The sequence below is a fragment of the Alexandromys fortis genome, unplaced genomic scaffold (assembly GCF_014885135.2).
Source record: "Alexandromys fortis isolate MF-2015 unplaced genomic scaffold, M_Fortis_MF-2015_v1.1 scaffold_6, whole genome shotgun sequence".
In the NCBI taxonomy this organism is placed as follows: domain Eukaryota; kingdom Metazoa; phylum Chordata; class Mammalia; order Rodentia; family Cricetidae; genus Alexandromys; species Alexandromys fortis.
In genome coordinates, this window is record NW_026067902.1 from 14,202,957 (window position 1) to 14,329,951 (window position 126,995).

General features: G+C 44.4%; 3 long non-coding RNA genes across 4 annotated transcripts; 1 reads left to right on the forward strand and 2 right to left on the reverse strand.

Annotated features, from left to right (window-relative positions):
• Positions 1 to 34,436: 34,436 nt before the first annotated feature.
• Positions 34,437 to 46,973, reverse strand: LOC126496774 (uncharacterized). Its single transcript, XR_007590424.1, has 4 exons — positions 46,788 to 46,973; positions 39,606 to 39,720; positions 35,931 to 36,301; positions 34,437 to 34,815 (listed from the first exon to the last, which is right to left on the reverse strand). It is a non-coding gene; the product is annotated as an uncharacterized lncRNA (long non-coding RNA).
• Positions 46,974 to 47,262: 289 nt separating this feature from the next.
• Positions 47,263 to 53,023, reverse strand: LOC126496775 (uncharacterized). The gene is made up of 2 exons (XR_007590425.1): positions 51,812 to 53,023; positions 47,263 to 48,228 (listed from the first exon to the last, which is right to left on the reverse strand). It is a non-coding gene; the product is annotated as an uncharacterized lncRNA (long non-coding RNA).
• LOC126496773 (uncharacterized) lies at positions 50,099 to 121,543 on the forward strand. 2 transcript variants are annotated; one of them, XR_007590423.1, is made up of 7 exons: positions 50,099 to 50,377; positions 103,640 to 103,735; positions 104,679 to 104,776; positions 105,815 to 107,913; positions 113,673 to 113,910; positions 114,963 to 115,119; positions 121,185 to 121,543. It is a non-coding gene; the product is annotated as an uncharacterized lncRNA (long non-coding RNA). The 2 variants fall into 2 exon arrangements; XR_007590422.1 differs by lacking the exon at positions 50,099 to 50,377 and having other exon boundaries at positions 102,491 to 103,735.
• The last annotated feature ends 5,452 nt before the right edge of the window (positions 121,544 to 126,995 follow it).

A 126,995-nucleotide genomic window follows, 5' to 3' on the forward strand; every position in this document is an offset into this window, starting at 1 on the left:
CCACACTGACCCTCTCATACTTCACAGACCTCCTCATTTCTTTCCTTCCTCCATCTAATTTCCCTGTACTCCTGGAGGCCTGCTTTATGAGCTGCCTTTCCCATGGCGCTCTCCATCTCTCCTCTCGGAAACTCTGCCTTTCCTCATCTCTCTGGGGCTTTGTGCCTCCACGACTTCTTCCTTAGCTGTTGTACATCTGTCAGCCCATGGAGAGAGACTCTCTCGCCAGCTCTGTGTCCCTCATCATCAGCCACCACAGAGACTTACATAATGGCATTTATTTGTGGAGTTCAGTTGACTGCTTAACTTATGCTACTTTTGAGCAGCTGGCCCCAGTGATCCTCTACTGATTAGAGACATACACACGCACATTTGCTTCCTAGAGAGTGAAGAGCTGATAAGTCCATATTGGCAACTGGTATGGGCCACAGAGGTCATTAAATGCTATGTCTCTGTGAGCATGGTGGCACCATTCAGCCATTCTGTGACAGCTGTGTCCAAGGCACTTTTCAGAGTCAGCTTGAATGTCGCCTTGCTGTGCTCTGGGATGACTTTACTCATTATCAGAGGAGAAGTCCATTTCTGTTTCATTTGTTCCCCTTCTCAGCCCCCTTCCTTCTTTGTTGTCAAGCATGACAGCCTGTTCCATGGTGCCCACCCTTCCTCTAGTCTTCAGCGGCGGTCTCCAGGCGAGGCGGGAGTGGGCAAAGGATGGTGCTGCTTCCGAGGGCAGTTGGAGGGATGGAGACTACAGGCTGGAGTAAAGAGGGAGTTCTACCTTCTCTCTCCATCCTCTGCAGATCCCACCCTGTGATGATGGGTCCAGGGCCTCTCTGTGTACCGTGTCAGGTCTGGTAAAGTGTCTTAAAATGGCCTTGAGGGAGGAATTTAGGTAAGCAGGGTATAACTAGGACTGGGGTAGTACATAGCTTTCTGTTAGAGCAACACTGATAGGAGAGCTAAGAAGATAAAGTCCTCAGGCTCCACACATCTATCAGCAGACATCCGAAGTGGCTCTGAAGGGGTACTCAACCAGTGCTGGGTGACTTCTCAGATCCTACCCCAGACCATCCTCCCCATAGACTCTGGCCATGCTGGGAGGCTCTGGCCCAGCATCCATGGGACTCCCTTCACTGAAATATCCCTTTCTCTTCCCGCACTGCCTAGGTAATCTTGGTTCTGCTTTGGATACTGGCTTTTACCCATTCACCAAAGCCAGAGGTCTTCCTTGAGATCCCCCAATCAGAGTTATTCTATGTTGAGATCATTATGTTGAGTTATTCTATGTCGAGCACTATTGAGTTTTCAGAACAGGAAATTTTTCCTTGAGGGGCAACAATGTAGAACGTTGAACAATGTCCCCATCTCTTACCTACTAGACGTAAGTAGCATCTCTTTTATTGTGACGGAAACGTCTCTAGCTATAGTTAAGTGTTCCTTGGGGGCTAAGAGCCACGCTTCTCCCACCTGAGAGGTACAGTTTTAGACTGCTGTCTCAAACTCACTCCCTAAGTTTTTTTCCTCTCTAACATTTACTACATTCTTCATACTTCTGAATTCCTTTGTATGCGTGTACGTCATATGTGTGGAGTGTATGAGTACGTGTATGTGGGTGTATGTACTCATGCATGTGTGCAGAGGCCAGATGAGGAGGTTTCTTTCCCTGTTCTAGTACCCTCTGCTTTGTTTCCTTCATACGGGGTCTGCCGCTGAACCCGGAACTAGCCTGGCAGCCAGCAAACCCCAGGGACTCTCCTGTCTTTGTCCCCCACAGTGTTGGGGTTATAGGCTTGTCCACAGTCCCACACAGATTTTTCCATGAGAGCTTAGGATTCAAACTCAGGACCTCATGCTTGCATAGCAAGTGCCCCTATCCATCGAGTCCTCTCCCCTACCCCATAGGTTTCTTGGGGCTTGTTTGGTGTTCCCTTCCTTCCCCAACTATCAGCATCCTAATGGCCGGCAGTGTCTATGTCTAATGTTCTTTGCTGTGCCTAAGCTTTCAAGCCATACTAATGCTGGCAAAGGAACGGACAGCGGAGACCTCCCGAAGATACCTCTCTGATTTCCTCTTATGACAAATGGTCGCTTGTGGAAGACGTTGAGAGTGGTGGTTTTAGCACTGAACGTGTGAGCTGCTAAGTGTCTTCAGTTAGGAGACTGGATGGAATTTGGGCTCTCGGCCAAGCACCTCATGGGTAACTAATTAAACTACAACTGCTCCCTCCATAGTCAGGTGCTAAGTGTTCCCAAGAAGGGGCTGATGTCACGTGGGGAGTGACCTTTAAGTGGATCAAGAGTCACATGAATATGGAATGCCTCTCTCTCCTCTCTCCGGAGAGGTCATTTGACACATGTCCCGAGGGGGTAGGATCATGCTTGAAAGCTTTAGAAAACAGCCCTTTCTCATTCCCACCGGAGTGGGCACAGCCTTCCGGTGTGTGATATGGGCGGCAGCGAAGGAAGCCTGGCACTGTGTGGGGGCGGGGGTTGCAGGAATTGCCTGGAGCAGCATTCTTCAGACTTGAAGGTTCCAGCGTGTATGATTTATTGCTTTATTTTTCTCTCCTTCCATCCCTTTTTATGACAGGGCAAAGGACCATAAGCAGAGACAAATGGAGACCCTTCAGGCCTGCCTTTGATGTCTAGGGCCTTTGCTGCCTGGGGAACTGTGTGCCAGGCCTTGTGCTGGGAGCCTTCTTGTGCATGGTCTCAATAAGTTCCACAGCCCAGGGAAAGTGGGCTGTCCCTCTGCTTCCTGGAGGAGCGAATGGAAGCTGCAGCCAGCTGTTGTACGGATTGCACATCTGGAAAGGAGGTGTCTATTTCTCTCTGGGCTCCTCTGTGCCTGCCTCAAGCCTGACCGGAAACCCTTCCAGCCTATACTTCTGTTTCAGGAGCTACAATGAGTGGCTTGTGGCATGATAAAAGCTGTCGTCACCACTGGCCCCGTGGCTGCACCTGACTGTGTCTTTGAAAATCTCTTTACGCAACTGCAGCTGACTTTTCTTAGCTGTTGCACTTCCGAGATGGCATAGGTCTCTAGAAACAAAAGAAAAGCTGAGAAATAAAGAAGCATGAACTCAGAGAGGAAGCATTGTGACGATAGCCTGGAAGACCGTGGCTGGGAGAGTAAAAACCCATGCCCTGGACACCCGGGTGGGGTGTGTGTAATTCAGGTGTTTGGATCAGGGATGAAAAGGGGTGCAGGGTGATGGGGGAGAGCCAAAAATATAGAGCAATTCCCATTTTCAGAGTACCAGAAAGAGTATAGGTGGAGGAAACGGCGAGGGTCCTTCCAGCTCCTGTCTTGTTGCCCACCCCTGCTTTTGGACCTCAACAGAACATGCGAGAATATTCAGAGGAAGGTGAACCAGGAGAGCCTTAGGCCTAGAGTGCCACTTACAGCCCAGACCCGGGCAGACACAGTCCAGGCAAACAGGGGTTAAATTAAGATCTGCAGACTGAATGATAGGATCCCAATAACCTCTACTCCAGACAGTGCCCTGGGGTCTATCAACTCCCCCATGGAAGAGAAGTCTATGGAGAGGAGCTCAACGGAGATATCTCCCGGAGGGCTGTCCGGCACGCCCACGTTCTTTAGCCATCGGCTCTTCAGGCGATTTACACCTGCTGTGTTGTAAACCAGTGGTTCTCAACTAGTGGGTCATGACCACTTTGGGGGGACTGAACAGCCCTTTCACTGCGGTCCCATGCCAGATATGGCTTATCAGGTATTTACATTACAATTCATAACAGTAGCAAAGTTACAGTTATAAAGTAGCAATGAAAATGATTTTATGGTTGGGGGCGTCACTACAACTTGAAGGACCTATATTAAAGGCTCACAGCTTTAGGAAGGTTGAGAAGCACTGGTGTAAACTACCATACTGCAAAAGATTTTTTTTTTTTTTTTTGCAGTTACCGGAAAACCCATGCACTTGCTTTTCACGACCTAAGCGATAGCAAGCTTGCTTTGGTATCTGCTTTTGACGGCATTCTGGCTGCAAAGGCCTGGTTCATTTCTCCATTACACATTTTAGCCTCCTTTCCAAACTTACCTCTTTATCCTTCCTTCTCAACATCCAATCTCTCAACCCAGTTTCTGTCTGCTGGTCTTTGGTTTGAATTAGATGAAGGCTTGGCTCTACTTCATGGGGACCAGTGGATTAAATCCTCACTCCCTGCTCTTGACCCTGGCTGTATCATTTGCTATTTTATCATGTTGGTGGCTTGTGTTTCTCATATCTTATGCCGTCTTTCCATCTTACTCTGAAGCCTGTAAGCACAATCTCGGATGTCTGGGAATAAATAACAAGAGATTTGAAGCTTTTTGTGCTCTTGCCAGATTCCATTATCTAGAAATATGTTGGCAATCTTATATAAACATATGTTTAAATTTCTATAACCAAATGTATCCTTATGGATGACTTATTATTATAGCTGAATATGACTATAAAAATGTAACTTTATTTACAGGTGTGATCTATTATATGAATCTACATTTTTATTCAATCTTATGCGTACCCAAGGAAGAATGTGTCAGATTTCCCCCCTTGAGAATAAAATCACATTATTTGTGAAGACTTAGCAGAGATGAAATTAGTGTAAGCAGCAGTTACTCTATTGAATCTATTGAATAAATATTTCCAACATATAGAACAGTCTAATGTTCAAAGACGATGTTAGGAAATATTTCAAGGTGACCTTAGCTCCAGAGTTAAAACAAACAAACAAACAAAGAAAAAATGGTGTGAAGGCCAGTCCAAGTGTATATTTTACAGAAGAAAGCCGGGGTGGAGTAGGTGTGGGGTGAGTTTTGAAGCCAGATCATGGGTTCAAGGTCTTTGTGTATCGGCTCTGTGATCTTGGGGTAGTGGCATCACCTTTCTAAGGGGCCTGGCTAAGATGGAGATCTCCTTAACTATTGCATAGTTTGTTATGCATTGGGTGATTACATATGCAAGCACATTTGACTGTAAATTGTTACACATTTAAATTGCTGTGCATCCAATCCTATTTGATTTGTTTTGTCTTACCCCATTGGTTCCAGTGCTTTAGGGCAAACACTTGTTAGATGATAAATTAGCGAATTTGTGAGACAGTGCTTTACAATTATTTTGCCGGCATCCAAGTCATTTATAGATATTTATAAAAATCAATGATTTATACATTGTTCCTGGGTAGCCAGAGCGTTTGATTCGGAAATAAAAGTTAACTATTTGGGCCTTCGAGTCTCCTGATTTGGGACATTTAATAGCAGCATTTATTAAGAGAAATTGTCATCCTCTTGCTCAAATATGAGATCATAGATTTTTTTAAATCTCAGCTATAGAAACATCTTTTTTTTTTTTTTTTTTTTTTTACATACAAGGCAACTGAAGCTCAGAGACACTTTAGAAGCCAATAAATTTATATCATTTATCTCCTCTGTAAGTCTAGAGTAATTGTGGATGCATGCCCAGGAAGCACACTCTTAAAGTATGTTTTTAAAGATGTGTTAAGCATCGTGGACAATATGAGACAGAAGCATGTCTTTAATGAGCTCATCATCTAGACCCTCTCAAGACGCTTCAGTGTCCTGATGCACTGATGCTAATCTGGTACACAGGGCCAGCAGGGTGCTTCCAGGGGTGGCTTTGACATGAGGGAGTAGCCTTGTGTCACAGGAGAGCATCGGATGAGGCTGGCCTTGTGTCACAGGAGAGCATCGGATGAGTTTTTAAGGAAGCTCTTCTGGGAAAGTGAGTGTGGGGAGCAGGAGAATGAGATCATTCAAGCGAGGTTAGAATTCTGCTCGCGTCGTGTCCAGGGCAGATTAACCTGATCCAGCGGGGGAATCACAGGGGCGAGCTACATTATGCTCTTGTCTCGAATGTAAAACAACTAGGCCTTTCATAGTCTTGTGCTGCTTGGCCACTGGCTAAGGGCTGTGATGGGTGCCGTTAGAAGACAGATTGATCACTAGGCCCCTTAAGCCTCTGAGAGTATGGCCAAATGAACCCCGGGAGCCAGAGAGAATGTTTCAGAAGGGAGTCACAGGGCACGCACAGAAGGACGCCAGATGTGCAGAAGTAATGAGCAGAGTCTCAGGCGACCTCGGGGACAAACCAGCAGCTCCCACAGGGCTTGGCTGATGACAGAGGTTTTAAGGTAGGAAGGGCGGTACAGGCATCACTGCAGCACGGACAGAAGTAATCTGCTTATTCTCTCTCTCCCTACCCCTCTCTCCTCTGCCACCTTCTCTTCATTCTCCCATTCTCCCCCTCCTCTCTCCACCCTCATCTTCTTCCCGATACGTTTTTCTTTCTGTAATTTGGTTATAAGGGAAAGGGAGCCAGTGGAGTCTCCTCAAACAAAGGAGGATTGGACGGTTGTTCACCCCTAGACATCTTAGAGAGGCCCTGGGACGAAGCAGAAGAAACAGAAACAGCAGGCCTTCCAGAGTTACACCTTTACTCAGAACAAACAGGACTTGTGGATCTTCTCCTGCGTGGAGCTCCTGGTGTGGCTGATGTATCTGCTCTAATCTACTGCATTTTCTCTGGAAAGCAGCTCCTCTCCACTCTGTATACCTTCGTCTACCTTGTAACCAAGTGGTCCTTGTTCATGGGCTCCTCCATACCCAAAGACTTCCCCGTATCTCAGCTTTTCACTTTTGCTCTGTTTCTCCTCCTCCTCCCTCCTCAGCATGTCTGACCTCAGATTCCAGGGAAAGACGATTTGGCCAGGAGGCATTTAGTGGTAGCGCAATGATAAACTGCTGCTCCCTCTAAATTATTACCTTAAACCTAGATGCTCTAAGCTGATCTGCCTGACTTTGCTTGAGGTAGACAGTGGGGTCCCACAGTCTAATAAAGCTTCTGTTCTAGTTCGTTATGTCCATTGCTCTAAACACTAACCAAAGCCAAGAGGAAGGAACCTGGAAGCAGGAACTGAAGCATAGACCATGAAGAATGCTCCTTAACTTGCTCGGTGGTCTTTAATATATATCCCAAGATGGTGTGACTCACAGCAAGAAAGGCCCGCTCACATCAAGAAAATGCCTAGACTGTGATGGAAGCAATGCCTCAGTTGAGATTCCCTCTTTCCAGGTCTGTGTAGGTCTCTGTGGAGCAGACAAAAAAAGAACTATAACAGTTTTATTTGTCACTGTGCTGAGTACATGTATTAATTAACTTATTTAATATTTTACATATATTAATTTATTCAATCATTTCATTCATTCTATCAACACACATTTAATTTCATCCATATTTATTTAATTATCCTGTAAGGGTGTTCTAAAATTACCTGCAGCTTGTTGATGAAGAAACTAAGTCCCAGAGTTTATATAACTGGTAAATAGTGAGTTTCTTCCTTCAAGGGGCTGTGAATCATTAGCTTACAAGGGATCTATGGACAGGAAGGTCCCAGAACTGGTCCTTAGTCAACAGCTTTGTTTCCACATTAAAGTTCATCAGTTGTAATCATTAAGTCACATGTCTGTCTAAGTAGAATGGAGCCTGAAGGGTGATAGGGTGTCAGACTTGGGACAAAGAGTTATTTTAATACTTTGGGTTTAAAATGAACAAAATATAATATTAATAATAATAATAATAAGAAGCAACAATAACAGCCTTTGCTGCATCAGTTTCTCTACTAGTTCCAGTTTTGACATAATGTTTGGGGTGAGAGCCCCAATCTCTAGTAATTGGGTACCAAACCTAGGATGTCTGCAGCAATGGCACTGTATTCCTTGAACAAAGCCTGTATTTTTGGAGATGCTCCACGTTACCACTGCTCCAAGAGCAGATCTTCTCCATCGTGAGGGGCCTGCCAGGCTGGATGCATGGAACTGAAGTACCGCAGCTCCCCCATACGTGGCGCCAGGGACTCTGTAGGAATAACAACTCTGACAGCTCTTGGCAACCTGGAAACACAATGTTGGAAGATTACTTCTATTTAGTCATTGTTTTAAAAGGGTAGAATTAAGTGAATTGTTTTCTCATTGAAAAGAGTAACCACAAAGAGATGGGGGACACACAGTTTTGGCCTTTGTCCACACAGAAATGCTTCATCAGGCAGATAGCCTTTAAAAGCCTGAAGGAAGATGTTTGGGGAGGAGGAGAGAATGTAAACATGACTCCCACACCTGGCTTCCTACTACCTTGGCTCACTGGAGTCAGATCACCTTGGCAAGAGCTGTAAGAGCATCGCTGCACACAAGATCTGGGTCCCAGTCGCGCAATGAGTTGGAAATGTGACGGACCCAGTTACCCACCACTAAGCTTCTTCACTCCCTCACAGAAAGGAAAGTCAAAATACACCCACAGAATGAAGGAACACTTAGTGGGATCTTCTGAGGTGCCGTAGCAGATACTTTCTGCCTCACTCTGTCCTGTGGTCGCCTGATGATCGAGTGGCTGTTCTCTGGATTAATGGAAAACAGTTGTCGGACTTGGTGTCTTCAGTCTTGTCTCAGATTGTAACCACAGTTCTGCACCATGGTTTCTTGTCTGGAAATGGAAGTTATTGGTCACCATGATTCTTTTCAGACTCGATGCAAAGAGATTTCTTTGAATATGGAGGATTAGGTGACCCAGACTCTCAGAAGGAAAACTAGGGATGGATCAATGAAGGCTGACATTAAGTCTAACATTAGCTGAATTTCAGCTTAGATGTTGGATTGTGTCTTAGCTTCTTAAGCTATAAAAACAGCAATGCAAGTAAGATCAGCAACGAGGAAGAAAGGTTGACTTTGGCCTAGGGTTCAGAGGTCTCATCCTTGGCTACTGGGCTCCATTGCTTGGGGCCTGCGACCACACAGTCTGTTACAACAGAAGCATGTGGCAGTGGGGCTGCTTACCTTCTGGTGTGCCCAAGAAGTACAGGAGAGGGATGGGAGGAGGCCAGGGTTCTAAGATGCCCATCAAGATACATCTCCAATAATCTAGGCTCCATCTACCCGAGAATAACTTCACAGACTAGAAGCGAGCCTTCCACACATGTGCTTCAGGAAGCATGCCAGAGCCAAGCTGCTTTTCAAATCTAGCATACAGTACACATGTCTCTTAGGGTTTCTATTGCTGTAATCAAGCACCATAACCAAAATCAACTTGAGAAGAAAAAGCATTCTTTCAGCTTATAATTACAGATCCCAATCCAACACTGGAAGAAGGCAGGGTAGGAGCTCAAATAGGGTAAGAACCTGGAGGCAGGAGCTTCTGCAGAGACCATGAAGATGTGGTCCTTATTGACTTGTCCCTCATGGATTTTTCAACCTGCGTTCTTATAACACCCTGGAACAACCAGCGCAGGGGTGGCAATCATCTCGGCCCTTCTGCATCAAGCATCAATGAAGAAAATGCACCCCAGACTTGCCCAAAGGCCTATCTGATGGGGTCATTTTCTCAAATGAGGGTCCCTCTTTCAAAATGTCTCTAGATTGTGTCAAGTTCACATAAAATGAACCAGTATATTGTTTGTCTGTGACTTCTATATGCAGTGGCTCCTGAGCCTGGCAAGTTTGCACCTAGGTCTCCTTCCCAGTCCAAGTGCTTCCCAGTGTCGTCCTCCTTTTCCCAGAGCAGTTTCTGGTGACAGTATATCAGACGAGCAGAGGGAGGCATGGGATGACTGCTGTCCTGGAGAGATGAAGCTGGTCGGAAGCTCACAGTGCCCACAGAGGTCCTCTCAAGGTGCCTCCTCCAGAGATGTAACTGGAAACGCAGTAAGGCCCCATTTTATGGTCATTGAACTCTTCCTTCTAGCTTCTGCTTAGCCAAAGGGTACATGGTCCCTCCTTCCAAGAGAAGAGAGAAGCCAAGCCAGGCACGTCCACAGAAGCCTTTCTGTAAGGCTCTGTTTCTCAAGGCTCTTTCCCAAGGCAGGATTTTCATATCCTTTTTCTCATTACTGTATTAACCCTTGTCAGCATTTCTTTCTATGTTTCTTATTGTTTGAGATAGTATCTCGTTCTGTTGCCCAGGCTGGCTTTGAACTCCTTGGCTCGAATGACCCTTCTTCCTCAGCTTCCCAAGTAGCTGACCCTATAGGTGTGGGCCAGTGTACCCAGCTGTAAGACTTTTGTGCTTTATTCAGGCAAGTGGAAGAGAAAGAAAAATGATGGATTTTACTACTTCATGGTTAGCCAAGGAGCAGGAAAACTGCAAATAAAAGACTGGAAAAGAGGCATGGAAGCAGCTGGGCTAAGGCCCAGTTTCCACAAGAGGATACTGAAGGAGGGAACCCCAGGGCCTGGAAGACCCAGTTACATGGCTCCTTATTACAATTATGCCATGGGAAGAAGTCATCTTTGGTTCATTTTCCTTGAATAAAAATACAAAAAAGATATATTTCTAGCTTTTTAAGGGACTGCCACATTAGTTTATGACATTTGTAGGTAACTGGATAGAGCTGGAAATAATCATTCTGAGTGAGGTAACTCAGACCCAGAAAGAAATGACACACATTCAGTTTCATATGTGGATGCTAGTTTTAAATCTTGAGGTGTGTGTGTGTGTGTGTGTGTGTGTGTGTGTATGTGTGTGTGTGTGTGTGTGTATGTGTGTGTGTGTGTGTGTGTGTGTGTATGTGTGTTTAAACTAGAATACCCATAGAAGGCAGGAAACTGATGATGTACCATGGGGCGGGGGTTCAAGGAGGAGAAGATAGAGTGCAGGTGGGATGAAGGAGGAATAGAACTGGAATGGATAACTTGAGCAGCTCATGGGAGGGCAGGGCAGAGAAGGCAATGTAGGGAAGGACAACTAACACTGAAAGTCTTTGCTACAATAACACCTGGCCTGGAAATAGATGTCCACAAAAGCAGCAGTGGCATGAACGATATGGGGTACTAATCATGTTCTGATTTGATTTTAAGGTCCACTCTACTAGAGTGAACTCATGCCTGGCACAGTTAATGGGACTAAGAATTCGTGGCTTGTTAGCTCATAAGCCCTAGAGGGAAACCTGTTCTCTATTAATGTGCTAAATAGACATGGAATCAAACCATCTTCTAAATTCTTGCCTTTATTCTTAGAGATTAGTGTATCTCTCGACTAAGACAAAATACCAGCATAGCTAGAGAAAACAGTCATGAAGTCCCATTCCAATGAGCTGGTGGTAACTGATGACTGCAGAGAGAGAGAGAGAGAGAGAGAGAGAGAGAGAGAGAGAGAGAGAGAAATCAAAACTTGAGCTGTTGATAATTTACCCAGTCAGAGACATCTCCTATGACAGCAGAAAACAAGCATTCCTATGACAGCAGAAAACAAGCAAGGGAAGGAGTCAATAACATGTTTTCTTTAGAAACCAAAAAAAAAAAAAAAATCAGTTTTAGGATCGGTTGCATTTCAACAAAAACAAACTACAGGTTTCCTTCTTCACACCAGGAAGCCCTGCCTGTCCCAGAGCGGAGACCACCAGTGAACTGAGCTATGCAAGCACCGAGTCACGGCAGCTCAGAGTGCTCTGGCGATAAGGGCTGCAAAAACTAAATCCGAAGTGCCATGGGAGTTGAGGGAAGGGAGAGATTTCAATTTTCTTTGAATATTGACTTGCTGCTGCATAATAACTGTAATATCTTCTAATAATGACAGCCAGACATTTCTCACAAGGGCTAATGAATCACTCCATTTAGCTGTGACAACAGCAAGGGAAGGCATATCTTCAAGGGCCCAGGCGTGATTTTCCTAGCCTTGTCCCAGGGATATAATGTGCTTAAACCTTATGACAAATTGACTGCTTGTGGCGAATCTACATGAACCCTTTCAAGAAAAAAATGGAAGTCTGGGCCTGAGCTAATGGGTTATTATTGGCAAGGGAAATAAAATTTGGGCGGGGAGGGTATAGCTAGACAGAAGGACTTGGAAAAGCTGTATAGAGTTCATGCTTGGCTTGGGAAGTTGGGAACCGGAACCGTTCAAAAGGCAGGGGCAAGCCTTCCTTCAGCCACAAGCCATCATGTGTTCGATGTGCAACATTCATTCCATGTACTGAGGCTGAGGGCAAAGCCACCAGACAGTTGCACAGAATAGTGGGAAGGAAGTTTAAAAATTTATTAAAAAACAAAATGAAATAATAGGGGAGAGAGAGTGCCGTGCCATGGGTTGTTTTAGCTACATTTTGTCTTCGTGATATTTTCTAGAAAGGAACAACCCCTCATTTCCACTACCAGCCATGCTTTGATGTGCCCAAGTCCCAGCTGGGATGTCTGGCCAAGGGTTCATTCTGTGCCTTTGCAAAGAGGAAGTCAGGGCTGTATTTGGACTACTTGGGAAGTACAATCTTGTCTCGGCAGAAGCATGAGTCCCCATATGCACATCATCTTGTTTAGTTAGTGAACATAATGAACAACAATCATTGTTGTTGTCTTTGCCATCATTACCATCCTCATCATGCTTGCCCTTCAGTAGCTTCAAGTCCTGGGTGCCCTGTGGTCAGGAGACACATGCCTGAAGAGCTGCAGAATCGAGCAGCCCGGCAGAGAAGGAGCAGGCCTAGGCAGTCTTTCAGAACCAAAGTGGCTACAGCTTCGTACAGTTCCTCAGTCCTTAGCCACATCTCTTCTGTTAATGGGACCCAGCCATCCTGTAAGCGCCAGCTCTTTCCTCAGTGTTTAAGCTGTGTCCCTCACATGTCCTCTGACCTCTTGATCTGTAAATCCATGGTTATAGCCTCCTCATAACCTGGCTTTTTCATGGCTCATGGTGGCCGCAAGTCTTATCTTACAAACCACGGCCTTTCCTTCCTGCTAATATCTGACCCCACCATAATTGAAAATGCAGTCAGACCAATTTGTTCTATTTTGTAGCAACTAAATTAATTTTAGAGATGTGGATAATTGGTTCCTGTACAAATTAGCTCTCAGTGGGTTACATGGTATTGATCTGTGGGGGAAAAGGAGGCTCAGTCTTTTGGGGTTGGCACTGGGATGACCTACAGCAATACAGTGGTGTGAATGAGAAAGACTCCCGTAGGTTCATGTTTGAATACTTGGTTCAGTTGGTGGAACTGTTGGGAGGGTTAGGAGGTGCAGTCTTGTTGAGGGGGTGTCACCGGGGGTGGTCTTTGAGATGTCAAAAGAAGAGTACTATTTCCAGTGTGCTCTCTCCGTCTTCCTGTTTGAGAACCATATGTGAGCTCTGGGCTGTTTCTGCTGCCATGTTTTTGTTCTATCACCGTGGACTCCAGGTCTCTGAAACAGTGGCATGCCCAATTAAATGCCTTCTTCTATGAGTGGCCTTGGTCGATGTTTGATCCCTGAGACAAGCAGGGACCGCAGGCAGATGCATAAAACACACATGAAACATCTCTGAAGGAACCTTTCCTCATCTGTCCCCGTAGCCAGTTAGGAGGCCAAGGTCCAAGCCTGTGGATACTGGAGCTGGAGGTTCAGGAAGCTCTTGTGTAATTTCTACCCATCAGTAGTCATGGCAGGTCAATACTCTCTGCAGATGTCCTTGGAAGACTTGTCAAGGCTCTTCAATACTGGGCAAATTGGTTTAAATGAATTTGTCACTGAAAGTGATCAATGGCAGAACAGAGCGGACAAAGATGTCTCTTCCGGCATCCTTCTGTCACTCCATTTGTGAGAAATGGGTGCACCACATATCAGCCTTGGTGGTGATGAGGGAAGGGTTTTACAGCTGGCAGCAGGCTTGACAGCAAACACAACACTGGCTGGATTAATTCAGAACAGGTGTGTTTTATGGGCAGCATGGTGTTCTGAGAGTCTCCCCAAAGCTTCAGAAACTGTTTGTCTGTATATAACCCAATCATGTCTCTGTCATGGCTGCTGAGCCTCGCAGTTCAGTTTTCTCCTTAGCATTGTAGTTAGAGTTTCTATCTCCACACTAAACTTGGAGCGGAAAGGGTGTATTTCAGCTTACAATTCTCAGATAACCCCTCCACCACCAAGAAAAGTCAGGGAGCACCTCCAGGCAGGATCCTGGAGGCAGCAATTGAAGCAGAGGCCATGGAGGGGTGCTGCTAACTGGCTTGCTCCTCATGGCTTACTCAACCTGCTTTCTTATAGAACCCAGGACCACTTGTCCAGGACTGGTACCACTCTTAGAAGGCTGGACACTCCCACATATATCATCAATCAAGAAAATGGTTGCTAGATTGCAAATTGACTACATTTACAGAGGCATTTGAGGGTACCTTTCCCATATGACTCTAGTTTGTGTCACATTGACAAAAACCTCGCCAGGACAGCTCTACAGCCTAGGCCTCCTGCTGCTAAAACTGGGCCACACTTGCTCCTAGAAAACAGGTATCTCTCCCATCACTTTTTATCCGATCAGACTTTTCTAAAGCCCAGGTCTTTCCCAGTTGACAAATGGAAGAGGGCTGGCCGGATGATAGTTCTGGGTTGCTGCCCCATCCTTGCTGTAAGGAGAGCCAGTAATACAGGGGCTTGACGGTTTCAACAGGGAGCAGCCTTTTCCCAAACATAGATCTGAGTTTCTCATACTGGGAGAAAATTAAAGAAGGGCTCTCCCCTGAAGTTCTGGCCAGCCTTAGGACAGAAGAACACCATGAAAAAGTGTTTTATGAAGACGGTCTGGCCAGTGTTTGCAGGGTAGCACTTTAAATTATTTGTTTATTTATCTAATTATTTGCCTGTTTGTTTTTTTTGTGTGTGTGTGTGTTTGTGTGCATGCGCATGTGTGTATACACATGTGCAAAGATGTGCTTGTCTCTCCATTCTCTTTTCAAAGCCTGAGGATGACTTTAGCATCTTCCTCTATAGTTCATTGTCTTTTGGGGAGACAAGGTTTCTTACTGGGCCCAAAGCATGCTGTTTCTGGCAGAACGCCTGAAAGCCCCAGGGATCTGCTGTCTTCACACTCCAAGGCCCTGCTGGATTCAGCTTGTATGTGGGTTCTGGAGACCCGAAATCAGGTCCTGGAGCTTGCACAGTATCTCTTAACCTACTGAACCATCTCCCAGACCAGCAAGATATTTTACAAGTAAGATTTATAGCAGAGAGCTTACCAAAGGTTACCTAAGGAGAGTTAGGAACAATATGCAGGGTCCGCACACCTACGTAGGAGACCTGGTTGCTTTATTGTGTCTCAGTAGGGAAGGGAACTGTAGCTCTAACATGTATAATACCTTCTTAAACGTAGTTTGACCTTTCTGTTCTTGTTGAGAATAAGCTAGGACAGACTGGTGGCTACATGGATGGATACACAAATAGAAGATGTGTAGGGGTCACGTCGGAAAGGAAACTTCAGTTCAGGGGCCTGAGCTGAGCTCCATATTCATTTGATGCTTGTGGAGATTTAGGTAGGGTAATCCTACCATGAACCTTAGATGTACAATCTTTATCACGAGGGTAAGAGCACCTACTGTGTAGTGTCGCACTGAGAGTTAAATTAATGTGGGAAGAACTTGGCAGAGGAGCTTGTCCAAAGTGGGCTGCTCTTTGCAACTAAAGTTGCTAGTATTAATAATGCTATTCCTGTGTGTAGTCACTAAGGGTGGGCTATTTGGGTACCATGGAGGTGAGATGGGGGAGGGAATCTGAGAAGGGTGGGGAAGATAGAACAGACAGGAGTGGGTGATGGACAGGATGATGGATGGATGCGTGTGAGATGACTCATCAAAGAAGTGTCTATGATTTATTGATGAGCCATCTTCTGATTGGCTCTCAGCACTATTAAATTATTTTGATTTCAGCTGACACTTTTCAGATACAATGAAAGAACAACTGAGAATTTGTTCTGATAACAATGGACCTTCTGAGACCCCGAAGACTAGCTTAGCTATATCAGAGGGGAAACTAGGGAAGAGGCAGTTTCTTCTCTACATTCTTTATAAAGAGAAAATGGCTAGAAACAGAGAGAAAAACTCTACATATGACTCTAGCCAGCGCCCCCACCCAGATCCAGTCTCATTGCTGTAAATCCTCACTCCAGGGCAATAGGTTATAAATTGCAAACAAATAGCTTGTTCGCCTTAGGGGTTGGGTATCTCACTAATAAAAGAGTCAGAGCCCCAGAAGGACAATGGTGGAAAGTAGCCTAATGTCCAGATCTCACCTCTAAGCTGAGCTGAATGCTCCTCTGCTGTCACCCCAGAACAGGGCTCCCGGATATCTTTGTCTGTCCTTACCAGGGAGAGGCAGCTGTTGCTAAGTCACATGCGTGTCACACTAGCTGCTTCCACACTGGGCTCACCTCCCCTAGATGAGGGCAACTTGGGGACAAAAGGCAGAATTTGTAGACAACCCAAGGAGGCTTCAAATTACTCGATACCTGAGTATTCAGAGTGTGTTCAGGAACCAGAAGCTTCAGCATGAGCTTGGGAGCTTGGGAGAAACAGAGTCTTTGGGCTGCTACCTGAGACCTACTCAGCCCACCTGTACTTTAACGTGGTCCCCAGAATACAGGGATATCATTAAGTCCTGAAGGAGAGATGGAAGGAGACAAGCTTTCTGGAAGGTAAAATGACGAGGCACCAGAAGAAAGAGAACATAGTGAGTAGTTAACTTGAGAAGGAACATTTGGCCTTGAATGTAAGAATCTTCCCAAGTTGTCTGGGACCTGCAGGGAGCAGCCTGTCACCAGCTCCAGGTGCAGAGCCACCTGCTGAAGCAGGCTTATTGAGCTCAGCATGAGCTGGGCACTTGCCTTCCTCCCTTCAATGAGAAACAGATTGCAGGGCTGCAGGCTATGCCATGGTGACAGTGGCAACTTCCTGTTCTCTCCCCAAAGTCACCTGCAATCCTGATGGACGCTACCAACCCCAGGTCACCCTGCCTGGGATTTCAGACTCTGGTATAGTGTAACTTTCTCAACAAGGTGGTCCTTTGAAAACCTCTCTACGTTAGTAACAAAGCAAAACATCATCACCACCCAGGAGCTCGTCAGGGTGTAAAAGCCCCAGAGTTTCTACAGAGTACCTAGCAATGGAGCCCAGAGATCTGTTAATTCACATATGGAGCCTCCACACATGAGATGGAAGTGAAGTAGCTCCCCTTTGGCCTGACCTCATAGGGGTTGCTCACCAAGATTTTCTTCTCTGATGGCTGTTATATTCCTAAACTATCAGCAAGAAGGAAAAATAAAATAGCCAAGTTTTCTGTTTTAGTGAGAATCTTTGTAAGGTAGCTTCCTAACATACGTACACATGCTCCCTGCCCCTCACTCCCTCTGTCTCTCTTTCCTCCCTCCCTCTGTCTTTCTTCTCTCTGTCTCTGTCTCTCTGTCTCTCTGTCTCTCTCTCTCTCTCTCCCACACACACACACAGTTTTGTGCACTGTCCCCATAAGGTCCTTCATCACACATAGACACACACATAGACACATACAAACACAGACACATAGACACATACAAACACACACATACAAACACAGACACATAGACACAGAAACATGCACACACATTTTCTCTCTTTCAATCCCTGTTCTTCATCTAAATAAAAAAGGAGATGATATCAAAACCATTCAGTAGCTTCTGTGTGACCTGGGAGTCAGGGGTAATTTGGGTTTTGCCTTGTCAGATTAAATTGAATGCACAGTTCTATGAAGTTATCCCAAAGGAGACATCCCCCTGAAAATGAGGCCATCTTCTCTTGCGCATAGTGAGGCTGTGCAGTATTTTGGTGGGGTCTGTTGGAGTAACCGCAGATGTGGAAAACTTCAACTATTTTCTGCCTTGTTTGTGAATTCCCTTTTTATTATAGCTCAGCGATGCTGCTATGCCTCTAGTCCTCTCCAAAGAAGAGCTTCAGCTACCTGCGCCTGCTTTCTGGTTCCCCTTTCCTGAAACGTGAGAGGCCATCTTGAGAGGCCCTCTCAAGAGGCATAGCAGCAGTGTTGGGGTTAGGTGCTGGGAACTATCTGTTCTTTAAAGAGCAGGATGCTGGGCTTTGGAGGGTCTTAGTGATGCCCTGCTCTGTGTCCAGCTCCATAGCTCAGTGTACTTTGATGAGTGCGTGAGTGTGCATTTGACGTGTGATGGAAAGGTCATAGAGCAGCCAATAGGAGAGCGAGTACAAAGGCAGTGCCTGGCAATGCAGCTCCTAGATCTAGACATGCCTTGAGTAGCTGCGGAGTGTTGGAGAAAGTGTGTTTAACTAGGATGTGAAAACATGGGCTCTGGCCCTTGACCAGAATGCAGATTCACTTCCTGTAGAAGTCTGAGCATTATCCTGTTACATCCCGTCAAATGGTGATATTAATATATGTCCTGCCTATTCCACAGAGATGACTACACCTAAGTCATAGGTGCAGTCCTTCGGTGTCTGCAACCTGTCTCCTGGGAAGGGCGGAAATGATGAACGGATGGGCTCTTCCAGCTGGGTGGTCCCCAGCCTCTTAGGGGAAGGTCTCTAACTCTTTGGTGTTGGTGAACAAAGATTTCTTTCAGAGTGTCCCTCATAAGTCTCCTGAAACAAAGCTTGGTTCTTTAGCAAAGCCTTTGTTTGTCTGGACTCAGAGCTGTCCAGAGGAGCCACAAAAAAGGATCCCTCACCCCCAAGCGCCCACGAGACTCCGCTGCCAGTGTCCCCTTCCACCCAAGCACGATGTCCAGCCTCATGAAGACAGCCTCTGTTCTCAGGAACATATCTGCCCTCCGTGAAGTTGAATAGTACACATTCTCTGCCCCTTTGCACCTTTATTTCAAAGGATCTCAAAGCCACGATGCATTCTGCAGCCTGCTTCCTGCTGGTGGACAATAAGGAGTCTTTCACTGACTGCCCCAGTCGAAATGCCAGCACCTCAGCCATGCAGCATCCAGACAGCTGCTCTGGGCTGTGCAGAGAACATCTCTCCATTAAAGATCATTAGAATGCCGTATGCTAACAAGGGCTCAGTAAGACAACATAAAAAAATAAAGTGTGGATTTTTACAAAACTCATATACCCAAACCAACTTTTCTACCAATCCCAAGAAAGCAGAATAGTCTCATTAAAAAAAGATGCAAACTTAGGTCCTGTTTGTTTTTGGTCTACGGCAAATGGCCCTTTCTATAAACAATCAGACTTCTTAAAACACATCTGTATAAAGACACTTAAGTGTAATAGAATAAACTTCACTCGTTTGGGTTCCTGAATACCTGTGGGTAGCAATGTGTTTATCCTGAAGCAGTTCAGCAAAGTTCACTGTGTGTCAGACCTGGGCTAGGAGCTGGGACCCCGACATTAATGGATGTTTCCCTGGGCCCAGACTCTAGCGTACTAATTGTGTATGGAACTGACAAACACATACAGATGATCACATTTCCTATGTTGAAGGAGAAAACTTGGGACAACTTCAGACCTCTGACTTGTGGTCTTACTAATAAGTGGACTCTTGGGAAAGCATCCCCAATACTCAGCGCCACTCACTGTGTGTAAACAGCCTGAACATCAGCTCTGAGCGCGCCTCCCGATGTTTCAGGGTTTTTTCTTGCACCAGCTACAGTGGAAACACAACTTTTTTTGTTGTTTGCTTCAAAAAGTCTTCAAAATTTTGGTTTGATGGTATATATATATAAAATATATATTTACATATACATATACAATACATGTGTATGCATATATAATACATACATATAATACATAAAATTATATGTATGTATTATATGTGTATCTTAAAGTTCCTAAGCAAATGCTGCACAGATGAAGAGTGATTAATCTACTGATTCACATGCTGGTCTAACCAAGTGCCTGGAAGCCCTCACCACCCCAGCTCTTTGGTTTCTGTACTTCGTGTGTGTGTGTGTGTGTGTGTGTGTGTATGTGTGTGTGTGTAGCAGGTAGCTACTTTGAAAGTTATCGTGACTCCTTCATAGAATCCCTTAGGTCTATTGTGGGGGAAGAATAAGGAAAATAGAGATTGCTGGAATGCTTCCCAAAAACTCAGATTCATAGTTTTCCGAGAATTCTATAAATCCAATCATCAATAATTCATTAAATGTCAGTTTCCGACAGAGCCATAGTGGCAACTCACCAGGCTCATGGGCTGAGATTCATGGTGGCGGGGGCTGTGTGAAGATGCGCTGGGTACCAGGAGCTGTTAGGGAATGCGGGAGACACTCAGGCAGGAAGGGAAAGGTGGATTAGTGTCATTAGCACAAGTCTGCGCAAGATGGGGGACAACCTGGGCTCTGAAAGATTGGCGTTCTGTAGTTGGGCTAGCACCAGCAAAACCTAACTTATCTTGGACAAGAGTTGGCAGAGTGGTGGTCTAGGGTTATTCACTTTATAGTCTTGGTGAGGACTCTTCTGTTGGAACAATAGTTTTCAGATACTCAATTGACCATAAGGGCAGGGCATAAATGAGGGAGAGTGGAGAACATGGGCTTCTTGAAGCTCAACCTTCCTCCTATTCCCCCTCCCTCACCAAATTCCATCTTCCCTGGAGACAGTTTCCTTAGAGACAACTGATTGAACTGAAGATGACATCATCTTAGAGGCGAGGGAAGGCATATTAAATATTCATAAGTCATATAATCGAGCGCTCCTCACACCTGGGGGGCTGCCTCTTGCCCAGTTTCTGACACTAGGGCCTGGGATGAAACCGCATGCAAATAATGTATTTACCAATTCCCGGACTTACCGCTAATGCTGGTCCAGCGGCCGCAGTTTGGAAAATACTGATCTTTCATAGTATCTATCCCAATAGTTTACAACGGAGGGAACGGAAGTTTAATGTGTGCTTAGGGTTTAATGAGGCCATCAGCAGACAATTATTGACCCCCTTCCCCACTGCTCACGCTGTGCAAGGTCCAGGGTTCTTTTCAGTCTGCATGGAGCAGCCCCAACTTTGGTTACCCTTAACTGAGAACTGACTTCTCCAATATCAGACACAGTTCCTGAACACTGTGGAGTGGACCTTCTCAAAGGCAAGGGGAGACTCTAGCCAACTTTGAGATGTTTGAGGCTTATGAAAACATCACGTTAATAAAACAAATTTGTAAATTAAGCATTAATTTACTGTCGTCCTAAGTTGATGGCCTGTAGGTGGCAGTGTCTTCCTTCTCTATGTACAGCCCAGGTCCATTTCCCCCAATGCTCAGGGAGTTACAGATCACACCACTGCCTGGCATAGGTGGGACACGGGGCAATGGGATCTAGAATTCGAGAACAGTACTGTTCCTGATTGACACATGAGGATTGAGAGGGTTGAAAATGTTTTTATTTTCTACTTTAACAAAACGACCTAGTTATCGTTTATCCTCTGCACAAGGTTCTCCTACTGAGAAGAGCTGAAAACTGGACCAGGAGAAGCACAGTGCTCTCTCTGGCACTAGGAGTTCGCTCTGTGGATGCTCTCGCCACAGAGGCTTCTGGCCGCCAAAGCATCTTTTGATGCATAAAAGCTGGGGGCGAGGAGGGAGATTCGGGGGAAAATATTCTAGGAACGGCATCACAGAAATGCCAAAGGGAGAGGAACAAGCCTGTGATTGTTCGTTAAGAACGGACAATGATTTGCCATGAGTTCCCTATTTCCATATGACCCGGGCCTTGCAGATGGCCTGTGGTCACAAGGTTTCCATTTTGTCAGCCGTCACTGACGCGGAGAAAGAAACTTCCCTCTGCTTTCAACCCTATGATGCAACCATCCGCGCAGCACAGGCTCTGCACTCAGTTCTGTCTCCTTCTCAAGAGCCCGCCCTGGTCCCCTTTGCCCGCTCGCCCCTGAAAGCCAAGGAACCTGAGCCACCTCTGTGTCGACTTCTCCTCTGTCTCCACCAAGGGAGTCACGGAGACCTCGCACTGTCTTCTCTCAAGCCTTGCAAATGTCCCGTGAAGTCCCTCCCAGTTCATCCTCCTTGACTGCACCCGACTCTTACACATTTAAACTGTTGCCTCCAAGCGTGAGCAGAAATAAGTGTAACTCTCCGGCCGTGCTCTAGGCAGGAGAGATCCTTTCCTTCTTATTCCTTCAGACTCATCGTTCTACTCTCCCCTCCTGCATTTATGGAACCCCAAACCTCAAAAATAATTTTTGACATTTGCTTTTTGTACATTTTGTTCCTATATAATTATCACATAGGAAATTATAGTATATTTAATATATAATTTTATATATTAAAATATATTGAATTTATAACAAATATATCCAATATATTTATTTGTATGTTTAATAGAATATATATGTTAAATAAAATATTAACATAATTTAATTAATAATAATATCTGCTTTTGGAGAGTAAATGTTCCTGTGGGGAGCACTTTCCAAAGTCTCTTACACGGCCGTAGTCATCATTTTAGAAAGCCTACAGCATTCTGTAGTGTGACGTGCCTTTGTCACACTAGTGTGAAGTGCCTGTAGCAGTGGGAAGTCACTTCAGCACACTATCATACGAAGTGCCTTTAGCCTGCAGCAGTGTGATGTGGTGATGTGTCTTCAACATACTTTAGTGTGCTGTGCCCCCAGCACGCTGTGGTGCCGTGTGCTCCCGGCACGCTGTGGTGTAACGTGCCCCCGGCACGCTGTGCTGCAGTGTGCCCCCAGCACTCTGGAATGTGTCGTGCATGTTTACCAGTTGTTTCCGACTCTCAGCCCTGCCTGGCTTCTTCCCACTGCCCACTGATTGCAGTCATGATTCAGTGATTAGCTTTTTTTCCTTATCGTTTTCATCTATTTCATAATTAGAGATCGATATATACTTAATTCTTTAACAAATTTTATCCTAAAATACCTGAATTAATGAAATCGGTTGTCCGGCATTTCATACGCTTATACAATGTACTCCCACCTCCCACTCCTATCTGTATCCCCGCCTCCTTTTTCCAAAAGTCCTTTGGTTTCACTTTGTGACCTCTGAGTCTGTAGCCATAGGCTTGGAACTCTCCACCAAGGGGCTCACCAGTGGGCACGACAGGAGACAAGGACTCTCCCTCTACTGGATTCTGTCTGTAACCGGCGGTTCAGCAGGGATGAGGAGAGTCCCACAGGACCCTCCCCACCATGCCCATCGCCGACAGCGCCAGTCTGGTGCAGGCTCAGTGCAGGTAATTGCAGAAAATAAAGAGAAAGGAGAGAGTTTTATTCTTCTTCATATCCCCGAGGCCCAGCAGAGAGGTAGGCAGTGGATGATAAATAAGTGTGCCCGTGCTTCTAATCAATTAATCCCACTCAAGATAGCACTTTCTTCTGCTTCCCCAGTGAAATCTTCTTTTCCTACCCCAGATGTTCCCTTCTGGGCATTATTTGACTTGGCAAGTCAATAAATGGCTTGACTTCCATAAGAGAGAGAGAGGATGGTATGAAGAGAAAGGCGGAAATGATGAAGCAAAAACGTCTGGGCAATGAACTACCAGCTTCCACAGGTCCTGGAGGTCACCAACACTCCTTCAGCTTCGTCACCGACTGGACCAGCTGCCTTTTGGGTCTTCCTAGATAAATTGACCTTTCTTTAAGTATCGCAATTCATGTAGATTAAAAATCATTGCTTTCTTTTTTTTCCCTCTTACCGCATCCCCTGTTGCGTGTTATATCACATTAGTATTACAGTGTGGCCATTATCTGCTTTGCCTGCTGTCTTCAACAACTGACCTAAAAGTGAGGTTTTGAACATGGCCCTGCTTTTAATGGGAGGGTCTGATCCAACAGGCATTTAAAGTCATCTGTGTGATTGTCTAGCTCATCCATGGGGCCAGAGGCTTCTGAATCTTAGGATGTGTCGTGGGTGCTCATGATCCCGAGTACACACCACTTTGATACTGCCCAGCAGTGCACATTGGTACTCCCTGTGATGTTGAGGGTGAAATGCAGAGAATGCTCAGACCTTTAGAAGAAGGCTTTGGGGCCCATACCATGGCTGCTAGAATGGCGTTTGATCATCTAACCTGGGCCATCACTGTCAATGACTGATAAAGCACAACTCTTATTGTAGCCATAGGAAGTGAAGAAAAGACTCGATATGGTAACATGTCCCTTTCATCACAGCATTTGGGTAGTGGGGGCCAGAGAACCCCAGGCCAGCCTGGGAGAGCAGTGACTGTCATGATGGTCTGCCGAGGGCTGTTGTGTGGGATGATGGGTGTTCACCCTGGACAGGCACAGCAAGCAGACTCAGAAAGTGAGCCAAGGAAGACTGGACCTGTGTGTGCCACTTCCCCTAAGCCCCAGTGGAGTGGGAGTCAGTGCCATGCAGCAGCGCCCTAAAGGAAGCAGTGGCTGCAACTTGTGCTGGGCTTGACAGTGCTACACACCGGAATTCACCACAGAGAGCCTCAGTCTGTGCAGAAGCCTCAAGGACACTTTCTTTTTACCCCAGATCTATGGTGACTTCTAATACCTTCCCAGCATGGCAATGCCGGTTACCTGCAGTCATTCTGTAGAGATGTTTCCCTGCTGGAGTGAGATAAACTTGGAGGATTTCAGCTTCGTGTGACCTAGAAGACAGCAAATGGTTACAAATGCCTGGAGTGAGGGAAATGTTCTAAACAGAAACTCTACACCCTGGGAAGGCTAATGTCTAGCCATTGCTAACTCCACTGACAGATATTTGAGATTTACACACACAATATATATATATATATATATATATATATATATATAATGACAAATAAAATGGTCCAACACCTACATTTTTACTAGATGAGATATATAATGGGTATGTATTTAAGGCGTTATGGTAACAGGAACACCGAAATATCCACTCCTAGCTTAACGACATCTAATGCTGACGAGCATCCTCCCTGCTGGGATCACTTTTCTTCATTCACATCTGGGATTTTACTCTTTCTGTCACCTTTCTTCACAGTTTTTACATTTATGTCTCTAAATAATCTATTTAGATTTTCATAAATGGAGCTTTATCGAAATGAAATATAATACTATATGACTTGATTGTGTGTGTGTACATATGTATGCATCATCCAGAAATATTTTCCTCTTTATCCTTTTGCTTTGAGAATTCTTTATATTCATTGCTTTCTGTTACTTCATGAAAACAAAATAACAAATTATTGATAAACTCTTATCAATGGACAGTTTGCTCTTTCCAGGTGTAAGGATCCCAAAAGGCTGTACGGGACATCCACGTCGTGTTTTGGAGCACAGATACAAATATCTCCTGACATGAAAATACTTATACCAGAAGAAATGTTATCTTCACTTGGCTGTGTTAATGCATTTAGCACAAGGGCAGACACTCTGATGATGTGGACGTTTGGGAAGTAGCGACAATAATTTCCCCTAAAATATCTAAGCAGTGAGTCTAAGAGAGCTGTGGCTACCATAAGGCAGTCTGTAGGACCTGGCCGGGTCGGATAATGGGTCTTCAGACTAGAGAGATATGGGAGGCCCAGATGGTAAGCAGAACTGTTTCCCAGAGTGATCCTATCAATGTACACTTTTGCTAGCATGCCAGGGAGTTCAGACTGTCTATATTGGTCTACATCAGTTGTTGCCAGGCTTCTACACCTAAGCCAATAAAGTAAGAACAAAGCAGTTGAAGTTTTAATTTGCATCCTACTTTTGATGAAGCTGAACACACACACACATATATATAAATGTATAGATGTGTGTGTATTTATTGCCCATAAGTATTTCTTCTTCCATGAAATGCATATATATATACATATGTATATATATACAAATTTAATGGGAATAATGCTTAATTTTAGAAATTACTTATATGTACAATTTGTTAATCATTTGCCAGGTACAATGTGTGGCAAATGCCTTGTGAGTCAAGTTTTAGCTTCTTCATAAGATTATGTTAATATTTGATTATTTACTACATACATATACATGGAGAAAGTAAATTCTGAGTCATCTTATATCCTGGTGCCTGGCACAAAGCAGTGTTGATCTTTGGAGGATTGCAGTAGAATTAAACAGTTAAGGCCTTGTCCTCACTGTTTACATCCTACACAAAGGGAACGGTTGGTTAGTTGTTGCTGAGTGGTTGTTCAGGAAGAAGAAAATGGAGGCAAACTGCGGTCGTTTTCTGTTTGCTACGAAGAGACCATTATATCTCAGCTCACTCTTTCTGCTTCCACTCTGAATGGAGACAGAAGTGCCCCCCACAGTCAGAGAAAGTGGAAGATGAGGGTCAATAGCTGCAAGGTTGGAAAGAGTTGGGGTGAGCACAGTTCCTGCCCCTGCCCTCTCCACTGGCCCACCAGCTCCAGCTCTTCCCGTCATGACTTCCAGCGCATCCCTTCCTGTCTCCCACTGACCTGTTCATAGCTTATTTACTGTGTTTTCCTGAATCCAGGGCAGATGATAAATCCTAGCGGCGTCAGTCTTTTGTTGATCATGGTGTCCTGGTGGTTCTCAGAACAAAACATCAAGCAAATAACAAAATCCCCACTCATTACATAGATGAACCAAGACTCATGTTTACCCATCCTGCCCTCTTCTCTTCCCCCTGGCTGGTATCTCAGCTTGCTCTGTGTTGCTTCAATCACCTCCACTTCTTCAACATAAAAAAAAGATTTATCATCATTTATAGTCGAGATAAATATACTTTGATTTTCTGTCCTGCTCAACTTGTTTAAAAAAAAAATCAATGGCTTGGACATTGCCATTGATATCAACTAGATCGAATCCGCGCCTGTGCGAATCAGAGGGATGGAGAGAGTGGCTGAGTCTATAGGAATAGGAGGGAATAAACACTAACACATACCTTCCCAGTGAGGGACAAAAGAAACAGCAACGTAAACTGTAGAGAAAATGTCCATGTCGTGGTCGACAGAACTCGTTGGACACTCAGGGTTCCTTGACTCTTCTTCAGTGAGAACGCCACATCGTTCCTTGCCTTTGGGCTATTTCTTTTTTTTTTTATTAAGAATTTTTAATACAATCTTTTCTCATTTTACATAGCTATCCCTTTCCCACTCCCTTCCCTCCTCCCACTTCCCCCACATTTCCCCCACTCCACCTCTCCATCCACTCCTCAGAAAGGGTAAGGCTTCCCATGGGGAGTCAACAAAGTCTGACACTTCACTTGAGGCAAGACCAGGGCCCTCCCACCTATATCTAGGCTGAGCAAGGCATCCATCCAAAAAGAATTGTGCCCCGAGACGTCAGTTCAAGCACTAGGAATAAATCCTGGTCCCACTGCCAGTGGCCCCACAGACTGCCCAAGCCTCACAACTGTCCCCCACATTCAGTGGGCCTAGTTTGGTCCTATGCAGGTTCTCCCGCTATCAGTTCAGAGTCAGTGAGCTCTCAGTCACTCAGGTCAAAATTCCACGGGTGTCACCATCATGTTCTTGACCCTTTTGTTTATATTATCGCTCCTCACTCTCTTGAGCTGGTCTCTGATAGCTCGGAGTGAGCTTCACTGGAGATCTCTGTGTCTGCTTCCATCAGTTGCTGGTTGAAGGTTCTATGACGACAATTAAGTTAGTCTTCAATCTAATTATAGGGGAAGGCCAATTTAGTCCTCTCCACTGTTTCTTAGAGTCTTAGCTGGGGTCATCCTTGAGGATTTCTCAGAATTTCCCTAGTACTATGTTTTTTTGATAGCCCTTTAATGGCTCCCTCAATCAAGATATATCTTTCCTTTCTCTCCCTTACTGTCCTTAGCCCTTCTTGAGCACCCCATTCCCTCATGTTCTCCTCCTCCCTCCCCTTCTCCCCTCTACTTCCCCTTCCACTCTCCCTCCTTGCCCCCTCCTAATTTTCTCAGGAGGTCTTGTCTGTTTCCCCATACCAGGGGAATCCACGTGTGTCTCTCTTAGGGTTCTCCTTGTTACCTAACTTCTCTGAGATCATGGGCTATAGACTGCTATCCTTTGTTTTATGTCTAATATCCACTTATGAGTGAGTACATACCATGTTTGTCTATCTGGGTCTGGGTCATCCCACTCAGGTTGGTTTTTTTTTCTAGTTCATCCATTTGCATGCAAATTTCAAGATGTCTTTGTATTTTACCACTGAGTAGTACTCCATTGTGTAAATGTACCACCTTTTCTTTATTCAGTCTTCGGTTGAGGGGCATCTAGGTTGTTTCCAGGTTCTGGCTATTACAAATAATGCTGCTATGAACACAATCAAGCACATGTCCTTGTGGTATGAGTGTGCATCCTTTGGGTATATGTCCAAGAGTGGTATTGCTGATTCCTGAGGCAGATTGATTCCCAATTTTCTGAAAAATCGCCATACTTATTTCCAAAGTGTCTGTATAAATTTGCACTCCTACCAGCAATGGAGGAGTGTTATCCTTACTCCACATCCTCCCCAGCATAATCAATCACTGGAGATTTTGATATTATCCATTCTGACCAGTTTAAGATGGTAGGTATCTCAGAGTTGTTTTGATTTGCATTTTCCTGATGGCTAAGGATGTTGAGCAATCCCTTAGTGTCTTTTCAGTCATTTGCAATTCTTCTTTTGAGAATTCTTTATTTAAGTCTGTATCCCATTTTTTATTGTATTGTTTGGTAATTTGATGTCTAATTTCTTAAATTCTTCATATATTTTAGAGATCAGTCCTCTGTCTGATGTTGGGTTATGAAAATCTTTTCCCATTCAGTAGGCTGCTGTTTTGTCTTAGTGACTGTATCCTTTGCCTTACAGAAGCTTCTGAGTTTCAGGAAGTCTCATTTATTAATTGTTGTTCTCAGTGTCTGTGCTACTGGTATTATATTTAGGAAGTGGTCTCCTGTGCCAATGCATTCAAGGCTACTTCCCACTTTCTCTTCTATCAGTTTCAGTGTGGTTGGATTTATGTTGAGGTCTTTGACTTATTTGGACTTAAGTTTTGATCATGGGGATAGATATAGATCTATTTGAATTCTTTTACATGTTGACATCCAGTTATGCCAGCATCATTTGTTGAGGATGCTTTCCTTATTCCATTGTTTTAATTAGTGTCTTTGTCAAAAATCAGGTGTGCAACGATGTGCGGATCAATATCAGGTTCTTTGATTCAGTTTCATTGGTTCACATGTTTGCTTTCATGCCAATACCAAGCTGTTTTCATTACTGTAAGCTCTACAATAGAGCTTGATGCCAGGGATAATGATGCCTCCAGAAGTTCCTTTATTGTACAGGATTGTTTTGGCTCTTCTGGATTTTTTGTTTTTCCAAATGAATTTAAGTATTGTTCTTTCAAGGTTTGTGAAGAATTGTATTGGGATTTTGATGGGGATTGCCTTGAGTCTGTAGATTACTTTTGGCAAGATTCCATTTTTACTATGTTGATCCTACCTATCTGAGAGCATGGGAGAGCTTTCCATTTTCTGATACCTTCAGCAATTTATTTCTTTAAAGACATAAATAAACCTGTTTTTGTCATACAGGTTCACTTTTTTGTTTAGGGTTATCCCAATATATTTTATGTTATTTGTGGGTATTGTAAATGGTGATGTTTCTCTGATTTTTTTCCTCAGCACCTTTATCATTTGTATATAGAAGGGTTACTGATTTTTTTTGAGTTGCTCTTGTATACTGTTGATGACAGAAGTTACAAAATAATTCCACACTAGTTCAGAATTATGTATAATAAAGGGTTATTTATTTAGAGGAGACTTACAGATCACTGTCTAGATCACAGTTCTCTGCACGAATGGGGAACAGGAACAGAGTCTAGCAGCCGGAAGTGAGAGCAGGAAGTAAGGGAGCTAGTGCAGGCTTTACAGCTGCATTTATAGTTTAAGAGACCATGCCCAAGTAGGCTGGTATCTTAAAAACTATTAGCCAAGGAGTGGAAGGAGTTCCCACAGCACCCTGCCACATTACTGAAACTGTTTATCAGCTGTAAGACTTCCCTCATCAAGTTTTTGGGGGCTATTATTGTATACTATCATATCATCTGCAAATTGTGAAAGTTTGACTTATTCCTTTCCAATTTGGATCCCTTTGATCTCCTTTTGTTGTCTTATTGCTCCAGCTAGAACTTTGAGTACTATGTTCAATAAGTATTGAGAGAGTGGACAGCCTTGTCTTGTTCCTGTTTTTAGTAGAATTGCTTTGAGTTTCTCTCCATTTAATTTGATGTTGGTTGTTGGTCTACTGTATACTGCTTTTATTAGGTTTAGATATGTTCCTTGTGTTCTCATCAAGACCTTTATCATGAAGGGTTGTTGGATTTGTTGAATGCTTTTTCAGCATCTAATGAGATGATCATATGTTTTTTTCATTCAGTTTATTTATATGGTGGATTACATTGATATGTTGAACCATCTCTGCATCTCTGGGATGAAGCCAACTTGATCATGGTGGATTGGTTTTTTTTTTTTTTTTTTTTTTTGATGTGTTCTTGGATTTGGTTTGCTAGTATTTTTGCATCAATGTTCATGAGGGAAACTGGTCTGTAATTCTCATTCTTAGTTGCATCTTTGTGTGGCTTGGGTATCAAAATAACTGTTACCTCATAAAAAGAATTTGACAATGTTCCTTCTGTTTCTGTTGTGTGGAGCAATTTGAGGAGTATAGGTATTAGCTTTTCTTTGAAATTCTGGTAGAATTCTGCACTAAAACCATCTGGCCCTGGGCTTTTTGTTATTGGGAGACTTTTGATGACCACTTCTATTTCCATAAGGGTCATAGGTCTATTAAAATTGTTTATCTGTTATTTATTTAATTTTGGTATGTGGTACCTATCTACAAAATTGTCCATTTCCTTTAAACTTTCCAATTTGTGAAGTACAGGTTTTTGAAGTATGACCTGATGATTCTCTGGATTTTCTCTGCAGGTGTTGTTCTGTTACCCTTTTCATTTCTGATTTTGTTGATTTACATATTCTCTCTGTGCCTTTTGGTTAGTTTGGATGAAGGTTTGTCTGTCTTGTTGATTTTCTCAAAGAACCAACTCCTTCTCTAATTGATTCTTTTTATTGCTTTCTTTGTTTCTATTTTTATTTATTTCAGCCCTCAATTTTATTATTTTCTGGCATCTACTCCTCCTGGATGAGTCTGCTTCTTTTTGTCCTAAAGTCTTTAGGTGTGCTGTTAAGTCACTTGTGTGAGATTTCTCCAGGTTCTTTATGTAGGCATTTAGTGCTATGAACTTTGCTCTTAGCACTGCTTTCAACGTGTCCCATAAGTTTGAGTATGTTGTGCATTTATTTTCATTGAATTCTAGGAAGTCTTTAATGTCTTTATTTATTCCTTGGCCCAGGAATGATCCAGTTGAACACTATTCAATTTCCAAGAGTTTGTAGGCTTTATGCAATTTGTGTTGCTATTGAATTAAGCCATGGTGATAAGATACATGGGGTTATTCCAATTTTTTTTGTATCTGATGAGATTTGCTTTGTGACCAAGTATGTTGTCAGTTTTAGAGAAGATACCATGAAGTGCTAAGGAGAAAGCATATTCTTCTTGTTTGGGTGAAATGTTCTGAAGATGTCTATTAAGTTCATTTAAGTAACGATATCTGTTAGTTCTCTTATTTATCTGTTAAGTTTCTGCCTAGAAGACCTATCCATTGGTGAGAGTTGAGTGTTGACGTTTCCTACTATTAGTGTAAGGGGTTTGATGTGTGATTTAAGCTTTAGTAATGTTTCTTTTACATATGTGGGTGCTCTTGTATTTGGGGCATAGATGTTCAGAACAGAAATTTCATCTTGATGGATTTTTCCTGTGATGAGTAGGAAGTGTCCTTCTCCATCTCTTTTGATTGACTTTAGTTTGAAGTCTATTTTGTTAGTATTAGGATAGCTATACCTGCTTTTTTCTTAGGTCCATTTGATTGGAATATCTTTTTGTAACCCTTTACTCTGGGGCAATGCTTATCTTTGATATTGAGGGGTATTTAAACAAACTGTTTAGTCCAGCTTTTTGGTAGCTGCTTCCTCTTCCATGGACTCTATTTGCTGGTGGTGAGCAGGGGCGCCACGGCTCCTTTAAGAAAAGGCTTACTAACTCAGCATAAGAAATGACAGCTTCCATGGTAGTGTTTGTGTGTTTCCCTTCTTTGGGGTTTGCTAGTGTAATGTGTGAGGTTACTTGTCTGTGTTTCTGTGGGTGCAGTTAATTTCCTTGGGTTGGCGTTTTCCCTCTAACACTTTCTTTGACACTGGATTTGTGGAGAGGTAATGCTTAAATTTGGTTTTGTCACGAAATAACTTGTTTTCTTCATCTCTGGTGATTGAAGCTTTGCTGGGTATAGTTGTCTGAGCTTGCATATGTGATCTCTTAGTGTCTGGCTTTCACAGTTTCCATTAAGAAGTCAGGTGTGATTCTGATGGGTCTGTCTTTATATGTAAAAAAAGAAAAGGCCTTTTTTTCATTGCAGCTCTTAATATTCTTTCTTTTTCTATATGTCTAGGGTTTTGATTATTATATGGTGAGGGATCTTTTTTTTTTTTTCTGATCCAGGCTATTTGGTGTTCTGTAAGTTTCTTATACTTTCATAGATAAATCCTTCTTTAGGTTGGGAAAATTTTATTCCATAATTTTGTTGAATATAGTTTCTGTGCCTTTGAGCTGGAGTTCTTCTTCTATCCCTATTATTCTTAGATTTGGTCTTTTCATGGTGTCCCAGACTTGTGTTAAGAATTTTTTGAATTTAATGTTTTCAAGTCTGCAACTGTTTGAGCTGTTTGCTTCACCTCTTTGATTGTTTTTTTTTCTTGTTTTTTTTTTCAAGAGATTTGTTNATACATTGTTTGTCTTTTCCTCCATTTCTTGAAGGGAATTTTTATTTTCTTCTTTAAGGGTCTCTATCATCTTCATAAAGTTATTCTGAAGGTCATTTTCTTCTGCTTCTTCTGTGTTAAGATGTTCAGGTCTTTTTGTTGTAGGACCACTAGGTTCTGGTGGTGCCATATTGGTTTTTATGTTGTTGGAATTATTCTTACACTGCCGTCTGCCCATCTTTTCCTTCAGTGGGTGCAGGTGGGGCCTGTGCTTCAGAGGGTCCCTCTTCCTCCAATTGGTGAAGGTGGGGCCTGTAGTTTAGGTGGTTGTTCTTCCTTTGGATGAAGGTGGGTGCTGATTAGCCTGTGGGGCTCCTCTACAGGGCAGTCTGGGCAAAGGCTCTGGTGGTCACAGATGTGGTGGAGGATGGTAACAAGTGTGTGGAGGCTGCTTGGCGTCACTGGGGCTTGGTGGGTGGGTTGGGGTGTTCCTTCCTGGGCAAGTGCCTAGAGAGCTGAGCCCTCTAAGCCAGGGCCCAGGTGCTTACCTCTCCAGGGACAGTCTGGACCAAGGCTCACCTTTGGGCTATTTTACAAGTATGTAAATTGTAGATAACCCATCACAAACAAAATAAATTTTTTTCTGTACTGTGGAAAGTCAAGTGGCACTGTTGATCAACGAGTCTTTGGATCCATTTAAAGACTTCTTTGAATGAGCAGAAATATCTGCCTGGTTCTTCCACTAACTAATGAATTAAATAAAACCTCACTACATTTTCATGGCATGTAAGTGACAATCATGAGTTTATCTCATTTGGAGGATTATTCTTTAACAAAGTAGAAAGGGAGAAAATCTAAATAATGGCTCCTGTGGAAGCTGTAACTGAGCACTGTTTCTTTGAATATTAAATACATCACTTGGAATTACTATTCTAAGCCCCTGGTCAACTCTTTTTAGTGGTGACCAAACAACTGATCATTTCAATAGTTGTTATTATGAACCATTTAAAAATATGGTGGGAAAACCATTATGGTTTTCTTCCTTAACAGAATGTTTCATTATTCCTGATAGCATTTTATTCTAAAAAAATGTGGGTTGGTTAGAGTTTATAAGACACTCATCTAGGATCTTATTGTAGAAAGTCTATAAATATTTCCTTAGAAAGTATTTTCCAAGTCCAATATCTGGTCTATTCAATAAGAAGCTGTGTGTCAGTGTTTGTGTGTCTGTGTGTGTGTGTGTGTGTGTGTGTGTGTGTGTGTATGAGAGAGAGAGAGAGAGAGAGAGAGAAAGAGAGAGAGAGAGAGAGAGGGGGGTTAAATACTATGACCTAAAGCAACTTGAAGAGGAAGGGCTTCTTTCTGCTTACAATTATAGTCCATTGTGAAGGGAAGTCAGGATTTGAACTCAAAGCAAGATGCTGGAGGCAGGAACTGAAGCAGAGGTCATAGAGGATTGTTGTTTACTCACTCACTCAGCTTGCCTTTTTATACAGAAAAGACAGCCTGCCCGAGGGTGGCACCTTTGACATCAGGCTGGGTCATTCCACATCAACCCTCAATCAGGAAAATATCCCCACAGACATAACTGTGGGCCAATCTGATGGAGGTATTTTCTCAATTAAAAGTCCTTCTTCCCAGATAAACTTAGCTTAAGTCAAGTTGACCAAAATCAAACCAAATCAATCTACCAAACAAACAAAAATTGCACAGTGTGCATGTGTTTGCATGTGTGTGTGTACACACGTGTATGTGTATATGTGTGCATGTGTGCGTGGCATCTGTGTATGTGTATGCATCTGCAATTATTCCTCTCTTCTATTTTCTCCATCAGGAGTTTTAAATTTTATTTGAATAATTAGATTATTATGTCTTGAATTAAATAGTGATGCATTTAATGACTTTAGTTTTAATAGGAACTTTTATTATTTGCCTAATTATTTATCATAAATGCAAAAGAATAAGTCATTATGTCTATTTTTCTCTGAAAATCAGTATTTGTATAAATTTAATATATTTCTAAATTTAGTGTCTCTCTGTCATTATTTCAAGTGGTCATAAATGGGCTAGGCATTCCTGCTTTGAAAATAGTCTCCATACCTCTTAAGAATAAAAAAGACATAGAAAAACTAAAATTCACCTTTCCTTTCTTAAAATATAGCCCAAGTAAAGGATGCTTTTAGGCATGGCTATATTGGAACAAGAGTGCTCCAAATGCTGACTGAAATTATACACTTCTCTCATCCATACTTGACCAAAAGATAATTTCAGGCATTGCTTCGGTTCCATGACTGCCAGCATCTGGAGGTCAGGACTGGGCGTGGCCAATCAGGGTGCTTCCTGTGAGGAGAACAGAATGCAAAAGAGTAGAGATTTGAAAATAATGCTCAAAGATGAGGTAGAATCACCCCTTTCCTAAGCATGAGCGTATTTTACATTTTTCATAACTGTTCTTTCTACTTCTTCTTTCAGAGTTGCCATCTGTCCTTAACAATCCATTACTTAAGTTCATTTGATCATCCTCTGTAATGTCTAGACTTGAGGGTTTGACCTTAGAAATTAAGAAGTCTTTCAATCCCTCATTACCTCATTTGTAAAATAGTGTTACAAAAGGATTTTTCTCGTCTCTTTGCATGGTTGTTTGATTTAGATAAAATTTGAGCATGTTTGGTCAAAAGGATTTTTTCAATTAAATCTGATGAAATAAGCCCTATCTACTCTGTGGTCGCTGTGGTTCCATGTAACTTATAAAGGTTGTGCAGCTGTGCAGGTAAAGGTCCTCACCTGATGGCTTGAGTTCATCACCTGGGACCAACATGGTGGAAGGACAGAACAGACTCTCCAGGCTCTTCTCTGACCTCCATGTGAGCACCCTGGAAGCACACTCTCCCACACTCACACACTTATGCACTCACTCTAAGTAAAAACATGTAATTGAAAATTCCAACAGAGGTGAACACAAGGGGTGCAAATACAATCTCCGTAAAAACAGGTCTCCAATGCGCATGTGCACGTGATGCATCCAATGTCATGCTGCTTTACTGAGCCTGGATCAAGACATCTAGGAGGAGTGAATGTGATCAGGGTGCATTCCCCAATAATCAATAAAAGCACAATGCTGGAAAAAAAAAAAAGTCTAGGATAGAGCCAGTGGCTCTGCACTTCAGCAGGTCTCAATCGATATCCAGTTCAGTGGCTAGGTCCCAAACTCTTGATGGGTCAACAAGAGGCAGAGGCTAAGAAAAACTAGGTACCCTTATATGCTCAAACTTATGGGAAACTGGAAAGTTCAGTGTTGGCCAAAGCACAGGAAAAGACTCGTGGTCTTAAATGATGGTGAGAATTCACTTCTGATACCTGAACTCAAGATGAAGCTTAAGATTGCTTTCATTGTTGCTAAGGAAACAAAACCCAGTGCCATCTGTCTGGTCACATGTCGGGATAAGGGCGCTCACCTGTGTAGGATTCCAAGTGATGGTGATCGACACTGCTTCTGGAACAGTGTATGAGCTGTTCAACCAAAAAGAAGGATGCTGTTTTGCCACTTGGTTTCCCTTTCCCATGTGCATATACATGCTGAAGCTTTGTTTGCTACCGTGTCTTTATCTGCACATGCCTTCTTACACGTGAGTCCATGGAGAGTCAGAGCATCTTCTATTTTTCTCTGTAGACAAACATGCTTTATGTTTGTAATAATATTGAAGTCGGTGTTTCATTTCATTAAACATCAATTAGGCTCCCGAGATAGTGAAGGCAATTCCTTCCCCCAGGCTGATCAGCTCTTGCTGGAAGGACCACGTTACTGGCTTCTCATCCCATGAGGTGTCTGCAGCAAAGGTACAGAATTGGATAAGGCCATCTTTACAGTACACTGACTTGTTAGGTGTCCCCTCTCTCCGTGACCCAGGCACTGTTCTTGCTCCTAGTGTCGTGATGACCTTGTACCAATTTCCTTGCTCAAACCCCATTCTGCTCTCAAAAGTGCCCCTTCTTTGTCTCCTCAATTGGGAGCTACTGTACCCAATCTGTCTCTAGAAGACTCCACTTTAACCTTGATGTCGTCAGCTGGAGAATCTGTTCCTTGTTGCCTGAAAGGAGCTGCTGGCTTTTTGGCTGGGAGCCCTCCCGGTTCTCATCTTACCCTGCCAGCTGCTCTCTTCCCTCTGCCCTCCTCTCTCTCCCATGCTCCCCAGGAGTCAGCTGGACCCTGCCTATCTTGAGCTCCGCTCCATTTCTGGGTACTCTTTGGAAGACTGCAAGCCATCCGCAGTGCAAGGCCCTCTCTAGATTGTTGTTTAACCACCCAAGGACAGTCCATTCCTTGCGGCTTTTTCTGTCACTGGTTTTCAACCGTTTTTTCCCCCCTCGCCCCTCAGCTTACAGATCCAGCTCTTTAAACAGCGATGTCTCGGCTCCCTGTGCAGAAGTTTTGGATCATATATGCTTTTGATACCAGAGTCTTGGACAAGAAAATGTTTATTGAAACATGGATGATAAACTAATTTGAGAACTTGCATGATGGATGCAAGGGGCCATTCAGCTCAAATGTTAATTGGGGCTTCTACTGGTATCTCTGAGGGGAAAGATAATTTTAGGAATCTGGACGAGGCTAACCGTTCTTTCCAGACACATTCCAGAGCTGACCACTGCCTGGAGCCTGCCTATTTTCCTGGGTCATCCTGATGCCATGGTAACTGCCCCCTCTGTTGCTATCCAGTCTCTGAGCTGCCAAATAAGACAGGATGGAGGGGAGAATGCTTCTCAGGACTCTTTACCTGGCCTTATTCTGCCCCCGCCCCCCTCCAAGAGGGAAGAATGGTACCTACTGAAGAATCACACAGACTGAAACTGAAAATTGAAGTTCATCTGAGGGAGGGCTTGAGGAATTTAGGTGTGTAACACAGCCCCTGACCACCCGTACCCTATCCTCAGTACCCCCAAGTTGTGCAGGACATGCTATCCAGCTTTAGCTTCCTCACTTCTTTGGCCAACCTCTAACGCTAGGAGGGCAGCCCTACCCAGCCTGCCTGGTTCTCTGTCCTTTGCCTGAGAAGATAATTCCAATTCTCTCCTGCAGACAGACAGCCCAGGTTTCCAGCCTTATTGGTGGCCGAGCCTCCGTATCCTGCTTCACAAACACTTCCCAGCCAAAAGCTTTGGACGTTGCTTCACGGGGTCAGCACTGATATCAGAGCACTCTATTCCTTCCTTCTACTCAAACCTATTTAGGCACTCCAAACCTAGCTATATCACCAAGAATGGTCGTGCTTTAAATTGTTTCCTCATTGTTGACATCTGACATACTTTAGCTTTGAGAAGTCCTAACTATAAACCAGTAAAGAGATTGGGCAGAGTCTGGCTTTATTTACCTGCCTCATTCCTTGCTGGCAGCTCTAAGATCAGCAGCAGCCATGTTTTTCTAAGGAGACAGAGCTGCCTGGGCTTCTGCTCCTGCAGCCCCACCCTGCCGTCGGAGGATTGTTCTGAGTTTCTTGTCTAGTCCTTCCTCCGAGTCCCAGAGGCTGTTCCTGGAAAGCTAAGTTCTCATAAATGGCACCCTGTTTTCTAGATGGTGGAAGAGCATGGTAAAAAGAATAAAGGAACAAAGAAAACTTAAGTAAGAGACTGAGAGAAGAAATTAAGCTAAATCAAAAAGCAGTGTATAGCCTTGATCCCCAGCACTCTTGAATCAACAGCTTGACACATTGGATTCTTATCTGTCGATGTAAGAAAATCTATACTTTCTTCTATTTCTATTGTTTTTTATGGTAAGGAATCAGCTAAATATTTTTCTATTGTCTTCCTTACATTTTAAGAATTTTTCTTTTAATAGTAAAATGTTATAATGGTCTGAATTTGGTTTAGTTTATGGTGTTGGTCTAGGACAGCCTCAGGGATCAGGGAAGACCATATTGGAGGTGCTGGAGATACAGAGGCATATCTGCTTGCCATGCTCATGGGCACTCTCCAGAACCACAGGTGTGAGCCAGATTTTTATCCCTTTGAAGAGTTCTGCTTTTGGATAACACTCCCTGTGTGATATTTGATCCTAGATGCAAGAACAATATTGACTGAACTTAATTTGAGTATTCTTGAAATGAACTTAGAGATGCCGAGAAATTCTTTCTCAGCCCAACCCCTCCCAAAGAAGAAAACTAAACAAGAAAAGAAGAGGACCGATTCACTCGCTGCTTATCATGGAGTCTAAAACACGTCTTTGGAGGGGGAAGGCATTTTGTGTAATTTTAAAAAAAGAGAAATTTCTCAGAAAAAAATTGAAACTTGGATAATAAAGAAAGTGGAACCCTTCTTTACAGCAACATAAACCAAAATAAAATTCAGACCATTATAATACTTGAGCATCAAAAGAAAACAATACTTAAAACAAGGAAGAATAAGGTAAATATTTAGCTGATTCCATTCCAGAAAACCCTCTCCATAGCAATGGAGACTATGGAGGAAAATGCAGATTAGCTTATGTAGTGATATAAAAATCAAATGTGTCAAGCTGGATTAGAAATAGCATTAGACACCGTATGTCAGATTGGAGGAACTCGCTTTAAATAACCTAAATGTCTGAGCAGTTTTCCCAAAGCAATATGAAAAACTCTTAAGACGTTCATTGATAAATCAGGTTTTTAAAAAGGATGAGGAATTCACGTGTGAATAAACTTTCAGTTCATGAGCAGTCAAAGAAATGCAAAATAAAATGATAAGGGTCTACCGTTCATATGAAAAGCTGACACTAAAACTTAGCCAAATGGGATTCAGGTGAGAGTGGAATGATATAGAAAATTTTATACTCTGGGCAGACAGTTGGTCTGATAGCTTCCAGTTTAGAATTAAGCATCAAAAAATTGAAATAAGTGAACATAATACACATGCACATGCACCCCCCACATGCCACACACTGCACATACATATATAATATTTGAGACATAGCTAAAGTTGCCATTTGTTGTAGCAGGCCACTTGTTTGTTCCCAGCTGCTCAGACCAGAAGTAACCACACAGAAACTCTATTATTTGCAATACTGTGTGGCCAATAGTTTAAGTATATTTCTGGCTAACTCATACATTAATCTAACCTATCTCCATTAATCTGTGTATTGTCATGTGGCTGTGGCTTACCAGCAAAATTTTAGCATATCTGTCTCTGGCGGCAGCTCCATGGCTTCTCTCTGACTCCACCTTCTTTCTCCCAGCCTTCAGTTTAGTTTTTCTTGACTAGCTCTTCTCTTTTGCCCTATCACAGACCAAGGCAGCTTTTTTATTCATTAATGATAATCACAGCATAGGGAGGGGAATCCCATATCACCTCCCCTTTTCTGTCTAAATGAAAAGGAAGGTTAGGTTTTAACTTTAACATGGTAAAATTAAGTATAGTAAAACAGCAACCAAGCAAGAATTATGGTTACAATATTTATATCTACCTTATATTTTATCATAACTAACAAAAACTATAATTATGTGTTCTTTAACTCCATCAAAGACTCCAGAAGGATATAGTACTACCTACGTAAACAGGAAGTGCAATGTAAGCAACTTCCAAAACTCTAGAATTGACAGAGACATCTCGCTACCTGGTCACCCAGAGTTCTTCTGTATCATTGGGGCATCCAATCTTCAGCCCACAGGCCCATAGTATCCAGCGGACTTTTCCACAAATCAGGGAATTTCAAAGACAGTCACTTTCTTCTGTATCCTGCAGAATGTCTAGCAGACTCTTTCATGAAGCAGGAACCACAAAGGACCATCTCACCTTTAGGCAAACTCATCAGTCATCTGCCCATGGGTCCTGCATGTCCATCTCACACACCATAACATCAAGCAGTCCAGGCAAGAACAGTTTCTTGCCCAAATGGCTAGCAAACTCCATAAGGAGCCTCTTCAATGCCCATCTTCCTCTTGAAGTAATTGGTGCTGACAGGAGCAGATGTGTCTCATTGTCATGAAAAGTTCTAAGTTATTAAAATATTTCAGAAAATGGAAACTAGGGTTTCCAATATGCTAGGCAAGTACTCAACCAATGAAGTCCTATCTTCACCACCACCACCCTGCCCCCGTGTATAAAAGGGGTAAGGAAAAATGCAGCCAAATTATAAAAGTTGGAACTAGCTAATAAATCATAAAAATCTGTGTGCCACACTAGTAGAGCGCAATATAAAAGTAAAACATATGAAATGAGAAAAATACCACTGATATAACTTTGTATTAAAAATAAGAAAAATAGGTCAACTTTAACAGCATCTATGTATTAGCTTTCTATTGCTGCAATGATAAATCACCACAGACTTAATGGCTTAATACTATGTAGTTGACTATTTTAAAGTCCTGGCGTGCATCTCAAGGTCTTGAACCAGCATCTGCAGAGCTGTGTTTGCTCCCAAAGGCTCGTGGTAGAATCCACTTTCTTGTTCACTCCAATTTGGTGGAGGGCATTCCCTGAGGTTGCTGGATGAGGGCCTGGGTCATTGCTCTCTGCTTTTAACCCACATGAGGTAACATCATGGATGGGAGAAGGCAGAAACAATGAAAAAGTTAGCTAATAGAGGGGAGCGCTGTGACATGCTGAGCTCTGGATGTGATATGGCTGTGGCCCACATCAACTCACAGTAGTTGTAGTCGTCTATGGAAGACCAAGTCAGTCAAAATCCCCCGTAGATGGGGAGGAACCGTGAGGCCTGTCCTTGGTAAAGGAGTTTTGGTCAGTTGATGGCTACTGAGGGAAGATGAGTCACTTTTTGTGGGGATACGGCCACTAGAAGATTGCTCACACTACAGAAGATAGCCCCACACCCATGAGCATAGAGACAAACCTAGCTGGACTCAGGAGGAATTTTAATAACAATAATAGCAAGAAACGGACATGAAATCAGGAGAACAGTGTGCAACAGATAATATTAGAGAGAAGCAGTGGTTGATAGATACAATTAAAATACATTGCATAAATGTAAAGATTTTCAGAAAGTAAGTAAAATATTAAAAATTCTATAATGTTCTTTTAATTTTCCTGAAGTCAGGAAAAATATCAACACAGTGATTTGGGCTGGGCTAACAGCCCAGCTAGGGGAACAATTAACACACAGTTAGGGACTGCTCTGTGAGTTTCCTCTTCAAAGGGGACGTCTAATGGGGGAGAATCCCCTGATAGTAATATCCTGTGGAATCTGAATGCCTCTTTCACTTTCCAGTGGGTATTTCCCATAGCCTTAGGCCTTTCTTGAAAGACACTGGTTCAGTGCGTGCACATTGTCATGAAGGATAGTCAGTCAACACACACTTGGAGATCTTTAATGTTTCATGGTGACAGGTATTGGTGGCACACAGCGGGTGAGGTCAGAAGGCTGTATTGGTATGTGTAGCTTTTTCTGAGACTAACGGATTATATAAACTAAGGGAAAATAACATTCTCTGACCAACACTCCAAGACTCTGCTCGGTACTGAATATTTTGTCTATTTTCTGTTCCTTTGACCCTAGGTCCTTATTGGGCCACGACACCATCATGCCTTTCCTTTCTCTTTATCTAAAGTGTATTAATACAACCCTCTTTTAATCCTAGAAGGTGTTTTCCCACCTACCTGGTTCCCACAGACAATGCTGCCTACTCTACCCCTCCGCTCTGCCACCCTCCTGTCTGTCAACACTCAACTCCCCATTCTTATCCCCTTTATTTTAAACCCACATGGCCAGAATGAATGCCTTACTGCAAAACAGAATACGGATGGCCCCCTTCCAGGAGAGCTTTCCCGATGGATGCTTTCTCCTTCCTTGTGGAACTTCTGGCTCCTCAACTCCTTGGTCTTGTGTTGCTTTGGGGATTTTCATGATTAGAGTGGTGGAGAGAAAGGGCAGACCAGAGAGCAGTCTGGAGTGAGAGTGTCCTTCACCCCAGAGCTGCTCTTTGCAGTGAAGACTCTATTCTCCCACTAACTCCAAGCCAAGCATCTGGGTTCTCACTGCCAACCTTAATAGACACTTCCGGTAGAGAGTGACTGTTCTAAGCTTGAGGGCCATTAACTCTAGCGTCAGTAAATGCAATGGCACTTCTCCCGGGGCCCATAAGCAGTCCATTAGGCCACACTCGGGTTACTTGACTCCTTGCCTGGCCACTTCATTGTCTTCAGTGTCGCTCTAGACTCATGTGCCTTAGCTCCGCGTTCTCTCTGCACTGTTCTTCCTAAGCTCCCGCAGGTAAACTCTCACCTTCTCTGCCTTCTGTCTCTGATCTTTGCTTGCTGAGAAAAGACATAGTCTACATTGGCTACATTATACATTATCATTCCTGTGTTGTACAATACCAATTGTTTGATTTTCAGCTTACTTCTTATAACGAGTAATTCAAATATGTCAGAATATCTGCACAGGTCCTTCACAATAACAATAATAGTAGTATTATGATTGCTGTGATTTTTTTAATTATTAAATTGTGATTGCTAATAATTGTACAACATTATTGTTGCCTGACAATACTATCAGCAAATATTGCCATTGTACTTAACCATATTCCACACCTAAGTATTTAACAACGATTAAATCACTGACTTCTCCCATTAACCTTAGAAGATAGGGAGGGATTGCTAACCCTTCCATTTATGAAGCCACAAAGTGTTTAACCAGTCCTTGGTGGTCGGGTGCTGGGTGACAGTCTGTGCTCTACTGTATCCCTTGAGTGTACGTCTACCCATTCCCATTCTCTCAGTGGACCATTTCTCTTCTGATGTCATGGAGAAAATCAAGGCCATGTGAACATGGGCTTTCTGACTTATCTTCTCTTTCTGTATTTTATCTTTTGGTCCCTAAGACCATTCTGGCTGCTTCACTTTAATCTCAGAAAATGGTATTTTCCTGGCCCATTAGGCAGCCCTGATGAGTTCTTGGGCCGCTCTCTCTAAAGAGTCACATTTGCACCAAATTGTTCCTGTTCATTCCTAGGATCTTTAGTTTTTCCTCCCTTGAGAGCCTCAGCTTTGCTAAGTGTTGGTCTCCCCCTCATCCTAAGAATGTCTGAGTCTCGAATATTGCATCTGGGAGAATGTGACTGTTCCTTTCTCCTTCTCAGGTCATGTCCTTGTATCCAGGTATCTGCTTTGAGTTCCAGGTCTTGCCTTGCCTTTCACTACTTTGGGCTCCTAATTGTGTTCAGGGAACGATTGTCCCAGTGGGTTGATTAGCTTGTCCCTGCCTTGTCTCCTAGAGGTGATTACATCCCCTTAGAAACAGAAACTGTGCATGTCTCCATCAATTAATTAGCCAGCTAATGGTTTCATTAAAGCATTTTTTTTTCGAATGCCTACTGTACATTAGCGATCCCGATCAGAATTAAGAACCCAAAATGAATGTAGCTGCCCTTGAATCTGGCCCTGGTAAAGGGTAGCTAGCTACCTGCAGTAACACAACAATGAGAGATTTGGGGGGAAATCTGGACATAGGCACTGTGCAGAAACCATTCTTACATCATTTAAACTTTAGGAAAAGAGACATATCCACAGTTTACTGATAAGGCAACTGGACCATGCAAAATATTTAAGTTTCCTGATGTTGTGCAGCTAAATATGAGATCATGTGCCTATGATGTGCATAGGGCGGATGACCTGAGAGCCTAGAGGACAGACATCTGGGGAGGAGAGTCACTCCACAGGGTTCATCAGCATCGAATTTGCATCTTGGAGGAGGAATAGGTATTTGGTGGACTGGAACATGATTCAGACCGAAGAGTCTCCGTGGCGTAATTCCAGGGCACACCGCTGTGAAGGAGTCGATAGAGTCATGCGCTTCAGCAATGCTTCTGCCCAGGAAATTCAGGGCATGAATAAGCTGAGAGTCCTTAGACAGTGACTGTGTGATAGAAAGGCTTGCAGCATAAAAACATTAGAGATTTCTGTTATGTTTTAATGTTTAGCAAAGGGCTGAATTGTTTAAACAATCTATCTCACACTGGAATTGCAAGTAAATGCGTCTCACAGGGTTGGAGCCAGAACCTGTGGCATTCCTATGAGCTGGAACAGTTCAGAGCCTTCTTAAATTCATTATTATGTAACTTTTCTTATTGTAGTTTGTGCATTTTCATCCTTGGGGATGAGGAAGGTGAAGTAATTTAAGACACTTCTTGGTCTGTTGCAGAAGGATCCAGAGACATCACAGTCTAAACCCACTCTTTATTCTTGTCCATTCAGATGTGCAATGGGCTGTGATAGATTGGAATATTCAGTCCAAGCAGCTATGGTCCTGGTTGAGGAGAGGGCAACATCCAGGCAAGGAACCTAATGCTTACATCTCTGCAGTATTACTGTGAGGATGTTACCCATAATCTTTACTAAGAGTGAGCTGACAGCTTTGGCAGGCCTAGGCTCAGGCTACAGAACTACTCCTGACTCCCCTATCCAGGGGTTTTGCTTGTCCTTTCCTAAGGCTCACAATTCAGACCTCTGTCTTTAGCTTACGGTAGAGAGAACTTGCCTTGCTGCTCCTTGACTTGGTCATGTCTTCCCAGACAGATCTTCCCAACCTGTGTTTCTGATGCCATCAGTTCCATGGGAAAGTAACTAAACCAGGCTTAATACGGCAGGTCACGTTAGGACTGTTAAAAGTCTTTAACTCATTACGATAAATTCTAAAGTCTCCAAGAAAGGGGGAGAATTTTAAAACTGTGTTGCTCTTAGAAGCAGCTTCTTTCTGGAGCAGTATTAGAGTGCTAAGTGTTCTGTCCAGCAGGTTTGGGGACATGCTGCGCAGTGCTCTTATAGCAAACAGTAACACTGTTCTTACTGACTTAAAATGCATGACGGTAAGTTGTGGCATGGCTAGGCCTTTTCCAGTTAGCTAGAAAATTATATATGGACTGTGCAACTAGTATTTCTCAAAGTTTTTTTTTAAATATCTTATGCGGTTCCTAGAATCTGTTACATGTTTTGTGGGCTACCAGTCTGAGATACTTCTCTCTGCCTCTGTCTTTCCTCATGTCTCTGCCTCTGTCTTTCCTCATGTCTCTGCCTCTCTCTTCCAAGCAGGATTAGCTTTCCTGAACCCACCACCGTCTCAAAGCAAAGGTGATAAAGTAGGAAATGCAAGTAGCTTATGCATCACTATGGGATGGGTTCCAAAGGCCCAAGTCCTTGGAGAAAATCAGAGGATTTCAAATTCCTTCAAAAAGAGTATCTGGGGGTACAGACACACAATCAAGAAGGACAATTCTACAGACCAGAATCAGATGATAAAGGAAAATACCGAGGGAAGGAGAAAGGAGTGCACAGAGCTAAAGCCCGAGGCAGATGAATGCAGCGAGGCTTGGAGGAAGACAACTGGGTGGCAGATGAAGGACAGGAACTGAGCGTGGCAGCACAGAAAGGTCTTCATCTTCCAAGGCTAAGTGAGACGCAGTAGCAAGCTCGGCTGGAGCTGACCTCACCTGTAACCTGTGTGTGGGTGACTGATCTAGGATCCAGGGAGCAGCATACTCCTTGGGCCAGGGTTTGGTATCCTCGAGAGCCTTCCAGGGAACTGTGGAGTGGGCTAAAGGCTGCTGTGAAGGCTTGGGTTTGAATTCCTAAACAACTGGAAGGAGCATACTATTATAAAAGGTGAGGAGAGTTTAAATGCTCTCAATCCTTCACTTTCCTAGGGCTGGGACTGCCCACAATCAGGTCCCAAGGTGAGCATCTATCTCCACACCAAATCTCTGGCTCTTGAGATGTCCTCATTGTAATACCTGCCTTTATAAAATTTGCCCAGCATCAGCCCATCATTCACGTCTTGATATTTGTCATAGTTAGCACACAGCATCCTCTACAAACCTGGTCCTCTAGTGACTAGGAAAGCAGTTAATAAAGCCCCATAGACTTTGGTACACAGGGAAAGGACACTGGTTCTTTGAACCGGCTCGTTATCCTCATCTGCAAGATGAGCCAGCTGCAGCAGAACATCCCTGAGCTTGGTCCAGTGCAGGCGTGCATGATCCCCCATCCCCCTGAACAGCACAGGCAGGCTTTCAGGCAGCATTTTTGGAACACTTACTTTTTCCATTCTCTTAATCAAGGCCGTATTCTCATGGACTGAAGGGCCTTAGTTTGTGCCTTCTTGAAAAGTGACATTATCTAACTTATTTGTTACTCAACTTATAACCCAACCATTCATTTACATATTATTGAGTGTTTACCATATCACTGGGTTGCAAAAACTAATACATGATCACTCTCTAAAAAAAGTTTAAGGGTGAATGCATTGATTCTCAATCTTTCCTGCAGCCAGGAAGCCCTGGTGGACACTGATAAAATCCTATTATATTAGAAGTCAATATTTATTGAGCACTTACAGTCTGCCAGGCTCTCTGCTTGTTTCAGATGTGGTTTTTATTCCTCATTTCTTTGATGTACTTTTCTTCCATTTACACATGAAGGGATGGGAACTTAAGCTCAAGTACCTGTGGTTAATGAACTTATAGAAGCAGGATTGGGTCCGGAGCAGCTCACAGCGAGAGCCTACGTTCTCTATCCCGGAACAATACTGGCTGCTTCTGAAGCTGGCAGCTAAAAGCCACACTGTACAGTGGCAGGTTCTGAGATTCAGTGTCACGTGCTCGACAGTCATTGTCTCATTTAATACTAACGACAGCTCATAAATGGCCACTTTCACAATCTACAGATAGCGGAGACATTCTTTACTTAAAAGGCTTAAATCACTAGCCCCAGGGTACCCATCTGATATCAGAGGGAGGTGAGGTTCAAAGAGTATGCCTGGACACACCTTCAGGTCCCCAGACTCCTTGCCAATAACCAGGGAGACAAGACTCAAAAGAAGCGTATTTATTAGCAGCAAGGGCAGTGTGAAGTCTAAGAGAATGGCAGAAATTGGTCCGTGGACTGGGGGAAAGCTCACCTGTGAGCTGAGGTTTGAAAGGGAGGAGGGACATAAGCCTAAAGAGAAAAGCATCACGGGTAGAGACAGAGAAACAAAAAGTGAGGAACAAGACAAGAGTGTCAGGCTAAGAAGGTGAGAATTGGGGCATTCCAGGTCCTGGAATTGAGCAAAGGAGTTTGAATGTCCTTTGGAGTGAGCTTCAGGGTGACTCACTGGGTTTCAGATAGGGGGTGTCTTGCTAGGGTGCTCTGGTAGAGGGATACTCTGTCAAGGAGTTCAGGGATGATCAGAGGTGTTTGGTGGTGGGGGGCGGCAGGTCCTACAGGGTGTGTGTTGGAGGAGTGGAGAGACAAGAAAGAAGAGTTACGTGATTGTAACCAAGGCTCAGTGTGGTGAGAGGCCAAGTTAGGGGGGGCATTAATTTGAGAGATGCTAAAGGGAGAAAGAGTGAAAGAAAGATATGGCTGTAAGCAACCCCCAAGCAAAGTCTGAGAAGTGGGGCCAGGATTCAGTTGTCCGGTGACCCCTAGGAGGCGGGGGAAGCATGACTGAAGGGGAAATGAGATGGCAAATGGCTCGGAGCTGAACTGCACGGAGAGTTTTTAGCTGGAAATGTTCCATCATCCCCTCTCTTCGCAAGGCACAGGGAGGCTGAAATGACACGGAGGGTTTACACTCCCGGGAGATGCGGACAAAGTGCTGAATTGGATTCCTACCTCGGAACCAAGCATCTTTCAGAAATGAGATCATTGAGCTGAGCCTGGAGGTGCACGCCTTTAATCTCAGCACTCAGTAGGCAGAGGGAGGCAGATCTCTGTGAGTTCGAGGCCAGCCTGGTCCACAGAGTGAGTTCCAGGACAACCAAAGATACACAGAGAAACCTTGAATCCAAAAACCTGAAGAAAAAAAAAAGGAAATGAGATCATCATATCATTGTAGATGTACTTAGTTCAGACACAGTCATTCTGGGTTCGGGTGACCGCTAACCTGTTAGGACAGGTGTCCTTATGAGAAGGACTGTTCTCTCTCAGACACATGCATAGGGTTACCATGTAGAGATGATGAAGATGAGGTCTTGTTGATACAGGAATGACAAAGATTTCCAGAAGTGATGAGAGAGAGAGAGAGAGAGAGAGAGAGAGAGAGAGAGAGAGAGAGAGAGAGATAAAATAGAGCCTTCTGAACCTCGGAAGGAGCCAACACTGAAGACATCGCAGAACTGTAGCACAGTGGATTTTTCATGTTCAAGATTCCACACTTGTGGAATTCTGATCTGGCAGCCCTGCCTAGCCAAAGCACCAAGTAACCAATGATGGCCCCTTCTCTGAGAAGTGTAAGCCAACTGACTTAAGCTGCTTTGAGATCAGGTCTATCCTGACCTGGGAGTTTGGGTGGCAAAAATCCCTGGAGTCATGGGAGAAATTCAATAGAGAAGGCCAGAGTTGGAGGAGGCCTAGCAGGGGGCGGGGTGGGGGCGGGCATGACACCTGCTGTGAGGTGCCTGGAGCCCAATGTGGCAATGGTAAAACCCGGGTAGAGCCTTGGTATCGGAAATACACCTGCAGAGGGAGTGAAGCTGGGAGAAGATGCTGAGGTCTGATTGGAAGAGTTCTTAGGACCTCCCACTCAGAACTGTTGCAAGCCATTGGTCATGAAGGTAGCTATAGTGAGGATAAAGGCAGGAGCCAAGGGCAGACGGCCACCTGGTCAGGCAGGAGGCGAGCAGGAGGTCGCCTGCTGTATCCAATACGGTGAAAAGTCTACACATACGGAGTCATCCGTGTACGCTAGGCAAATGCGAGCCTTGTGTTGTCCTGCCGTTAGTGACATCCGTTCTCACTGCCTCCTTCAGCCGTGAAATTGCCCCCTGATCTAGGAACGCCCGCCTGGCTGTCCTTGAGGTTCAGGAAATGGGCTGGGCTCCATGATGGCAGCGTTGGGTTTGCAGATTTCTCCTTTCCTTTATTTTATGGTCCAGGAGAGAGTTGTTTTATTAAGGGATTCAAGGAAGAATGGAGGAAAAGTCCACCTTTTAGAGTGGACTGAGTGTAAGGGGTAGGCTTGTCAGCCACTTCCGGCTGATGGTGTGTTTGTTCACTTCTGATACGAGTGAGCATGCATGCCTAGATCACCCCAGTGACAGGGCGGCACCTCCCATTCCTGGAGACCTTTGTCTCACCAAGTGTGCTCACCTGGATGTACCTCATTAGATCCTTGTAAGCCATTGAGATAAATTCTGGCACGAATTTGCACAATCCATCATGACTGTCGGTAAGAATTCATTTATTGACTCTGTAATAATTGTCATACATCCGCTTTTCAGCCCCACTGGGGATTACATTCTCATGCAGTAAGGAAATATGACTTTCGGTGAATTAAGAGATCTTTATGTAGTTTATAAAATGACCAAAAATGCTGGGCTGGGCACGTTATCTAAAGATTCAAGCAGATATCAGGCAGGGCCTCTTAGAGAGCTTTGACTGACAGGACAAAATGTACAAACGAGGAGTGATGATCCAGTAAGAGGCTTTTACCAGGGCAAATGTGGGAAGCAGAGCTGCTTTGAATGGCTTCGCTGATTGCTTTGGAATGTTCCCTGAAGAGTTCATTGAGCAGGTGGGGCAGAAAGGAATTCATCCTGCTGGAGGGAGCTGCTCTGCTCACCTCTCCACAGGGTTCGCTTGTTGGAAAGCGCCAAGGATTGCGGCTAGCAGGCCAGGGTGCCTGAGGATAGGAGGGGAGTTTCCTTGTTGAGCTTTGGAGGCTCTGTACCCACCCCAGTTCAGATAATACCTGGGGGAGTGGCAGGTAAAGTATTAGGAACAAAAGGTTCCCATACAGACGCCTAGAACTATCTTAAAATATAGCCTCACTTGGAAGGAAGAAGGGAGGGCAGGAAGGAGGGAAGGAAAGAAGAGAGGAAGGAAAGAAGGAACGAAGAAAGGAAGGAGCAGACATTCCTCCAGCTTTTGCGCACTGGATGATCTGGCTACTCAGAGTGGCCCACGAAGCAGCAGGATCAGAAACAATGGGAAATGCGGAAAGGTAGGCTGCCTGACATCACTGCAAGCCTCCGGGGCTTTGCTCTGTCTGAGGACACTCCAGCAGGCAAATCTAAACGACATCAGTCAGTAGGCGCTCGAAGCATAGTTTTACTTAAACACAGCAAGGTTGTTCATTTAACCCATAACGGGCCTAGTCATCCCCACACAGGCCTGCCCATCAGTGTTTGTTAGGTCTGCAGGGGAATGCGCGATGGTGCAGAGGCCATCCTGGGACTTCTGCCCCTCACCACCTTCTGTATGGCAGCAGGAGCATGGTTCTTTGCCTCAAGTTAGCTTGGGAGAAATTATCCTCAATTCTGTCGAGCCAGTAGGGTGTTGGGGACATGGAGGAGAATCATGGGCATTGCAGTTGGATGTGGCTTCAAATCTAACTTACCTCTCAGAGTCTATATCCATTATAGAATAAAGCCATAAAAAAGTGGGATTTTAGCTATCCTGTAGGATGGTTTTTTTTTTTAAAGCTTCTCTATTATTGTATACTTTCTAGAATCTAAACATATCTAGACAATTACTGGCAGGCACATTGAGGTTTTTTGTTTATTTATTTGTTTGTTGTTTTTTTGTTTCTCAAAATTCAAGAGCCTCACTAACTCCTACCACCTCTTCTACAAGTAGCATGAGGTTCAGCTGCGTCAGCCATTCATCCTCGTCAAGACCCGGCTTCCTCATGTGCATCATAAGACTCAGCTGATCCTTAGGATCCTGCCCGGGATGGGACTAGAGAATGCTTCTTATTCCTGCCAGACACACACACAGAGGGATGTGTTCCTCACTCTGTCTGTTCCTGCTCCCTCCTTACTTCTTGGGCTACCACTAAATGCACAAGCCAATTGTCTCTGCAACTAAAGCCAGTCGGCTTAGTATAATTCCCTTGGGGTACCAGTTCTTGCCCTACAAGTTGGCATTCTAGGTGAACTCCACACGGTGAGAAGTCCTAACCCAGCCCAGATGACTGATATGAAGAGGTGGTTCCACCAAGCATCCTTGGCTGCTAACACAGAGAGTGTGGCTGGGCTGCACCCTGTTCCCGAGACATGATAATCCCACTTAGAGACAACATAGAGATCTCAAGACTTAAAAGATGCCCAACCATGAGTCATTCTTCTTACCATGAATGTAATGAAACCTTGGAATCACGGCCTCATTCTTGGGGGGGGGGGGAAATGTCACAGTAACGTACACATTATCAACTTAATTTTAAAAGGCAGTTGTGAAATTCAGCTCAACTTGGCGCTGCTGGTTAAGCAATTTTGGCTTTGGCTGGGGGTTCTTGAGGTAAGCGGGTGTTTGCTTTGTGGCTGGGGCTGCTGAGAGGCACACAGCCAAGATGGTTAATCTGGGTTTTCTCTTTTTTTTTTTGCTGACATAAGGGGTTTACCTGAGTCACTATGGTCACCCCCGTACCCCCTCTTACCTCCTCAGATCCCCCCTGCTCGTCCTTCCTGAGGACCAAAGGCAAAACAAAAGCAAAGCCCAAGGAGAGCACAAGCCTACTGCTTGTTTCTTGGAGGTCCAGTGGTGAGGAAGGAAAGAAGGCTCGCTAGTTCATTTCCTGGGTGTGCTTGCTGCTTCTGGGAGTTGTCTCCTCTCACCTCTCTGCTTCTTTTCGTTGCTATCTCACATGACTCACAACTTTGCCTGTGCCGTCTGCGAGTCTCCGCTTCTCTGGAGCCACGTTCTCATTCTCAGAGACACTTCGTGGCACTGCTGTGTCCACCATCGTAGGTGGGAAGTAGAGCCCTGCTCTAGGTGGGAGCTGCTCCAGAGCTAGGCAGACCGCTCTTTCCACTCTTCCGCAGAGAAAAATTTGATTTATGTTTGTAGTTGTTCTGAATTTTGAAGAAACAAGTGATCAATATGCCCATAAATATTTATCAAGAGCTTAGCTTCATCCGCTGTACCAGAGGCGTAGACGAGCAAGGATCTCGGCAAGACTGCGATGTTAGGAGGAGAAGTTCCTGGGCTTCAGGTTCCAGAAAGAGCCTGGCGCAGCTCTAAGAGGAACAGCTGGGTGGGGTGGATTGTAGCCTAAGAGGCTTGCTGCAGAATGCAGATTTCATCCAAGTTTTGACTTAGAAAACAAGACGCGTTTGCCATCTCGCTCTTTAACACATTCCCTTGCTATCGTGTATGATTAACATGTCAATTAGCCTCGTGAAATGAAGCTGATGCTGCCCCGGAAAATACTCCATCTCTCCAACAGTCGGTGTGGACTGCCGTAGTCTGTTGACTCCAGTGGGAGGGTAGGAGGCCAAGAACCGAGAGAATCTTGACTCCACAATGTCCCATTCCCCGCTTCCCAGACATGTGCTTGTACTTGCAGACACACGCGACCCCTGTTCTCACTCAAAAAGAACCCCATTAGATTTCAAGGAAACATTTGTGCTCTGTCTTCAATAAGTTCCTACTGTGTAGGAGCAAGATGACCATGTGATCAACAACTAGTACCTGACTCATTCACACAAGGAGTCCCCGAGGACCAGTTTGGACATTTGGAGCTGTTTCTCGCCGTAGAGTACCGGCGCTGAAGAGGGTTCAGAGAAAAAAAAAAAGATCAACGCCAAGGGGAGAAGGGAAGCAGGTAGTAGAGTTGAGCTTGTGGGAAGCTTCCTGTTGATGCCGGACCAAGTGCATTTGTGGTGGCTGTCAGCAAAGATTCCATGGGTGTAAGGGTGTAAAGACAGGAGCTTCTTAACCTTTCTGAGAAGTCTCGGCCTGAAGGAGCAAAGGCCAGCATCTCAGAAAGGGATGCTGTGGATACTGAGCTCCAATTCTCCTTCGTGGTTCACTCTCGGCAGAGGAAGGCTTGGCAGACGCTATGGCTTTGATGTCACACTTACCTCATCTTCATGTCACAAGAGCTCCTTCTTGCACTGTAGCTTCTCTGTCTCCTCTCTTGGCCAACACCTCCTCAGGCTTCAATCCTGCTCATTTGGTCTTTATTTACTCTACGAGTCCATTCTCTGAGGCACCTGTGGTGCTTGGCGTCACTCATTCCCTCTAGAAGAAGCAAGAGACCCATTGTTTTGCTCCCAAGTACAAGAGATTGATGCTAGGACTCTTCTTTCTCTCTTCAACCATCATCTACTCCAGGAATGAAGTAAGAGCTGGTTGCGTGGATTATAATAATCCCAGAATAAACATGAGAGAAAAAGACTGGCCTGTCCTGGCACAACATAAGAAGATGTCTGGAGTAATTACTGAGATTGTTCACTTCTGGTCTTTAAGTAGAACCATGTCTAAGGAGAGTAACAGTAGGTGGCGAATGTTGGTAGGGTCTTCTTCCATAACTTCCCTCTACCCACAAGAATCACCCTATGGGGCAGCTGCACTTTAACATACAGAAAAATCCCATGGGAAGAAGAGAAGGATGGACCCTTGTTCCCTATGTTGAGCCTGGCCATGAGTGGGAGGGAAAGGGTCCACCAGCTTCTTCCAACCCTTCCCAGAGTCCTTGGTCATGCTTCCTTGGCCAGCACTGCAATGGCTATAATTATTTTCCTTTTGCATACCCTCCATGTAGCTATACACTCCCTGAGGGTGCTCTGCTTTTGGAGCCCAAGTCATGGAAACAGAATGAATCCAAGTTGGATGGAAGCTGGAAAGGCATTCCCCCCACCCCAGAACACGGAAGACTAGGTGCACACGCACCTGATCCTTGTTCACTGCCCATAGCCAATGAGTGAAGCTTTGTCCAATGCTGTATTGTGAGCTTTGAAGTGACATAAAAGCCCAAGTTAAGTGTGTCTGGAGACTCAACTATATACTCTTTGGTATAAGCTAGATTACTGTGCTCTCCTGCAAACTCAGAGAACTGGGATACTTAAAAGACAGTTTTCAGGGTTCCTCCCAAGCTCTCCTTTGCATCTAGCTGCAAGGCCGTGGGCTATGGTTTTGCACTGTGTGTTAGTTTCCTCTACCCTGTGCTGTGATTGTTTAGGGTGGGGGCAATATGTTTCCTATATTACCCATAATGCTAAATGCTTTGTCTTGTACATAGAAAGGATCATAAATGCCTGTGAGCTGGATGGACAAATAGAGAATATTATATAAGAACCATTTCACAGCTGGGTGTAGCATCAACCCCCTTTAATCCCAGCACTTATCTCTGTGAATTCTGGACCAGCCTGGTCTATGCAGAGAGTTACATGACAGCCAGAACTGCTACATACATAGAGAGAAGAAGAAAAAGGAGGAGGAGGAGGAGGAGGAGGAGGAGGAGGAGGAGGAGGAGGAGGAGAAGAAGAAGAAGAAGAAGAAGAAGAAGAAGAAGAAGAAGAAGAAGAAGAAGAAGAAGAAGACGACTTGCTAATAGCTAAGGCTTTAAAGAAAGACACCACCCATGGTGACAGAAACAAGGAATGGGGAGGGTTTGGGATATGGAGAATGTGGGGGTAGAAATGCAGTGGGCCCCTAATGAAACCTTCCTGGGAAGGAATGTGAGCAGAACGTGAAGTGGGAGCAAGCAGGAACTCGGGCGGGGTGGAATTGAGGAGACGCTCGAGGGGGCAATGAAGTGGGAAGCAGGGGGCGTTAGCAAGGAGCAGAGGATACACAGGAAGATTACATGGGGCAAGGCTGAGAGGCCCAGAAGGAAGGGCTGCTGCCAGCTGAGAGGTAGGTGCCATTAAAATGTATAATGGACCCTCGTTCTCAATAACGATGGAGTGGATCTCACCATCTCTGAGAAAAGTGGCGACACCAAGCTAGAGGCAAATTCTACGAAGAATTTCCGTGGCGTGTCCTCACAGCCAAAAACCATGGGTAACGCAAAGCAAGGGACACCTAAAAATAGCACTTAGAATTTTATCCCACAGATAAGTTTTCCCTATTTCTTTTGGAGAAATTCTTCACGTTTTAGAAAAATTGGGAATAGTGAATGCCAGCGTTAAGCCTCAGAAAGGAAGTTGCGATTTCAGTTTCTCACTCTGTCACCTTTTAGTGGTATAGCTTGGCGCAAATTGCTTAATATCTCCAAACCCCAGATTCCTTATCTGTAATGCAGGAACCATTAAGATGCCCTTCTTGTGATTGGGGGGACGGCTGCTGAGCTGCTGCAAGTGGCTGGGAAGTGGCTGTTGAGAACAGCAAGCTTACTCCACACTGCTCTCTTTCCCACAGTCTCACGGTTGGGGGGTGGGGTGGGACCTGATAAACTAATTTTTATGAGACAGCAGAAGGGAAAATGCAAAATGATGTAGCTTCCAATTGACTCTGTCGCTGATTGTTGGCTAACTCTGGGCCAAGCGCTGGTCTTTAATGAATGGGAGTATGAAACTTATCAAGATTAATGACTGTCACAGCTGGTAGCCAGATGTTTACATGATTCCCCGTGTTTCGTTGCAAATATATCAGTGGAAAGGGTTGAAAGATAGAATTAAGCAAATAAGTGCATTATTTTGAAAATAAATAAGTGTTGTTTTGGAGGGTAGGAGATTAAGAGCCTAATGTATCTTGATTAGGCTAATATTAAAAATTAACATTCATAAGCCGGTGATCTAAATGAGGTATTATTCAACAGGAGTCACTTGCGGAGGGGACTGATATGGGTGTGCGTGCTTATGGCGGCGAGACAGCCAGTGGTCGGGTAGCCCCTAGCTGTGCAGCGCGTGACTTCTCTGGCCTCAAGTACGAAAGGGCAAATCATTGCGCTTAATCGAGGAAGGCTAAAATGATTTTGCTTTGCACGTACATTTAGGTTCTGTTTTGGCATCATAACTATTTTTGCAGCTGTCAGAATTGTACGAAACCTAATAGGGAAGTAGATTGGAATCTAGGCTCGCTCAGTACTTTGCAGAGGAGTCCAGTAAATAAGAACTCGGTGACTGACTGATCTTCTTCATGTCACTGCTCCTAAGCTCCAACTCTTGAGTGAGTGGGGAAAAGGTTAATTGGTTGGAATAAATTCATGGGAGTTTATTTATTTATTTATTTATTTATTTTAGAAGCAGCCTGAATGTGAGTGATTACAGCAACACAAATGGATGGAGGGCAGGGCTGTGAGGAGACAGCTTTGGCACACATGATCATCCTGACCCCGGGAGGAAGATGGGAGAGGCACTGCCCACGCTGGTCTTGAATAGTCAAGGGGCAGGGTCAGAAGTGACCACGCTGTGCAGGGAGAGAGCACGGATGGATGGCGTGGAGCAGAGCTCAGAAGCTCCAGTAATTACATTTATTTCCCCGACTTAGAAGGGGAAGAGGCAGAAATCTTTAATAAATAAATAAATTAATTAATTAATAAAAAAATAAAGAAAGTCAAATCACAAAGCTCTGTAGTAGCGCCTCACTTCCCCCTGCAGTGACACGAGGCCAGGGATTATCCACAGGGCACCCACAAACAGCATTTAAAACTCAGAACCCACAAACGCCCGTGTAAAAAGTCCTCTCACAGAAACTTGTTGATCCTGTCCATGCCCTCGATGACCTGCTAATCCAAAACTGCATAGAAACATTTAAACAGAGGAATGTGATGGGCAGAGGCCCTGACCTCCCCACAGACACTGAAGCCCCAATCCTGGAGGCTCTGCATACATTTATGCCCCCTATCAAGGGAGGACGGAGAAGCAGAATCGGGGTCACTAATCAGCCGACCTTAAAAGAGGAAAATTTCCTTACATTTTTCTACGTGGGTTCAGTCTAATCACAGTGCTATTTAAATAATGGACGAGGAGAAGGCAATGTCAGAATGAAGTGGCGTTCTGAGGCAGGGTCTTGCACTGGGGAGTCACACTGCTGACTGAGCCATATTCCAAGCCCCAGTCTTAACGTCTGAAAGAAAAGTTCATTGGCAACTTCCATTTGACTTTCTTAAGAACCACGTATCCTGTGCCGGTGAGATGGCTCCGTGAGGAAAGGCGCTGGCCCCCACGCTTGAGGCGACCTGAGTTCCACCCCTAGGCCACAAGTGCTGGAAGAAGAGAACAAACTCCTCCAAGCTGTCCTTTGACTTCCACAACTTACAACTCCTCCACTGACGGGCTACTATTCTACTTCCAAAGGTTTTCCTCTGGAACATTCTAGCAAGCTTTGAAAGAAGCTAGGGTCACTTTCCGGATACTCCCTCCTGTAAGCTTGTGAGGAGGCGGCAGTATCAGAATGGGAAGTGACTTCTACTGATGGATTCTCCCTGCATCTAACTTCGTTCCTCCACAGCTCTCTCCAAACCTGAGCTCCAGAGATTTCATGCCTAGAGGTGCAACTAGAACATGACCTCGTGTTCCCCTTTGTGCCCTGCCAAGCCCTCCCATGTGCCCTCCCACGTGGCTTGCCCACAGGACCACCCACAGGTAGATAACAACCTACTGGGAAATTCCCAGTATCCATCACGGCGGTGAATACTGCCAACACTGGTGGCTTGTGGAATGCCATTTTTCTGTGCCCTTTCAATACACTAGCAGAGTGATTCTTGTGATCACTGCCAATCTGTAGAAAATTACAGGATGGATTTTTTGTGTGTGTGAAAGACTGAATTTACATAGCTTTGTCTTCTGTTGCTTATTGGGACTGGGGGAAGATGCTGCCTTTTATACACAATTTGTGTGGCTTTATTGGAGGTCACTGGATTAGATTCACCCTGCTCACTCACTGGCCTGGAATTGTTCTGCGTGTGCTAAGGCTTAGCATTGAACCATCTCTTTTGCGATGATCTTTTTTAGATTTGCATTGCTGTTTCTGCCTGCAAATTATTTTACACAATGCCTGCCCCAACCCAATACACACAGAAGCCTAGGATTTGATGTATTTTAGATCTATTTTTCCATTGGTAAGTTCAGGACCCAGTAATAACATCATGAACTCGGCTGGGGGTGAATCCTCTTCACGTTGGTGTCTCATTTGTCACACAGTGTTTGTATTCAGCTAAAGAAGCAAATAGCTAAAGGAAGATACGGAGCCATGAGCCCCTGTCTGTGCTTCGTGAGACTGGCTCCGTTTGTGCCTTTCTCCACGTGGGTGTTGTGAGCGGCTCTTTCCAGTGTGGTTCTCAGCAGCATTCTCTCCTCTGCCCCCAAATGTGCAGCACCAGACCTTCCCCAAGACTTCAGTTAGTACCAAAGGTTCCCAAATGGCAAAAGCTCTGCAGCTGAGAACCAATGCATTAGAGCCATGGTTCTCGGTCTTCCTAATGTTGCCACCCTTGAATACAGTCCCTCATGTTGTGGGGAGCCCCAGTCATAAAATTACTTTATTTGTACTTCATGCCTGTGATTTTGCTACTGTTAGAAATTGTAATGCAAGTATCTGATTTGCAGGGTATCTGGTAGAGGACCCCAAAGGGCTCCTAAAGGCCCAGTTTCAATCATCAACTTTGGGAATGATGAGCAGGCTCAGCTGTCACTCAACTGTGTGGCTTGCCTGTGGTCACATTGTTGACAGGAGTTACAAGGCTTGGATGTGTGGTCTTAGCTACACGCAAAAGCATATGTGCTCAGTAGATGGCTGGGGAGCTGGGGAGCTGGGGGGCTGGGGGGCTAAGGAGCTGGGAGGCTGGGCTTGCACACTCTGCTTGGCTCTGCTCTCCAGCAATCTGGAAGGCGGCTGCTTTTACCTTCCAGCTGTGAGTGACCACAGCTCAGACTAACAGTGTGACCCCAACATACTTGAATGTGCTAAGCAGAAATGGTCACAACCATAATTTTTCTAAAATTATTCTTGTTCTTGATTAAAAAGAGAAGGTTCTTGAAGTTGGGAAATGAGGTAGTATTTTATTGACCCTTTCTTTAACTGCTATGGATCTGTCCTGACACTGGCTGCTCCATGTCCTGTCCTGATGGCATCCTAAATAGAACCTGAGTCCAAGTTCATTACCATTTGCCCCCAAACAGCATTTCAAACTATCTCATATTCTGTTCCCTAACCTTGAGACAAGAGATGCCTACTTCTGTCACTCTCCTTCAGTCCTTCCAATATACAACCACCAAATAATCTCTCAGTGCACAGTAAGCACAGTGTCTTCCTAAACCAAAGCTGGGTTAAGCTCCATTAAAAATGAAAAGTAGTTCTCAGTAGCCCCAGAGTTCAAATTTTATATCTCAAAAATTAGGGGCTATATTCTCTCCATTTAACCTGTGTTTTCCTCCTTCTTTTTTTCCTCCCCCTTCCTTCCTCCTTTCCTTCTTTCTCTCCTTTCCCCCTTCCTTGTTTTCCTGATTTTCTCCTTTCCCTGTTCCATTATCTTTTAATCAAAGTGTGACCCAAGGTTCACCTGCCTTATAATCTACAAAGAAGCAGGTTATAATGCAGGTTTCTTCCTAATCTGAGAATGCCTGTGATGAAGATCTGATTATCTCTACAAATTAGCTAACCTTACTGCTCCACCCCCCCCCCCAGGTGTGTTCAGCCTTTGGGCACTGCAATAGAACATTGCTCCCTTAAGTTCCTGCTTGAGACCTGAAGAGCCTAGTTGCATAGTGTTTTACCTAAGCCGGCAATTTTGCGCGAGGCACATGCATGGCTGTCCAACGGTGCACGTGGCCTGTGGGTGGCAGGTTAGACTCACCTGTAAACCCCGAGTGTTTCCTCTGGGTGCTTTTCCCCTTAGGGCAGCCAGAGAGAGCTGGCAGGATGGAGAGTGGGAGAGATGAGAGGAGGCCAGTGGCTGCAGCTCACGTGCCAGAAAATGAGGCAGGCCCTTTCCGCTGAGTCTCTCATGAAATATTTGTAACCCTGCCCTGCACTTTATAGAGATGTAAACAGAGGCTTGGCAAGGCTTGTGTACTTGTCTGGTGACTTGCACTTCCTATGCAGGTTAAAATCCCACTGCAAATCCATGAAGTCAGTACTCAGCTATGACCTTGCGCTTCACTGGTCTCTCGATACAATTACATTACATATTTTATGGAGGACACTCTGTGGGTAGGAGATCTTGACAAAAATGCCACAGTGGAATGAACATTGGCCACACCATCAGCCTTTGCTTGAATTCTGGTTTGGGCACTTATTGGTACCCTCCAGATTGACCTAGGGTGTGGCCCTGCGCCTGTGGCTAGTAAGAGACCAGGTGATGGGAAGGAGGAGGGTAAAGATTAGACCTGTAAAGACAGGGAGCCACTGGGTGGCAAGAAAGATGCCTGGAAATTTCCACCTGACTGCTGTTTATGTCCTGGAACTTAGTGCCACAGCTAACCAAGCTTGAAGGGAAGTTATATCATGTTTTTGGTTGCTGTTATTTGTTAATTTTATGTGGCATGGAGTCCAACAAAAACTCAGGGATGAATGGATATTTGGGGACTCTCTCTATTGTCCCAACACAGTAAAGATCTGTCTCCCTGCGTATGCTGCATCATTTTTGCCTGGGATTCAAAACATCTGAACAAACAGCTGGAGGAGAAGGCTTTATCTCAGCCCCGTTGCAGAGGCCTCAGTCCATGCCACGGTTAGCTTGCGCCATCACCAAGGGTCTCCATCACCAAGATGTAGAGCATCTTGGCCACAGGAAGGGGCTTCAGAGAGGAGCTGCTTGCCTCACACTTCACAGGAGGCAGGAAGCAGGAAGATCAAGGGGAGACTGGGGACAAGATGTAGTCTTCAAAAGCATGGCTTTATAACATGCTGGGTTTCAGACCCTGATTTTCCTCTGTGCATAAGCCTTCTCCATCGGCCAGTGCTCTGGGTCCAGTGAGTCAGGGTATATGATTTGAGCCAAGCCAAACACATGAAATAGAAACAAACCCCAAGACTTGCCTTTGCCCATGGTATCTGCTAAGAAGTGCATAGACTATGAACAGGAAACTGGAGGTCCCTGGAGATTAGAGCTATCTTGGAGGGGCCAGGAGACAGGAAAAGATGGGCTGTGGTCACACCACTGAGTCCTTAGATACTTTCCTGTCTGAAGCTAAGGACTATCCTAGTTTTCTCCAGGAAGTCTTATATACAAATGCCAATAATTTTCTTATTTTGCTCAAGCTGATCTGAATAGAATGTTTCCTATTTTTTTTAAAGAAATAGAATTCAATAAATGGTCAGTATTAAAATGCACATAATAAGATACTTTCAGTTCCTCCCACAACATACATCTTTGCATATAATAGATTCTCCAGAAGCGATGACTGAGAGAATGAAAGTAAGTAGGGGATAAAAGGAAGGAAGGAAGGAAGGAAGGAAGGAAGGAAGGAAGGAAGGAAGGAAAGAAGGCAGACTGACTAACTCAGGCCAATCCCATTAGGCTACAAGAATTTTGTTACTTTCTTTTGTTTTAAATACCCTTTCTGGCCACACACATTTAGGAGCCCCAGTTATGAAAACTATTCCAGAAGATGTCTTAGAATTTATCTAAAGACCTCTAGTTGCAGGAAGACTGTGCCCACTCCTGAAAGAGGAGCCACACCCAAAGAGTTTGATAAGCATATTCATGACTTCTTGGTGACAATATACAGTGGGGTACACTGGAGACAGCATTTCAACGTTGCCAGTGGGCACCCTCATATAGAAAACTGTGCAGTCCTGTTGGAAGTGGGCAGAAGAAATGATTCTGCAGCAGATCTTTTCAAGGGGTAGGGGGCACAGGAAAACAATTCAAGTCCTTATTATGTGAACCCAGTTTGTTTTAGAACTGCATGGACTTTCAATAAAAGGCACATGTACCCACATGAATAAAAGAGAGAGAGAGAGAGAGAGAGAGAGAGAGAGAGAGAGAGAGAGAGAGAGAGAGAGAGAGAACCAAGGGCCATACAGTCACAGCCAATTACATTTATTAATTGCTAACCTTTATTTTGTGAGTTTTTTTTGGTTGTTGTTTTCGTTTTGTTTGTTTTTTGCTTTGGGGGCAGAGTATTTCTCTTAGCCCTGTCTCTCGCTGAGGTTAGTTTTCCTACCTCAGCCTCCCCAGTACTAGAATTCTAGGTGTGAGCCACCACACCCTGGGGCAACTTTTCCCTAGTAACACAGAACTTCTGGAGCTTTGTCACTCAGAGTTAAACACACTGTTCTAAGCATTTAACTGATATCATTTTCACCTAATTCTCACAGCAGCTCCTTGAAGGTTGTTCCTATTACTAGAATTTATTATAAGGAAAGTTAGAATAGAGGGGCAATTGATTAGCTCATAGAAGCCAGTAATATATGCAACAGAATATCTATCTATCTATCTATCTATCTATCTATCTATCTATCTATCTATCTATCTATCTATCTATCTATCTAATCATCTGAGGGGCTGCCAAACACTGGCCACACCACATACCCAACCTACTTGATGGGTTCCAAGACTTTCACAGCACCCTTATACAGGGCCTTTGGCTTTATTGGAAGAGAGTCCCATTAAGTACTTCCTGCAGGCCTGGGACTTCCTACCAGGCAGGTCTGTTCCATGGAGAGCAGAGCATGGGGTGGGCAGAGATAAGGGCGTTCACTGCACACTGGCAGCCAGGGTTTCAACCGAATCCCTGCTCTTCTGCCGACTGACTGATGACCTTAGCTAATCACTATCATGTTCTAATAATTTGCTGGCAAATAGCTTGATGTCAGATAAACCCTAGATTGCTAGTTGGAGTCGTATGAAATCATTTCCCCCCTCCCTTCCAATGTCCTCTGTGAACTGTATCATTGTATTTTTTATTCTGATGTTGCTGTTTTTGCTGCTCGATATGGATGACAAAACTTTAAAACTGAAGTGGACTATTTGGGGGCTTCAAACTGAATAACCGACAAGCGGTGGTCAGGTGTGAAATAGAGCTAAGGGACAGCGCCCATCAGACTACCTCACTGCCTTTGCCAGTCTGCAAGAAGGCTCATCAAATTCAAAAGTGGACTTGGCAGGCAGGCTGGCTGCTTCGCTGTCCTTGAGCTGCAGAGATGAACTCTCTTGTTTGTTGCTGTAAAGCACATACAGAACAAACTCCCTGTTTGAGTGTCCTCAGAGCAGGAAGAAAGAGTGCTTTTGTCATTCAGGGCTTGTGACTCAGGAGGAGCTGGGGCACCAGCGAGTGGCAATGAAGGAAGGATACTGTTACAGAAATCAAGGGCACATCGCCAGGAGCCTGAAAATGCTATCACCTTCGTGGCTCTGTGTACAATGATGTACAGAGTAATTACTTAAGTTCAAGTAGTATGTGCGCGTGCACACACACACACACACACACACACACACACACACACACACGAGTGCATGCAGGTATACATGTATTGGGCTAGAAGACCCAATCCAGTAGGGATCAATCACACTTTTGGCTTATCCAACTTCTGCAAACTATGGTCACGAGCAGCCTTTGTTGTACCATTCTGAACTTTACTGGCAAGGTCAAGGGTCAAACAGGAGCATGTGGCCTGAGACAGAGCTCCCTGCCTTCTGTAGTTGGGATTTCCATCTTAATCAGAGGTATACAGGTGGTCCCACACTCAAATTACTCCTTAATCTAAATGTTTTCCCATAGGGGAAAAGAATACAAAAGCAATTATCAGAGAAAGGCATCTACCTGGTTTGTACTCAGGGGAGGATGCAGTGCCCTGGTGCCTCCCTCTCTAGGGCTGACTTAGTTCTGGGATCAGGGCTTTCGGCTTCTCTCCTCTGCTCTCTGCTTCCCCACTTTCTCTCAGTGCTTTGCTCCCCTCCTCCTTTTGTTCTTAGGCATGTCTTTTTCATCTGTCTCTCTCTCTCTCTCTTGGCTTCACTTTCTGTGTTCCTTGTAAACTGTCCCCTGGTGGTGTGTACTGTGACCTCCGGGCCACAGGGGCCAGTCCCCATCCTGCTTAAGCTAATTCTATTACTTCCGGTTAACATATGTCGTGCGGTGCCCCTCGAGGTCAGCATTCATTGGTCAGAACAGTGCTGTTGTGGCTGATATGTGCAGGACTAGGAGAACAGCAAAGAGGGCTTCTTTTTAGGAGTCTCATGGCTCTTAGGATCAACACATTGCTGCAGCTGATGGGCAGGACCCTTGCTTCCCAGTCCCTCTGATTCAAAACATCTAAAGTAAGTTTATGTGGTAACGAAGGCATAGTCACTGTGAGTCAAAGGCAGTCACACCAAATCAAATAGTGCTTTTATTTTTTTTAATGTATGCATTTGTTTTTAATTTATATAATTGTAAAGGGCTGAAATTATAACTTGGCCTATTCCTATGTGGTCTCAGTCCTAAATAAATAAATAAATAAATCTACAAACACACAAGTAGAACAAATGGCTGACTGAACAGCTGAATTCCCTCTCTGAAGACACTCAGGTCTTGCCATCAGGTCGTGGAGAGTAACCAATAGCCTTGCCCATAGCCTGGGATGTTTTGTGGTTTCCATGGGACCCCTTTGGCCAATGACCTTAACAAAATGTAAGCCATTCCTGGCACTGGAGGTTTTACTTGGTAACATAAGAGTTCTATTTGGGGCATCGTCTCCCCTATTATTGATGATTCCATTTAGATTCCTTTGATGTGTGTTTATATTTTAGGAAATATCGATGGTAAGAGGTTTCCCTGAGCCCTTCAGTGCTAATGTTACTCCCCATAGTCCCTCCTTTACCCATCTCTTCTGTCCCCCTCCCTGTTTAATCCTCCTGTTCTAGTTTTCCCTTTATCTCTCCATAACACTACACTGTACTTCCCCTTCCTTAGGAAGATCCTCCCCTGCCTCTAGCTCCTTCCTAGGTACCTAACCTCTGTGATTATTTGGACTGTAGCACACATAACGAGGCTTAACTACTAGCATTCACCCATGAGAGAGAACATATGGTATTTATCTCTTCCAGTCTTGGTTACCTTACTCAGGATGATTCTTTTCTAGCTCCAGACTTTGGGACACTCAGTTTTAAACGTGATGTCCTCATCAAACCCCTCCCCTCATGACTCAGAGATCTATCTGGAAGAGAAGGCAGAGAGATTGTAAGAGCCCGAGGTGATGGGAAACCCCAAGGAAACAGTATCGTCCAGACACAGTAGGACTGCCGTATATATGTGAACTCAAAGAGACTAGAGCAGTGTGCATATGTGTGCAGGTTCAAATCACATGGGGTCCCAGCACTGAGACAGGGAAGTAAATGTGGGCTTTCACCAAGAAGCTATCTGTAATTGATACCCCCTGGCAAAGGAAAATTAGTGGAGTTTAATTGGGTATATTAACCTCACTTGCCCCATGCCCAGGAGCCCTGGACCTCGTGAGACAAATTGAAGGTATTTTTGTAGACTTCTTTTTGTCTCATCTTGCTTTGTTTGGGCATTCTTTGTCTTGGATATTGCATCTGGCAGCTGAGAGAACTAAAAGGGATAGCCTAGTCCACACTATTGAGGCTTTGCCTTTTACCCTGAGCCTGCCCTGAGCCTTGTATAGAGGATTTGCTTGTATATTGTAATTCTTTGTGTGGTATGTATGTATGTGTGTTTCTTATTTTGTTTTGTTTGTTTTTGTTGTTTGTGTTCAAAAAGAAAGAGAGAGAGAGAGAGAGAAAGAGTGTAAGTTAGTAGGTAGGGAGGTAGGGATGATCTGGGAGGGAGTGGGGGCGAGGAGAAACATGATCAAAACATATCTTTTTGTTGTTGTTGTTGTTTTTAAAGCCACCCAGATCTCTTGAATTTCTATTCAAGAATGGTATAGTTTTACTAATAAAACAGAGTCCCTAGGTACTTTGCCAGAGAGTGGTATGTTCCTCCCTCCAGCCACTCCATAGTGAGCTACTGGGAAGCCCAAATAGCCTTTGTGAAGGCTCAGGGTGAAAGGCAAAGCCTCAATAGTATGGACTAGGCTCTCCCTTTTAGTTCTCTCGGCTCCCAGATGCAATTCCATTTCATCTTAAAAATAATATTTTGATCCCCGACTGTTCCTGGCTAAATGTTACCTTTGACAAGATATGCACAAATCACCGTTCACAGCCACACTCCCTTTGTGGCCGATTCCGCTTTCAGCAGTGTCGGAGGGAAGGGGGGCTCTCAGAAGGATGTGTGTGCATTTGATATGCCTGTCCCTGCTTGCTCTGAAGGTCAACTCTAGCATGCCTTCCTGGCAGGCTGACATTCCCCAGGCTCTCCAGACATCTCCCACTAGGCTCTGGAAGCTTCCTAGCCCTCCTCATCTTAGACCAAGAAGTAAATCTAGACACTTCTTTTTCAGGCTAGCTTTAAGCCTCATGGTGCTCCTCTGTGTTGAAGAAGAGAAAGGAAAGGCAAGACTCTGGCTGCCATCTCCCTGTATGTTTGAGGATCTGTGTATGTGCGTGTTCCCAGCCACACAATTTTAGGAGGTTATTTTGTTGAAGGCAAAAGATGGGGTGAATTCTAAGCTCGAGAAAGAGGTGGCTCTGAACATCAACTATCACAGCTTTTCTTGGGAACTTTATGTGTGGATTCGAAGTTCACTTCATTTTTACCTTGCTTTTAGCTTTGCATACATTATATACATGAAGAACAATGAATATAACACAAACATACTTGCACATGCATTCTTGTGTTTATATGCATGCGTGCGTTATTATATATACAGCATAAAGAAAAATGAAGTGAGCTCTCATGCAATATAGCATACTGCTTTAGAAAGACGAAAGCAGGGGTACCAATCGCTTGTAGCCACAGCTCTGTATCCATAATTGAATTTTCCTTTCTTCTCCTATCTATTGTTATTTTTACTATGTTGTTTTTGTTAATATGTGCCATTGGCATATTCTTTTTACTATGTTTTTTTGTTAATATGTGCCATTGGCATATTTGCATGTTTTAAAATATTACATAGACTGGTTTCTGTGATTGAACCTCACCTTTTCTTTCAATATGATCTGAGCTTTGTCTAAGCTAATGTGCATATGTAGCTTCAGTTCATTCTTCCGCACTGCTCTATAGCATACGCTATGACTGCATCCCCAGTTATCATCTGCTGTTTATGGACATTAGAATATGGCCTGTGCTTCTGTGTGCGCACTCCCACCTTGTCTCTAATGCACGTAAGCTGTAGTTTCTCTAGGGCACAGATTATGTCTGAGAGAGCAGGATCTCCAGGGAGATCCAGCATCTATTTTATTGCCTTCGCGAAATCACTTTCCAAAGTGGCTGTAGGGCTGTACACTGCTAAGAGCCGTCCGTGAAGCCAGACACATGGAAAATCCATGCCGGTGTTTCCCCTTGCCACCCAGAGTGTCTGCACGTGGAAGGGTACATCACTGAGTTGTTTAGATTTCTCTGCATACTGACAGGCCCTAACATCTTTGCAAGCCTTTGTTTACCATCTATATTTGTTTAGGATTTGGATTTTTTTTTTTGCTGTTTTTCTCCTGGAATTATTTTTGCTTTTTACTTGTCAATCAATACAAAAAATTTAAAATATATTCAAATACTCTTCTAGCATTTCTATGTGATATTTTTTACTTTGCTTATGATGCCTTATACATTTTAATGTTTATTTTATACACTTTGTTTATTTACTTATTCGTTTATTCATTTGAGACAGGGCTCACTAAGTTGTTTGAGCTGGCTTGGACCTCAATCAATAACCCACACTAGCTTTGGACTTATGACCCTCCTGTCTCAGTCTTCTGAGTTCTGGAATTACAGCTATGCACTACCATATTAAGTGTATAATTTTAACACAGTTCAAATACCAATATTTCCCCCATGACTAAGTTTTTCATCATGTTAAATGAATCATTTCTGATATGAAGATCGTTAAGCTGTTATGTTCTTTGCTAAAAGTTTTCAACTTTTATTGGGGTGCTACTGGCTGCAACATTATAACTGTTTTCATGCCAGGTGTGGGAAATTAAGATTTGGGGTTTTTTGTTTCCTTTGTCAAGGGGATGATCAAAAGTCTGTGGATCTGCTCCAGCTGAGCAGAACAAGATGCCGCAGACCAGACAGGTTAAACAAAGGAAATATTTGGGGGGGGGGGGCTGTAAAATCAAAGGTGTCTTTGGGCTGACTTCTAGGTGTGCCTCTCTTCATGGATTGTGGTCAGCCTCTTGTGTAGGAACTCTCTGATGCCACCTCCTCTTCTTACAAGGATTCAGGTCTCATTTAGTCAATCATCCTCCTTTGTGATGTCGCTCACTTTCGTTACTGCCTTATTGGTTCGATTTCCAAATGAGGTCACACATGGGGATTGGGGCTGTGACTATGCATTTGGGGGAGGAGGTGAGCCAGACCATCCATAGCAAGTGTGACACCAGGTTACTGTTATCACACGAGCTATGCCTCCACTCTGCTGTGCGTCAGGCTTCTGCACACACGGTGTCCGCCTTTAACTCCATTCTCTGCTGTGTATTCCAGTCAGGGGGTCTAGGTGCTACACTTTTATCAAGGCCAGGTGTGTAGAGTTAGAGCCTTGCATGGAGCCAGGATTTTCCAACCTCTTTACTTTATCATTCCGCCTTAGGAGTATAAAGATTTAACATTCTGTTGATCTATATCAAGTTTTGAAGCATTTTTGTCCATTTCTACTAATAATCTTCTAAGGATTTATGTGACAAATCATTGAATCTGTAAGTCATCTGGGGAAAATGGATATATTTATAGCATTGAAGGTTTGAATCCTTGAACGTATTTCTCCCTCCCTCCCTCCCTCCATCCCTCCCTCCCTCCCTCCCTCCCTCCCTCCCTCCCTCCCTCCCTCCTTCCATTTGTTTTTATTCTCACAGGAAAATATTCTGATATGTTTAATGTAAGTTCTTTGAACGTAGCCTGGTTAGCCTTAGCTGTCAGTCTAACATTACATCCTAGAACCATCTGAGCCTCGGCAAAAGAACTGCCTGGTCAGACTGGCCTGTGGGCACATCTGTGATGTAGGGAAAGAAGAGAGTGTAGGAGGGTGCAGTTCTCTTTTCTCAATTGATGTAGAAGAACATAGCCCACTGTGGGCCGCACCATTCCTGAGCAAGTGCTCTTGACCTGTGTAAGAAAGTTAGCTGAGTCTAAACGTCCCTAAAGCCAGCTAGCAAGCAGCTCCCTCCATAGGTCCTGATGTACTTTGGCTGTAAATTGAGTTCCTTGACCAGAGGTAACTTTGTGTGGAATAGCAAGCTGGCCTGCTTTTAAGATCCTGCCTTGAATTCCTGCCCTCAATGATGGACCTTAATCTGTAAGTGGAAATAAACCTGTTCTTACCCTGCTACTTTGGTCATGGTTTTCATAGGAAACAATGAAACCAGAGCAATATGTATCACGGCAACATAAGCAGTAATTTTTGGTGTATTTCTATTGCCGTGGCCGATATTATATAATATACTCTCTTAGTGTTGTTTCTTAGCTGTATTTGAGCACTAGTTTCTGTATCTGGACTTATGGTTGCTACACTGAGAGCAAAGCAGATTTCCTTTTAAACCTGTCTACTTCCTCCCCCTCAGTTACCACAGCAGAAATGCTCTCGCTTTCTGCTTCTTTCTGAGCCTGATAAGTTATGTATTTGTTTTAATCCAAAAATGTGTGCCTTTTATTTAAATTTTCTGCTTCTTGGCATTACATGTTCTCTGTACTTTCTTATTTAATGTAATATGCTTTGTAACTGTAGGCATAGCCCCTTTCATTCTCGATTTCTTATGCGTTCGTCCTTGAACATTTTCTTGGCTGATTTCCCCATAGATTTGTTTTGTTGTTTTCTGGTTTTGTCTTTTGAACCTTTTCCTCTAAGCAGTCTTTTGGATCTGTTGATTCTCTGTCTCTGTTTTCTACTTTGTCTGTGAATGCCACTGTTATGGAAATTTTAAAATACAACAATATTGATTGGCACAGGCCAAGTGCGCTTATATGTATAACAGTACACCTTATATGTATGACAGTATACCTTATATGTATAAGAGTACACCTTATACGTATGACAGTACACCTTATACGTATAACAGTACACCTTATATGTATAACAGTATACCTTATATGTGATCTTGTTTTCGCCTCGCGATAGCTTTAAGAGGGAAACACTAGCATTCTGACTGCTGAACAAATTAGGAAACATGGAATTCACAGGGCCACTGTGATGAGAAATGGAAATTCAAACCCAAGTCAACACTGAGTTCCTCCTCTATGTTCGCAAAGCAGAGCGGAAGGAGAGACAATGTGTAACTCCAGGGAATAAATTAGAGGGGGTAGGCATTCGGGTGTGCTATGAAGTCACAGAAGAGTTTTGCTGAATTCGGACTTGACGCCACATCCCGTCCCTGGCTCTCCCTCTGCAGTGCTTTGATGCTAAGGGCGGTCGATGGAGAGAACTCAATTACCGTATGAGTCCCACGTAGCCTTTTCATTTCCAGCTATATCTGAGCCAAAAGATAATGGAACGCTTCCTGCGAATTATCAAATTGTCTTGCTATGAATTGCAATTTTTAAAAAAAATAATTCAATTTTTGAATTAACTCACAAACAGCTTTCCAGGCATTTTCAAAGCTGTTTCTAGTTCTTACACAGCTGACAACATCAGCAGCTGGTAAGCAGACAGGCCTTTTATTATAACCACCCCGCAGATGAAAATATCAGAAGTTAAGTGACGCGCTCAAGGTCACAGACATAGCAGGAAGCGGTAGACTCTCACACTGCCCACTGTTCCTTTCCCCCCATTCACACTTTTCACATCCACTGACTTTTAGGTCTCCATGAAAGGCATTGATAGGTAAAATAGTGTAATAAAATGTTGTGTAAGTTGCAGATATAACGGAGTTGTGAAAATAAAACATTGTGGGATTTGGAGAGAGGATTAAGGGAAATTTTCTGTGTGCGTCCTGCAAGTATGTGTACACCCAGGTGTGTTCGTAGGTGGCTGTGTGTAAAATATTATGAGAGATTTAGGTAGAGGATTATGGGATGTGTGTGTATGGAGGGTTGGGTGTGCATGTGTGTATGTGTGCTAGGATGCACCTGAGGATCAAGAACAGTCTTGGGTGTTATTATTTGGGAGCCATCCACCTTGTTTCTGAGACGGGTTTCTCACGGAACCTGAAGCATGCCATTTAGTCTAGGCTGGCTAATGGGCACACCCCGGGATCTACCTGTCTCTGTCTCTTGGCTGTGACAGAATGATTGGCTTTTTATATGTGGGGTTATTGAGCTATCTCAATTATGGACAATTTTAAAAAGGTGTAAGATTTGCTTTTGAGTGGAAAAATGAGAATTCTAGTATTTTTTTTCTACTATGCTCCAGGTTCGTCTTAAGAAGTCAACACCATGCAAAGTTTGGAGGATCACATATAAATTTTGCAATGTAGTATGCTACACCTAATATACTAAACAAGCCAGAACACCAGAGAAGTTATACAAAAAAATGAGTAAAGGCCGGCTCGGTATCCATGCTAGAGTTCTATGGGATGTGACGGGCATTCTCGCTGTAACACGCTGTCTATTTTCCTTCTGCCTTAACAGCAAGAAGGCTGCAAACGGTCTCAAGCTTGTCCCTTGCTTTCTGTGGCTTCCACACTTTGGCAAAACCTGCTGTATCCTTAGTCCCTTTTCAGAACAGCAGTCCCTTTGTCTTCTCCCAACATATGTCTCTTCGGCTTCCCTTGCCTCTCTCTTTATCTCACATAGACGGGGAACCAAGAGGGGGTGATTGGTGTCCTTTTATTGTCGATAGTGGCTCTGCCACTTCTTTTTTCTCAGGTACCCTGAACTTCTTGGAGTTTATAACTCAGAATAAGCTATTTTTAACTCTTCTCTTTAGCAATCCTTTTCTGATCCTCCAGTCACATGACTTACAGAAACTGGTCATGTACATTACTATTCCTTTTGAAAAGATTCTCTTTCTCTCTTTCTCTCTTTCTCTTTGATTTTTCAAAACAGAGATTTTCTGTGTATCTCTGGCTGTCTTAGAACTCACTCTTTAGACCAGGCTTGTCTCAAACTCACAGAGATCTGCCTGCCTCTGCCTCCCTCGAGTGTTGAGGTTAAAGGCGTGCACCACAACCACTCAGCTACACCACTATTCTTTTTTTTTTTTAAATATTTATTTATTTATTATGTATACAATATTCTATCTGTGTGCATGTCTGCAGACCAGAAGAGGGCACCAGACCTCATTACAGATGGTTGTGAGCCACCATGTGGTTGCCGGGAATTGAACTCAGAACCTTTGGAAGAGCAGGCAATGCTCTTAACCACTGAGCCATCTCTCCAGCCCCCTACACCACTATTCTTAAAATCATTTTTGGTAATAACAATTGTGTATCCGGGCTGCTGAATGGCCTGTCCTTTCAGACACTTGGCTGCCTTAGGACAATGCCTTCAAGCCCTCAGCTCCAGCCACAGCTGAATCCCAGACTCATCATTCATTCCTGTTGGTGTCACCATCCCTAAATGTCAAGTCAAATACACTCACAGGAGCTGGGGGTGAAGCTCAGCTGACACGGTATTCACCGAAGATTTACTCCAAGGCCCCGGGGTTTATTCTCTTGCACTACATAGAACTCAGTGTTGTGATGCAGAGGCAAGAGAATCAGAAGCTGAAGATCATTTGCAGCTACATACAGAGCTTGAGGCTTGTCTGGGCTACACAAGACCCTGTTTCAAAAACGCAAACAACAGCATGCTAACATGTTTCTCCCAGCATTTTCATAAGGTCCTGGCCCATCAGGAACCCCAGCTCACTTCTCATATCTCATTTTCTGATGTCAACATCTCTTCTCATTTATGTCCCTATTCACTAAATCCTGCGGGCTAGCCCTCCCTTGCACCGATCCAAATCTCCCTCCTTTTCTCTCTCCAATAGGCCTACTTGGTTACATGAGGTCATCTACACCTCTGCTCCTGCATCTGGGTAGGGTATAGCCAGAGAGGGTGAAGGGAGGGGGGGGGGCGGAAGCTGTCACCTTCCTGCACAGACACACTTTAAATTTACAGGCGCAGACCCCACCTGGGCTCTCGACACTGCCTAGCCAATTTCTTCTTCTCTCTAGTCAATTTACTTCCCACTCTTTGAGAAAATTATTTCACACCTTCCGTCCCCTCAGACCTAGGCTACGTTTTTTCACTCGGAGCTGATCATCTCATTTCCTACCTCGCTGAGAAGCAAGAGCAATCAGAAGACAGAAAGCACCTTCCTGCAGAGAATGCATCGTGCTCTCGGGGCCCCATCTCCTGCCTCTTCTCCCTGCTAGGTCCTGGGCACCACTGTGGCCTCCTCTCCAACCACAGCCGCTCGCCTCGGCACCGTTGCTTTCCTAGTCTCTGCTCGCTTCATGGTCAGGCAGACAGACATAGAGGAACACACACGTGGTTAGGGAGTTCCTCACGCTCTTCCAGGTGAGGGAGGGGCAGAGGACTACATGCTGATGAGTGACTAGGAACTTGGTTCCACCTCCCACCTCATTCCGCTTTCTGCTCTACCCAGCAAACACAAGGAACAGACCTTGTTTATAACTGTCCATCAGTGCAGGAGTTTCAGGAAGAGACGTCCCTACTTCTCTGTATAATGTTATCATTTATATTTTAGTTAGTAGAACCAGACCCACCCATCAATAATTTAGTAAGTAGCAAATCATACTTTGATATTTCACTGCTTGTTTCCTGTTTCTCAGAAGCAGCACTCGGGCATATGCCAAGAGGCTGTTTTCATTCAGTTTTGTCAAACTCTTGACAAATCCTATCTTTAAACACCTTCTTCCCCCGCCTCAGTATATCTTTAGAAATGTTCTTGTCCGTTTAAAGCCAAGCAAAGAAATGCAGTCTTATTCACTGCTAGCTTGACCTTGTCTTCTACCTGTTAGGCTAAAATTGGCGTAAGGATGCCCCTGTATTTCCCCCCTATACAATAAACTGCAATAGGACCTAGTAGTAGACTAATGAAAAACCAAGCTAGGAGTACACTTTTGTAGCAGATAGTTGTGCCTCGGTCCTTCACAGCAGCAGGGCTCAGTCACTTTTGGGTGGCCATTCACCACGTTCAAACCAGGCAAAAGCCAAGTCAACCAATCAAGCTGTCTTTCCACCCACCAGTCCCGCACGAAGTGGGGCTCTCCGCTCCTCTTCAGCTTCAGAAAGAAGCCCAATTTGAGAACCACTCTGCTCGGATTAAATTCTGCTAAGTTTAATTTGTCTGAAGTTTTCAGTTGAACATGCCTCTTTCAGCTTTCAATATACCAGCGAAACTGTTCTGTCAGACAAGGGGCACTAACAGATGCCATGTTCAGTGGTCAGTTCTCAGCGCATGCGTCTCTCATTCTTCCCGCCTCATTTGCCACAGGTGATTACCCCAGCTTCCTTAAGACGAAATGCTTCCTACCCCCTCCCAGAATTCCAGAGCTTTCTTGGACACTTCCGAGATTGATTGTCTTTTACTTCACAGATGAGCACGTGTCACGTCCTTCTCAGTCTTCATTTCCCCTACCCTGACGTCACCATTCAGTGCAGTGTGTTCTAGACTCCAATCCTTTTCTTGTACCTGCTCTTGGCTTCCTTTTGGATTTCCTCCCTCCACTCCAATCCATTCCTTGTGCCCACCCTTGGCTTCCTTTTGAATTCATAGCTTCTTTTTCTTTCATGGTTGTTGTTACACACATACACACAGGTGTTTTAGTGTGTTGTGCGTGTGTGTGTGTGTGTGTGTGTGTGTGTGTGCAATAGACAAACAGATAAATGCAACCTGCTCTGTGCATTTCATGTTATCTGGTTGCTTGTACTTTATGATTTCGGAGCTGACCACTTGACACTGAATATCCTATCAGTGGGCTCATCCATAGGGAAGACTAATTTTTCCACTTGGCATCCCTTAGTTGCCTGTAGTTATTATTATTTTTTTTGTCTAGTGTTGGGGTCCAGTCAGAGCCCTCTTCCATGTCAGCATGTCTATTGGTGTTGCGCTTGTTCAGGTCTTGTTTAGGTTTCTGCTTCTCTGATGGTGATGATGAATCACGCGCAGCTCTTTCCACGCCCAGTGTACTTCAGGGTACAGAAGGTGCATCTAGCTCCATTTCACGCTGCCGTGCTGATTCCATGCTTATGAACCTTTTCTTATGAACCCCCACCTTTGAACTCTAATACTTTCATTATTTCCCATCATCCTCCAGGTTTGGCACCCCACCTCACAGGTGCCGACCTCCATCTTTGGTTATACTACTGTTTTTTCAACGTCCCTCCAGATATGCCTTTGACACATTATCACTTTTCCAGATGATTCTCCCCCTAGACTGTCCCTTGGCTCTCATTTCGCTGTCATCCTCTCAGAGACACTTTCCCCCGTCACCCTGTTGTAAGTCAAAAACCCCTGGAATTAGCATCCCCTGTTGTTGTTTTTCCCATGCTTTGTTCCCAGGACTTTTCTAACACAGCCACACATATTATCTTATTTGCCTGCACATTGTCTGTCTCCCCAGCTAGAATACAAATAAGATCTGTAAGGACTGTGATTGTGCCTGTTTGGTTTCTGAAAACAATGTCCAATCATGGTAACGCTGCCTGTATTTGTTGGACAACTCAATGGGTGGTGGACTGAATCTGAGCAGAATTCAGCTTTCCTCTAGCTGGTCCGGTCTTGCCTGGCTCTCTTGGACAGCGGCTCTCAGCTCCCGTCTCCTGCTGCCAGCGTTCTCCATCTCTTACCCACGACACCATATTCTTGCATTTCTCTCTGCATCCTTAACCCCTTACCTCTCACCACATATAGAAACTTCTCAGAGATCATTTTTGCAACATGTATATATAAAAATATTTTTTAAAGTTTTAAATCAAAATTCTTTGTGTAGAAACATATTCTAAGGAAAGTTCTATATCTATACATATATATGCAAAGATGTTTATCTCATCTTTAATCAGAGGAGTAAAAAAGTTAGAAATAGAATAAATATTCATTACCTGGTGGGAACGTGAATTGCATAGACAATGAACAAACAAAGGATGACTAGATATATATCTCAACATGGGGACAAATTTATATGTTAAGAAAGGTAAAATATCAGGCTATAGGATAGTGTGGTGGCTTGAATAATAATGCCCCCCATAGGCTCATGTATTTGAATGCTTTGTCACCAGGGATTGGCACTATTTGAGAAGAATTAGAAGGTGTGGCCTTGGTGCAGGAAGTGGTTCATTGGGGGTGGGCTTTGAGGTTTCTAAAGCCCATGCCAGGCCCAGTATTTCTCTGCCTGAGCATCAGAATGCAGCTCTCAGCTACTTCTCCTGCACCATGTCCATCTGCAGCCTGCCCACCCCCCATGATGATAGTGTACTAAGCCTCTGAAACTGTAAGCAAGCTTACAAATAAATGCTTGCTTTGATAAGAATTGCCTTGGCCATGGTGTCTTTTCCCAGCAACCAAACAGTGGCCAGGACAGATGGGAAGTCTGGCATTTTGTTTGCTATGAAATAATTCATATATACCATCAGAAGCAGAATCTTATAACTTTATCTGTTCTTTAGACTCAGCTTGGTAGAAAGAGGCAGGGTTTCTGGGTAAAACTCTGTGAGTTTAGAAATGAGAACATGTACCAGAAAAGAAAAGATTGATATAGGTTGACATTACTCACAAAGTTCACACAGATAGAAACTTCATCTGCGTGTGAAGCTAGGAAATATTTTCAGTAAGTATGGACATGATTATATAAATACATCATTCAAATTGATAAGAAAAGCACCAAGTGTTGTGGGTTATTATTTTAAGATGTGTTACATTTGTTTTTGCTGTGGAACATTTGTTTAATGATGCAAAGATGTGCTGCATTCTTTTAGGTTGCATTTGTTTAACTCTGTGAAGCTGTGCTACTTTGCCTGCCTAAAACATGTGATTGGCCTAACAAAGAGCTCAATGGCTAGTAGCTAGGCAGGAAAAGAAAAGGCGGGGCTGGCAGGCAGAGTGTATAAACAGAAGGAGAAATCTGGGAAGAGAGGATCGAGGAGGGAGAAAAGAGGAGGAGGACTACAGGGGCCAGACACACAGCCAGACACGGAGTAAGACATAAGAAAGGTATATAGTAATAGAGGAAGGTAAAAACCCAGAGGCAAAAGGTATGTTGGATAATTTAAGTTAATAAAAACTGGCTAGAAATAAGCCAAGCTAAGACTGGGCCTTCATAAGTAAAAATAAACCTCCATGTGTGTATTTATTGGAAGCTATGTGATGCCTCCACCCCCAAAAGTGCAAAAAGCCAAAAGAGTAAACAAACAAACAAACAAACAAAAAACCCCAAAACCAACCAAATACAACCAAGCCTAAAGTGTGAAATGGCTAGCAAATGGTGAAGAGACAGAACTGGCAAAGTCAGGAGTGAGCGTTCTTGATCACCAGGGCTCAAACATTAGCCAAAAACTCAGTGGCTTGTTGTGTTAGGGAGGGGATTGTGTGACTACTGATGCCCGTGAGTGGGCATTTGTGAGTAACAGAGTCTATGCACATGTGTGTAGACATACCCTACCCAACAGGGACAAAACCATATCTGTGTGATAAACTTCTACAAGGAGGGCACCCCGCTCTGGGACTGACGAAGAGTACTCATTGAGTCTCTGCTCTGTGCAGATGTGGTGGCATTTATGGGCAACTGACGGGCATTCTGAAGGAACATTTTTCTACTATTATATCTTTCCAGTTTAGAAAGCTATTTCATAATTATCAGCATCGTGTGTGTTTGATTATAGTTTTTGAACACAATGCAATGCATATCATAGGTATGGTGGCACCTGCCATCCCAGTACGGAGGGAAGCTGAGGCAGAAAAAAAAAAATAAATTGTGGGCAGTTTGAAGCTACACAGCGAGAAGCTGTCTTAAAAAAAAAAAAAGATACCCTGACCCAGTCTTTTTTTTTTAAAGGTTTAATTATTCTGATGCTATTTTATTTGTAATATATTTTCTGTCCTTTATCAATGTAATCTACTTACTTACATCATGTTTTAGTGTAACTTACAAGAAAAATAACATGCCAGAGAAAATTGCTTTGTAAATGTAAAAATGTAAATCAAGTAAAATTCCATTGCAAGTCATTGGTGAGGCTCTCTCTAACATCGATTGCTGGGACGAAATACCGTCAAAGCAGCCTCTGCCTTATTATGCAGGCTGCAAAATGAACTTGAAAAAACTCCAAAAGGTCAATGTTTTTCTTTTTCCAATCAGGCTGGGTAAAAACAGGGCATTAGAATGAAAAACTATTAAAATTATGTTCCTTACTCCGGAGCCGAAAACTGTTTACAACACATAATTCTAAAAGTGTGAGTCCCGCTTCAGCTTTGGCATTGGGATGATTTTATCGAATGTAGGCATGGACATTCTGCGATTTGGCAAGAAGTGGAGAGGCAGGAGGATCTCAGAGGGAAAGGGTGGACAGGCAGGGATGGTGACCTAAGGGACCTACTGTTGTCAGGCCAACAAGCGTCCATCTTTGAAATATGCGGTGGAGTTCAGAGGTCAAGGGCTTCCCCAGTATGCCTGAGGTTCTGGGTTTAATCCCCAGAACTACAGGAAAACCAAACAAAACACTTGAGAAAGCACACCTGAGGAAGCACTTTCAAAGCAGACTTTCCGCTGACCACGCCCTTCTCACAGGGATGGAAATACTTAGCTGTCAAGAGCATTCAGGAATTCCGATGCTCCTGGACGTGGGCTTGGAAAGCAGTGGACTAGTCCAAGGAAAGAAAACACAGGAGTCCAAATTTCTTAACAGGGTCTTCAAAAGCCTCCTCACTTCCTGTTTGGCTTCTCTCCAGCAACTCCTTGCCACGCTCACAGCACACAGGTCTGGCATTTTAGCTTCCTTGGTTGGCTGTCTTCTTGGAGCTTCTATAGACCATCCTTATCCTGGTCCCTGGTTCTCCTACACCCTTGACTGAAGTGGCATCTCTTGATAAGAATGACTTAGAACCTTTATTCCTCAGACCTAGGGTCTGTGCTCTGATTTGCAAACCAGGCTCTCCGTCTAGATGATCACCATAGCATTTATATCCTGTATATGAATATATACATATTCATCTCTGTGCAGCCCTCCTCACAAGACTCTCAGATCCCAGAGAGTATGGGCCATAGCATTCAACTTGCTCTTCATCATCTAGTGGCTGGATGAAATTTACACGACACTTTCTCCCAACTCATATGTTGAAACGTAACGTCCTTAATTATGATAGCAGTGGGTAGGCCTGGTAGGAATGGACAAAGGTGGGTCCTCCAGGAGAAGACAGGCAACTGTTAAGACTGCTCTCCTCAAGACTCAAACAGTAGAACCTCATCCCTCAGACACACCAGGCCCACACTAGACACTGAGTCTTTCGTGAGAACCATGAGGCATTCCATTTCTGTTCTCCATAACTTATCTAGGTTCGGGTATTTTGTTATAGCAGCATAAGCCTCTAGGATGGGACAAGCAAAGGGTAATTGGTAAGTAGTCCCTGACCAGCCAAGCCTGCATGGGAGGCCTGGATGACACTAGCTTATGAGATACGGGGGTAGAAAGGAGAAATTGGAAAATATCAATCATAAGCTTGATTTATTTCAAAACTTTGCTGTAGAGTTTGGGGAAGAGGCCAAATCTTCAAAAAAAAAAAAAATAGCCACAGAGAAATGCCAACCAGGCAATCGCTCTCTCTGGACTCGCAGGGGGTTATCTCCACAGCTTGTTTTCTCAGGACCCCCCCCCCCCTCAGATTCCTTTCTGATAGATTAAACCAGGAAGCCACAAATGGGATTCCTGGGGCACTCATTGGCTTTTCTGGGGTGAAGGCAGGGAGCTTCTCCTGGGGTGAAACATCTATGGTTTCTCTTTGCTCATGTCTTCCTGATTCATGCATGGATCTTGACACCATATCCATTTGGCACCCTGTGGCTGTGTGTTAGCTGCAGACGCTGGGAATCACTCTCTGCAGTAAAAACTTGGGCAGCTTCCCCTCCCCCTACCTCCCCTCCCCTCCCCCCACTGCTCAAGTTAAATCTTTTTGGTTGGTGGGAATTACTAAGAGACCTTCTCAAAGCCCAGTGAAGGTAGACCCCTTTCTCCTTATAGCCCCATGGGAGGGGAATCAATAAGGTACGCTCCAACTGGCCTTCCTCAAGGCCTTAGGGAGGTTTTTCAGTCTCTACCACAACCTGGAGAGTAACATCTTGAGCTTTGCATTTCCTTCAAAGATGGATTCTTTCCAGATTATAGAGCAGGGCCCTTAAGTGGCCTGGGAAAGACAGACTATTAAGCATGACAACATACCCAGCCTGCTCAAGGCCCTTCCCTGCCTGCTAACACGCTGCACGCCACAAGCAATCATTTCTGCAGCTTCTGGACATAACCCCAGTATGTCCCTGGAGTTAGCCCACCACCTTCCCAGAGTGTTGGGTGTCACAGTTCGGACAACTTTACAGCCATTTCTACCTTTCATCATGTGAAACTTACTGAACAAAGACGACCCACACTCAAGGAGACCCTAGGCAACATGACCTGCAAAGGCTGCTGGGTAGTCGCAAGGCTCTGCCTGCCCACTGGCACTGCTGTTGATCAGAACCAGCTAAAGTAGGGCTGACCCTTGAGGTTATGCCCCCCTCCCCCCCATCTCTCTCATTATCTGTCTTTCCCTGACTCTCCTGTCCCTCACAGGATCTGACAATTGAACTTTAGACTGGTCTTTTGGGGGATTATTTGTTCTTTTCTATAGGGTTCCAAGCCTAATCCTCAGCTCCAGGCCAAATCCTTGCTCTTAGCAACTGCTGGGGGCTTGTTAACTGGCACCTTGGTGCTTGGATCCCTTCCCAGGCTTCTGGATATGTCTCTGTCCCTAGACCTTGATCTCTAAAGTCCCTTTCCAGTTTTCCCAACCCTCTTCTCTCTCTGGTCATGATTGAGCACCAGCTGCTAACTTCCCAGTCACCTACCACAGCAGCTCAGTTTTCTAGGCTTACCCCATCCATCCTTAATCCCCTTTCTTCAATTGTCCCCCCCCCCCACATCCCTTCCAGGAACCTACTACCTTAGTGTGTTTGATTACTGTTTCTGCCTTCACTGTCTTGTTTCTCAGTCACTGATGACTCCAGTGTGTATTAGCATGTCAAAGCCTTTACTATCAACTGTTTGCTTCTGCTTAAACAAAACTACTGGTGTTATTAATTGGTACAGAACTAGAAAAGGTATCAATTTTCATTGTTTTTTTTTTTTTTTTTTTTTTTTTTGTAAATACTTACCTTGGACTATTTTAGCCTTTTCTAGTGTGGCTTGCCTTGGCCAGTGGACTTAGAAATCTGGAAACAGTAGTACCTAAAGTCTGTTAGAATTTGATTGACGAGTAAGATCAGGATTCCAGGGTTTCCATATAATGTTTCCATTCCCAAGGAAATGGGAGACAGCCCACATACCGTTTGGATTTGATTTTTGCCCCATCACCAGCTTCCTGTTTCCAGTTCACTGTCCTGCCCCTGCCTTGCCCTTTTTGGCAGAAGTGAAGGTTGAGAAGCCATTGTCTCACACATTTCCTATGGGCGGAATGGACACCGGGAATGGAGGCGTGGGTCTGAAACTTCACATTCTTTCAGTGTAAAAGGTGAAGTCATGTTTGTAACATATAAAAAGCGAGACCCTTCGGACTGCTGTAATCCCTCCTGAGAGTGCAGTTGGAAAAATAGTTGGGACAGTTTTGTCTATACGAGAGGAAATAAAAAAAAAAGGCAAGAAAAACATCCAAAGGGTCCTCAACAGGCTTTGTCATAGACATCAGGAAGATTGGTGCCTTCTCGGCCACCATTGCCTACCATAAGATGTGCACTCTGGAGACGATGTCAAGGAGCCTTCTGCCAGCTGATGTGAGCTCAGGAGGCTAGCACTAAGTTCCTCCTGTTACAACCTTGTGTCCCCATTAAGACACAAGGTTAATGGGGAAAGTTCCTGGACATTATAGTTAATGGAAGCTTTGTTTAATAATGGAAAGCATAATTTTGTAGCTGGCTAGCCTGTGTACCCAGGAACTTTTCACCAGAACCCTGCAGAGGCCTATAGGCAGTACCTTACCAGCAAGAAATGCCTTCTGTGTGTACAAGCTGTAATGCCCAGGGGACGCGGCAGTATGGGTCAAACCTAAGGGAAACCCAAAAATGAAAATCTGTTTGTTGAAGTCTCTACTAGACATCTGGTGCAGGAGAATTGTCTGTATTCTGTCAATCATGTTTTAAATAAATGCTGATTGGTCAGGCAGGAAGTATAGGCGGGAAAACCAGACAGAAAGTAGAGGCAGTGCCGTGAGAACAGGAGAATTCTGGGAGGAAGGAAGCCCATTCTTCGGAGTCTGCCAGACCACAGAAGAATCATGATGTGACCTGCCCTGCTGAGAAAAGTACCGAGCCATGTGGCTAACACAGATAAGAATAATGGGCTATATAAGTTATAAGAGTTAATAAGAAGCCTGAGCTAATGGACCAATCAGTTTATAACCTATGTAGACCTGTGTGTGATTTTCTATGGGACAAAATGGCTGAGGGACCGGGAGGGACAGAAACCCCAACAAGCCTGGCTTTTCATGTTATAGACATCAGCATCTGTAAAAATAGCAACAGTGTATCTGGTAATCTCCTTTAGTCAGGGAACATGATTGGTTAGGACACAGGATGTCATATTCCAGCCTTAAGAAATTCTCTTCTAAGACCGGGCAGTGGTGGTGCATGCCTTTAATCCCAGCACTCAGGAAGCAGAGGCAGGCGGATCTCTGTGAGTTCGAGGCCAGCCTGGACTACAAGAGCTAGTGCCAGGACAGGAACCAAAAGCTACGGAGAAACCCTGTCTCGAAAATAAAAAAAAAAAAGAAAAGAAAAAAAGAAATTCTCTTCTAAAAACAGGTAGTGTTGTTGGGAGGTACAAGGAGAGATTGGCCAGGGTGGCCTTCAGGGAGTTTCTTTGGTATTTTATATAGTTTGACCCACTATTTGATTGTCTATGTGTAAATCTGTCTCTCTCTCTGTCTCTCTGTCTCTCTCTGTCTCTCTGTCTCCCTGTCTCTCTCTGTCTCTCTGTCTCTCTCTCTCTGTCTCTCTCTCTCTCTCTCTCTCTCTCTCTCTCTCTCTCTCTCTCTGTGTGTGTGTGTGTACCCATGTGTGTGCTTAGGAAGGCCAAAAGTTGATGTTGGGTGTGTTCTCCAATTTTTTTCCAGTTTATTTTCTGAGAGAGGATCTCACTGTGCCCACAGCTCACTGATTTGGAGCCCTGAGGTTCCAACTGCACGCTGTCATACCCCTTCACACCAGTGTGGGGGGAGGCAAAGGTAGGTCCTTGTTCTTACAGAGCAGGCACTCCGCCCTTGGAGCCATCTCCCAGGCTCACCTGCTGTTTAATGAACTGTTTACAGGAAAGATCCTCTTTGAAGACGGAAAAGGTGGAATTGTGAAGATAAGAGGGGGAATTGAAAACCAAACATGGTTCAATAGTGTCTGTCCTGGGGAAATTCAAGGGGCAAAGAGCTGGGGCAGACTTAAAGCACACATTTTAATTAGGAAAGAAACACATGCTGATTGCTCCAAATAATGACATCACACACACACACACCAGGCACACACAACAAACAGACAGACAGAGAGGGAGAGAGAGAGAGAGAGAGAGAGAGAGAGAGAGAGAGAGAGAGAGAGAGAGAGAATAATGCACTTACATCTGCATTGCTCCAGAGAAAATAGAAATAGCACTTTCTTTCATTTTAGATTTTCCTTCTAAACGTTATTTTCCTACGGATACTTTTTTTTTTTTTTTTTTTGCCTAGTTGAAATAGTATTTCTAAAAGGTATGTGCAACTTACTAATCTTTTTTTAAAACACATATTATTAAATATTTCTTATATCTTTTTATAGCCATATAAAATTCCTCAATCAGATAACTATTTCTTCATTTATTCCAGGATGGCAGTCTCTTGAACATGTTAATTTATTTCCTGTGTTGGAAGATAAACTCCTTAATGTACAAGCTTTTATCCAAAATTCAAATTATTTTTCTTAGGCTGGATTCCTGAAAGTATATAAACTGAGCCAAAGGATTGTGACGCTTTTCAGGTTCGTGATGTATTTTGACAAATTGCTTTAGCAAAGGGTGGTACCAATTTGCACTCCCACCCGCAGAGGACTGAGTAAGACAATTTTCAAAGTCTTTGCTAATTGGATAAGTTAGAAATAGCATTCAATTTTGGCTTTACTTTGTATTATTTTCTTTCCACTAAACTTGAAAGACTTCTCATCTCATCAGCTAGTTGGGAAACAAGATCTTTTTAAAAAGAAAATCCATGTGCAAATTGAGAATCTTGTTAGGGCGTCCTACTATTTTGCAAAGGTTGATGCAAGCTGCAACATATGATGGAAACTGTCTGAGCAAAAATGAGAGCTATTAAGTAAGCCCCTACCAACAGAACATATTAGCATATACGTTCATGGTATCAAATGCCATTTGGAAGGGAGCTGAGAGAACGTGTCCCGGGATTCTACTAGAATCAGGCCAGGGGGAGGCAAGAGAAAGTGACATTTTGAGAAAGCATTTCCTTGGGAAGATGAGAGGGTCTGGGAAAATGAGTCTGGAGATGCAAGCAGGTGATGTAAGGGTGAGCACCACGTTTACTGTAGCCCAGCAGGACTGCTGTGGAGTCAGGTGATGTAGGTGTGGGGACCAGGTTTACTGTAGTCCTGCAGGGCTGTAGTGGAGTCGGGTGATGTAGGTGTGGGTACCACGTTTACTGTACCCTGCAGGGCTGTAGTGGAGTCGGGGGATGTAGGTGTGGGCACCAGGTTTACTGTAGCCCTGCAGGGCTGCTGTGGATTGGGTGATGTAGGTGTGGGCACCAGGTTTACTGTACCCTGCAGGGCTGCTGTGGATCGGGTGATGTAGGTGTGGGCACCAGGTTTACTGTACCCTGCAGGGCTGCTGTGGAGGCAGGCACTGTTGTCTCCATCCCAGCAGCGAGGGTATGCTCAGACATGGTTCAGCTCATGAGGGAGACAAAGTGTACATTTTCTCACTGTCCAGGCAAGCACATGGAAGGCTGGGTAGGAAGGGCATAGAGCATGGGAAGGGAAAGAAGGCTTTCACGCTGAGTCTGCTCAAGGCCTCTCTCCAGATGAGAAGCAAGGATTCCGAGCAATTAACAGAACTAACTGTGAAGGTTGGCTACACAGGGACAATAATTCTTTTCATTTTTTTAAAAAAATTATTATTTTTAAATTTTGTATGAAAGGGCATTTTGCTTGTATGTATGGCTGTGCACCACTTGTGTGCCTGGTGCTTTCAGAGGCCAGAAGACAGGGTCAGGTCCCCTGGAACCGGAGTTATAGACAGGTGTGAAGTTGCCATGTGGGTACTGGGAATTGAGCCTGGGTCCTCTGGAAGAGCAGCTAGTGCTTGGGAGTCCTTTGTTTCAAATCAGAATGTTAAAATAGCAATGAACCACATTTAAGGTTAAGCCTCATGCACTTGCTCTTTTCAGAGCTATAAACCTGCACTTTTTTTTTTATTTTTAGAAATTCCACCCCTCTCTATAAAAAACAAAAACAAAACACTCCCCAAACCACACAGTATTTTTTTTTTTTTTTTGGTTTTTGCTCCCTGTGTAACCCTTGTGACCCATGTGACCTTATCAGACTGCAATCCTGTCCAGGGTACCTTCAGAGCCACTCTATGACCTCCTTGACCAATAGGAGGGAAAGGGGTGTGTGTGTGTGTGTGTGTGTGTGTGTGTGTGTGTATGCATGTGTGTGCAGGCATGAGCATGTGTGTGTGTATGTGTGTGTGTGTTGTGGAGGAGGTTCCCAAGAAATCATTTGAAGGCTATAAATAGAAGTCCTGTGTATAGCTACTTGGACACACTTGAGAGCCCAAACCCACAGCTTCTGAGCACACTGTCCTTCCCCAGAGCTGCTCTCTTAACTCTGTACTTAGATTTCTGTTGCAATATCATCCTCACTCCAACCTTGCTTCACACCGGCTTTCCCTAAGGTTCTCTTCCGCTTCCCTTGAATAGAGGTCTCTGAAGAGAATTCCTCTGGCTGCGGCAGGCCACAGCATGACATGGGTATCGAGCCTCTACCCACTGTCACAGGCAGAAGCCATCTACCTCCAGGTGGCTCTCTGTCAAAGCAGGCGGTGTCTCCCACGAGAACATGCACATCCTTGAGCACAGCTGGGCAGATAAACAGCCGAGGCCTCCTGAGTGTCAGGTGGAGCATCCATCTTTCTCCAGGAATCCTGTGATCACCTTCATGTCTGCAGGCACTAAACACGGCAGCTCAGTCTCTTGTTTCAACTCCCTGTTGTACGAGTCATAGTTCAGGGTCTATTTTCCTGGTTACCGGTATCTAGAGGCTGCTATGGAGGAGGTTACAGCTCATGCCCAAGACTTGGGACATTCGTTTAATGGTTCTATCGACCTTCCTGTAGCAAGGTGCATGCCTCCCTGACTAACATGCCTACATCCCTGGCTAGGTTTGGAATGTGCACAAAAACGTTATTATTTTACATAATCAAAAGGGCAGAGGCACTTCCTTTTTCTTTTATGAACCGCCCTTCCCTTTCCTCTCCTTCCTTCCTGGGATATCCCCGTCCCTTCCTTTCCTGAACAATTCAGAAAGCCTTGGGGGAGGGCAGCCTGCCCGAGGAGGGGTGGTGTGAGTCAGTAGCAGGATGTGGGGTGCCTCCTGGGATAATGAGTAGACAAGGAAACATTTTAAGATATAATGGGAGTCAGGTTTCTCATTGTCAGAGAAGGGAAGTACAGCTGTGAAAAGAGAAAATTAGGGAGGTAGATACATCGCTGAGAGAGAGGTGACCGGTCTCAGTCCACAGATCCCTGCAGGGTGACGGGTGTGAATCATGCATCCAGGCCATGGCACTAAGGTCCAGCTCTCTTGAAAGAGACACAAGTGGGCAGACACCCCCACTCCTACCCTTGGAGGTGAAACCACCAGGCATTGAGACCTTGAGTCTATCTCTGCTTCCCTAGGCTTCCCTTTTCCCTCTGCCCCACACGGACCCTGGCTCTCATGGAACCTCTCCACTCCAGGGCTTTGTTCCTTCTCTGTGAAAAGGACTGAGCTACAGGTCACACAGCCTCAAAGAAAAGAACAGAATGAACCCAAAGGCCACTAAGGATGAGGCACTTCTGCCCCAAGAGCTATCCCCACAACAGGCCACATTGCCTCTCTGACTTTAGTGTCTCCATACACTCCTGAGATGAATCTATCTATCGGTCTTATCTGTCTATATGCATACATACATCCTCTAACTTCCTCAGAGAAGGGAAGTACAGCTGTGAAAAGAGAAAATTAGGGAGGTAGATACAGTCTGGGAATAGAAATACCCCAACAGCAAGGAGGATATTCATGTCTCGGTAACTACATGCTGCTAGTATTCAAAATAAACCAAGAAACCCCAGAGATGAGACAGAGAACATAGAGTTCTGAAGCGACTCCTTGTGTCAGAAGGTAAAGATGTTTCCAATAAACAAGGTACATGGTGGAGGGGACATGCCAAAAAGACCAGAAATTAGCCTGAGGGGTTCCCACCCACTGACTCTTGAACAATATAGGAAAACAAACAGTTATTATAGCAAAGCTACTGAGAAAGGCATGGGGCAGGGAGCCCAAGAGGAGTTTCTTTGTCCTGTAGGGAGAAGCAGGGACACGGCTAGAAGTCAATTGGTCTCTTGTCATGTGGGGCTCACGTGTAGGAAGAGATACGCTGCATAGAAGTGGACAATGGAGACAGGGTTTAGCTTGGGAGAGGTGGTGAGTCAGTCGGGGTTCTGACTGACTGTGTGCTGTGTGCTGTCCGACTGTGTGCTGTCTGGCTGTGTGTGGTGACTGTGTGCTGTCCGACTGTGTGCTGTCTGGCTGTGTGTGCTGACTGTGTGCTGTCTGGCTGTGTGTGCTGACTCTGTGCTGTCTGGCTGTGTGTGGTGACTGTGTGCTGTCTGGCTGTGTGCTGTCTGGCTGTGTGCTGTCTGGCTGTGTGTGCTGACTGTGTGCTGTCTGGCTGTGTGTGCTGACTCTGTGCTGTCTGGCTGTGTGTGGTGACTGTGTGCTGTCTGGCTGTGTGCTGTCTGGCTGTGTGCTGTCTGGCTGTGTGTGCTGACTGTGTGCTGTCTGGCTGTGTGCTGTCTGGCTGTGTGCTGTCTGACTGTGTGCTTTCTGACTGAGTGCTGTCCAACTGAGTGCTGTCCGACTGTTTGCTGTCTGACTGAGTGTTGTCTGTGTGCTGTCTGACTGTGTGCTCTCCGACTGTGTGCTGTCTGACTGTGTGATTTCTGACTGAGTGTTGTCTTACTGTGTACTCTCTGACTGAGTTCTGTCCAACTGTGTGCTATCCGGCTGTGTGCTGTCTGACTGTGTGCTGTCATCACTCATCAGGACATCAGATGTAACTATGAACATTGCTGCTCAGACACCATGGGCTGTTCCAGGAGCATCCAGGATGACCCTAGAGTCTTGATGCATGCCAGATAACATCGGTGTCTTCCACTTGGTGGAGATACCCAGACCTCTCTCACTTCACTTGTCCTTTCTCTGCTTGTGACCCACACTGTGGCATGTCCACTTGTTATCAGCCTTTGCCTCAGCCCCATGTGGCTGTGGGCTTCTAGGATGAAAGAAGGGGGACTATAGTAATTCCGGTTTGAATTTTATACTGCCTTTTTTTTGCCTTCAGAAAAAGGCAGTAGGTTTCCTTTTCTTTATGGATTTTTATTCCAGGCAGTAAGTTTGCATTTTTCCTGTAATGTGGGCTCATTTTCCTCACTTACAGTGTGTCTTTTTCTACCACTACATTACAAAGAGCAGAGGAGGCGGATGTGACCACTGTGACCTCAGACTATAAAGAGTACAGTTATTTTCATGCAGGTAGATGTGAAAGAGGCCCAATCCCTGCTCTAGAAAAGGTGCACAGAATTTTTCAGACCAATAGAAAGGGGAAGAGAAGGAAGAATCCCTTAGTACAACATCCTAAGCTCAAATAACCCTTTGGAATCTGGTCTGCCAAAGGAGGGGGGCTTCTCTACTTGAAGTTTGGAAACTTGCCAATGACCCTCATTTCCATGTGGAGATGAACTGTGTTCCTGTCTTTAGTTCTCACCTGTTAGTCAGGTACCACGCCCATTGCTTCCTGGTAGGAGTTGGCTCCTACTCTAGTGTACTGTAGTCACAACTCTGATTCCCCATCACATATTGAGCCAAGATCTGCTTTGTAGGGATTGCCTTTCTGGCCAGAATCTCCTCCTTCTGCCAAGGGACAGGCAAGCAAGCCTCCTACCATGGTGATCCATGGTGTCACACAGCCCGTCCCCGTCGTTTCCAAGTGAGATGAGACAGAGGACCGCAGAGGCGGTGCTATAGGCTGGTGATGACAGAGCCAACTCAAAGCAGAGCCGAGACCAAGGCCCACGGTTTCTTTCTCTTCCTGCAGTGTGCTGCTATGGGCAGTCTGAAAGTGGAGATGCTAGTGGCAGAATAAAAAAAATAGTAGAAAATATAGGAAGACATAAGACAAGGAACTAGAGCCCCCTCTTACCCATTTCGTCTAAAACAGAAAAAAGAAGGGCCAAATAAACAAATTATTTGGATATTGACTTAAAACAGTTTTTCTCAACAGCTGAGTTGAGTCAAATAATATTTTGTGTGTGTGTGTGTGTGTGTGTGTGTGATGGGTCCCGTCCTGTGCATTGCAGTGTGTGTGTGTGTGTGATGGGTCCCGTCCTGTGCATTGCAGTGTGTGTGTGTGTGATGGGTCCCGTCCTGTGCATTGCAGTGTACTTACCAGCTTTGCTGGCTTCCAGCTACTGCAGCTGCTGCCCCTCCAAAACAGTTTCCTCTGAGAGACTGAAGCATCCTACCCTGTAGGAAACCCGAAGAGCAGGAAGGTGAACAACTCAAATAGCTACAGGAAGTTCCCCAAACTGACCAGATTCTCCAGGCCCCTTCCTGCAAGAGTAAGCAATAAAAGCTGAGAGTCCATCTCACACAGAAGAAAGCTGAGCTGCTGAGAATCTGGGGCCAGACCAGATGCCTGGAAGAAACAGAAATCACCCGAGCTGCCTGGAAGAGCTTTGGACAACCGAGGCACCTGGAAAGGTTGCTCTCCAGCCCGTTGAGCTGATTAGAGCTGCACAGTGGGCTCCATGTTCCCAGCTTTGTGACCTGACACCCATGCTGTCGTAGGCTTTGGTTTCCAACTGTCTTTGAGTCACTTCTGCTCCTGTAACTCCTCGCCCACATTCCTGTGAGCAACCCCCACCACACTCATTGGTTCGCCAAGTTGGGCTTTAGTGGCATCCATAGTTTGGGTCTGTTTTGTCTTCTGTATCTGGGGTGAGTAGATGTGTGTGTTGTCACACAGCACCCCCTGAGCCCAAAGTCACTCTTGGCTGAGGACATCTGTTCAATGGCTTGACTGGAACCAAGCTGTCTGGATACCCAACAACAGGTTATGAGTTCTTAGATTCTGGCAGGCAGTACAGTTTGAGTCTTTGTGTCTCATGCTCTGGAGAGAGACTACCCATCTTGAGTAGTGACTGAACCGCTCACTAGCGCCATGGCTTCCCTTGGGCTAAACTGTTTAGGGCTACACAATATTATCTGCAAAACACTTCTAAAGAGTGTTTGTCAAACATAGATGTTTAATCATCGAAGAGAGGGCAGGGATGTAACTCAGTGGCACAGTGCTTGCCTGGCATGCGCGAGGTCTTGGGTTCGACGGCCAGGGGGAGTGAGGAAACTTTGAAGACTGTGTGCTGGAGTGGGTCACAGCATTCTAGATGGCTCATTGCCGCTTGTGTTTGCTCAATTACAGTTTGGTAACTGATTGAGAAATTAGATTTGTCGTCACTTAAGGAGTTTATTCTGAAAAACAGAACCAGATCAATGTTGACTAAATGTCACACTAAATGCAAGCGGCAAGGAAAGCAACTAAGGCGCCCCATCTTTGCTTCAAATGCAAAAATAGATGGGGATGTGTCCATGCTTGTTTAAATTGAAGAAAGAAATGGTATCGATTGCTCAGACCTCAGGAGCTTTTGTTCTATGTTGTCTTCAGGCAGTTTACCAGAAATGCTTACATGGGAGTGATTTTGGAGTGCAACCTGCCTCCTCTTTAGCATCTAGAACAGCCTATGCTGCCAGTATTCTTATTTAGGGTCCCTGCAGTCAGAAAACAGAAATGCTTCAGCATCATTAAGCCATGCTAAGTCCACTATTAGTCGCAGGATGTAAATCCCGGAAGACACTGCAATAATGCTACCAGAGCTCTCTGTGCCATTGTCCCTGGACTTCCTGGAAATAGTTTGTGGGAATGAAAAAGTCCCCTGTGACAGCCACAGCATGGCCATGGCTGGGCTCCCAGAGCCTGTAACCCCCACATGGCATGCGTGAAGGCGCTCCGGCCGCGGAGCGGTCTCCAAGCCGAGCAGTTTGACTTGGCGGCTGTCTGCCTTCCACACTTGTGTTAGTTCCTCTGCCAGAAGTATACATTTATTTCCTTTTTCCCAGCCTAGAAATGTTTGATCACACCGACTCCTCTCCCTCCTGTGACCATCCTTTAAAGAATGGCAGCAGCTCGCTGCATCTGGAGCACTGGATTTTGCTGTACTGTTGCACATGTGTTAGCTTTTTCGTGAATGTTGCTCTTGCCTCAGAAACGGTTGTCAGCTCAGTAGAGAATTTCCCTTCCCCCCCAAACCCACGTGATCCTTTTGTAGTTTGCTTCTTCTTTTTTTTCTTAACAAACAACAAAATAGCCTTATATGCTTTGCAGTTCACAATGTTCAATCTTAATTAAACTAAGTTCAGCATGCAAGCGGAAATGACTAGTGGTGAGGGGCCGATTTCTAACACTCATTGGCACATTCGTTCTAAATTTAGACAGTGCCCTCAGAGGCCTCCCGATTGAATCACAACCTTATAATTAATATTTCCTGTTCTTCCGCTCGGTGTGAAGTCGTCAGACCCAGTGGCACTTGGCTATATTTGCAGTATTTATTCTTTACAGATTGTATGCCACTGTCTACGACCCAAAACCAGGACACAAGATGACTGAAAAATACAGTCTGAGTGGCAACCACAGAATTCCAGCTGAATAGCTTGAGCCAAAAAGAAGTCTCAGGCTTAAGGGAAAAAAATCTTATTTTTGAGGTATGATATGTTCAGCTCAGTGGTTAAAGCTTTTGCCTGACATGACTAAGGCCCTAGGTTCAATCCCCAGGGTAGCAGAAAGCATCTTATTTTCAAAGTAAAATCTATTAATGTACGTATATCAAATCAAATCCTATTATAGTAATAAATGAGTTTGTGAATACACACCTGTGCATAAATGAATAAAGATGGATAAAGGATTTTATAGGGTATTTATTTGTTTATTTATTGCCCTTTTTATTGAAAAACCTTTTTTATATAGTACGTTCTGATCTTGCTTTTCCTCTTCCTCAGCTCCCCCAGACTCTACCCAGCTCACTACCTAGCCAACTCCACACCTTTTCTTTAAAAAACAAAAACCAATACACACCACACACACCACACACCATATATGCCCACACAGTGCCATATACACACACACATACACCACACACATACACACCCACCTACCCACACATCACATACCACATACATACACCCCACACCATATATATACACACAATATCATATGCATACATGCACACACCACACATACACCCCCCACATCACATACCACACACACACACACACATCACATACCACACACACACCACACCCCCCCACATCACATACCACACACACACACACACACATACACACACACACACACACACCGCACGTCTTAGAGAACTTTGAATAGTTCTATCCCTCTCCCTATGAGATAAACCCCTGCTAGTTATGGGGTCTTGATTGCCAGGGCTGGAAATGTTTGGCTAAGGAAGACAAGGGAATGAAGAAAGGGTAGCTGTACAGACACATGTCCTGAAGATCTGGGGCCAGCTTAGGGTGGGCTCACTCCAATGAAGTGACACCTAGTACTATCCGTAGCCTAGAACCTCAGCATGTTCATCTGGTCCAGCACAGGGAGAGGGTTTAGATAGTCTCAGGAGAAGGTGTTTGTAGGTCAGCTGTGAGCATCCAGGAGAAGGAGGAAGCTGCTCTTGCTTGGTTTCTTCACACCGATCAATTGTCCATAAGCATTTGTACTCAGATCTCGGAAAAAGCTTAGTCATTCCTTGGAGCCAGGCCTGTGTGGATAATGGCCAATATCCCAATCCCGCGTGGGTCTGAAGCCTTGGAATGTTCACAGCACACACACAGGACTCCCCTCACTCAGGGCTTCCTCTGCTCCCCACACTTGATGTCTCTATGAGAATGGGCAGTTTGATGATCTTCCAGGTTATTCAAAGGCTCCGTGATATTTGAATATCAAATGCCTTGAGGCACTGCCTTGTTGGTCTGTCACTTCTGAGTTCTGTGTTCTTTTCTAAATGTGTCATGGCAAAGGCTCTGAAGTCCTTTCCCACCGTTCTCACCTACGTCATGACATCCTCATGTGGCTGCCAAGCGCATCTCCATGACATCCTTTGGATGACACAAGGCTTGCAGGCTCCCAGAGGCTTCCTGTGACCTTCAGGGTTGAGTCTGGACCTCGCCCTCTCTGGCCTGAGCTCCAGCTGCGTCCACAGAGCCACGGGCGCTTATCATTTCCCTGCTGGGAGGAAGCAGCTCAGTGATCATGGAAACTGTGAGTTTGATGGTCTGGGAAGTTTCCGGAGGAGATTAGAGATGGCAGGAGTCCAAGGAGCCCAGAACTTGCCTTGTTTTCTTTGAACATTTTGTTTCCTGCCTTGGGAGGAAAGTGGCCGCCTTGCTCAGCTCTCTGCCTCAATTTTGTCATCAGACTCCCAGAGCCAACTGCAATGGTATCCGTTCTAGGCACATCTTCTCTTAGTAGTCTTGGTTTGCTCCAGGGTTTAGTTTCCCTGCCCTGGACACGGGCCCCTGTGTGTCAGGCTGAAATGGTGTGTAGGTTTCAGTCTTTGAAAGCAGCCGCAGACTGAGATTCAGGAGCAAAAGAGTCATTTGGGATCAACATCTTTGACCAGAAGGCAGAGGAAGCAGGAGTTGGTAAAAGAACACTTCAAGTTTGTGATACAGACCTGGAAAAGACCTTGTGTTAGTTGGTTTCCTGTGGCTGTGGCAAAATAACTGAAAAAAAAATTAACTTGAAAAGGAGAAAGGTCGTTTGGGATCATGGTTTCAGTCTGTGGTTGCTTGGTCCTGAAGCAAGACGGAATAACATGGCCGGGATCAGGTAGTGGAAAAATAGTTTATCTCAAGTTTCCAGAAAGACGAGAGAGAAGGAAGCAGGGAGGTGAGAGTGGGGAGGGAGAAAAGAGGAGGAGAAGGATAGAGTGGGAAGTAGAGATAGAGAGAAGAAAGAGGGAGAGAGAGGGAGAGAGAAAGAGAGAGAGAGAGTAGGGAGCGGGGGAGGAGGATGAGGGAGCATCAAGGAGCCCTGGGAGGTCAGTATCCCCCATGAACTAAGTTCCTTCCACAAGGCACCACCTCATCAATGTGCCATCACCTTCCCACAGCATCAGCAGCTGGGACCAGGACTGTAAACATGGAGCTTTTTCTGGGAGCCTTAAGATCAAAGCCATAAGGACCTATGTCAATACAACAGGCTGTTCTAGAGAGAGTTCTGGATACTCGGCGTCTGGGACAACATGACGGGGGTCTTTCTAATTTTGCCTGACTTATCAGGTGCAATATCCCAAGGAGGACATGACCACTGTCCAGCAGCTTTCTACAGCTGAAGGCCTGGCAGTGACAAGCCTTCCCCAGAGTCCCATGTATTCACCAAACTTTACTTTTTTTTTTTTTTTTAGTCTGAGATTATGAACTTTGAACTTTCTCCAAGGGGAGGAAAGATATTTTCAAACATTAAATGCAAAATGTAGCATAGGTCACAGTATATAACAGGAATTCTGTCCAGTGTCCCTAAATGAAGAACTCATTTCCTGAGCTCTGTCCTTGTCCTTTCTCATTTGTCCCACGTCACCCTTTAGTCTGACAGAGGCGTGGGGACTGTGCGTGTGTTTCTTAGACATCTGCTCTGTCCTCATCATCTTCCACTTCCCTGCTCTGTCTTCGCTTCTCTCTTGTCTTTACCCCCTGGCAAAGCTGTTTGTTGACGAGTCCCACTACTCAAACCAAGGACAGCCAGGCTACAGGAATCATAGGCCCACAGGGAATGACACTATTAGGAGGTGTGGCCTTGCTGGAGAAGGTGTGGTCTTGTTGGATAAAGTGTGTCTGTCACTAAGGGTTGGCTTTGAGCTTTGAGGTGCTCAAGCCAATACAGTGTCTCACTCTTCCTGCTGCCTGCTGGTCAGCCCAGATGTAGAACTCTCAGCTACACCTCTGGTGCTTGTCACCATGTTTCCCGCCATGATGGTAATGGATTAAACCTCTGAACTGTAAGGAAGCCCCAATTACGATGTTTTCTTTTTTAGGAGTTGCTGTGGTCATGGTGTCTCTTTGGTGCAATAGAAACCCTAACTAAAAAACATGGTTTGACATTGGTGGACAGGCTGTTGATAACTTTATCTCATCATGGTAAATTAAGAAGAGGGTGTGAGCTTCATAATGCAGATGAGGATGGCATTGACCTCTAAGCCCAGACAAGTAAAGTAAAGTAAAGCCCTGTGTCTTCCCCATTTCATCAGAATTATTTGATGTCATACTGAACTTGGGTCCTAAATGGGCTAAGCGGGTTTGTGCCTGGACATCTGGAATTCAGTCTTGGAAAAAGTGAAGTAGGACAGTACATTTCACAGCCCTTATGGGGGTGGCCACAGCGCTGTTCTTCAGCTGTCAAAGATCCTTATTTTCAAGACATAATTAAAACAAACCACAAATTCAAACAGAAAAAGTATGTACTAACCACAACACCTAAGTTTGTATTATTCACTCCAATGGATATGACATCAGTTTGAGTAAAAATAAGGAGAACATAATTCAGGCAAAAGGAGGACAATTTAATAAACAGATGGGCAACATGCATTGAATGCTCCTGCTAGGTAAATAGAGAGACTCAGTTGACAAAGAACTTAGCTGTTCTGCAGTCAAAGCTGAACCAAAAGTTAGCTTTAATAGATTCGCCACAGAGTCCACCTGCGTTGATTATACAGCATGCTTATCAATATTTAGAATTTGCAATGTAACAAGTGAGCTTCTGTCTTGTTGACTGATAGATCCAAACTATGTGGGCTTGATGAGAGCCGGATGCACGTTCATGACACCAGCATGAACTTCTGTGCTTTGTCTCCGAACACAGTTACAGGAGAAAACAACTATGTAGACAGAATGGGAAAGGGGGCAGCTCTCTTAGAGCAGTGATCCTGAGCCTTAGAACATTAACTTCTATCCAAAATTAAAACATAATGTATTTTCCAAACTCATTTTCAGCATGATTCGGCAGCCAGTTTCAGAAACATAACCCCAAAGTTATAATTACATTTAAGCTTTCTTTTGGTGATCAAAATGAAGCCTGACTCTTATATGATTGGAGGGTACAATAACTAGTTAACCCTAAGCCTCCACCTGTCATAGCACAGTCCTGTGACAAAGGATGTTCATCACACTTGGCTCACCAACCGACTGTAAGAGCCTCCCCGCTTGTCTCTATGCTACCGAACAAGGCAACACACACACACACACACACACACACACACACATTTGCATTGTGGGACCAGGTCAAATTGCTACAAATGTCTCAATTCTTAGTTATTTAGGAGAAAAAACTACAATGAGTTGAGAAGGATACAATTTGAGAGCCAAGCAAAATGCAGCTGAGGATGTGGGGATGCAGAGAAAACTCTCACCCTGAAAAAACGAAGGGCCGAGAAGGAAAAGAAGGGCCGAGAAGGAAAAGAATTCGGCGGAGTCTGTTAAGAGCCACAGAATTGCCCCCCCCCCCCCGTGCCTGACTCTGCATTACTGTGTCTGTAGCTGAGGGTCTTTGTCAGTAGAACCGCCTTCCTGCACCAACATATTTGAATATATTTCAGTTCTGTGCAGCAAAAGGTTCTCTAGCCAAGATATTAGATGACATCAGTGCACCATGCTTAAAAAAACAAATTGGAGCAATTTCCTAATCCCCTTCTCTCCCAAACAGGTTATGCAGCTTCTGCTACAAGTAATCCAGACAGATATTGCCTCCAGAATACAAGTCTAAATACTGTCTGCTTGGAAATTCACTCACGGTGTTATTTTATTTTTTAAATCAAAACACTTCTGTAAGATTGTGCTATGGTAGCCTCCATGTTTATTTCTGTAGGAGGCCATACTGACTCATGTTATTTACAGAGAGAATCCATAAACTATAAAGTAGGAAGGGAAGGAGAGAGCAACAGGCCAATTGTCATCTTCAGATTGTGTTACAAGCTCGTGGTGCGTGTTTTCTGTGGACTGTATAGGAAAGGGACGTCCCTGCCACCAGCTCAGGCCAAGTCTGATGCCACCGATGAACAGGCACTAAAGTTGTTATGACAAAGGTGCTGAAAAGTGGAGTCTTATTTTGGAGGGGACTTTCTTAGGGGAAACTGAGGTAATTCTAGCTGTCTTTACCTTGGGCATAGAAATTGGATGCTCTTCAGCATTCTAGCCTACTGCTAAACAAACTCGGTAGACTTTTTGTTTCTGTCATTTGTTCCGTAGCAGAACCTGTCTACTTTGCCTTGCTCGTGTGGGTGTTTAGTATTTGCCATGAGCTCTGGACACGATGCTTATGTACTCTGGGTTTGCTTATGTACTATGGATATGCTTAGGGAGTTAAAACACAGAGATTTCATTTTGCCCCTCCTAATGACTAGACATTTAGTAACTATATTAACTAATACTCACACACACGCACACACACACACACACTCACACACACACATATAGCCAGAGGTCTTTCCATTTGTCAATTGCTTAGTCATTTCCTGGGAGACGCTAGAGTCCTGCGTTAGGATACCTCGTTACTCTGCTGGAAAAGAACAATTCTAAACTACTATCCTGGAACCAAGCTAAATTAAAAGACATATATAACAACAGTGTGGGGGACTCGTGAATCACTGGTTGCACTTTGGTATTTCTAATAAATCTCAACATGGGTGAAGAAGATGCCCTGGATAACTCAAAGCTCTTCCTTCTTGGAACAATGGAGCATGTTAATAATTCTATATTTTGGGGAGGTGAAAAGAAAACAGAAACCGCCAAGCGGTGGTGGCGCACGCCTTTATTCCTAGTACTCAGGAGGCAGAGACAGGCAGGTCTCTGTGAGTTTGAAGCCAGCCTGGTCTACAGAGCAAGTTCTAGGACAGTCAAAATACAGAGAAATCCTGTCTCAAAACACAAACAAACAAACAAAAGAAATAGAAACCATTAGCACTGTAATTGTGGCCCCCAGCAAGTGATAATCCAGCTGGAACATATTTCGCCTCAAACCCTTGGTTTATTCCCATGTGAATTCATTATACAATTGACAAAGTAAAAACAAAACAAACAAACTCAAATCTTTCACTAGGAGAGCAGAAGTCAGTATTGTTTCTCACCTTTGGACTGATGAATGTCCAGCTAGTTTGACAACGGTCTATGAAACCATTGTGTGTGTGTGTGTGTGTGTGTTTCTTACATCTATCACTTTTTTGAACTCCAAATGTTTGCTCCTAGATCTGAGGGTGGAGCAAAAATTGATGATACTGCAGAATGTATCTAGCTTTTTTTGAAAGTTATTCTCCATGACCGCAGGCCCAGCTCTTGGAGGTGAGGACTTGGGCACACGCAGTTTTCGCACACACTACTTTTGAGAAGCAGCTTGCTAAAGTGGGGGCGGCAAAGCACCCCACACTTGGCTCTCAGCCCCACAGCTGTTGCCGGCCAGCAGGCGGTTTGGATGTGTCAGTTCACAAAGCTCTCCGGAGGCTGCTGTCAATTTTCATTTCTGTCACTGTGAAGTTGTTGGCTGTGCTTAGCATTGTCTTCCTTTTGTGGTGGGGGTGTCGTCTTTACCCAAGCAGTCATGCAACATGTAGGCAAACTGTGTAAGCAATTTGGGGAACTAAACTTAAACATTCATGTTGTGTCTCAGATGCGCCTCACGAAGGGCTCTGTTCCTCCTCCTCCAGCTTAGGCTTGGGTTGCAGCGTTCAGATGATGATACAGTATTCACGGAAAAGAGGATTTTGTTCGAAGATGCTCAAAAATCCTCAAAGGCATTTTTCAGACAGCATTATGTAAATTATTACCTGAATACACCGATTGTTCTCTTGTACAACAGAGCCTCGAGACGTCAGACAGTCCTGCATAGATTCAGAATATTGACAAGACTTCTGTTATCCACCTACTCATTAGCAAGGACTTCGGAGTTCCTACTATGCACCAGACACAGAAAGTCACTGCCTGTATTCTCTTTACTGGGTCTCATAGCCTGGACCTGGAGTGATGTGTAGATTGGATTTATCTGAGGTACGGTTTACCTCTTGTCCTGCTCTGTCTTTTCCGGGTAGAATCCTGCTATTGCCAGGACTCTGGGCACAGGGACTTATACCTCTTTCTTACTCCTGGTTATAATTCTTCTCTGGGATGAAGACTGTACACCTGACACAGTCAGTTGCTGGGATCCCACTTTAGAGAGCTTTGTTAGTTGATGGTGTCTTTGCACAGGGCTCTGGTGTTTTAAGGTTTGCTGTCTTTCAGTGGCCAGCTTAGAAGTGGCCTTCCTTAGAAGTCAGCTGTCGTCTGGAGCATGGCCAAGAAGGCAGTTCTTTGGATGTGTTCAGAAAGGGCTCAGCATTGTTCTTTACCAAGGTTTTGAAATCTTATTTTTTAACATTTGACATTTGTTTTGCATCATGCACACCCATTGGACATGCTGCTGTGTTACGTGGGGACCTTAGAGAAGCGTGCGATGTAATTCCAGCACATCCAATCCCATAGCCCTCCCCCAGACAGTTTTGTTCTCCCCCCCCTTCGCCCTCTCTCTGTCACACACACACACGAGCTCAGTTTTACACATCTACATAAAATCTAAAGTCTAAGAGCTACAGATGAGTGAAAACATGATATTTGTAGTTCTGAGGCTGGTTTAGTTCACTTAACATTATTATCTCCTGTTGCACCCATTTCCCGTAAACAACACAACTTTATTCTTTATGACTAAAAAACATCCAGTGCCTCTGCATACCACATTTCCTTATCCTCCGCTCTGCTGCTGGACACCTATCTAGGGTCTATTCACTGCCAAACATAGCATATGAAGTATCTCTGTGACAGCAGAGTTCTTTGGGTACATCCAGGAGTTTCACTCAGTCCTCATGGCCCAAGAAGGGGCTTCTGTAACTCCGTTTCTCTGCCATTAATTCTGCCCTTTGCTTAAACACAGCTTAGCCATATATCAGGAAATCCTATGCACAAATCGATCAAGTTAGTGAACAATTACCTGTGGTGCTAATATTTGATTTGGGGGGGGAGGTGGGAGCAGAGGGTATAACTTAGTGGTGGAGTATATGCTTCTCATGTTCAGGACCAAAGAAAAAATTCTTATTTTCTGTAAGTCATTAGTAGTGGAATTAATACTGCTCTTTTGCAGGTCTTTTCAGATAGATACTTACTTGACTTTATAACAGTCCAGTGGTAACTGCAGCTGTGATCTCCATTTAAGAAGGCAATAAATAAGTCACAGAGTAATGGGCTCTCTCTAGATCAGAGCTAGCAGGCAGTATGGCTGGAGTTCAAGCCCAGCCTCGCCAGCACACATCCATCACTGTCATCCCATGGTGCTTCTCCGGAGTTGGGGGATAATTTAGGTTCATATAATGACCAGATAAAATATCCCTCTAAACACTGAAATACTACTAGTTGACTAATCCATGTTTGCACCCTATCAAGGCATACCCACACCCATTCATACCTACTCGTACCCCTTCACAGCCACCCATATATATAATGCACACACATACCCCCTGTACCCACACCCCCACACTCATACACACAGCTAAACATTTCCACCCACACCCATACCCACATACATCCACCCATACCACCCCACACTCATACGCTTACATCTCAGTATATAAGTGATAAGTATGAGCAAGAATATTGGGTGAAATGGTGAAGTTCTATTACTATAAAGCATGCAGAGGCCAGCATGCCAAGCTGGAACCACGTAGTGTTTTACTCATGTCTGGTATCCGTGAGCCCTTGTCACATCGACATGGCTCCATGTCACTAATATCAGTTAATCCCAGAGAACCTAAACAACAAAAGGACCCTAAGAGAGACATGCATGGATCTAATCTACATGGGAAGGAGAAAAAGACAAGACCTCCTGAGTGAATTGAGAGCATGGGGACCATGGGAGAGGGGAGAAGGGGAGGGAAGAGGAGGGGAGGGGAGCAGAGAAAAATATATAGCTCAATAAAAACAACTAAAAAAAAGAGTTAGAAGAGTTGTCCCCCACTGCTGCTGGAGACACAGTGCCTTGCTGTAGGAAGATCTGGGGTACTACACTGTCAATGTCTCTTCCATCACCTCGGCCTTTGATTTTGGAGTTCCCCTAAAATGTCTTTGTGCTGGCTAATTTTACCCCAGTTTGCCACAGGCTAGAGTCATCTGAGAGGAGAGAACCCTGATTGAGAAAACGCCTCCATACGATTGGGCTACAGGCAAGCTTGTAGGGCAATTTTCTTAATTGATGTGGGAGGGTCCAGCCTACTATGGGTGGTGTTGTCCCTGGACTTGTGGTCCTGGTTCTATAAGAAAGCAGATTGATCAAGCAGTACCCTTCCATGGCCTCTGCATCAGCTTCTGCTTCCAGGTTCCTGCCCTGACTTTTGAGTTTGGGCTCCTGTCCTGACTTCCTTCAGCGGTGAACAGTGGTCTGGAAGCATAAGACAAACAAGCCCTTTCCTACCCAAGCTGCTTTTGGCCACGGTGTTTCATTAAGGAAATAGTAATCCAAACTAAGACAGTCCTGCATGAAGATTTCCTTGCAGATAAAATAGATGCTACAATTTTGTCTCTTTCACAATTATGTTAGGTGGTAAAAAAATAATTTATGAATGGAAGTCCTGTGAAATGGACTGTTTTAATGAAATGCTGGGGGAGCTCTTTAAAACCAGATTATATTTTAAGCTATTACCTCCAGGCACTCCCTAGAAATAACACTCTCTCCAAGTAGTTTTTATTAACAAGAAATAGCATATCTAATAAAGGTCATGAAATTCCTCTCAAGTGCATGAGAAAATTTCTCTCTCTCTCTCTCTCTCTCTCTCTCTCTCTCTCTCTCTCTCTCTCCCTCCTCCATCTTCTGTCTTTGTGTCCTATCTAAGAGGGGCTAACTTTACAGCTGCCACTTGTGTGGTCACACGGTGACTCATTGTTAAACCCCCTTTTGCTTTCTCTGCTGTCATTTGATTTGGTGATTAATAACTTATAAACAAATGGCTCTGCTTTCAGTTTTCTCTGCAACCCCCAGAGAGCATAAGATCTCTATTTCCTAGCTGCCCTCTTCCCCAGTCTGGTGGGATGTAGCTCACCAGGCAGGGTTAGTTTACATGGGGGGCAACATCTTCTCCAGGAGTCAGAGTCGAAGAGAATGAACACATTTCTGCTAAGATGGTTTCTGCTGTTGCCAGTTGAGTGAAGCAACTTAATGAACCACCAAGCAGCTGAGGGACTCATCTAGAGACACAACAACAAAAAACAAGGCCCTTGTCAGAAGTCCCTTCCTCAGTCACGGAGGAGGTGTTACCTGAGAGTACCACTTCTGGGATTTGGTTGCTGTGAAGCATCTCTATGCTCTGTGCTGGGTGATAGAAAGTGAGGGTCATAAGACAGCCCCCCCATACAGCTTGTTGTAGGCAGGAGTTGTGCAGCCCCCTGCAGTAGACTCCCATCTCAAACTCACACTATACCATTTCATTGCCAGCCTCTTTTAAAAGCACATTTATTAGGATATAATTCACATACCACAAAATTGCCTCTTTAAACTACGCCACTGGGTGTCTTTTCAGTATGTCTGTGGAATTGTACCCTATCATATAGCCATCACCACAGTCCACTGTAGGACATTTTCAGTGTCCGGGAAGAAGTCTCAGGCACATAGGCAGTCTCCCTCCAATCCCCCTTCCCCACTCCACTACAGTCCCCACCACTGGCAAACCCTAACCCATGTCAACCCGGTCCCCACCACTGGCAAACTCTAACCCATGTCAACCTGGTCCCCACCATGGGAAATTACTAACCCACGTAACCCCAGTCCCCACTGCTGGAAAACCACTAACCCATGTCACCCCAGTCCCTACCATGGGCAAGCACTACCCCATGTTCTGTCCTCTTGTGTCCAGCTTATCAAACCCTGAGGCTCATCCTTGTCATAGCTGGTGTCAGTGCATAGCTCCTCATCATGAACAATAACATTCCATTCTGTGGACAGACCACACTGCTAATTAAGTGAGTCTTTCCAAGATTATATGCTAGAAACTGACGTCCTGACCTAACAGCGTTGGGGATCGAGCCGTATGAGAAGCAACCAGACAGTGTGGACTCTGCCTTCATGAACAGGTCAGTGTCACTATCATAAGGTGGGCTCAGTAGGGGAACGCATGTCTTATGAAAGGATATGCCCATCTCCTTTCCATTTTCTTGCTCTCTTGCCTCTAATGCAGCTAGAAAATGTTGAAATAAGGGGTGGCGGGGCTGCGTCCCCAACACCCCGGCCGCTTGCTAGCTCATGCCCGAAATAACAACACACAAACTGTATTCATTTAAGAACTGCTTGGCCCATGAACTCTAGCCCTTACAGGCTAATTCTCGCACCTGGACTAGCCCATTTCTAGTAATGTGTGTAAGCACCCCAGGGTGCGCTTACCAGGAAGATTCTAGCCTCCGTCCATCCTGGGTTTGAGCTTCATGCGTCTGCCTCAGAGCGCAGAGCTATCGTGTCTATCTGGCAGAGCTGAGCATGGCGTCTCTGCTCCAGAGAGCAGAGCTGTCGGGTCTGTCCGGGAGCAGAGCAGAGTCTGCCTGAAAAGTCTTACCTCACTTCCTCCTGTTTACTCCTCCCACCTATGTTTTAACCTATCAGGGCAAGCAGTTTCTTGATTTAATTAACCAATGAAATCAACAGATTGATATATGACACTCCCACATCAAGAAAACATCACTGATGCTGATTTCTGGTCCCTAACGTCCCACTTTTAGAATCATTTCTTTTCATTTGAAATCCCACAGCCTCACATATCCTGTCAGAGCAGCACAAAGCGGGCTAAGACACAACACATTTTATGGATCTACTCATGTATTTTCAGTGTGGGGCTACTATGAATAATGAACATTCATAGGAAAAGTTCTATCTGATCATGTGTGTTGTGGCTTGGATATGAGGTCTCCTGTAAAATGCTCATGTGTTGAAGTCCCGCTTCCCAGTGAGGCAGGGTCCTGGGGAAAGCGACTGTTGTGGGAGGGCTTTGATCCCGTCAATGTCTTACCTTTGATGATCTCATAGAAGGAAGAAGGCAGGGCCTAACTGGAAGTTACTGAAGGCATACCTTGGAGATACAACACCCCATGGACTCTTCCTTTATACTCCCTAGCCACCAGGAGGTAAGAACTCTCTGCCACATGCTCCCACTACCAAGATCTCCCGCCTCTCCTGAGACCCTATAGGCTCAGTAGGGAAACGCGTGTCTTATGAAAGGATATGCCCAGCCCCTTTCCATTCTCTTGCTCTCTTGCCTCTAATGCAGCTTGTTCAGTCTGTTTTCTTAGATCATCCTAGGACCACTCGCCTAGGGGTGGTGCCGCCCACAGAGGGCTGGATCCACATCAATCATCAGTGAAGAAAGTATCCACAGACAAGCCTAAAGGCCAATCTGAGGGGGGCATTTTCTCAGTTGACGGTCCCTCTACCCAGGTGACTCTAACTTGTGTTCAGATGACAAAAATCTAACCAGTGCAGCTGGCAGACATGGTGGCAGGAACTGGAAGCTGGCTAATCACATTCTCACCCCAACACTAGTGGGTGGGGGGTTCATAGGACTGGGGGAAAGCTATGTACCCTCAAAGGCTGACCCCAGTGACATATATCCTCCAGCAAGTCTTAAACTCCTGATGCTTCCCTAACCTCCCCGAAAAGAGCCACCATCTGGGGACCCAGTGTTCTAAGGGTATTTCTCATCAAAATCACCACGCATTGTGTACTTTTTCTTGGGCACATTCTAGGAGTTGAACTGCCAGGTTGGTTTGTGATTGTATGCCAAATACTTGTCTATCTGTGCAAAGAAGACCCCTTCAGCATCGCTAGAAGGAAACTAGATTTGGAGTATGATGATTCCCGTGGCTGCACATTAGATAGTTAGGAGATCTTTTATATTTAGTTTCAAAACTTGAAATCAGACCTACTGGGATAGCCATAACATAAGCTATTTTATAATTAAGTAAACAAACCCCAGAGTGAGTGTCATCCTCTGCCTCAGAGTCCTGCTGGAGTGGATAAGGCAGGATTTCTCCAGCTGCTGCCAAAAAATGCATTTGGCATCCGCTCAGAACCATGCCCTCTCCTGAGGCACTTTGAAAGGTCTAGCCTGAGTGACATTTGTAAGAAAACATGCTTGAAGTTACTGGGTCATTTTGTGTGCCTAGGAGCCAGGGCAGAGGGAGCGGCTGTGTGAGATGGAGCCAGCTGAAGCTGACAGGGCGGCGGAAAGGGTACGTGATGCTACGCGATGTTTCCAGACTTCAGCATCCACATGCTTGCTCAGTACTCGAAAGTCAGAGGAGGAAACTGGGATCCTGATTTCCATCCGGGTCCTGCCTTCCCCTACCATCAGTCACGGGGCTGCAAACCCTAAAGGACCTCACTGGAGCTATTACTGCTGTTTAAACCCTGAGAAGTCAAGGACCCAAATTTGTCTCTTCTTAGCTTTTCTAGATAAACTAATGCATATAAGAACCAAAGATCCCATACCCCGTGAACTGGGAAGAGCGAGGAGAAGACACACACGCTCCCAGTCCCATTCTTCTCTTGCATAACCAGCAGATCTCATCCAGTCTTTCAATTAATTCAATTAAGTTCCCCAAGCTTAATCATCTGGCGCCTGTTTCAAAGCTGGGCTGCTTCATGGTAGAGTGGAAAGGCAGCGTCACACCAGAAATCCAGAACAATTGGAAACAAAACGTGAAGCCTACTGGATAGACTGTGTGCTCGACATGCCCAAGGCCCTGGGTTCCATCCCCAGCACCGAACCAACCTCAAAACACCTGAAAAGAGGAGACAATTAGAAAGTTACAGGATAGCATTATCACGCTGCCTGGGCAGCCTTCCTCCATCTCCTGCACGCCACACAATAGCCTTCAAGACTGTCTTTGTTCTGGTGTTTCTCTGGGCTCTCTTGCCCACGGAGACTCCCCCCACCCCTTTCCTTCCTCTGGGTAGGTTTTAATTGGGTAGACACTGCTTCTCAGACTTGAAAGTACACAGGTGTCACCTGAGGTCTTGTTAAAACACGGATTCTGACTCAGCACATTGGGAGCAGCCCGAGAACCTGTTTCTCTAACAAGTGTGTGGGTGACACCAGTGAGCGCCATATGCTCCGGGATGGGTGGATTATTTGATTATTTTAAGTCTCTGCTTTCTGCGTTCTCTAGGGAGTAGGCAGAGGCTCCTGGGTGCCTGCCCTAAAGCAGGCACTCCTAGGCCAAAGAAACTCCTTTTCCAAGGAAGGAGAGCGCCTGATTTCTCTTGTGCTTCTTCAAGGGAGAACCCCGCCAGTCCTCTGTGACACTGTCCCAATTCTCTCGTTTCTTCAGAGACACTGAGGAACAGCCTTCTTATATTACATAACAGAACAGAAAAGTCACACTGGCATGGTTTCTAAACAGAGGGACTTTTAATAAGCCAGGCGTGCAGACATTACAAATTCTCATTTCGCCTTGCATTCTGTCATCTATCTTCTGGGAATGAGGCTTAGAGACCGTGGTGTAGCTCACTTAGAACAACAGACAATTGTCACAGCCTGTTAATTCCATCTGCTTCTGACGGGGAGGGGAAAATGGTTCCGTAGTGAAGTCAGAGGGGCTCAGACCCAGACAGGGGTTTTCCTGAGGGTCCCACAGCGAGAGCTATTGTATAATGAGAGGAGTGAAGGAAAGGAAAAAAAGAGCGCCAAGCGGCCGCCCGCCGGGTGATGGAGGCTTCTGTCTGCCAATCACGCTTGATGACGTTTGAGCCTTCTCTTCAGAAAACAACAACAACAACAACAAAACCCACAAACCACTGTCTGTGGGAGTCGCAGTGTAGATAAGGAGAGGAATGAAAGGGACGTTAGCTCCAGTCACGGTGGTGACGTGTTGTGTCTACATGTGGACTAGGCCTCTAACTGAAGTGCCCACTAATTACCAAGTGCTTTTGAAACCAAAAAGATCACTGCCTAAACATCCCTCAGTTTCTTTAGCTTAGATTTCTTTTTATAAATTGAAACTTTATTTAAAAAAAAATAAGACAGCGTGCACCCGAATTAATCAGACCTGAGATCTCTACATCTCAGTGTATAGACTTCTACGCAGAACAGTCATTAGGAAGCTGTGGATAGGTACATTGGATTTCACATTCATTTCATGACTAAGATTATTGGTTTCACTGTGTAAAATGTGTATAATTTCAGGATGACTTTAGCAGTCCACTTACTGTTGTTGGGAGCCAGGATTTTCCGCCATCCGACTTGGGACTTATGTCATCTTGGGTAAGCAGTTCAACCTTTTCGGCTTTCCTTATTGGTGAGCTGATGGAACAAACTTGTGCTATTTTCCAGTGTGTATCCCGCGGAATAAGTATTGGATTAAAATATGTCGTTCAAGTAACGGTGACTCATGTGGAGTTGGGGTTCGTTTCTTTGGTGCAGAGCCCTTATACACTAATCTATACTACGGATGCCAAAAGATGCTAGGATGTGCTATTTCCTGAAGAAACTACTATGTCCAATCTGATCACAAAGGCCACCTCCGTTCCTTCATTGCCTAGCCTCCCACCCTCTGAGTAAAAGCCCTTTTCTCTCCCATTACCTGCCTCCTAGCCTCTGAGTCAGAGGCCAGCCCCTCCTTCTCATTCCTTGTCCCCATTATCTGAGAGCCAGAGACCCACCCACCCCTCATCCTGTGAGTCAGAGACCCTCCCCTGTCCCCTACCCTCCAAGTTTTAACAGCACGTCTTGTGACTTGATGATTTGAATACAACTGGGAAATGATCATTATATAATACCTGAATTCTAAATAAGTTTACATAGTTAGACATTATGTTTAAATTTTTAAAATAAATTTAGTAGCTCCCATTCCTCAAGTTCCCAACTTAGAGATTTGCCAGAGCCTTCCTGCAAGCCTTGAAAAGTCTCCTTCCGTTCAGTCTTTGCGTTGACATATGAAGTTGATGTCAATTATAAAAGCTTGAGTGAATTCAATACTTTCATACATTGCAAGTCAAAGTTGTGTGCATCTGAAGCTAATTACTTAGGCTCCCGAGACTGTTCTTTAATTACTTGACCAGGGGAATGTTTGTATGATTTAAACATTAGCTTCAATATTCTCAGTCAAATGTTTTAGGCTCTTAGAAGAGCACATCAGATTGATTTTTATGGCCAAGCTAATGGTTGAAAACTTCTCTTGAAAGTGGTCCAGAGAAAGAAAATAGACTTCAGACAGGTTGATTCGAGGAGAGGGACAGATACAAGGGAAGCTAAAGTTCATTATCAGCTACCGTCTCGGGGAGCTAGAGAGTCCTCTAGGAGTCATTTCCAGGACAAGAAATTATGAGTTATCCATTTCCCTCAGCACTTGAGAGTCTTCCTCAGGGGGTGGCATCGTTGGTGCAGGAGCCCCAGTAGCAAGCAGGCTATTACAGTAACCCACGCGGTGAAGCCTAGCCGTCTATTCATTTTAATTTCTTGGGTAATTGGTTTCATCTATTAGCAGTCAGCCACATATTTAAGCCACAAATGACTTTTCTCCATTAAAAAAAAAATCAACAAAAAACTCTTTCCTCTTGGGTGTGATGGTCAACTGAGCCAATAAGCCTGGTGGATTTTGTTAGCTTCTTCTACCAATGACTTCCAACCCCCCTGGGATTGCTAAATAAGGTCTACTCAGCGATCCTGCCAATTATTTTTCCCTTTAACAAAAATGTCCCAGAAATGGTGTGCATTTTGCCATCAGTTTTCCTTGATTATAAAACGCAGATTTATAAAATGGACTTAGTGGAATTCACGATTTCCGCAGAAAACTGCGGACGGCAGTTTGATATGTCATTTTCAAAGGACGGGAGGAGCTGAGTGGCTTTTACGGTCCGCAGTAAAAGCGCTCCTTCCTAAGAGACAGCGCCGTGATTTTTATGTGTTTCTTGCGTCTCAAACGTGGATTTACTTGGACTACAAAACATTTACACTTTTCACAACCAACACGTTATTGACTTTGCAAAGGAAATGTGAAGAGACTCTCTGCTGCCTTCCCTGTCACCCGCCCCAAATGCCTGCGTTTTCTTCTGCTGTCGCCACTATTGCCCAATAACCAAGCCTGGGATAAACAAGCCGGTGTGGCCCATTGGAAGCTGGAGCTGAAATGTCCTGCCATGCTCATATGGGGAGAATGATGTGATTTATATTATTCTTGAAAGGATGACAGAAATCTGCTCAGAGCAGACAAAAATCCTCATTTGTAGTTGCCCGTAGCTGGAATTCTATGGCATTCATCGGGAAGTGTGTGATTTATATTCGTGCAAAGCTCTCACTTCCTGGGTACCACCAGCACTGATCTCCAGAGGCCTCCTCTCCAATTGTGAAACATGGTCAAAGGGAGAAAAAGAGGAAGGATTTATTACTTATAAGGTGAGAGCAAGAAAAGACAATATTCTATCTTGGAAGAGTCTTTGGGGTCAGTGAAGCTAGCTGGCTTACCAGAAATTTTCAGTGTTTCAAAATCTCATTATGAAAGATTCCAAACTCAAAAGATATTACTGTGATATCTACATGAATGAAGGGTAAACAGATTTTGTGAGTGGTCCTCTTATCTCTCTCTCTCTCTCTCTCTCTCTCTCTCTCTCTCTCCTTCTTGTTTTTGGATTTTGAGACAGGGTCTTACTATGTAATCCGGGATGGCCTGGAACTCTTTAGGTAGGCCAGATGGACTCAAACTCACAACTATCATCTTCCCTCTGCCTTCAGATATTAGGAGATGCCTAGCCTTTCCCTGATATAACTTTGTAAAATAAGTATTATGTCAAAATTACATTGAAACCCTCTTGTCATTCCCCCCTATTTGCTTTATATAAATGCAATTTTCAAAATTTCCCATGCATTACTGCACATGTACATGACTATAGTCCATGTGTGTCTTGAGAAACGTCTTAGGATCCCACCCACATATTTATAATTCATCTATTTACAAATCACTGGGTGGTTTTCTTTGTATCCATAGATAATTGGAGTCATTGTTACCTTGAATTCTACTGCTTCTTAATTACCTTAGAAGGAAATCCTGTGCCTTTTCTTGATCCCCTTCCATATTTCTTTATTATCATAATTCTACTCCTCAGGCACTGCTAATCTATTTTCTGTTCCCACGAATGTATCTGGAAATTCCATACTCACAAATTACATATGCGTGTGTTTTGTGCCTGGTTTCTTTCACTGAGCACAGTAGTTTGGGGCTTTGTTTATGTTGTAACACTCCATCATCACGTGCCTATGCCAGAATCCGTTTGTCAGCTGATGACAGACAGCTTTTTTTCTGCCTTTTGGCTCTTAAGAGTGATGTCACCATCAACATTTACATCTGTGTTATTGTTTCTTTGGGGTTGTACTAATGACAGCGTGTTGGTTTTCAATGCAGACAGTCCAGTTCATTGTAAATGCCACATGGGGCTTTGCTGTACTAACAAGTCTAATGTGTTTCTCTTTTCTCTCTGTCTTTGGTCCTCTGTGATATCCTTATGTCTCTGTGTGCATGTTGGGTGTCTTCCTCCCACAGATATGACTACACGGTAGACTTCTCTAGTCTGCATATTTTCCGCCAACATCTCCTTCAGCAAAGCAAACACATTTCAAACACATTTCACTCAAGACATAAAGGGTAGTCCTTACCCACATTTCTCCAAACTCATGACCTCTGTCGATATTTTGGCCTACATATCACTCATAACTTGCTTTAATATCCCCCTACCTGGGCATTAGTGCTGTTGAGCCCAGTCCCATGGGCTTATTGATTGTTTCCCCACTTCCTCTATAGAATTTCATAGAGATTGATTGCAGCTTCCTCTTGTATTTCTGTATCAATTTGAAATATTCTTTATAGATTATTTTATGTCCATTAAAAAAGATTTCAAGTATCTTCTCCTGGCCTTATCCATTTCCCTCAAATATTATTGCTCTTTTGTGCGATGTGTGTACATGTACATGGAGTGTGTGGATGGGAGGGTGTTGTGTGCACGCCATAGTGTGTGTGGAGGGCAGAGGATAATAGTATGGGGTCCGTTCTCTCCTTCTGCCTGTATTTGGAATCCAGAATCAAACTGAGGTGTAGATGGAGAGATGGAGATGGCTTGTTCATTCCCAGTCGCCTAGATCTGAATAATCACACAGGAACTATATTAATTACAGCACTCTTTGGCCAAAAACTTGGGCATATATCTTGCTAGCCCTTATATCTTAAATTAACCCATTTCTATCATTCTGTATTTTACTATGAAGCCCATGGTTTGTTACTTCTTGCTTCTTGGGCAGCTATATGATGTCTGCCTCCTTCAGCAGCTACATGGAGTCTCTGTCTCTTCTCTCTCTCTCTCTCTCTCTCTCTCTCTCTCTCTGCATTTCCTGCCTGGCTTTACACTGCTAAACTGTTAGCCGAAACAGCTTCTTTACTAACCAATGGTGATAAAACGTATTCACAGCATACAGAGGAGAATCCCACATCACTGAGGTCACCAAGCATTTTTCCTGCTGAGCCATCTCACCGGCCTCTGTTTTCCTCATTTTTTTCCCCTTGAGATAAAACATCTCACTGAACAGCCCAGGTTGGCCTGAATGTCCCAAGTGCTGGGATTACAAGTGTGTACCACCATGCCTGGTTTCCATTTTCCTAAAATAAAAAGAAAATATATCTTTTCTGGATAAGGTGAAATATATCTATAATCCCCAAACTCTGGAGGCAGGAGGATAATGATTATGAGGCCAACTTATGTTACATAATGAAGCTCTGTCCATATTAAATAAATTCATTGATTTTAAATTTTAATACAAATTTGCCAGTGTTTTTCTTTATGACACAAATATCTTACAGCCTGCTTCTAAAATTCCTTTCTGTGGGTTGAGATGGTAGCTTAGTTGGTAAAGTGCTTGCTATGGAGGAGTGAGAGCCTCAGTTGGCTCCCCAAAGTCCAAGGAAACACCGAGGTATAATGACCTGTGCCTATAATTCCAGGGCTGGGAATGTGCGGGAGAGAATGGGTGAGTCTTGGGTCCTAGCAAGAGACTCTGTCTAAAACACACCATGGGCGAATTGCTCATGAGCAGTACCCGAGGGTGTCATTGGCCCCCGTGTGATCAGAAATATACATGAGCATATGTGCACACACATAGATGTGTTCCCACTGTACACTCACATAAGCAATTCTTTCCATAGACAATGGTACTCTCCTTTGTTTTGTTTCTATGTAGAGCTTAGTTTGGGAATTTTTCATACTAAACCTTCAGTTCATTTGGAATTCTATATGTGTGTGTTTTCATGGAGTTAATTAAAAAATATCTAATTTTGTTTTTTAAAAATTATCTTTTTAAACACTTAATTGTCCTAGCATTGTATACTAAATACATTACTCCCCTTACCTTGAAATAACATTTTATGCATATATATATATAAACATGCATATATATGTATATACGTTGTATTAGGGGTATGTATAATTTGTGTGTATGGAGGAAAGAGTGTAGAAAGAGGAGAGTATTTATGTCTTGGCTCCATCTTTTGTTTACCATAGTGTCAAGGCCACATTATTATTTAACTTTATAGCTAATCTTGTATCTGAGACGATAAATCCTTCCCTCCACTTTTACGCTCATCTTCAAAATTATCTAAAATATGTATTATTTTTTGTTATTCCATTTACACATTAGACTACATCAAAATTGTTACTATACATGTGCTGAGTCCCATAAAAAGGTCTTTGGCCTTTTTTATGGCAATAGTATAAAATTTATACCTTTAATCTGTACTGATATAAATACGTAATGCAAAGTAGAGTTTCTAATTTCCAAGTGAGTTCATGGTCAAAAGGAAACAAGGAAACAGTATAGCAAACTCTAGGATCTTCACAACCATAACTGGACATCCACAGAGTGTTGTTATGTGTCAGCCGTTCCCGTGTGAAGATAGCCATTGATGGACTACGAAGATCATATCTGGTAAGCCAATCTAATAAACCCCTTTAAAACGGATTCGTCCTACCACTTCTGTCCTACAGAGAACCACAACTCACACCAGTGAATATCCCTGGAATCTCTCACTGCAGAGAATGAAACTGAACAAGAAGAGTCCCAGCTGCAGTGTTCTGCATCTATAAGGCTGCTCCTAGCCAGTGACATCATGTGGCAGTGATCTTTCTGGATCCAGTAGAATCAGTAGCCTCTAACAGGCTCAGTATGGTGGTATGCTGTGCTCTCAATGTTCAAGAGGCAGAGGCAGGAGGATCTCAACTTAAGGTCAGACTGGGCTGTCTCAAAAGTTGACAATGGGTTTTTGTTCCTACAGCACAAACTGGCTTTGTGGGAGCCTAGGTAGTTTGGATGCTCACCTTACTAGGCCTGGATGGAGGTGGGTGGTCCTTGGACTTCCCACAGGGAAGGGAAACTTGATTGCTCTTTGGGCTAACGAGGGAGGGGGACTTGATTGGGGGAGGGGGAGGGAAATGGGAGGCAGTGGCAGGGAAGAATCAGAAATCTTTAATAAATAAATAAAAATTAAAAAAAGTTGAAAGTATCTCAAAAACAAAGAAAAATCAACATTTTCACGTACCACCTTGAATGCGTGGAATGCCCAGACCTGCATACTGATTGTGTTTTTAAAGAAAAATTTAGCTGAATGAAACTGCAATGAATAAATTTTAAAGAACAAATACTGGTAAAGGGAATATTTACCAGGCTTAAGTACAGCAACTATTAATGTGTAATCTCAGCACAGTCTCAAAATTTACAAAAGCGGGTGGAAGAGATGACTTAGTGGCCAAGGGTGCCTGCTGCCAAGCCTGACGAGCCCCGTCCCATCCTCACGTGGTCAAGAGAGAGAAGTCGACTTCAGAAAGCTATGCTCTGACCTCCACGTGAAGTCTGTGGCAGATGTGTTTCTGTGCCTCTAAGTTAGTTAATAAACATGCAGGCACAAACATGTGTGCATATATGCACATCCTTTGAGTTTTCTCTTCTGGCGCCATGTCCTTCAGCCTCTTTCTTTCCTTGTGGGCTCATCTTCAGCATACACTCTGCCTGCCCATCCTTTTCCTGATGGCTTGGGCTGCAAGCCTAGGCTGGTTTGAATTAACCTCTGCCGGGTATAAAGGGACACCACCCACACCAAGGCCCTATCAGGCAGCACGGGAGTCCCTGAGACAGGCTGCTCACTGGGGCTCCAGACCACACTAGGTACAGAAAGGACTGCAGCTTTTCTCTTTGACTAGAACCCAGCAGATTCTTAGGAGCTGACTTCTCGTCGTGGGCGACACATGCATGGGCCTGCCTTTCATTTTGTTTTCCTTCAGGGAAAGATTACATTGTCACCCAACTCTCGAACAGAAACTGACAGACTTCGACATCACGCTGCTAACAAGGGATGTTTCCAAGGCCACCCTTCCACAGAGACTGGCATTTTCAGATGAGCCAGCTTCACCGGGAAGACTGTTCCCAAAACCTGGCGAAGTGAGTGTTTCTTTTGCTCTGAACACTGCCAGCCCCATGCTGGCTCTGGGGACCCTGCCTCATACGTTTCCAGTTCTTCCTGTTGTTTGTTTTGCCACTGTTGTTTTTCACCTCTTGTTTGGATTCCGCTTTTGTTTCTGGTACCTTGTGAATGTGTATGTGAGCATGATGTTGAGTTTTCGCAGCGCTCTCTACCTGGAGGATCTCTGCAGCTGGAGGACCTTAATTCCTCTTTCTCCGCTGTCTTGTTCAGAAAGACCCCCCTCTGCAGTCAGTTACTAGCAGCGTACGGGCTCTGGAGCAAGAAGGCCCGGGAAATGCAGCAAACTGGAAATTATTCAGGACCTTGAGAACACGGGTTTGCCCAACAACAGACACCCTTGCCTTGCCATTTCTATAAATGACTTCTCAAACTGTGCTATGCACTAGGAAGTAGAATTAATGTTTAGGGAAACAAATACAAGAAATTCTTTATGGCCTCTGTGATGAAGGAAAAGTAACCACACAGTTTGTCAGGAGATAGAGAAGCCCAGGGATGGAAGTCCTGGAATCTGAGATACTGACCAGTGTCCCCTTGCCTAAGAACAGGGAGTCCTGTTAGATATGCACCTGTCTCCATCCCCAAATGCTAGAGAACAGCACGCCATCTGGACGGTGCAGAAGATAAGAACCTGTTAGTTTAGAATAATCTCAGGCTCCTCGCTCTTCTGTCTTACCAGTCAGCCGTCGAGGAAAGAGAGATCATATTACTTTGCTAGAAATTGTTAAGAAAGGAAAACAAACATAGAAAGCAGGACGCCATGTCACCGTAAACGCCTAAGAGGCCGACAGTTTGGGAATGAGGACATCCTGGAAGAGCATGCGGGTCTCCGGCTCGAGGTGTTTTCTGCTCTTCTCCCCATTCTACCCCTGCACATTACTGTGACAAAGTAATCATGTTTTGGGGAGAAAAACCACCATCCCAGAGGACTTCATGGCATCTAGATTATTTGGCTTTTGAAGCTGCGGCGTGTTTGTACCCCACCTCCCAGCTGCTTCCTCTGTGTGGCCAGCCTTCCGTTTTTCTTCAGGTGATCTAGTGGAGTCCTGACTGGCCTCAGCCAATCCCAGCCACTCCTTTTTCCTGGCAGTATCTGAGTCTGATGGCAGTTGTGTGACCTATGGCATGAGAGCTGGGTGTGGGGGGAGCTGGTAGAAGATTTCCAGAAGGCTCTTCCTTCTCAAAAGAGATAAAAGAAGCTTGATGTGACAGTCCAGTAATCCAGTGCTCAGGAAACTGAGGCAAGACTATCAGAAGACGAACTTGGGAGACCCAGTGAGCCTGTTTCAGATGGGCATAGTGGACAAACAAGTGATAGCGAACAAGTCTATTGTCTGATCGGACACTGTTGTCTGTCAGTGTTGTTTCTGGTTGTGGAGTCATCTGGTGAGTGTGAGGAACACCCTCTCAAGATGAGGCCAGTGTGCTGGCATTATTACACTGTCTGCTGGTGTTCTCGTGTTAACTTGACACAAGCTAGAGCCATTTGCCCCAGCTGAGAAAATGCCATCAGATTGGCTTATGGACAAGACTATGGTGCTTTTTCTTATTAGTGATTGGTGTGAGAGGGCCCTGCCCACTGTGTTATCACTGGGCAGTTGGTCCAGGCTGAACAAACCATGGGGAACAAGCCAGTAAGCAGTGCCCCTCCATGGCCTCTGTATCATCTCCTGCCCCAACTTCCCTTCATGATGGATTGCCAGCTGGATATGTAAGCCGAGATAAACCCTTTCCTCCCAAGTTGGTTTTTTTTTTTATTACAGTGATAGAAACCCTAATTGAGGCACAGTGGACAGAAGGAACCATCACAAACAGAACAGTTCTTAGCAGCCAACCGCCAAGTAAACATTCGAATCTTTCTTCTTGGTTTATTTGTTGGTTATTTTCTCGTTAAAACTGCTAGCTCTTGGTGGCTGTCCATCTTAGGCTTCCAACTGTGAACTGTCAGGGACAGTGTGATGCAGGTCTTTGGGGCTGTCCCAGGACAGCAGGGAAGATGTCTGTGTGACACCAGAGGATTTGCTCTTTCCTAGGAACCCTAGGCTCTGACAGCTGGTGCCAAAGTAGAAAAACACCCCCAGAAGGTCAGACATATGCCTTACTCCCTATTCCTCGATCCAACCAACCCAATTACAGACACAGAGACAGAGGCCCACTGGGAGTTGAATTCCCCACCTCCATTCCCCATTGCCACCCTTATTCCAACTCTGCTGTATGATGCTGTACAGACACACTTTCATTCGGAGGTGGGAGAATAAAACCAAGAGTGAAAGACTCAAGATTCTGGAAAGAATAAGGAGGCAATGGAGGGCCCAATGTACCACCAGGGATTGTTTACCTCTTTCAGTGACTAGTAAGTGTGTGTGTGTGTGTGTGTGTGTGTGTGTGTGTGTGTGTGCGCGCGTGCGTGCGTGTGCTTTGAGGAGGTCTCAGTCAGTCTCTCTGCTTCCTGCTTAGTTTCTGTCTCCATCATCACCTGTCTTGGGCTTCTGTCCCTGGTGGCTGGGGTCCCAACAAAATACAGGGGATTTACAGTTCAAACAAGAAGATAATTACCCAGAAATCACATTCAAAACTACACTGACTAAAGAGTCGCTAGAGAAAGAAAAGTTTTATGAAACCTTTTCCTTCTCACAGACTTGGTCCTGGGTCTGGGGAGCACACCCTGTGTGTGAAAACAGGCTGTATTTACTTGGATTGAAAGCCCTTCCAAATGCTTAGAAGATGGGAAAGTTTGTCACTGATGTAGAAGAATTGATGCTTATCTTGTTAACTGTCAACGCTCAAAAAAAAAAAAATCCGCTAAAAATCCCAAAAATCAACTTTGGTTAGATCCCAAATGCTGTTGCTACACCAAAGAAATGAGAAGTCGGACTTCTCATTTGTGCAGGCAAAAATTACGATGCATGTCATGCTGTCATTATACAAAGTGACTTTTTTAAGTAAATAAAATAAACAAGCAAGCAAACACACACACACACAAACCCCTCAGAGGCACACCAATGCCTCAACCTGGAGCAATAAAGCTGTGTTGAAACACTTGCCATTAGCGACCATCTGGTGTCAGCAACTGGGATGTCATCCTGACAGTGTTGGCTCATGCCTTGGCCTCTTGTTGAAGAAGCATCTCTACTGACAACGCAACATTTAGGGGCCCACCCTGGGTGCTGTGATTCTCTGAGTTCGGAGTCTAGTGACCCCCTATTTGTTTGCTGTTCAGGGTTTCCTAGACTACTTTTGGAATCAGAGAAAGTTTGCACCCAGTGTTTCCTTGCGACTTCTCCCAATGCCCTGCCCCTGTCAGCATCTTTTGTGTAGATCACCGATAGGGAAGGCTGGCTGCCTTTGATAAATCTTGGCATTGAAGGGAATAGGTCCGAAAGATGAGAAGAGCTACTTGCTTGATCAGTCTTCCTCTGCTGCTCTCGAGTTTTCTAACTTGAGCTTTTAGACTATTAATAGTTGTAATCTACAGTCACACCAAAGGCAAAGTTATTTTCTGCTTGTAGTACTGCAGATCAAGAAATCTTAGAACACAGAAGCCAGACAAATGACAGCTACATTCACAGATTTCCAGACAACATAGCAAAGAACTCTTAATGCATGCAGATAGAGGTGCAAAGTGAGGAAAAGGCTTCTATTAATGCTCTGAATGCATTGAGTTCACTAGTTTTTGCCTTTTAGATTTAATCTCTCACTGCATGGGAAGAATGTGGCCAGAGGAGGGTATATAGGTAGGGTCTGGATGACACCTGCTTGTTGTCCTTTATTCTTCCCCCAGTGGGTTTTGTTATAACAGAGCCAATAAAAAGCACTTTTAATTTTCTAGGGCAATCTTCCAGTGTTCAGACAACATAATCTTCTCTGAGATCAAGTTTCTGACCGTCTTTCATTAAGCTGCTTGAACCAGCAGGGAAAGTTCAGTAAGAAAGAGTGGGTCACTGTGAGCTACAGTAACATCCAGTCTGGCAAGATAGGTCCAGTGGTACAATAATGGCACAGTTGTCTCAGGAATAACCAACAGTTGTCCGCTTCAATTTAAGGCCATTCGTAGGAGGGAACTCATGTCTAGAACTGTAAACTGGCTAAAATTCCAAGGCCTGAAAGATCAGAGAGGCTAAGGGAAAATCTATTACTACCATTTTTTGATAAGTTGACATTTATTCAAGTGCCTTCTAAATACTTATTCTTCTAACCATAGGCGATGAATGTTCTTCTTTCTGCAGTGCATGTTAGCTAACACAGAGACCCACTCACAGCTGGTCAGAGTGTAGTAATAACTGACTGTGGAGTCTGTGGAGTGCTCACTCCCAGATGAGCCATCTCCATTACTCCTTTGGTCCTTAAAGTTCAGGGAACATCGCTGAAGAGGAGATGAGATTATTGTAAGAGCCAGGAGACCAGGAGTACTACTGTGAAATATCTTCTGGGTAGGACAGGGATATTGTTTCTGTGAACTCTCTAAAGCTGTGGCTGCCTTCACAATACCTGTGAAAGACCACACTGGCCAACATGAAAGCATGGATGAAGGGCAGACTCACTAGGCCCCAGGCTTAGTTGTGGAGCCACAGGCATTTAATGGCTTCTTGGGGAAAGATAGTCAGCTTTATTCAGGGAGATGGTCCCTGGTCCAAAAGACAAGCGGTGCTACATTCATGTGTGTATGGACAGAGCTAATTGGACTCGGTGGGTTATACTGTGGAGGAAAAGTCTGTAAGAATCTGTTACTGTGAGACTGATTGACTGATTAGAATTTCAGTGCTGTGGGGGATTGAAATGTTACATGTCGAGAGACTAATTACCTTGTCTTGGGCTGACTCTAGCCCTCTGGACCAGCCAGGCCGGGCCCACCTCTGGGTCTGAACTAATATCTTGTGACTAATAGATAGGAACTTTTTGGAATCTATTAAGGTGGCAGAACTCTACAGTCCACCAATGTGAAAGCTACGAATGCCATCAGATAGCATCGTGGGCCTATAGGAAAGTTTCCCCCGTCTTCCTATATCTGTTTCTCTGGGGTCCCCACCAATGTCTTTTAACCTTGCCTTGGTTTCTGACTTCCTTGGTTCTGTAAAACTATACAAACTTCATGATGCAGTTTCCATGTTGGAACATGGAATTTTCAGTAGTCTAAATATTTGTTCCAGTGCCATGGCCATTCAAAGGAGTTCCAGAATAAACCATTTCTTATTTCTGTTAAGATGAGAAGTGCGATTTTTTGCATCAGCAATACAAAATCATATGTGATATTACATATTATATATGTAATATTTTTTAAAATATAAAGAAAGGGACATGAAGTTGAGAGGGGGTGTGGGTGTGTGAATATGACAAAATTGCCCTGTATTCGTGCATGAAATCCACAAAGAATTGTAAAAGAGACAGCGTAGGCTAAGAGAGATCTTAGCAGTGCTCAATAGGCCATGTGCACAATATGTTTGCATCTGCAATCAACTTGTGTGAAAAACACAAACCACTGGGACTCCTGTGAGAGGTTGACTTCGTCAGATTATTTGAAGCAGGAAGACCCAGCTTAAATTTGGGAGGGATCTTCTGGTGGCTTCCCAGATAACAGGGCATGGAAGAAGCTGTCTTTTGGCTGTGCGCCCTCTCACTTTCTAAGGAGCTCCTTTATGCTGTCACTGTAACTGTCCTTCACTGAGAGCAGAACTTCAGGCTTCCAGCAAAGACCAGCGGCTCTCCAGGCCTTCTCCAGGCCTTCCGTGCCAGACTAACACTGTTGAGACTTCCAGCCTCATGGACTGACAATTATATGATTCCCAGCCTTCCCTGCTCCCCTATCCAACCTTCCTTTATCCCAATCATTCTGTTTCCCCAAGTTCCCCCAATCCTCCCCTCTTAGTTAAGGGAGCCACCTTAGGGTTGGCAAGAGACTTGAACCTAGAGTGGCTCCCAGGAGCCCAAGGCGATGTCCCCAGTTAGTCCCTTGGGAAGCTGAGGATAGGGAACCTGAAATGACCCTATCCTATAGCAATACTGACGAATATCTTGCATATCATCATAGAACCTTCATCTGGTGATGGATGGAGATAGAGACAGAGACCCACACTGGAGCACTGGACTGAGTTCCCAAGGTCCCAATGAGGAGCAGATGGAGGGAGAACACGAGCAAGGATGTCAGGACCACGAGGGGTGCACCCACCCACTGAGACAGTGGGGCTGATCTATTGGGAGCTCACCAAGGCCAGCTGGACTGTGACTGAAAAAGCATGGAATAAAACCGGACTCTCTGATCATGGCGAACAATGAGGGCTGATGAGAAGCCAAGGACAATGACATTTTGATCCTACTTCATGTTCCGGCTTGGTGGGAGCCTAGCCAGTTTGGACGTTCACCTTCCTAGACATGAACGGAGGGGGGAGGACCTTGGACTTTCCACAGGGCAGGGAACCCTGACTGCTCTTTGGACTGGAGAGGGAGGGGGAAAGGGATGGGGGGAGGGGGAGAAGGGTGGGAGGAGGGGGAGGGAAATGGGAGGCTGGGAGGAGGTGGAAACTTTTTTTCCTTTTCTCAATAATAAAATAAAAAAAAAGATTCCCAGCCTTTCCAGTGTGAGATGCTAAATCCCCTTTCAATATGTGTGTGTGTGTGTGTGTGTGTGTGTGTTTATTCTATTTACTCTATCCTTTAGAAAACATGACATATGCATAATGCTGCCTTCCCCAGCAAATATGCAACCATGCTCTATTCCTTACACAGTCTGGGGTGTGGGTTCACTCTTCTCTATCGTTCGTGTCTTCCAAGTGTTAGTCTTGAAGCCTCTCTCTTCACTCTACCTCTGCAAAGCTTGTATTCCTTGGCGGGTCCAGAGATGACCTTATTTATCTCCAGCTCGTTCTAGCCCTCTGGAAACTTAGAGGAAAGGTAACAAGAATGGCAGGATCATCTTGAACCTGTCTACAGGACTACTCTGTTGGGAGCAACTGATGCTTTACATGTAGAAGATACAATCCCATCCTTCCATTTTTCTCTTTGTTATTTTATTTTTATCTATTTCCCTTTTGTGGTTTAGAAGGCCCATGGACTACACCTAAACCAAAATGCTATGCTATTCTGGAAGGCAGGGTCTGTAAGACCCCAGGGGTCAGTAGCCATTGTCTGAAACTATGAGAGCCACTTCCCTGGGGATTACTATTTCAGCAGAAGGTTCCAATAATAAGCATTTTGCACTAGAGAGACATCTGGAGTCAGAATTCTCCTCTGGTTCTTTTTATATTCATGTAGGCAGTGCAAAGGAAACCAAAACCTTTGATAATGGGGTTCGCCCTAACTTATATAGTGTATCTATTTCCACTTAGGGAGAGTAAGTGATGGCTTGGCATTGGTTTGGAGACTTTCTTAGATTCAAAGAATATGCTATGTGTGCAAATCAATGCTCCTAATTGCAAAGGAGGAGCCCGTTCCTGACTCAGTCTTTACTGTTCATCCATTATCAATGCTGCACCAGCTCAGACATCCATCTCATGAACGGGAGCCCTGGTCCCAACATCCTATGTATGGAGACTCAACTTCATTGTGTCATCAGCTCCATGGGGGTCAATATGTCCAGTTTCTAGATAAGGGACTTGAGCAGAAATGTTGGAATATTTACCCAAGATCATATAGAGAGCACTCGGGGGAGGGCCTACTGACTCCCCCTGCCCAGTGTTATTTATTGATAACATACTTGCTTATTCATGCTGGTCACAGTTCAGCTGAAATCCCTGTTCAGTGAGGTTGATGCTTAAGATGCTAGTGTACAGAGAGGACCGGAGGCAGGCCCCTTACTGTACTATTTAAAGACCTTTAGCTACAGGATGGAGGAAAGGTTCTGGGATCCTCAGGGAAGGATGAGGACTGGGCCACATAAAACTTGGGGAATTTTTTTTTAATTGTTAAGGAGAGAGTATTTCAATATTTTAGTGATGAGAAGTAAGTGCATCCTTATGTGACTTGAATATCTGCATGGCACAAATATTATTTAATTTTCTTTCACCGAAAGCCCTTTTCTCTTTAACCAAGAATAAAAACACCAGTTACGCAATTTTGCCAACACACGCAATTCGATATTATTCATTTTTTGAGGGCAGTATCTACATGGACTTTATCTTTGGACTCTTCCTCTGGAATTAGTTTAGGTGCGACTAGTTCAAAAGCAATATTTACATGTATAATTCATGGCGGATATAATTATGGAATTAGTAAAGGAAGACTGCCCCGCGGGTGAGAGCGCACCTCCATCTGCATCTGTGTGGCGCAGGCCTCTCTGGCAGTGCAGTACAGTTTAGCTATCCTCTGAGGAGCCCAAATGGAATTATAAGAATCAGATATAGCAATCATTCACAAAACGTGTTCATTTAATGAGATTAGCTATCCTTGAAAGAATGAATAAGGAGTGTACCAACGTGAAGCTGGAATTGCCACGCAGCACTTTAAACACTTGCATTGGTTTAAATATGTTACTGAATGCAAATAACCTGCCCTGGGAGGGGGGGGAGTGAGAGCCTCGGCAGTAATATCTATTGAAAGCAAAATGTATTCTCAGATCAAGCGCTGCGATCATTGCTTGCACACAGGTGTGTATCATGAGGAGCATGTTAAGAAAAACTGGAATGAAAAGGAGGCTCTTAGGTCAGGATGACTCCAGATCTTCCGCAAGCGAAACATAAATAGTGGGTGCGACGAAACCAGGGATGCAACCAGTTTTGGAAAACACCAGCTGACAGCTACCTACAAGTCCTCACGTTTGCCCGTCAAACATATTTTGGCTCTTGCACTCAGCCCATAAATGCTGGTCACCCATGCTGGGGAGCGTTCTGCACATCCCCTCTGTGTCTGAGCATTGCTTGATTCAGATTCGGAAGTGGCCGCTTGCACAAATAAATTCTATCAAATTTATATCATCTAAATGTTTTATTTTAAAAGATAAAATCAGTTAATAGCTTACGTTACCCAAGTGTAAGCTACTAAGCACACCCTCTCCCCCCAAAAAAAATCCTTCTAGTGGACCTTTACAACTTGGATGTGGTACATCAGCCCTCACTCACCTGGTAGCCTTGTGTAACCAGATACCAGAAGGTCCTAAGGTGATGATCTCATTTTAATAAGCAGCAGCGAGTCAGACCCTTAAAGCTACTAGGGTGCTTTCCCCTCAGCATTGAGAAAGGCTGCCTAGGTCCCAGGCCAGGCAGGATTCCTTCTGAGAAGCTCATCCGTGATTCTCCTGGCGACAGTTGCTAGTTCTGGGGAGTTAAACCCCATGAATGTGCTGGCACACCCAAAAATACTCACCTGAGCCTTTTCTTTTCTGCAATAAATGGGCTGATCAGGGAAATTTAAACTTGCCTTTGTGTGGGGAAGAGACTATAGCCAGTGGTATAAATGCAGCCTGTCTTCTTGTGAACATCTCTGAGTTCCAGGCATGGGATCTAGGAAGTCTAGATTTGTTTGCTGTTTGGCTGTTTTCCAGACCTCCCTGAACTGGTGACAAGCCAGTTATGAAAAGTTTTCAGGCAGGAAAAAAATTGAACCAGTTGACATCATGGCTTTTCTCTTGTCCCAGGCCTGGACGTTTTTAATGCTGTGCTTGAATTATAGGTCCAGAAGGATGTCCCTCTGAAAGCCTGCTACCTTCCTTACACCGGCTCTGAAGGGTAGAAACAGAGCACAATTTACACTTCTGGGAGCAGGCCCTCGGTATGGCTGGCCGCTGCATCTACTCAGCCTGAGAGCGTTTCTTTAGCCTGAATCTTGCCAGCCCCTCATAAAGCGCTCCTCTAGGGGATAGGACTGTGGTCTGACCTGATACTATAATCCCAGTTACAAGCTGACCAGGCCACTCTCTGATTACAGGGCTCCTGGGTTTCGGGTTAAGATTTACTTCCTTAGCTTTGAATGACAGAGGCTGCTCTAGAGAGTCATTTTCCTTTCTCTTTTTATAACTCCTGTGTTTCAAGGGGGTTGGGTAACCCGGTGCAATGACCAACAATGGAGACAAAAAAAAAAATCCAGCCATAACTTACAAGGCTTACACCACCATCCCACTGCAAACTTGAAATCACTTGCATTCTAGGACATTTGCCAGAGTCTAACCAATCATGAGGGCTTCCTTTGACCACTCCCTCTTGTCCCCATCAACTATCCCAGTATGAGAAGAAGCCATGTTGATGGGATATTTGTACTGTTTTATATCTAATTGTGTCCAACTTATGTCTGATGATTTGTGTTGATTCATGAATCTTTAAGGGGTCATCCAGCTTCAACTGACTCATTCCGCAGCAGTGATTTACCTAAGTAAGATCCAGTTCATTGTGGTACAAAAGCGCTGCCCGCCTTCATGTGAGCTCCGGAACCCCTGTGCAAATGATGCGGTTCACCACTAACAAAAACCCAAATGTAGCAACTTCCAACCCATTGGATGGTTACATGGTATGACGGATGAATGCGAATGAAAGAGACAGCACACAAGTCAGGGTAGGGATTCCATTTCAGAGTGTTTTCCGACTTCCGTATCTATATGTTCTTCACATGGTTCTGTTTTATGCACCAGGATCAATTTTACACTGGACACGGGACAGACGTAGACTGTACTTTTCAAGTCAAAGCTAATGCAATATAGGCCGGGATTGGAAATTTATTTGGAAAGGAATTGCAAACATACGCCTGAAGTTAGCGGGGAAACTCACTACCTGCTTCTGGTGTCTGTATCCCACCTCTGTTTGCAGTCCAGTCCAGTATCCTCCAAGTGATGCTCAGAGAACTGCAGATCTAGATAAAATCAGAAGTCTAAGTTACTTTTTCTATGGCAGTTCAGCAGATTATATTCCAATTTTCAGAATGGTTAATTAGGTTTTTATGTATCAGATTATTTGCTAAAATAAGGGAAGTCAATGTTTAATTTTAAGATAGAAAGATGCATGAAGGTGAGTGAGTGTGTTAGGTTTGGTGAATCGTCTCAAACTGAATATATTTATGTCAACAGCACTCAGACAGCAATTTCATGTCACAGCCCCTGCGTGGCAGCCCCTAAAGTCACCAATGCTCTCTCAAACTCCAGACAACCACCCCCTCACCTTATAATTGTATATATACATTAGTATCCCTTCTTTTATACTTCTCAGAAATGGATAGGTGTTAAATGTATTTGCTGGGATGAAGGAGTCATAGTTAATAAGAATCTTTCTTGCTTTTGCGTTATTTGAAATCACTCATGCATTGTAGGACTAAATCATGATTTATTTAGCCATTCTATCACTGCTAGACATTTGAGAGATTAACCCAAAGATTTTTTTTATTGTGTTGAGCTGTTAGAAAAAATAACCCACCTCTGGCTGGAGAGACAACGCAGCTGGTAAAGTGGCTGCCATGAAGCTTGAAGACTGCTTTTGGATCCCTAGGGACCAGGTCAAGCCAGCTGTGGCCTGTAACCTTGACACTCCTATGGCAAGGTGAAAAGAAGGACAGGAGAATTCCTGAGAGTTCGGCAGCCAGTTAGCCTGACAGGTGCCAAGGTCAAGAGGAGACTGTGTCAAAGTAGAAGGTGAGCAACGCGCACAGCTGTCTTTAGCCCATCATGCGCGCTCAGGGGTGCATACGCTGGCGCTTGCCCACATGAGCCGCAGACAAGGAAGAATGAAGCCATTCCCTCAAAGGGAGTGAGGCATTTTAGAGATGTGATGGATTCTCCCGAGGGAACAATGCTAGCTCAGACTGTGGGATTGGTAAAGTCTCTGATGCCTAGGACGGACTAGGTTTGTCTCTCTTGTCTCTCTCCCCACACCGTGTGTGTGTGTGTGTGTGTGTGTGTGTGTGAGAGAGAGAGAGAGAGAGAGAGAGA